The 130685-nt window shown below is 37.3% G+C and overlaps 2 protein-coding genes across 6 annotated transcripts in view; one reads left to right on the top strand and one right to left on the bottom strand.

Moving 5' to 3' along the window:
* Window positions 1-18264: 18264 nt before the first annotated feature.
* On the top strand, window positions 18265-115321 carry micu1 (mitochondrial calcium uptake 1). Of its 2 annotated transcripts, XM_051917694.1 has the most exons (13): window positions 18265-18470; window positions 31159-31323; window positions 38003-38189; window positions 52551-52713; window positions 70050-70093; window positions 70248-70268; window positions 95740-95854; window positions 97023-97105; window positions 100996-101196; window positions 103275-103412; window positions 105572-105680; window positions 112600-112689; window positions 114578-115321. In XM_051917694.1, exons 2-13 carry the CDS (start codon window positions 31160-31162, stop codon window positions 114739-114741), a joined length of 1479 nt encoding a protein of 492 aa, XP_051773654.1. In that variant the 5' UTR covers window positions 18265-18470; window position 31159; the 3' UTR covers window positions 114742-115321. The 2 variants fall into 2 exon arrangements, with proteins under 2 accessions (XP_051773654.1, XP_051773656.1); XM_051917696.1 differs by lacking the exon at window positions 70248-70268.
* Window positions 115322-119034: 3713 nt separating this feature from the next.
* Window positions 119035-130685, bottom strand: part of nolc1 (nucleolar and coiled-body phosphoprotein 1) — a 16794-nt gene continuing 5143 nt past the window's right edge. For 2 of the 4 annotated variants that reach the window (XM_051917665.1, XM_051917666.1), the window contains 6 exons: window positions 127701-127769; window positions 127073-127570; window positions 124342-125760; window positions 122648-122748; window positions 119994-120077; window positions 119035-119882 (listed from right to left, as the gene is read on the bottom strand). In XM_051917665.1, coding sequence (XP_051773625.1) covers window positions 119724-119882; window positions 119994-120077; window positions 122648-122748; window positions 124342-125760; window positions 127073-127570; window positions 127701-127769 — 2330 coding nt within the window. In that variant the 3' untranslated portion in view covers window positions 119035-119723. The remainder of the gene's footprint in view (window positions 119883-119993; window positions 120078-122647; window positions 122749-124341; window positions 125761-127072; window positions 127571-127700; window positions 127770-130685) is intronic. The other 2 variants (XM_051917668.1, XM_051917667.1) reach the window with 2 other exon arrangements.

Below are 130685 nucleotides of genomic sequence, written 5' to 3'. Positions count from 1 at the left end.
AGTACAGTGGTTCAATATTAATATTATAAAGCAACGAGAATATTTTTGGTGTGCCAAAAAAACAAAATAGCGACTTATTATAGTGATGGCCGATTTCAAAATACTGCTTCAGGAAGCTTCGGAGCATTATGAATCAGTGTATCGAATCATGATTCGGATCACGTGTCAAACCGCCAAACTGCTGAAATCACGTGACTTTAGCGCTCTGAACCACTGATTCGACACAAAAGATTCATAACGCTCCGAAGCTTCCTGAAGCACTGTTTTGAAATCGGCCATCACTATATAAGTCGTTATTTTATTTTTTATTTTTGGTGCACCAAAAATATTCTTGTCGCTTGAACTGATTTAAATATGTTTTTAGTACATTAATGGATCTTGAGAGAGGAAATGTCATTGCTGGCTATGGAGGCCTCACTGAGCCATCGGATTTCAACAAAAATATCTTAATTTGTGTTCCGAAAATTAACGAAGGTCTTACAGGTGTGGAACGCCATGAGGGTGAGTAATAAATGACAGAATTTTCATTTTTGGGTGAACTAACCCTTTAAGACATAACCTACTATGCTTGCTAGGATACTCGCCAAGAGGGGCATGTTGATATAATTTTGTGTGAATTTGTCCGTTCAAGCACAAGACTTGAAAGAGATCTCAATATTTGCGCGCTGTACACGCACTTCCGCGTGCGCGCTTCGGATGAGTGCACAAATCTTCTCACAGCGCGCGCGTAAGTTCTCTTTCGCGACTTGCACTCAAATGTTTAAATTAGCAAGGCTTAAATGATTTTAGTTTAAACGCAGACGTGTGCTGTTCAGGTCTCACCTGCGCTCGCGCAGTATCAACACCCGGGTGATGAAGGAGTAAATGACTGGTCATATAGAGCATATGGCACTCGCACTGAACAAAGTTTAGGGGAAGCCAGAATGCGTATCCATCGACAGAAACATACATTAGCCTAACTCTGTCTGTCTGTTTTATTTATTTTCTACACACCATATTATAGATGCGTATGCGTCGTCAGAAATGAGATGAACCGCGGTGCAAGTGCATGCCGAACCGAGTGTGCAGAAGGGTACGGTTCGATTTTTTACCGAGAACTGTTTCACCCCTAGCAGCGTCACTGTTATACTTTATGTAGGTGCACCAGTGGGAACTGTATCAGAATGCCAAGAGAAGCTGAAAACCTCTGACATAAGATAAACATTTAGGCCAGATGTGTACACAGACTTTTTCGTCATAACTATTAACAAAGTAAAAAATGGCTATATCATTGTTTGACATTACAAGGGGTGTTTACTGTTTACAGAGAGAATACTTCAACTAGTTAGCACAGACTAGCATCTTAACATCCTATTACAATACAGATAGAGCTCCACTGAGTCTACTCTACTGTAACAATAAAAACGCAGAGGAAAAAAACAGTTTGTTTTGTATGTTGTAAACTCCCACGTTAGCCGAGCACAAATGTGAATAGCTGATAATGCATTACACTTTTTAAAAAAAAAGCCGCGCCCCATCCTTGATCATTACTCCAAGTAATAAGACAGACAAGCTGCATTAATCGACAATATTGGACCCACATCTTAATAGCAGAACTACAGAAACGTGAGTTAGCCGGTTAGCAGGAGACAGACTGGGTGTATGTTACACAACATAACATGCATCAATTATTAATCATACTTACAGGTTGAGATTCAGAGGAGCAAGCCTGATCCATATTTTAAGACCAAGCGTTTTGTGAATCCTGCGTTAAACTCCCTGAGGTTTGAGAAGTAGTCGTCACTAAAATGACGGGAACACAACAAAAGATTGTACTGCTGTGGTATTGTTGAAAAAATTAATTTTCCCTGGCATCTGCGCGCACGATAAGTGGGCGGGCAATATGCTAATGTTTCATTTTGACGTCACAATGAAATGGCTTGGGATTCGTTTTACAAACGACTCGTTTAATTGACTCAGAGTCGACTCTTACTTTTGAGAGATGATAACTCTATATATAAGGTGCACTTTCAGATTTAAAACTTTGTAGGATGTTTTCATTCACTTAGAGCTATGTTACACACTACATGAAAGGTAATTTTAAAAAATACATAATAGTGGCACTTTAAAGTCACCATGAAATCAGAAATGATAATTCTTTTTTCTTTTTTTTTTTGGAATACTGTAGTATTTATTATTAATTATTTATCCGTGCACATCATTTTTTTTATCTTTAATCAAAATAATGTCCCCTCCCTCTTACAGCGACTTTTCATCTCTGATGAAGTGTTTACTGGAGTGAGGGCAGGACAACCTGTCAGTCCCTTGTGATCTAGCAATAGCGAACGACAATGATCTAACCATCCAATCAATTCCCAATAGATGAAATCAAGTATATGTGTCTCATTGCATGAGAAGCCGTTCTACCCGGAAAAGACTGTAGAAACTTCTGTTTCATGCTGACTTAAAAATTGGCATAAACAACACAATCTCAATATGGATAGGTCTACTTGTTTACATACTCACTACACCTCCTATATTAAAACATGGTGGATGATCAATATGGATCTTTGAATTCCATTGTATATTGCTCCACCCTCATGTAGTTCCAAAACTGTATGACTTTCTTTCTTCTGTGGAACATAAAAAAAGATATTTTGAGAAATGTCTCTGTGTTATTTTTGTTCATACAACGGAAGTCACTGGTAAACAAAACCAGTGGTTACCAACATTCTTCAAAATATCTTCTTTTTTGTTCTGCAGAAGAAAGAAAGTCATACAGGTTTGAAACGACAAGAGGGAGAGCAAGTGGATTTTTCATTAGGAGAACTATCACTTTAAGGTAAGAACTAAATTCAATAAACATTCAATAAAAAGAGTAGAAATATTTTTAAACCATCTCCTATAGACTACCTGCTGTTCCACTGTGCCATTGTGTCACTGTGTCATTCATTCTTGCTTCCTGGCAACTGATCCATCCTGTGCATTATATAATTATGTCTCTATTATTAGTCTGTCCTTCAAACAGTTCTTTGGAGTTATGGGACATGAAAATGCCAAACCGCATTTAATATACTCTATTAAGACACCTAATTCACTTAAAGCAATAGCACAATACACACTGATTGAAATTCAATCTACTCATATATGCATATGGTGTTTCTCTGAGTCCCGGTGTAGGTCTTGTTGTTTTCTGATCTCAAAAAGATCACTAAGCAGCCAAACACAATTGAGGCTTTTAAAGATGTGTTTTTGTCTGTTCAGAGGTTGCATGGTGGGTCACACCCTGTAGCTCATAAACTGTTTCTAACACATTCCAGAGTTCAACCTATGATTGACTGTGTGCGTGTCTCCAACATATATGACTCTAATGTGTGTACACACAGCAACTCCATTACTATTCCAAAAGATCATTCATCAATCTAATGGATTTATTTAGCATTGATCTGAACCAGTGCCATTGTTTAGATTACACGGTGACAGATGTCTTAGATTTTATTGTGGGATTGTACTATTGTTTGCATATATATCTTCTGTTACAAAACAGATGTTTGTTATTGATAGTTCATTTGAACCTACTCTGTACTTCATTATCTTACTTGAATCTCTGCTGATGTTCATATATTTCAAATAAATCTTTATTATACTTTACTATATATGTATGTGAAAGTCTATGAACAACTGTTTTCCAAGGACTAAGTCTCCAAGGTTGCTCAGATGGGATTTGTGTTACCTTTGAGCCCTGGTTCCACCCAAGGTTTCTTCCTCTCCCTTGAGGAGAGGTTTACTGCTCTGTTTTTATGACCGCAATTGATAAAAGCAGTAAATAAATAAACCTGAACTGTGGCCTGTAATGCTGCCTTTTAATTTCAAATAAACATTTTAAAAGCATATACAATCAATAGTATAGGGCTGAATTCTGTAATTGGATACTTAATGTCAGGAATCGAAAACTTGTTATAAAATTAAAATTAATTCCGATTCCACTTATCAATTCCTGTGTGTGCATTTCAATGTGATTTTAAATAGCGAAAGAGAACTCGCGCCGCGCTGTTTTCTCTGTGCACACATTGGAGGCTTACTCTCAAATCTCATATAGTGTGTGAAGACTGAACTGAGTTCTTTTTCACATCTTCTTGCGCTTGAATGAACAAATACACACAAAATTATGGCAAAATATCCTTATAAAAACAGTCGGTTTTCTCTTAAGTTAACATAAACATTTAAGAAAGAAAACGCAATGTATCAGTATTAAAGGGTTAGTTAAAATTCTCTCATTGAACTGGGAATTATGCGGCTTTATTGCTATGTTCACGCCATGTTGTAATTACCGTAGTCTTGAAATAACAACACGTGATGTTCTATTTGAGGCTGCTCATGTCCTCGGACTGGGAATTATGAGTTTCTATGGCAACACCATCAATGCCTAAATGAATCTGCAGCAGTCAGGTGGTACAGCGATCACTAGTCGTGTAAAGTATTTGAGTAAATGTAATTAGTTACTGTACTTAAGTATCTTTTTGGCTACTTTGTAGTGAGTATTAGAGATATTAGCAACTTTTACTCTCTACTTGACTACATTTTTGAATAATGTACTTTTTACTCCAATACATGTATGATGAGTCATGCAATTACACATTACATTTTGCATGGCACCTAACTTTTTCTGCAGCAATTTGTTTCTGCTATAAAGAAGCGATATCACTTGAGCTTAACTTTGTAGACATTTAAAGGGTTAGTTCACCCAAAAATGAAAATGCCGTTCCACACCCGTAAGACCTTCGTTAATCTTCAGAACACAAATTAAGATATTTTTGTTAAAATCCGATGGCTCAGTGAGGCCTCCATAGCCAGCAATTACATTTCCTCTCTCAAGATCCAGGAAATGTCATTGCTGGCCATGGAGGCCTCACTGAGCCATCAGATTTCAACAAAAATATCTTAATTTGTGTTCCGAAGATTAACGAAGGTCTTACGGGTGTGGAACGGCATGAGGGTGAGTAATAAATGACAGAAAAGATATTTTTGTTGAAATCCGATGGCTCAGTGAGGCCTCCATAGCCAGCAATTACATTTCCTCTCTCAAGATCCAGGAAATGTCATTGCTGGCCATGGAGGCCTCACTGAGCCATCAGATTTCAACAAAAATATCTTAATTTGTGTTCCGAAGATTAACGAAGGTCTTACGGGTGTGGAACGGCATGAGGGTGAGTAATAAATGACAGAAAAGATATTTTTGTTGAAATCCGATGGCTCAGTGAGGCCTCCATAGCCAGCAATTACATTTCCTCTCTCAAGATCCAGGAAATGTCATTGCTGGCCATGGAGGCCTCACTGAGCCATCAGATTTCAACAAAAATATCTTAATTTGTGTTCCGAAGATTAACGAAGGTCTTACGGGTGTGGAACGGCATGAGGGTGAGTAATAAATGACAGAAAAGATATTTTTGTTGAAATCCGATGGCTCAGTGAGGCCTCCATAGCCAGCAATTACATTTCCTCTCTCAAGATCCATTAATGTACTAAAAACATATTTAAATCAGTTCATGTGAGTACAGTGGTTCAATATTAATATTATAAAGCGACGAGAATATTTTTGGTGCACCAAAAAAACAAAATAAAGACTTATATAGTGATGGCCGATTTCAAAACACTGCTTCATTAAGCTTCGGAGCGTTATGAATCAGCGTGTCGAATCATGATTCGGATCGCGTGTCAAACCGCCAAACTGCTGAAATCACGTGTCTTTGGCGCTCCGAACCGCTGATTCGACACAAAAGATTCATAATGCTCCGAAGCTTCCTGAAGCACTGTTTTGAAATCGGCCATCACTATTTAAGTCGTTATTTTGTTTTTTTGGCGCACCAAAAATATTCTCGTCGCTTTATAATATTAATATTGAACCACTGTACTCACATGAACTGATTTAAATACGTTTTTAGTACATTAATGGATCTTGAGAGAGGAAATGTCATTGCTGGCTATGGAGGCCTCACTGAGCCATCGGATTTCAACAAAAATATCTTAATTTGTGTTCCGAAGATTAACGAAGGTCTTACGGGTGTGGAACGATATGAGGGTGAGTAATAAATGACAGAATTTTCATTTTTGGGTGAACTAACCCTTTGACAGTGTAATTCAAGTGTTAAATGCTTGCCATTTTATTAGTTTGTGACACTGGTCCAAGCAAATCAGGATTATTCAGACTGAAGAACATCTACCCACCAAATCCTCGGCTCATCTTGAGACTTAAGCTTTGCAAGAGCAGAACCAATTGAATATACAGATGGTCATTACTTTTTAGGACAGCATGTGTGTTCAACAGCTGTAAGGCTTATGCAATTCGTTAACTTGAGCCATGTGATTGAGGCTAAAAAAGACACTGTTTTTTTTTTTTTTTCACACCTGTTGCTGAGTCACAGACCCCTTAAGGCCCATTTCTAACAATGACACCAGCCTGAAAACATGGCTGACATCCTGATTCTCTGCCTACAACTCTCTCTGAGTCACTCCATTGTTGCCATGGGAGATAATCAGGCACATATTTGTACTTCTCAGAAAACTGAGGAGTCTTATCAGTGAATCTGCATGAATTACAGCCAAGACAAATGAACTCCAACAGATAAGTTAAAACCAAACACAAGCTCTGTTCTTAACTTGATAATCTGGACTGGAGTGCTTCAGTCATGTGAAGGGGTTTGATTTAGCTGACACTATAAGTACAAAGGTATACAGCCAATATTCATGGACTTTAGAACTTAAGGAAGCATGTCAGTTGAATGGCAGTTAGAACAAAAGAAAGCATTTCCTCTGCCATGTTAGCTGATAACAGTGCTCATGTATTGTCACTCACCCATACATGCAGATATACACTAATATATAGAACACAACTGCAGGAAACAGTACAAAACATTTCCTAAAGGAGTAAAGGCTGCTTGCAAGGGAGAGCAATAGTTTGAAAGTATTAGATAGTATTATATAGAAAAGGTATAAACCCAGATAGATAAAGGGATAAAGAGAGAGAGATTTACAGTAAGATGCAAAAATGATTTATAAATAGGCCTATGAGAAAGAAAAGACCAATTATAATTCAGTATGCAAACTGATATGAAGACAAAATGTCAATTCTGCATGTAAATATTATATTGTCGTCAATTAATTATATGTAAGCAATAAGGTACAAGAGGCTGTGCTGTATCGTGAATAAGTCAAAGCTAAAGGGCGTTGTTAGGCACGATGCGAAGCGGAGTTCAGCCATGACTTATTCACGATAAAGCACTAGCCTTGAGTACCTTATTGCTTTTATAAAATGGTTACCACACAATACAAATATTAAAGCCAAAAATATGTATCAATGCAACTTTCATGAAGTAAACTTTCACTAAAAAGCTTCTTTCCGCCAGAAAAATAGTCCCTGATCGTGAACAGCAACAGAAGTTACATTACGCCATTAGATGGCGGCAAAGACTGTCTTTATGAGTGTGTCAGTCAGTACCGAAGACCTTTACATTGAAAAGACTGAATTGTTGTGAACACAGAACAAGACGCAACTGACAAATGGACTAGCGCTGTCAGTCACAGCAAAACCCCTTAACTGTTAAAAGGACAAGATAATACATTGGACATTTACACAGATTTTTTATTACGAACATAGGACTGACCTGAAGGAAAACGTTAAATCTGAATGCAGGTAATAAACTCACTCACTTGATCTCTTTCTGGCAATACTCTTCTACATAATACAGTAAGCTTCAATGTACAATATCAATTGAGAACAAACAGTTTACGTTGCTAAGAGTGGTTGCTAAGGGTGTTGTGTAGTGATACACAGAACCGTTGGGTGAAGCGGTCATAGTTGTAACAAAGCTATTGACCAATCAGAATCAAGGACAGGAACTAACCGTTTTATAAAAACCAAATATAGCTAACATACCAGATGAGTTCTTGTGTTTAAAAAAAATTGCCAGAGTTCTATGGAATTGAACAGCAAACCATGCAGCTTTAAGTTTGCATGTCCTTTGAATTTATCCAATAGTTCAAGAGGTCAGTCTCTGACTGCTGGTCGAAGGTCTGCATGTGCACAATGCGAATTTGCAGGTCAGAGGTCCTCAAATTTGATTATTGGTACGGAGCAGAAGATAAACTTTTGTTTTTGATCTTCCATCATGTGCATGAATGGAAGTGATTGGTGCATGATCACTAGTGCAACTGTGAATGTACAAATGTGCAGATGGAATGCAAGAACACGTCATGTGTGAGGAGAAGAAGGATGAAATTATCTACAAAACAAAGTTTGAGTAGAGTCTGTTGAGTTCATTAATTGTGGAGAAGGTCAAGTTGCAGGAACACAGTCATGTCTAAGGAGAGGACATAAGAACTGGTATCCACAGCAACACGGAAACATTTGTCAGCACCTGATGAAAGCACCACTCCCAGGGTTCATATTTACATGATTAGACTCTTAGTCGCATGGACTCCACACCTCCTCTCATGCATGGCAGAACATTCCTCTGACAGATGCACACACACATAGTAACTGGACAAGATAAGCAGAAATCTGAACCAGCATTACTCGTTCTGTTGGAACTATCACACACACCTGATTAACAGCTTGTAATCCGAGTCCATTTCTTTCATTCATGCACACACGCAGATGACAGATTGTCACAGCAACAACATCGTCTCCACTTCTATGACATCAGTATCTGTAGAGCTCTGCTTTTTCAGGTTTTTCAATTTAGAATGGGCAAATTCTACCTCCGTTTAAGGCAGGACACTGCAGGCAAAACCATTGTTTTTTCATGCACTGGTCAATTTTGAGATTTTGGGACATTTTTTCCCCTTTCCTTCATCCATAATAGTGGAAAGAAAACATCCAAAATACACATTTAACCCTCAGGTTGTGTTCGGGTCATTTTGACCCAGAGAGGATTTTCTTTTTCCCAAAAATGCTAGTTAACATTATTACATTGGACTAAAACTTACTGTCTTTACTGATTTTTTCCACCTCGTTACACTTGTGGTGTTCCCAGTCCAAAATGAACGGCCTACAAAAAATAGCTTATAAATCTTGCATTACTCTATATTGTCAACAAATATTGGATTCAATCTTTTTGTCAACTTTCAGTTAGCACAGGTTTTGTATTATATTTGTATTATATATATATATATATATATATATATACCGGTGCTGGTCATATAATTAGAATATCGTAAAAAAGTTCATTTTTTTATTGTAAATTATTTTAAAAAATGAAACTTTCATATATTCTAGATTCCCTACATGTAAAGTAAAACATTTCAAAAGTTTTTTTTTTTTTAAATTTGTTGATTAGAGCGTACAGCTAATGAAAGTCCAAAATCCAGTATCTCAAAATATTAGAATATTTACATTTGAGTTTCATTAAATGACCATCCCTACAGTATAAATTCCGGGTATCTTTTGTTCTTTGAAACCACACTAATGGGGAAGACTGCTGACTTGGCAATGGTCCAGGAGACAATCATTGACACCCTCCACAAAGAGAGTAAGTCACAGAAGGTCATTACTGAATGGGGTGGCTGTTTACAGAGTGTATATCAAAGCATATTAAATGCAAAGTTGACTGGAAGGAAGAAATTGGGTAGGCAAAGGTGCACAAGCAACAGGGATGACCGCAAGCTTGAGAATACTGTCAAGTAAAGCCGATTCAAACACTTGGGAGAGCTTCACATTGAGTAGAATGAAGCCGGAGTCAGCGCATCAAGAGTCACCACACTCAGACATCTTCAGGAAAAGGACTACCAAGCCACTTCTGAACCAGAGACAACGTCAGAAGCATCTTACCTGGGCTAAGGAGAAAAAGAACTGGACAGTGAACAGTGGTCGAAAGTCCTTTTTTCAGATAAAAGTAAATTTTGCATTTCATGTTGAAATCATGGTCCCAGAGTCTGAAGGAAGACTGGAGAGGCACAGAATCCAAGCTGCTTGAAGTCTAGTGTGAAGTTTCTGAAGTCAATAATGATTTGGGGGGGGCGTGACGTCTGCTGGTGTTGGTCCATTGTGTTTTATCAAGTGCAAAGTCAATGCAGCCATCTTCCAGGAGATTTTGGAGCACTTTATGCTTCTATCTGCTGACAAGCTTTATGGAGATGCTGATTTCCTTTTCCAGCAGGACTTTAGCACCTGCCCACAGTGCAAAAACCACTTCCAAGTGGTTTGCTGACCATGATATTACTGTGCTTTATTGGCCAGCCAATATGCCTGACCTGAATCTATGGGATATTTTCAAGAGAAAGATGAGAAACAGTCGATCCAACAATATACAGATGATCTGAAGGCTCAATAGTGCCTCAGCAGTGCCACAGGCTGATCACTTCCATTCCACACTTCACTGATGCAGTAATTTGTGCTAGGAGCAAGTCATTTGCTGTAATATGTCCTGCCGATCAAGTATTGAGTGCACAAAAGAACATACTTTAAAGAACTTTAACTTTTCTGTTTTGCAAATCCATTTTTTGATTGATCTTAGGAAATATTCTAATATTTTGAAATACTGGATTTTGGACTTTCATGAGCTGTACGCTCTAATCATCAAAATTTAAAAAAAAACTTTTGAAATGTTTTACTTTACATGTAGGGAATCTAGAATATATGAAAGTTTCATTTTTAAAAATAATTTATAATAAAAAAATGAACTTTTTGATGATATTCTAATTATATGACCAGCACCTGTATATATATATTTGAACAAGATAAAAGCATTTCAAAACAAACTTCCTGGTTAAACATTAAAGCACATAGTGTGATAAATTGTACAGTATATTATTAAATTTTATTCAGTATTGCTAAAATTACCCACAAATATATTTCTAGGGTTCTAGGGTTTTCTGGGTGGTTGATTGGGTGTTCGTCTAGGTCAGTGGTCTTAACTATTTTTTTCATGAGAGCCACACTGATATGACAAAATGACAAAAAAGCAGGATCACCTTAATGCTGGGATGAGCAGAAGGATGCATTTCCTTGACCTTCTTCATGTTGTATTTGTAGCTTGTTGCTGCAATCTTTGTGAGGCATGCAAGATGTTCATTGGTGAGGCGGTTTCTCTGTTTCCTCTTTATAGTGTTCATGGTTGAGATTTTTTCGGATTTTCTAGACTATTTTAAGTCGTAAATTGAGCAGGATATGTTAAAATATAGCGCATGAATTCGGCAGGCATGTATTCACGATACAAGCAGGCAGCTGGTCTCTCAGATGGTGTGTGGAGCCCTCCCTTGCTCTACAGCGCCCCACAAATTTCCAACGTAAATCTGTGGTGAAAAATGGAACTGCAGCGCGCTCTCATAGAGAGCCATTGGGGCAGATTTCTGGCTGCCTCGCTCATTTTCGTGTTAGGTCATATCACCGTATTATTTACTGCCATGTGAGCCACGAATTAAAGCTTGGCGAGTCGCAGGAAGCTCGCGAGCCGCGTAATGTAACACTTACTGGGTACTTACTGGCCCAAGTCAAAACAATGTAGTTACCTATGTTTTGTTAACTATGGAAGCTTGTTTCCGCCACGGAAAAAAAGGCAATTGAGGCTTTTTATCTCACAATTATGAGGGGTTTTTTTCTCACAAATTATGAGTTTAAATCTCACAAGTCAGACTTTTTTTTCAGAATTGTAAATTAGAAATATAAACATAAAAAATAGAGTTATAAACAGAATTGCGAGATACTATGGAAGCCCCTTTCCGCCACAAATGAGTAAAAAAATATAATTCTGTAAGTCATAATAATGAGAAACTTTCTCATAATTATGACTTAGTATCTCATTATATTGAGAAAGTTTCTCGTAATAATGACTTAGTTTCTCATAATAATGAGAAAGTTTCTCGTAATAATGACTTAGTTTCTCATAATAATGAGAAACTTTCTCGTAATAATGACTTAGTTTCTCATAATAATGAGAAACTTCTACGCATGCGCAAAGCAGCGGAGCAGTGACACGCTAGCGACATCCGCTGGTCAAATGCGATAACTCCGCAACTATGGCACGTTCTGCAAAAGTGTAATATATATTATATCATTAAATAAATAACATTATTGATAAATTATCAGTAGCCATATGAGACGGGATATAGTCGTTTATTCATTTGTATTTTTGTGTATGAACAAGCAGAAACACAGAGTGGTGATCCATGGATTTCAAACAGATAGAGGAATGATAAGACAGCACACACCTACATATCCAAGTCGTTAAAGAACGCTTCACCTGGAAAGTTGTCTTTTGCATACATTCTAATGAGTCATAAACATCTTAAAAGGTGTTTTCTGTAGGAATATCACTGGAATGAAGATTTATGACTGGGCAAGTACTTTAGGACCCGGTTTATATTAGAAAAGCTTTCCAGCGCCTTGCCTAGGCAAACCTGCACATCAAATAGCCTAGACTCATCCGCGAAATACGTGTTAACGTTAACACATAAACCCACACATTTTATAAAGACGTTGCACTTAAACTTAACGAATACATGTCATATTCCTTCGTTAATCTGATAGTTTTGTAAGCCGTCGCGTTCATGCGACAGTTTCCACCGTTACCACGGAAACCACTTTGCGTTCCACCTTCTCGAGTACATGGAAAAGTATTGAAGATATACTGATAATTTATAATAACTGATGTTATTTAATGATACTATAGATAGACTGCACTTTGTAGATTACTTTAACGAAAACAACTGTTTTGCATAACGTGCCATGTTTGCTGTTCTCGCATTTACGAGACGTTGACCAGCGGATGTCGCTAGCGTGCCACGCCCTTCTGCTCCGCTGCTCTGCGCATGCGTAGAAGTTTCTCATTATTATGAGAAAGCTTCTCGTTATTATGAGAAACTGTCATTATTACGAGAAAGTTTCTCATTATTATGAGAAACTAAGTCATTATTATAAGAAAGTTTCTCATTATTATAAGATACTAAGTCATAATTATGAGAAAGTTTCTCATTATTACGAGAAAGTTTCTCGTTATTATGAGAAACTAAGTCATTATTACGAGAAAGTTTCTCATTATACATCAACATTTTATTTTTTTTATTCCATGACAGAAAAAAACACAAACAAGAAACAGAATTGTGATGTAAAGTCAGAATTGTGAGATATAAACTTGCAATTACAAGTTTATAACTTGCAATGGCAAAATATAAAACTCTCAATTGTGAGAAAAAAATGTGAATAGTGAGATATAAATTTGCAATCGTGAGAAAAAAGTGAAATAAAGTCACAATTACTGTAGCTTTTTATTTTGTAGCAGAAACGAGCTTCCATAGTTAACATCTACTTTTTTCATTGTGGATGAAATGATTGGCTTGGCAAACTACACTTTCAAAGTAACCTCCTCAAACACAGATATACACTTTATTTACATTCAGAAATTAAACAGACACGATACTGTCATTGTTGCCTTGCATTTTCCTGTGTTAAAATAAACTTGGAAAGGGATAAAAAAAACAAAAAAACAAAAGAGATAATGACACATATGCCGCCAATATGGCTAGTTCGGTCATGCTGTAGGCGTATGATCTGAATAGGTCTATTGTAATAAAGCTAGATTTGCGTGCAGATATTATCAGGGCTACTACTCTGTGCCCATTGCGGCTTCAGAATGGCATCTTCTCTGATCTTTTATTATCCCCGCCCCCACCTCCAAACTCTGAGGAAATGGATTTATCAAAACTTTATTCCACGTAAATGCAGCATATATACTGAGGGGGGAAAAAATCAATAATAATACGTTTAACAACAACCCAATTACTTTTTTTCTTGCCAGAGAAAACATGCCCTGCACAGCCCAAGATTATACAAGGCTTTATATTTATGTACACTTTTTGGCAGTGAACAATAAAATATCATATTTTATTCTGGCTAAAAAGTAGCCATTTAGAAGCCCTCGATGATAAGGCGAGAGATTCTGACAATCTGACAGCAGAGAAATTGGATATGCTATGCAGAGCACTCAACAGATCAATGACATTTCTGATAGACTGAACTAGACTTGAATTGAAATATTGCTGTAAGTTAGTCTATTTTACACATCATGAATGACTGTACTACTGGCAAATCCACACTTAAAAAACTATTATGGCCACCATGGAGATGTGTATGGAGATTTATAGAGATACAACAGTGCGCAGAGAAGTGGGCTTAAATATGAAACATGTCTCCAGTCTGGCTCTACTCTCAAAATGAATGTGAAAACAGTCAGTGGCCTGTGATTATTTTTGAACAGCAGTGAGACTTATGCATGATTAGACTACACATTAGTCTTGCCAGACTTTTGACTGTCGGCATAAAGTCTGGTCCACTTTGTGTCAAAACATATTTGAATATTTTCCAAAGAAATACAGTATTTTTCATAAGTAGACTGTTGCTAATGTTAACCACAAGTGCAACTTACTGCAACTAAAGACAGCTAAAAACAAAAAATTAAGGTTGGCTATATATTTGCTTAAAGTATTATTTCACTTTCAAATGAAAATTACCCCAAGCTTTACTCACCCTCAAGCCATCCTAGGTGTATATGACTTTCTTCTTTCTGATGAACATAATCGAAGATACATTAAAGGTGCAGTGTGTAAAATTTGGGAGGATCTATTGACAGAAATGCAATATAATACACATAACTATGTTTTCAGACGTGCATAAAGACCTTACATAATGAACCGTTATGTTTTTATTACCTAAGCCATTTTATCCTTAGCCATTTTATCCATTTTATCTCATACACCGCGGGTCCCCCCTACATGTCAAGTCGCCATTTTGCACCAGCATGTTTCTACAGTAACCCTAAATGGACAAACTGCTCTACAGATCGCGTATCGTCACTATGTTCGTTGGTGTTTTTAGAGGCAGTTTGCATCATCACTACATTGAAGCGTATACAAAGATGTAGTGGTAGTAGAAACCTCATCGCCCACTGGCTAATGTACTCTCTGCTGTCTCAGACGACGACATCTTTGTTGTGTCGGCCAGACGGCCACCGTAGCTTCTCCGAAAGGGAGGGGTTGCAAGGGGTTTGCAGCATTAGTTGCAGTTCGCAACCTCACTGCTAGATTTACACATTGCACCTTTAATAAATATCCTGACGCATCCAAGCTTTATAATGTCAGTGAGCGATACCAACGAGTATGAGCTGAAGAAAGTTTCTCCATCCACATCCATCCATCATAAACGTGTACTCCTCACGGCTCCAGGGTGTTAATAAAGGCCTTCTGAAGTGAAGCGATGCATTTGTGTAAAAAAAATATCCATATTTAACTAGTTATGAAGTAAAATATATAGCTTCCACCAGACCGCCTTCCGTTTTGAACTTACGAAAAAAACGGAACTGGTGTCGTGTCAGTTAAGCTTTTTCCGTAAGTTGAATAGGGAAGGCGTAGGACGTAGCGTAAGCTTTTTTAACTGCGAGAGTTTTACACTTTCTTCATAAGTTGAATACGGAAGACGGTTTAGCAGAAGCTAGATATTTTACTTCATAACTTGTTAAATATGGATACTTTTTTTTTTTACACAAACACATCGCTTCACTTCAGAAGGCCTTTATTAACCTCCTGGAGCCGTGTGGAGCACACGTTTATGATGGATGGATGTGGGTGGAAGCACTTTCTTCAGCTTCATACTCATTGATCTCTATCACTGCCATTATAAAGCTTGGATGCGTCAAAATATTTATTAATATATCTCCAATTGTGTTCATCAGAAAGAAGAAGGTCATATACACCTAGGATGGCTTGAGGATGAGTAAAGCTTGGGCTAATTTTTATTTGAAAGTGAAATAATCCTTTAAGTGACGTGAATGTACGATACGATGACGCTCTTGAATTGAAACAATAGATCCCTATGGAGCTATTCACACTGTGCACAATCAATTGTGGCATGACAAAGCGAATTTTTTTTGACCAGTGTGTCATTTTTTTCTCCAAACACAGAAGAAATGTATTCCGGAAGAGAGAAGAGAATGGATGTTGAGTTCTTGTTATCATTGGTATCCGAGAACAGACTTATTCTTAAACGTTTACTTCATATTTCTTTATACAATATATCATTTCTATTCATTTTCCACTGAATTATGAGATCTGAAGAGCTTGAAACAGCGTACATCCATCATAAACGTGTTCAACACGTCTCCGGGGGGTTAATAAAGGCCTTCTGAAGAAAAGTGATGTGTTTGTGTAAGAAAAATATCCATATTCAACAAGTTATGAAGCCGTTATTAACCCCCCGGAGCCGTGTGGAGTATGTTTATGATGGATGGATGTACTTTCTTCAGCTTCATACTCGCTAGTCCCATTGGATGCGTCAGGATATTTATTTATATAACTATGATTGTGTTAATCAGAAAGAAGAAAGTCATATACACCTAGGATGGCTTGAGCGTGAGTAAAGCTTAGGGTAATTTTCAAATTTTCATTTGAAAGTGAAATAATCCTTTAATTGTTTTTTTGTTTTTTTTTGGGGGGGGGGGGGGGGGGGGGGTCACACACCTTAACGCTATTAGACATGGACAAAAATGTTGATTTCAAAGGGTCTTAATTATCACTATGTGACAATAATGGACCTGCAGTTGTTGCCACAGTGTTTATATAATCTTTGACGTAACTGGATCTGGCATGCTAACAGTGGCTAATTATTTAGCGTGTTATGGCAACAAGTATAACCAGACAAGCTTCACACAGACTAAATTATAAAACTACATTTAACTTCAAAAAGATACAGTCTTCAAAATAGAATAGTTTGCATAGATGGATCCTCTATGCACCCAAGCCTGCTCAGATCCTGTTTCACGGTTGGTTTATCCAGAGAGGAAATTTGCCAAAGACAGTCTATTTTGCAGAGGGAGTTTGTGTGCGTGTGTGTGATAACACTAGGAGACAAACTGTATATCGAGAAGCAGGAGGGAAATAGCAGAAGGGAGGGAGAAAAAGAGGAGGGTTGAAGAAAGATGAATTAGAAGAACTGAGCAAGTTCAAACAAGTAGGGAGAAAAACTTTCAAAAATGTGGCCTATTTTTGGTCCCCAGCTCTTGCTTTGGGCATAAACTTTTGATATTGAGCCATCGCCAGCTGCAATGAGGCTGCCAGCCATCTTGAAGAGGAAATTAAATCAGTCAGCTGAATCAAACATCCATCCCCACACCAAGTGAACATAGAAATTTAAGTGTTTATGACCAGGCCCTGCTGGAAAGGTCAAGTCAAACCGTCCTAAAGTAGTCAAGCTGGTCAACTAATCAAAGCTGTATTTTAGATCATGCTATCTAGCTCCATTGACTTTGGTGGTCTACCACCAGCTTTATCCAGCTTGACTTTGCCTCTTCTGGCTGGTTGTCCAGCTGATCAACCTCTTATGTACCCAGTGACGAGCAGCTTTAACCAGTTAAAAGCCATGTAGCTACCAAGAAGCTGGTTTAGCTGGATTTTCCAGCAGGGCGATGGACCTTTTATGACAACACAACAAACATGGTTTTACAAACAGATTAGTCTATAGGCAACATAAAAAAATTTCACAGTTGTAATACATTTCTGAAATAAATACCAGGAAATTTTATGTCTGAGTTTGAAAGTATAAATATGTGTGTGTACATGTTTGGATATACTAATCAAAAGTCCTCACTTATATAGTGAAATATTATGACAACCGTCTAGTGGACATTTCACTGGTCCTCACTAGTTAAAAAGGCTTAAAAATTGGCGTGATATTAAATAAATGGAAGTCTATGCAATGTCCTCACTAATAGTCAACAAATATGTGTTCGTGGTCCATATTCCCTACATTGTGGGGGAAATTTGTCTCCAAAAGGATAGTAAAACCTGAAATTTTTGACATTGTGGTGGACAAAAATAGGCACCCATGAGGAAAAGAGTTCATAAATCATACTAAATTATGTTTGTTTTTTTAAAATTGTAAAAATGCATAATGTACTGTAAGGGTTAGGGGATAGAATGTGAGAGTTTGTACAGTATAAAATCATTATGTTCAAAACCCCAACATTTTGGTATTTTTGGTAGACTTATTTTAGGTATTTTGATGGGCCTATACCATGGTACTGTATGATTACCATAACACATTCACACACATTGTTGGCACCACGAAGAATACGATTACACAAATACTTTGCGATCTATAATATTATCTTTTAACCACACTTTTTTAAAAAAGTGTTGATTCATACATTTATCTACTCCCAAAAACTCTTATTATATACTTACACAAAAACGTTTTTTTGACCTCGCCCATAAAAACCTGTGTTTACAAACAGAAGGGAGATGCAGCAAAGGAGACGAGAGAAGGAGGAGGAGGAGGAGGAGGAGGCTCTTTTGACGTTTATGTTTGTGTTCGGCCTCCGTAGACGCGGAACTTCAGCGGAGAAAGTGAACGTATACTTATGTTAAAGGAGAATCGGAGGGGAATCTGAAGCTTTCACTGAAAACATCTTCCTTTCAGGACTTTAACTGAGATCGCCTGAAGTGTCAGAGTGAGTATATGATCAGACCCGATCACTTTAACACCACTGACAGAGACAGCCACAGGGGTTAGCGAACATAGCCAGTCAGTCTGTCTTCAGATAGGTGGGCTTTCTGTACGTGACTGATCGTATCTGCATGACCATACTACAGTTGAAAGGTCCATAATTACAAATAGTCATACAGTCGCTAGACGTCTCACAATATATCACTGTATATCAATGAATAGTGTTAAAGGTGCACTCACTGTGTAGCTCATGCTAATGCTCCAGCTGCGTAGCTCATCCACATCCACATCCACATGCTTAAACTCAACATTTAAACTCTAGCTCATTACAAACTCTGGGTATTTTAAAGCTATTATAATGTGCTCATGTTGATGAGAGTCTAATATTTGCTTAGGACCCAGTTTATGTTGTTGTTGTGAAGCAGTATCATCGTTGTTTGGCTGGTTTTGTTTTCTACATTAAAGGAATAATTGACGGTCTTGTTGACAAGCATTTTTTGATCAGACAGTGCTGACATTCCTGTTATGAATTATCCCCCGGTTTCACAAACAAGGCTTAAGTCTAGTCCCAGACTAAAATGCATGTTTGAGCTGTTTTAACTGAAAGAAACTTGCGCTGACATATATATTAAAATGTCAATGCCATTGTTTTGTCTCAAGATGCACACCAGTAATGTTTGTTTTTTTTTTGTTTTTTTCAGTAATGTTTTTTCCCTAAGGCACGTTTATAAAAGCCACTTAAATGCCCTAATTGAACTAGACCAAATCCTGGCTTAATCTAAACCCTGTCTGTGAAACCGGACCTATATGTCATATCTAGTGGTAATACCATGTTACTTTTGCTTTTTCTTTTTTTGTGTGTTTACAGTTACATGTGTTGTGTTTGTGTTTACGTTGCATAAGATTTTAGGAGCAAAATATATGATAAAGGATATTAGACTTTCTCTGATAAACTTAATAAAACAATGTTAATATTTTTTTTATTTTACTAGACAGGCGGCAAAGTCGAAAATTATAGCCTGTTGTAATGTATCTTGACCTTGTTCTACAGATACTATGGCTTGGTTTCACAGACAGGGCTTAGATTAAGCCAGGATTAGGCTTAGTTCAAATAGGACATTTAAGTAGCTTTTATAAACATGCCTTAAAAAGAAAAACATTACTGGTGTGCATCTTGAGACAAAACAATGACGCTGACATTTAAGATATGTCAGTGCAAGTTGCTTTCATTTAAAACAGCTCAAACATGCATTTTAGTCTGGGACTAGACTTAAGCCTTGTCCGTGAAACCGGGGATATATATTATCCTGCCCTGTTATAATGCAGTATATGCATCCCATTTGTTCTGGGTTCATAAAAGTATAGATTCTAATTTAGCTTTTGCTTTCCAATAATGTTCTGATGTTCAGTGAAGAGAACAGGGTATCATTGAGGAGTGTTTTGTAGGCTTTTGCTGAGATATTCACATGCAGGCTTTTTTTTTTTGGGAACAATCACTGATATCATGCTATCGAGATATATTAGTCAGGTATCGTATCAAAGTCATAATATTGGTATCGTGACAACACTATTTCAGTAACAAAGATATTTTATTAATACAGTCACAAGCAAGCATTGACAAGTTTCTGTGCTTCTGAGTTCTGAATATTGCTGTGTGCTCGCTGTGTGAGTCTGTATGTGTGTGTGTCCCTTGTTTAAAAATATACATGTAACACAACTAATCATATTAATGAGAGCAGTAACAGTAAATGCACTATTGTTGATATAGCTCATCAGTGTAATATAAAAACTATGTTCAGATGAGTGAATGTGTGTGTTCTTCATACCTCGTACAAGTTAACATTTTGTGCTTTTGTTTTTGTTTATCATTTTTAATTTAGTCATTTAATTTCTGCTTTAAAATAATAAGCAATCAGTTGTTTTTGGGTTTAGAATGTATTTAAACCCTTTTTTGCTTCTAATGTACAGCATAGCCTACATCAGGTGTCGGGAACCTTTTTGACCAAATTTTAAAATTTTTGGTTAATGAATTTTTTTCAAAAGAGCCACAGCATAAAATAATATATTTAAAAAAAACTTAAAAAAAAAAAAATCCTTTTTTTTTTTTTTTAATAACGTTTCAATAGTAACTTTTTATTAGGTCCACAGATGACTAAAAACAAACAAATATGCAACAAATAATAAATAAGTTGAAATATGGAATTAATTGTGCAGGCAGGGCCTTCACTGTAAGGAGCATAAGTATTCTTCAGAGTTCTGTGTGTGTACAAGAGTAAGTGAAGAACAGCGGACGGTGCTTACGTTGTCTGTGTTTACCTGAATACTCATCAAGTCTGACATTTTGACATATTTCTGTGTGCATCTGACAGTTTAGGCATGCAACCCGAAGAACCCGAAGAGGCTACTATGCTTGTTCATGTTCCACTCAAAGTGCGCACACAAAAACATCCTTTCAGTAGTGGATTCAGTTCTCTTTCTTTTTAATATCATCGCTCTTTACTTTCTCATTCATCCATGTTTCTTTATTAATAACTTCAACAGTCCCCCCACTAAAAGCTGCGCGGATTATCATATGAACATGTATACCACACATTTATAAGACATAAAATGCCTCTGCGGCAAGAATGAAAATACCTGATGAAATGTTTCGAAATGTCTCTTGGCACAGCAGAGCACCAGTTTTAATAAAAAGGTATGTTTCAGTCCAGTCACTTTTTATATACTTTTATATTTTTGTTGCTGTTCTGAAAATCATTACCGTAAGCATTACCACAAACAAGCTACGCAGCTGCTTGAATCTGAGTGCAGGAGCTCTAGGTTACCACAGAAACGTAAGTTCTGTTGATTGCTGTTGTGACACTTGCGAACAGCACTGAACACACACTTTAGCTGCTACAACTTGAAAAATATATTATATATATTAATATATAATAATATATATTATTATATTATACGTTGTTTGGAGTACAGCATTGAGCAAGGGCATTTTTTTATCCGATTAATCAAAAAAATAACCAACAGATTATCGATTATCAAAATAATCGTTAGTTGCAGCCCTACACGGGGAGCTTGTGCAGAGCTTGATTTAAAAGTTGCAGGTCTAAAATTGGTTGACACCACCTTCTTTGATATGATAAAGTAAAGGCTGTAGAAATCCTTCTTCATCTTGGCTGGAGGGACAGCCTCTATTGCATTCTTTGCCAATAGGACTGCAATTTCCGCATGCAGGACAGGGGCATTTTTGCCTGCCACAGAGGTAAAGAGAAAGCCGCTGAACCTGGGTGGCGCCTGGTGAACTGAATCACGTTGCTGAGTCTGACTGTCCAGATGAACCAGCGTGGTGGGTTGGGAAGTGCTAACCAGGCCTCCAAACTCCGCAAGAGCGGCATTAGAGGAACAGTCATTTTTGACCTACCTGTGGTAGGGAGAGCGAAGTGGAGCTTTGGCCGCCATGTTGGGAAGCCACACGGGTGCCGCTGCCACTTGGGCAAGCGGCAGAACTTAAAGAAAATGAAACCAAAATTTCTACACCCGGTCCTCCACTGGCCGAAGGAGTGGTGCATTCACCACCTCCTGGGAAAGAGCAGATCCTCTCACCTCTGGGTCACCAGTCTCAGGAACGTTTAGAAACCTTCTTGGGGTCTTTAGCACTCACCTGATGAGAGGGCTGCATCACCTTCCTGTGGGCTGATGTGGCAGCCGCAGGGGGACACCTTTAGGAACGAGCAGACGATGACCTTGGCGGCCGGTAATTGGTGGTGGAGTCACGCTGAGGGAGGATGACTTTATCTCTGCCAAGAACTGCTGGGCAAAGTGTCAACGAAGAGGCACTTTGTCAAACTCCCTATTCTCAGCGAGGTTAAGCCAGAGATGGCTCTCCAGGATCACCATGGTGGACATCGTCTGGCTGAGAGCCCGTGCCTTGACCTTCGCCGCTTGGATAACGAAGTCGATCGCAGAGCACAGTTCCTGCCTTAATCCCGGCTCAGAACTATCCTCATGCAGCTGCGGAGTCAGCCTGTCCAGCAGCACTGTAAGCCTTCGCCGTTAGAGATAAATGCATTAATGCACCACAACCGCACGCTCCACCTGTAGAACTTCCGTATATCCCCTGGCCATTCCACCCTCGAGGGTAGTGAGGGGGGAAGAGCTTGTGAAGTGGGGCCGAGCAGTGAAAGGTGCCCTTCTTGACTATGTCAGCTATTCATGCACTTCCGGGAAGAAAGGCACTGGGGCTGGGTGTGACTGTGAGTCAAGTTCTGAGCCAAGATACCAATCATCCTGGACAAGCATGGCTGCCAACTCTGCATCAGACTCAGACTGAGCTACCCACACCCGAGGTTGCGGAGTCCCGATGAGTCCTCAGCGTAAGGCATAAGCCCACCCTCCTATACTGCTGTCGTCCTCATTGGGACCTCACACCGTCAAAGTCATCCGGGAACTCCACCAGGCACAATGTGCAAGATGAAGAAAGGAAGGCCTGTGGGGATTGACCCAGCGGAAGCACTCCTGTTGCCCTCATATCGCCCTCAGCGCTAACCGCTGTGGCGTTGTGCATAGCAGAAGGACCAGGACGAGCAAACAAGGTGACGCTCTTACCAGAAAAGAGAGTCGTGATTACAGTGTTGCCATGGTCATGTTCTCGCAATGAGGACCTGAGCCATCCACAAACGCTGTCTCAGCATGGGTGATGAGATCCGAACACTTGAGACAGCGATCGTGACTATCCGAGTCTGAAAGATATTGACCACATCTAGAAACACAGGAAGAAAGGCATCTTTAAAAAGATTCTCTCAATCTGTGTCTTCTCTTTTTGAGGAAAGCTGCTCTCTTATGTTGCACCCAGGGGAACTCTCTCTGCACTTATCAATGCACTTCTTGGAGACAGACCGCTGAAATGTGGCTTAACACTAGCAACTCGCTTCTTCCAGAGGTGAATGAAATGAGCTTGTATAGAGATGACACTCGCTCAGCTCTGAAGAACAAATATGAATGAGTGATGCACGCTCCCTTTTATGTCCATATGTCCGGGGAAGTGGCATGCAAAACCCACTCTCCAATTCTCATTGGCCTTCTCAAAGTATCAGAAGTGTTTGAGGCTCCCCTAGTGTCAGTCATCGACAGAATGTCAAAGTGACTGACAGATAGGGAACAGTGTTGGTCCTCACTCAAGTTTGTCCTCAGCTGCCTGTGAAGTTGGCCCTGATGTCTCCTGTTGGTGCAATGCCTGGCAGAACCTTATCTGAGAGGCGTGTGGCTGTTAGATCACTGGTGCATAGAGAGAGCTGATTCCAGATTGCCACTAGATATGTGAAACCCAGACTGCTGCAGTCTGTTTTCTGTTGAAGATTGCAGAGAAGCAAGGTTAAAGAGTTCTCTTTGAATAGAACAGTTTAGGAATCTCAAAGTCTCAAGCCCATGGAGGAATTATGATTTAAGTTTACAAAGTGTTTCCTGTCAGCGGGTTTGTGTGCATCCAAACCCCTGTAACTTTATTTATTGTATGGAACACAAAAAGAGATGTTTTGTAGAATATTCAGGCTGCTAAATAATTGGCCTTATTTATTGGCCAAATTTTCTTCTGTGAAACATGAAACAAAAAGATATTTTGAAAAGTATTTTATCATTTTGTCAGTACAAAGAAAGTAAGTAAGGTACAAAGTAGAGATGCACCGATACTAAATTTCTCTGCTGATACCGATAGCCGATTATTCAGAATGATATCGGCCGATACCGATAGTTTGGTTTTTCTTAAAGGGATAGTTCACCCAAAAATGAAAATTTGATGTTTATCTGCTTACCCCCAGGGCATCCAAGATGTAGGTGACTTTGTTTCTTCAGTAGAACACAAATGATGATTTTTAACTCCAACCGTTGTGGTCTGTCAGTCGTATAATGCATTGAAACGGTAACACCATCTATGAGAATAAAAAAAACATGCACAAACAAATCCAAATTAAACCCTGCGGCTCGTGACGACACATTGATGTCCTAAGACACAAAACGATCGGTTTGTGTGAGAAACCGAACAGTATTTATATCCTTTTTCACCTCTAAAACACCACTATGTCCAACTGCCTTGCGCATCCGGTTGGTGAGGTCTGAACCCGCTCTGACAATGGAAGTGATGTCTCGCACTCATTGAAGTAGAGGCGCGAGACATCACTTATGTTGTCAGAGCGCGTTCAGACCTCACCAACCGGATGCGCAAGGCAGTTGGACATAGTGGTGTATTAGAGGTAAAAAATTATATAAATACTGTTCGGTTGAAAGTATCTTAAGATTAGTTTATATCATACTTTTTTAAAGCAAATTATCATCTTTTGTGATTCAAGGAAAAAAAAAAGACTTTTGGGTAAACTATTGCTTAAAGCCTAAATTGACCGGATGATGTCCAAATTACAATTAGCCCTATACCTGCCAAGATGCACAGTCTGAGGCTATGTTCACACTGTCAGTCCAAATTCGATTATTTGGATTAAAATTATTGCCTGTCCACATTGTGTATTGCAACTGCTCAGTTCCGATATGTGTGTCCCATGCTGCTCTTTCGTTTCCGGAATATCTGCATTGGTTTCTATGGCAATGTTTTTGCATTGGTAGGTGCACCAAAAACAACAACAACCGCAACCGCCGTGCTGGACTACTGCGTCTTATGATGCAGTGGCAGAAACTTAGGAGGCTGGTATGCGTGGCTTTATTCCATGCTGTCGTCTCCGCCGGTTTCAAAACATGTCTCCATTTATTTTGTCATTTTCTGCTTGTCCGGCACTTTTCAACAACCCAGCCTTGCATATTTTCTGAAACAACATCTGACGTTTTACTTTTTACGTAGCGTGAGAAAGTCATACAATCCGCGTGAAATTCGATCAGAGCAGTCAGACTGAAACTGATTTCCAGATATGTGATTTGAATAGGATTTCAAACCACATATGAATGTGGCTCAAAACGGATTTGTACAAATCACGTTTCATAAGATTGTTTGCTGTTCACACTTGATACATTTGTATGTATGCTCACCGGCCACTTTATTAGGCACACCTGTTCAACTGCTCGTTAACACAAATATTTAATCATCCAATCACATGGCAGGAACTCAATTCATTTAGGCATGTAGACATGGTCAAGACGATCTGTTGAAGTTCAAATTGAGCATTAGAATGGGGAATAAATGGGATTTCAGTGACTTTGAACGTGGCATGGTTGTTGGTGCCAGATGGGCTGGTCTGAGTATTTCAGAAACTGCTGATACACTGGGATTTTCATGCACAGCCATCTCATGAGAATGGTCTGATAAAAAGAAAATATCCAGTGAGCAGCAGCTCTGTAGGCGAAAATGCCTGGTTGATGCCAGAGGTCAAAGGAGAATGGCCAGACTGGTTCAAGCTGATAGAAAGGGAACAGTAACTCAAATAACGACCCGTTACAAGCGAGGTCTGCAGAAGAGCGTTTCTGAATGCACAGCATGTCAAACCTTGAAGCAGATGGGCTACAGCACTGGGTGGTACTCCTGAAAACAGACTAGACTAATCGATTCTTTGGATTTAAGAATCGATACCGGTTCGTAAAAATGAGAATCGATTAAAATCGAGAAATCTGTATTTTTTTACCCAGCCTTACAGAACATCACTTGTGGTTAATTCAGCTTTCTGAAAAGAATGCTTATGTTCTGTTGTTAGCTAATCTTATATTTTAAAGTGTAAAGGCTTTTAAAAATAGAGCCTCTGCATATAACTTTCTCTGATGTGTGGATAAACTTGAAACCTTATGAACTGTCATGAAGCATTTGCATAATCTGTCATTTTTATTGCCTTGAAAACTGCTGCTATTTGACTGATTTGTATTATCACATTCACCACTCAATTGAATCTCCACCAACTGTGAAGGTTAATGTTAATGAAAGCATTGGTAATCTGTATAAACGAGGCTCTTGGCATGGCATCTCATATATTATCAGACACAATTTGCCAGTTTTTCCTTCATCAGAAGCCTTCATTGTGTTGCAAATGAAACCTATGTTATATTTAACCATGATGTACTTGCTAGTTAGGTACAAGGTGAGAGACATTCTCATTCTAGAGAGCATTTAATTGGACAAAAGTATTTGTTAGTCCAACTTGAGTCATATTTTTGGACATTTTTTGTCTAGAAAGAGAAAGCTTATCAATTTTAAATGCATGTATCAGGGTCAATGAAGTATAAGATAGTTTTAAATATGTTTTTCAAGGTAAAACTTTTTTTTTTTTTTATCATCAAATATGAATTGACACTAAAGCAGTTTTGTTTCATTTTTTTTTTTTCCCAATAGAAGATTATGCCAAACTACTTAATATGGTTTTCTTGTTAAGAATTGTATTATTTTAATAAAGGTTTTTTTTTTTTCTTAAATATGATTTCATATATTTATCACCCTGGCATTTTATTTTATTTTATTTTATTTTATTCCACCTTAATTTTTTATTAATACATAAATTAACATACTCATCATAAGAGGCATTAACATCATTATGAATTGCATTAATAAATCAATTGATTCTAATTTAAAAAAAAAAAAAAAAGAGAGAGAGAGAGAGAGAAATCACATCATTGAACAAAGAAAAGTAAATTTTTTGACTTTTAGTAGTACAGGATGGTTTCAAGGCTAATAGGCGTAAACTAAAATCTACAAAACTCCAATTCTGTTTTATAAATATTATAAAATTTTATCAAATGTTTTAACTAATAATCGCACTGTTGGTTAATTGCTGTCCGAATGGTTTATCTACACAAGCTTCGAATCCCATTGGAAGTAATGTTTTAATAAAAAGCTCCTTGTAATTACAATTAAATTGTGCAAATATTACATTAATAACATAGTAATGGGCATAACCAAACCCTTGCAATGTGAAGTCTCACATAAAGTGTTCTTCAAGAAGGCTTGAACCAGTTGCTTTCACTCTGATAGAACCCACTAGGGTGTTTACTGTGCTAATGCAGTATCCGTTCCGTTTTGCGCGGCCCCAATGTCCTCAGCCCCAGAGACCAGTACCATCAGTCTGCAATGTCACGCACAAGTGCTCACTCCAATTAGCATGTAGCGCTCCCACTCTCATTATGTTCTGCTGAATCAGGACCTCAATCAAACTACAGTCAATATTGGAAAACGGACAGGTGGCTTTTCTAGCCTCTACGGGGCTTCTGCCTTCCTGCGAACGAGGCAGAGCACATAGAGAGAGTTTACCAGTCCCTCTCTGCCTACAGTTTGATGTAAAAAGATGTGAATGACATAAGTAACTCTTTTCAAGGAAAAAATGAGCAGATGCTGGATTGTTTATGTGGGGTAGTCTGACAAAATTGGCATAGAAGATCGAAAATCACAAGTCTCAAGAGCTATTCTGCAGCTTCAATCAAAAGTTGTTATATGTGCACTGTTTGACTGCATTGTGTTACTACAGGAGGTCACCATCAAATGAAAATGAGTCATCATTTACTCAGACACATGTTGTGATTGTGAAATTTGTTTTGAAAGGTGGAATTTTGAAAAATATATGTTCTTTCCATAAAATAAGAGTGCATGGAGATGGATGATGCTCTGCTCGAAAAATACATACAAAGCACCGAAGTATCCTAAATGATCCATACATCTTGTATGCTGTTCTCCGAGTTTTCTGAAGCTATTTAGTAGCTTTGTGTGGTGAAAATACCAAAATATAAACCGTTCTGTAGCCATTGAATCAAATACGGTGCCTTTAGACACATTGTAGGTTTGACACACAAGAACTAATGATGTCCTCATATTGTTTGGCTTATTATTGCATACACAACTCTCTAAAGAGCTTCCAGAAGAGCTTGAATAACATTAGATTCATAAGACTATCGCTAGCCTAAATAGCATCATACCATATTAAGCTAATGGTTACAGTAGGTGCTGTGATGTGATTTGATAAATGCTGAAAATTGTCTGGTCAAATGTAGAGCAGCTCCCTACTGTTCCTCCTGTGTCTGTTTAAATAAATGCATATACCCTGTTTTAAAACTCTGATATAACTTTGTTAACAGGGGTGTAAATTACTTAAGTAATTGGTTGTACTATTGTTACTGTACTTAAAGGGTTAGTTCACCCAAAAATGAAGTTTCTGTCATTAATTACTCACCCTCATGTTGTTCCAAACCCGTAAGACCTTAATTTATCTTCGGAACAAAAATTAAGATATTTTTGATGAAATCCGAGAGTTTTTTTTTATCTCCCATAGAAAGCAACAAAATTACCACATTCAAGGTCCAGAGAAGTAGTAAAGACATGTTAAAATAGTCAACATGACTACAGAGGTTCAACCTTAATGTTATTAAGCGACGAGAATACTTTTTGTTTGCAAAAATGAAACAAAAATAACTTTATTCAACAATTTTTCTCCTACACAGTTAATGCAGTGAACGTAGTTCAGCGCTTCTGTGTTTATTTCATAACGCCGGCTCAGTATTGGCCAACGCTGTTCACGTTAGCACTACGCCGCATTCGTGTGATGCTGACACAGGAGCCGGCCAATAGTGAGTCGGCGTTCTGACGTAGAACACGAAAGCTCTGCACTGCGTTCACCACGTTTTGTTTTTGCGCACAAAAATATTATCCTCGCTTCATAACATTAAGGTTGAACCACTGTAGTAATTGACTATTTTAACGATCTTTACTTCATTTCTTTGGACCTTGAATGTGGTAATTTTGCTGCTTTCTGTGGGAGATTAAAAAAACTCTCAGATTTCATCAAAAATATCTTAATTTGTGTTTCGAAGATGAACGAAGGTCTTGTGGGTTTGGAACGACATGAAGGTGAGTAATTAATGACAGAAATGTCATTTTTGGGTGAACTAACCCTTTTGTCTGTAAGGGTATAAAATACAGTGCGAGGAAGATCCGTTTAGATCCGCTTTGATGGACAACAAAGTTGAGCAGAGTTACTGGATTAAGCTCTGAAAAGAGTTAGTCCAGTAAGATTTGTCTGTAAGGGTACTGTTTAAACGCACAGCTACCTGACAAATATAAATATTTTCACAGTTATCCCTCCGGCGTGAGGAAGATCCATTTAGATCTCTGATGGTTAGATCCGTTTAGAAAGCAAAGTTGAGTTAGCCCTGGTGGTTCCAGGAAGATTTGTCTGCAAGGGTACTGTTTAAACGCACAGCTACCTGACAGATATTCAAACTTTTACATTTATTCATTTTGCAAAACTTTTATTTTGAAATTGCAAAGAACAACAATTCTCATCTTTAAAAATTTATAAATGATTTGTTATAAATCTGCCACACGTTGCATTTCCAGATGAATGTTATAAGCAACCTAAACTCACAGCATATGGAGAGATAGTTTGTTAACTGAGTTGCTGAGACATGGTCCACGCATGTAAATGATAATAGTGCCACACTTCACAATGGAACATAAAGTCAGAGTTTATATGCGTTCCCAAATGCATGTTGTTGGAAACCCAAACAAACAGCAAGGTTTTATCGCAGAGACAGCTTTTCTCCTCGACAAGAAATATCGCCACATTTTAATATCGTTAGAGATCTCGTCACACACAGTAAAAAGAAGTACTTTTTACTTCTAAATACTTAAGTTCAATAAGTGTAATGTGGATACTTTTTACATTCACTTAAATTTTTCAACACACTCTCATTGCCATTTATAACTACTTTACCTTTTGATGAATTGGTAGAAAATTTGTATGAATGTATACAATCTCATTCATATGTTTTCGTACACGTTTTCTGCTTAAACCCCACTGAGGGTGAGGTTTAGGGGTGGACCTTCATGCTTAGTTTTTTTTTTTTTTTCTCCTAAAAATTGTTGTAATGTAATGTAAATGTTTCCCACATTTACTCAACTAACTTAACACAATTATAAATCAATGTCTCAATATGAAATTTAAGACCAGCTGAGATATGGTCCATCTTTCTTCTCTTTATAAAAAAAAAAGAAAAAAAAAGAAAAAAGCATTGATTTTATGTCACAGCCATGAACCATGATTTGCTACTTGCTAGCAGGTGCTATCAGGACATTTGCATTGCAGAGAACATTTGATTGGACAACTATTTGAATATGCCTCTGCAAACAAGATAAGTCATGAATATTTTTGCACCATTTGCCCAGACGACAAAAACTGTACATTTTAAAAACTTACGTCTCTGAAAAGTTTATTTTGTAAACTTTTAGGAGTGCACTAGCTTAAAGATGACCTCAAAAATAAAAGACATGGACTAAAACCCACTAAATCCCCATTTTATTTCATGGCTTTCTTAAGTCTATTGTTAAAAATGTGGCTTGTTCCTGCACTGCTGGATAATTAGTTTTTTGGGAGTGCAGGCTCAGGGTTGTGGGTGATGTGCTAGTGCAGGGATTCAGGCTAATCCATGCAGTGTTCTGGAAAGATCCAGAACCCCCATTTACAGTTTTAATTTCAGACAGAATCACATTATATCATACCATTTGAGATCGGACCAAATCTCCTGATGAAAGAGAGGCGAAATGGGCCTGTTCGACTTTAAATGAATTTCATTTAATTTGATAGTTTATAACGCTAGTTCACTGCCCTGCTTAAATATTTGAAATGGTGTCATTTGTGTCACTCTAAGAGATATTTGCATATGGATGTAATTCTCATTCTGAATTAAAAGTATTATTTGCATAGTAATCACTGTCTCTTTTCGTCTTCTTGCAGTATGTACCGCTTGCGGGCACTGACAGCTGCCACCGTCGGGATGGTGCAGTTGTCAAGAAGGTATCATACTGGTGCCTTCCGTTCCCATCAGCGGCGTAGACTGATGTTGGCCGCCCTGGCGGGGGTGACAGGCATCTCAGCCAGCGCTGGACTAATGTGGACAAGGTATGGACCACTGTGGACACCTATCTCACACATACTTGTCCACTGATATGTTGGGATGTATGATATATCGACCACCATATCGGTATCGGTCAGTGTATGTTCATTTTTAATGTTATTGTTTTCAAACCGATAAGAAAATTTGGCCGATATATAAAGCCCATAAATAATGGATTATTTTGGAATCACTTCAAAATATGAAAATATAGCTAAAGATACAGTTAAATGCCCCTTTTTACAAGATATAATGGCTCTTTTCCACTGCATGGTACATTTCGGTACGGCTCGATATGGCTCATTTTTTGGCCCTTTTCCACTGAATGGGACGGCTCGGTACGGAACGGTACGGCTCGCTTAAATAATACCCCTCGGTTGAGATTCCAAGTGAGCTGTACCGATACTAAATGTGACGTGTAAACACTGCAGATCACTGATTGGTCAGAGAGAATCGTCACTACCAGCAGCTATCATTGGATTTGAAACACGAGACACCAAACCCGCTAGATTTAAATAGTCAGTGACAGCCTAAATCTAATTAGGCACTGACTAGCACATAACTTAGTTTAAGTTCATTTGTGCATTCATTTCATTTTGTGCAGATAATAGTTGTAATATTATGTTTGTTGTATAATTATCTGATTAATCTCATATAGGATGCGTTTGCTTCAGTGTACCGGCACTCATTCAGAAATTTGAAACAGTAATATTAATTTAAGATGTTTCTTTTTCAAAAACAATGCCTTATTAATAATAACTAGCACTTTTATTTTTCTCATATTATTTTCATCAACAATATTGTTTTAATAAAATAATTTCATTATTGTCCGTGCCGGAGGCTTTTCTGTTATTTCTCCATGGCACATGCATTTAGATTCTTTATATGTAAGTAATGTTGTCCAATGTCTTGTTTGCATTATTTAGGCATTGTTTTATTTATTTGTAAGGCAATAGATTATTTTTTTTTATAAAGTTTGCCATAGGAGGGTAAATTTAATTTTAAAATGTACACTGGTTCAAACTAGGCTACAGTACTGTATATGTTTGATTTATGGTGAAGTGCTTGGGACATGGCTTTCAACGGTGAGACTTTTGTTTTTGTAATCAGGTTTTCAAAAACGAATATAAAAATTTGGAATTAGATTTAGATTTATTGGCCAGTATATCAGATATCGGCTTTCAAATATAAAGAATTATCGTATTGGCCAAAATTTTAATATTAGTGCATCCCTACTAATATGGTGTGTTACAAGTCAAATACAGCATTGTAACGTGTAAAGCCAGGGGTATACTTCAATTACTGTGTTCCGCTCCGTCTCACGCACAGTTGAGTGCAGGAGCCTTTCAGAATATACTCCTATAACCATGAATGCGGGAAGACCTGGGCTGCGTTCCACTCCAGTTTTAGACATGCACTCGTGAACTTCCCTAAGCACTTCCCTTCGGGGGAATCCCTGCCGCCATTTTGAAGTGTGTTCCACTTCGTGAAGTGGACGAGGGAAGTTTATATGGACAGACCCTTGCTCCCTCGATTTTGACCGAGGGAGCTAGTCTACTTCATATGTACACTTCAGGCAGCTCCATATACCACAATGCAACACGATTGTGACGTCACCGCATATCACATTTAATTTACCCCACCACAAACAACTCTATGATATATATATATAGATTTTTTTTTATATTTAATACACATATATACATATAGAATACTGCATTAAACAATTTTGTGAGGGAAAAAATTAAATAATAAATCAGCTCCATAGCGGATTCCAAGTGATCAAGGGCTTAGGACGTTCCAATGCAGCCCATTGCAAAGGTTCCGCCAGTAGTGGGCACTCACGCAACGTAAGCAATGATGTACATCCGAGTCAACAAGACTGAGGGAAGTTAGCAAGGGAAGGGCATAAAAAAACGAACTGGAACGCAGCCCTGGACTAGCAGACTTTGTCCCCAAGCGCTCAAGTCACTCACACATGCGCTGTTGCGCACACAAAAATTGGGCTGCACGTGGACAGTGTGTGCTGATGTCCGTGGACCCTCCTATTAATGCCGAAAATTACGTCACACAGACAGTGCGTGGACCGTCGCGGAATGTTGACAGCCGACGTATACTTTTGGCTTAAGAGTTACATCAGTTTTTTTTGAGGTGCTTCAGTGTTGCTTTTTGTTTTTGTGATTGGAGTTACATAAAACACTTTTAAAAAATGTGATTGTGTAACGTCTGTGCCAGTAGCAGCACTAAATGGAATTAGAGAAATAGTGAAATGGCAAAATAACAGGTTTCCCAACCACTCCTACCACCACTTTCGCCCAACCTCTCGTCTGCTTCTTGTCGACCAGTGTTATAATGGCCCCAAACTCACAACTTAAAGGTGACTTTCATGACTGTTAATTTTAGAATAATACAATATATTTTTGTAAATCAGCATGAATTAAAGGGTTAGTTCACCCCAAAATGAAATTTTTGTCATTAATTACTCGCCCTCATGTCATTAATTACTCACACTCACCCCAAACCCGTAAGACCTTCATTCATCTTCGGAACACAAATTAAGATATTTTTGATGAAGTTTGAGAGGTTTCTGATCTCCATATACTGTACACAGCAGTGTCATTCCAAATTTCAAGTCTCAGAAAGGTAGTAAAGACATCGTTAAAATAGTCCATGTGACTTCAGTGGTTCAACCTTAATGTTATAAAGCGACTAGAATACTTTTTGTGCACAAAAACAAAACAAAAATAACGACTTTATTCACCAATTTCTACAACACGTGGACTATTTTAACAATGTCTCTACTACCTTTCTTGAAATTTGGAATGACATTGCTGTGTATAGGGAGATCAGAAACCTCTCGAATTTCATCAAAAACATCTTAATTTGTGTTCCAAAGATGAACGAAGTTCTTACTGGTTTGAAACGACACGAGGGTGAGTAATTAATGACAGAAATTTCATTTTTGGGTGAACTAAAGAGAGTACAGCAAATACAACCATAATGTATGAATACTTCACAATTTAAATGTACTATTTTTCACATTACTGTAATTAGGTTAGGAGATGTTGAATGTGCTAAAATGTCATGCTCTAAAAAATAGGCTTCTTTTTTTCTTTTGATTTGGGGCTGAAAATACGTAGGAATGCTTGAAATATTGGGCCTGTTTACACCTGGTCAGTTCATGCATTTTTACTGATCGGATAGCCATCTGATTTGTTGAAACTGTTCCATTTACACTTGTGTCTCTGCAAAGCGAATATAAATACGTTCTTCAATTCTTCAGTTCACGTCAATGAATTATTTATCATCAGCTATTTTCAAGATCAAAGACCACAATAAGAGAAAGAGTGGCAGTTTAGTTTAAGAATTTTAATATGAGACAATAATCTGTTATCAGCCATAACATAGATTTATCAGTATAGGCCATAATATTAATATTTAAAACATCCAAAGAAATCTGACTGTAAAATGTTCATTATTTAGTGAAATTCACCAGTTTTTGGGTAAGTCTTCCTATGAATGGCTAACGTATAGCTATATTAAACTGGGAAAGGAGAAAGTGTTGTAAGATGAAAAAATGACACATTTCATCTTTAACGCAAGTGTCCTTTATATAGAGCCCATATCTGCAGAGATTCATCTGCACTCTGGGTGAAGGCCAGACCAGTGCAGGGTGTGTGGATGAATAGAGGAACTGATATGTCAGCAAAATAGAGAAATGCATCTGGGACGTGATCTATAGAATGAAGGAGTTATGGGACAAGGTGGCATTTCAGTTCTCAGTCTATGCAGTCATTTTCCCTGTGTCACATTATATTGAATTATTGAACACACCTTCAAACACATGTCCCATCAACACAACGGCAGGCCTTTTTCAATTACTGCTTTGTGTCCTAAAGATATTGACCTCCTAGTCACTCTTCACTGACTTTTAGTATGAGGCGCACATCTAGAGTTACACACGCAGACAGCTTGACAACATTGGTTCCCATGTGTAATGGTGAGTAAACTAGATTTTTAAATTTTTGATGAAAATATGAGAGGTGTTTGCCTAAGCAAAACTCAAAACCATATCAGGGTGTTGCTATGCAGTTGCTAAGGTGTTCAGAGTGGTTTTTAGCACATTGCTGTGGTTGCTAGGGTATTCTGGGTTGGTGCTATCTGGCCTAATGCCTTGGACACACTTAACGACTAGCTAAAACATTCTAAGACTGAGCTCAATACACAAAGACTGTTTCCTTCGGCTGAAGCCGATTTAAGTGCTTACACACAGAATTTAAACAAACACCGACTGAACGCAACTGGCTCTGACTCGGCGCATTTGGGCATGATCAGTCGTAAGTATCAAATTACATTCATAATTGGCCTTACAATCGTTAAAGTGATAGTTCACCCAAAAATGAAAATTCTGTTATCATTTACTCACCTTCAAGTTGTTCCAAACCTGTTTGAATTTCTTTGTTCTGCTGAACACAAAGGAAGATATTTTGAAGAAAGTTTGAAACCAGGCCGTTTTGGGGCACCATTGACTTCCATAGTAGAAAAAATAAATACTATGGAAGTCAATGGTGCCCCAGAATTGTTCAGTTTCCCACATTTTTCAAAATATCTTCCTTTGTGTTCAGCAGAACAAAGAAATTTATACAGGTTTGGAACAACTTGAGGGTGAGTTGATGATGACAGAATTTTCATTTTTTGGTGAACTATCCCTTTAAGTGTGTCCCTGGCTTAAGTCAAAAGTGCTTATCTAGATATGGTTTGGGTTCCTCCTTCAGTATAATCAATAATATTTTTTTTATATCATCTGCCAGAAATTGTAAGTGTGATTGCTTAAAAGGAATTGTACAAGGACACATGACAAAAAACTGTGCACAGTTTGCTAGATTTAAGGATTAAGGCCTTAGATTAAGGCACAGTTTGCTAGATTAAAGGGGACATATCATGAAAATCTGACTTTTTCTGTGTTTAAGTGCTATAATCGAGTCCCTAGTGCATCTACCAACCCAGAAAACCTGAAAAAGGACAACCCAGTAACTTTGTATTGGCAAGCCTTTCTCTGCAAGCATGTGAAAAAACGAGCAACGTAGATTTCGCTCCCCTAGTGATGTAGGAAGGGGATCTTATAATATTACCGCCCCTTAATCTGCACGTTTCCACCCACAGCGCCGTCATATTGTTTTTCGCAAGCGAAAACGGTGTACCAGTTCTAAGGCCATGGCAAATGTTCGAGCAAAGCATGCTAACTGTTCTGTCGTTGGCTGCACAGACGAGCACAGAACACTTATTTAGTGTCTCGTTAGCTTGGATAGCCTGAAAGTTGACCCTGGCAAACTCGATTGCTAAAAAAGGAGCATTTCTGTCAACTAGAGTTGTCAGAAGTACTGACTTCGGTACCACTCGGTACTGAAATTTTAAAAAAGTGTCTCTGAGCGCTGTTGAGTGGATTCGTAAACACCTCTGATTGGCCATTGTGTTCACGGCTCATCGGATATGTCTGTGATTGGCTATAATGATCAATGCATGGGAGCATTTGAAAGCACACAAAAAATGTTTTTTGAAAGCATTTTGAAAGCGGGATGGGAGCACGGGAGTGTGTATCTGTGTAAGCGCTCGATGAAGAGCATGATCGGTGAAGATGATGAGTTTTTGAAGCGTTGATCATTGAAGCCAATCACAGACATATCCGATGAGCCGTGAATACAATGGCCAATCAGAGGTGTTTACGAATCCGCTCAACAGTGCTCAAAGCGTCACATTTTTTACATTTCTAATGGTCTAATATAGTTGTCAAAAGTACTGACTTCGGTACCAAGTTGCTACTTTTGACAACTATATTAGACCATTCAGAGCATTTGATAGCAATCATAAACGTTAGCTTGGTGTGTATGGCTCTGTTTGGCAAACAGGTACGCTGTATAGTGGGCGTCCATACGGGTTTTGCGCAAAAGATTAACATGACGGCACATGCTAGTCCATGAGTTGAATCAATTCCACAGCAACTACATAAATTGATCCACTAACCATTCAGAAAAGTCCAGTTGCATTCTAAAAGTTGTAACTTTTTCCTGAGTCTCTCCATCAGTGTCCAACACCGTTACTGACGATTTTCCTCATTTTGACTGCGTGAGATTCTCCAGCTTTGTTGTTGCCAGGCTGTTATTGAAAATAAGAACCTGTTCTTAATGACTTGCCTGGTTGAATAAAGGTTAAATTATATTAAATGTTGTTGCACAACCGAAGCGCGAGCTGTTAAAGCTCCGCCACTTCTGGAAAGCGGGCCGGGAGCAGCAGCTCATTTGCATTTAAAGGGACACACACAAAAACGTCATGTTTTTGCTCCCAAATAAGGAGTATGTGGTCTCTGTGAAACTAAAGTGGGCGTTTCTAATCATATTAAAATGATTTCTGAAGGATCATGTGACACCGAAGATTGGAGTAATGATGCTGAAAATTCGGCTTACAAGAATAAATTACATTTTAAAATAGAAAACAGTTCAACAAAACAGTTTCATTTGTAATATTTCACAATATTGCTGTTTTGACTGTATTTTTTATCAAATAGAGACCATTTAAAAAAGAAAAACATTTAAAAAATCTCAATGATTCCTAACTTTTGACCGACAATGTACAGTATTACTACTGTATACTTTTCAGTGACTGATCTGTGTTCTCTCTCCTGACTGGCAGAGCATATGCAGAGGCGGGGTCTTCAGTCAAGCATGAGGAGCAGATGCAGGAGGAGGAGCCTCTGAATGATGTGGTGGAGGAGGCGGTGTCAGACGGCGCTCTTGAGTCGAGTAGCGGGGAGGAGGAAGATGAGGCGGGCTCAGAAGGGAAGAAAAAGAAACCGAGAATCGGCTTCCGTGACCGCAAGGTGATCAATGCACATGCATATCATCATCTCAATCGCATCATGATGAGGTCAGTGTCATCCAGCCATTATCTGATGATCCGTCTGGCTTCACCATGTGCAGATGAAACGTGGAGCCGTCACGTCTAATCAACATGCAAATCCACAGTCATAAAGTCAACCTGCATATATCTGAATTGGGTTTCATCTGAAATGCCGGCAGTGGGAATGGAACAGAGCGACAATAGCAGAGTTAATGAATTGCAGCTGACTTTAACTGTGGGGAAAATGTGATATTAAAGCAGCATCTGGGATAAGCAGGTGTGGGACTTACTGATTAAAGGGAAAGAGTAGAAAGGATGAGAGAAATAGGGAAATGAATGAATTCTCAGTAGTTGATTTGTTTCCTTGTAAAGAGGCACATAATAGAAAACAGACTTTTCTTAATAGTGTTTAATGTTCTAAGTGAACATAATAAATTTCACAACCAATGTCAGCAGGAAAGCTAAAAACAAACTTCATATTTTTCAGCCTATTGACAGTTCTCAATATCAGCAGACTTTTCACACGCACGCGCGCACACACACACACACACACACACACACACACAGACACACACAGTACGTAAATATATAAACACAAAGATAAATTTATATGCGATATCATTTGAAAGCTAAGTAAGAGTGTTCACACACTATAGATTACATCCCATCAGAGAATGTTGTGCATCCATTGATATCAATAGGAATAATGCGCTGTAAATACGAGGGAACGCGCATCTCTCTGTGGTCCAATTCACTGTATTCCCACCTAATTTAAATTCAGAACTCCTGTTTCCACGGCCTCATAAACAAGCTCACACATTCTTTTCTGTAAAAGATCATTTAGAGCATGTTAGTGTAAAGTGAAGAGAAATATAAAACTACTCATTTAAAAATGTTAATTATAGTTTATTCTAAAATATACATATTTAAGTATTTTGAGAGTGTAGGGAGACTGACTTGATTATGCCATTTTTGGTGCTTCATGGGAGTGGGCAGAGCTAAAGAGCTCTTTTGGCTTGATTTGCTTGTTTCGAGACTCTGGTGGAATTTGCTGTACAGCATCATGGGTAATGTCGTTTTTCAACACGAATTCTGCTCTTAAACCAGATTATTTTAAAACTAAGTTGAAATAATGCAGGCTAACGGCTTCAACAGAAGCAAATACTATCGATTAGCAGCCTCGTAGCTCACAGGGCTGTCTTTAAGTTATTGTTAAAAATCTATGTCCCTAATGTAGAAAATGAATTTTTTGAATGAATGAAATGAAGTTTTTACTTCTGGAACCTGACTTTTGCACTCTATTGCAAACCATAATGTTCCAAAGTCCCAATCTACATTTATTTTCTCATTCTAAAAGTCGTTTCACTTAGATGTACGTCACAATAGGGAAGAAAAGATGATCACAACTTCCGTTTCCTGCCGACTTTTATTCAAAAAGTGAAATGCAAAAAAAAAAAAAAATCTTAGTGATAGTTCACCAAAAAATTATGCAGAGAACCAGTGAGGTTTGTTCTTGTGTATCACGGAAGCATGTTTGAGCTTCCACAAGAACCAATTTGGTTACATTTCGTGTGTCAGGCAAGTATGGTTGTGATTCCATTGATCATATTTTATGTGCTCTATTTATGTGCGCTGATCAATGTTTATATCGAATAAAATTCCAAATTAAGTATGTTCATTACATAAAGTGATTGTGTCTCTTCAAAACATTTGGATTAAACCGCTCAATTCATATAGATTATGTTTGCTATGTCTTTGAGTTTTTTGAAGCATGAATGTTTTGTGTAACTGGACTGGAGGTACATCTCTCAGGTTTCATTAAAAATATCTTCATGTGTGTTTCGAGGATTGACAAAAGGCTGGTTTGGAACCATATAAAGGTGAATAAATGATGACAGAAAAATAGCAAAAAAGCCTGTACCAGTTCTTTGTACAAGAAAATTTGACTTCATAATTGGATATTACAAGAGTGTAGAACATATTCCCTTAAAACAGATGCTATACTGTAGGACACTTTCAAAGTCAGAGAGGAACCCCCTCGAATAATCAGAATTGTCCAGTAGTGCCACAGTTAATTGTGTTTGCTGAATGTTTTGTAGACACGTTTCTTTATTTTGATTGTGCCGTATGCTGTAAAGCAGTATTTAGGGCCTGCTGAAGCTCATCTATTCATCACCATAATTGGCTTTGGTTTTTTTAATACATCTTTGTAGATCATGGCTGTTCACTGATTGAATTTCTCGACTTGGTTACTCAGGTGATGTGTGTGTGTGTGTGTGTGTGTGCATGTGTTTAAAAAAGGAGAGAATTTGTCAGGATGATTTATTTTTGCTACTCTGTGTCCTAAAATAGCAAGATGCGGCAGAAGCAGTGGATCAGACATTTTTGTTTATAACCTAATCATCATATTTTATTATAAGCAGAGGAAAAGGGAGAGAGTGTAGGTATTCTCCAAAATATGGATCCAGTATTAAAATAAACAGCATACATCAAACCAGCAGCACATTAAAAGTGAAGTTGATTTGCTGTAGGATGGTGGGGCTCTGCCTTTGATGGATGAGGCCATTCATCATGTAGCGGGGTACATTAAATGGCTGTCTCTGTTTACACGAGCTCTGTCCTCCAGGCCAGGTTTCTGACCAATAGGCCTCATTCATGAAATGCAAACAAAACTAATTTCTGTGTAGATCATTTGTGGACTAGGCGATATAACCATACACATGTGCAACAGCAGAAATGGCTGAGCGGAGTTGTTGCATTACCGCCATAACTAGGGCAGTGCGATATGGACAAAAAAAAAAATACAATTTCGATTTTAATCATGATTTTTGAAACAATATTTCCTCACACACATACGTACTTGTCTGTATCATTTTTTTGGAAGCCGGCTTTATTTACAATATTTTGCAGGCACCATATGTTTGCATAAATTATAAGTGATGGCGTCAAGTATTTATTTATGCCTTTCTTTTTTTTTTATTTTTTTTTTACTCTTTTTGTATGTAGTATTGTATTGTATTGTATTGTATTGTATTGTATTGTAGTGTAGTTTGCAAATGCCTGTATTATTGATTTTTGTTCACCTGGTTCGGAATGTGCCTTTGTTTTTCTAAGTAAACGCGCTAGGGCTCGTCAACTGGCGGCCCGCGGGCCAAATTCATTCATTCTCATATTTCATAAATGAAGACGACTGTTTATTTTTTAACATGCGCTTTGTGTTGTGTTTTGGTGTGTTTCCAGACTTATGTCTCATTTTGAGTTCTCATTTCAGAGTCATTTTAAAGTGTCATATTGGTAATCTTCTTAAAGCACTCTGAAATTGGAATATTATAAGAAGAAACTAATAAGCAAATGCTTTTTGACAGGTGTCAATCATTCTATCTAATCCCTGTCCCCTCTGCCATCCCTGTCTGTAAAGACATCTCACACAAAACTCTGTCTTGTTTGAATTAGTTTAAAAGTAGACCATTTCTTTCAGAATGAGTATCGATCCATTTAGTCTGGATTCCTAGATTTTGTTGATAATGGATGTCTCGTCACTTTCGGCACAGATTTAAAGTCTTCTCAAGTGTGATGCTTTGTTTGAGATGTACTTATCTTCAGCTGTATTGATTATTTTCTGTAATAGATATTTTCATTTGTCTTCATTAAATTTTGGACCATGGCTGCATTAACGGCCCACAGAAAAATTCTGCATTTCTGCAGTATTAATGCATTCAAATGCATGCATTTTGCTATTTGTATCACATTATGTTAACATTATGATAGGCTATAGTGTTTTTATCCAAATATTCTGAGACGGCGATCAGTAAACCATTCATAGGTTGATTCCCCCGAAAAGTGTAAACATTAATTCTGTGGTACTATCAAAACATTGCTCGTTTTCTTTGAGGATCTGACCTGCCTGACACAACTCCATTGACTCCAGTCGCAGGAGGTTGGCTCAGGGCCATATGGTCAAGAAACTTGTTTGAAAACTGTTTTCACAGTTCTATTTGGTGCTTAAATGTCACGTTTGAGTTTTTCTGATTGTGCAGAGGACCACCGGACCACATTTTTGAAAGGGTTGTATAAATATAGAGTTCAAAGGTTCTTTATTTGTCACATACATATTACATACATATGATGTAATGTAGTGAAATGTTTTTCTCTAGTTTCTCGTCCCACAGTGTAGTATTGACACTATTGACACTTTAGAGTCATGAAACGCATGAATGAGACAATAGAGTGGAACGTGATTGATGTTAAAAAATAGTAATTAAAGGGTTAGTTCACCCAAAAATGAAAATTCTGTCATTAATTACTCACCCTCATGTCGTTCAACACCCGTAAGACCTTTGTTCATCTTTGGAACACAAATTAAGATATCTTTGATTAGGGCTGGGCGATATGGCTGAAAACTGTATCACGATATCAGTGTTTCATATCGGTCGATATCGATAATTATTGATATTTTTTCTGACCCATTTAAAATAAGGACCAGGAGAAAAATATATTACATTTAAACATTTTTATTTTAAACTTAACCTTCCTCTGATCATAATCCCCTCAGTTATTAAGACAGAAATGTCAACAACCATGGAAAACTCAAATAATTAAAATGTTGTGCGGTGTTGCAGCTACAGATGTTGCTGGTTGAATACGGCTGTGCTCCAAAGGGTAAGCGCGGCTAAAGTGGTACATCAAGTTCGTGGTATTACCAGTCTTGCGTAATTTGCAGACGACATTGGTCTGACTACGGTCAGACTTATAATATCCAAAAAACTGCCATACTGGCGAGCTGACTTTTCCTCTTTTATTTACAATTTCCTCGCTCGCTGCGGCACTCATTTTCTGCTTATCAGTTGCCGGTTACTGAAGAGGAATCCACGTTTTATCGAACACATTTTTTATTGATATCGATCACGTGTCTGTCGCGATACATATCGTTATCGTTTTATCGCCCAGCCCTATTTTTGATGCAATCCGAGAGGTTCCAGGTTATATATCAGAATGCCGGTTCAGTACACAAATTAAGATATTTTTCATAAAATCCGATGGCTCAGTGAGGCCTGCATTGCCAGCAAGACAATTAACACTTTCAATGCCCAGAACTAAAGACGGTACTAAAGACGTATTTAAAACTGACTACAGTGGTTCAACCTTAATGTTATGAAGCGACGAGAATACTTTTTGTGCGCCAAAAAAACAAAATAACGACTTTATGACAATATCAAGTGATTATCAAGCGACATTATCAAGCGATTTAAAAACACTGCTTCATGAAGCTTTACAAATCTTTTGTTTCGAATCAGGGATTCGGAGCATCAGAGTAATGTGATTTCAGTAAACAAGGCTTCGTTACATCATAAGTGTTTCGGAATTTCAATGGTTCACCACTGGGAGGCGTGACTTTGGCAGTTTGATACACACTCCAAAACACTGAATCGAAACAAGATTTATAAAGCTTCGAAGCTTAATGAAGCAGTGTTTTGAAATCGCCCATCACTAGATATTGTTATAAAGTCGTTATTTTGTTTTTTTTGTCGCACAAAAATTATTTTAGTCACTTCATAACATTAAGGCTGAGCCACTGTAGTCACATGAACTGTTTTAAATATGTCTTTAGTAGCTTTCTGGGCATTGAAAGTGTTAATTGTCTTGCTGGCAATGGAGGCCTCACTGAGCCATCGGATTTTATCAAAAATATCTTAATTTGTGTTCCGAAGATGAATGAAGGTCTTGTGTGGAACGACATGAGGGTGAGTAATTAATGACATAATTTTCATTTTTGAGTGAACTAACCCTTTAAGCTTTAAGCTCATTTAAATATTCCATTTCTGTTCTGTTTCTAACTACATATTAAATAAATTTCTCTTGAATTTATTCAGCACATAGTTAAATAAATTCAAATTGACATTAACTACCTGAAAAACTTAATTAGTTTAATTAATGTTTTTGTTATATTGAATTTATCATATTGTTTGTAATTTGCTTCTTTGTTCTTATTCTTAATAACAAAAATAAATTAACAAAAATAACTGTATCGTGATTATATATATCGTAATTATGAAATAAAATTTCTCATATCGTGATACAAGATTTTGGTCATATTGCCCAGCCCTACCACAGTGCAACAACAACAAAACAGCAGTAGGAATGTGTGTGAAGTAGGAATTATGCAGGGATATCATATAGAGGCACTATAAATTATACTTATAAAATACACTGTAACAAAAACATAGTTCAGTTTTTGACCTTTTTCCACCCTTCTGCTGAAATGAACAGCGCTTACAAGTTGCCATACAAATAGTTCCTCTTTAAAATGTTAGTATTACATTTATTACGGATTCATAAAATGATCTGTGCTGAAATCAGACTAAAATGGGAACTTATAAAAAATAAACTATTTTACAGCTATTTGTTTATGTTGGAATCCTTCCGAAGGAACTGCAGAGCAGCTGGTGCTACACAGCCAAAAACTGCATGAACCGCATGTTTGACAGACTTTACAACATTTTACATTTATTGTTAGTTCTACTGCTGTTTAGCAATACTAGTATCTCTACAGCAGGGGTGGGGAATGTTGTTGTCGATTTTTGGCTGTCCCAGACGAAAGATTGCCATTGTGAAACGATCGTGGCGATTTCTGTGATCGTGACTCTTAATCGGTGGTCCTTTGTCGTACAGTGAGAGAGGTTCAAAGACGGCCGTTTTCCCGGTCTTGCAACCCAAGATAGCCTACGATAATTTTCTGTCAATGTCAGAAATTCACCATGATTAACGCACAGTGTGTTTGCTGCTACGAGCAACGTCTACTGAACAGCCAATAAAAATGCGACATGAAATGAATGCGACATGGTGCTAAAACTTAAAACTGTTTACCTCAAGCTGTTTTCCTTTCTTCTTTCGCTGCTTCTTTTTTTTTTTCAGCACACATAAAAACTACAACTTCCAAAGCGTGATTCAACATGGTCTTTTTGTTTACCACTAGCGCATGCTGATGACATTTTATTCTTCTATAGAAACTTGCATTGTAGCCTACGAGTCAATAGGTGTCATCATCGTACAGTCTACATGCATGTCGTACCTGGGTGTGCCTCATACGTCCTGAAAAGTGAAGCTGTGGGCCCTTTGATCGCCCCCTGGTGGCTGGATGCAGTACAGGTCATAAACACCGCCATCTCCGTGCAAACGAATGGCACTTTAGTCAAAATAAAAAAATAAATTACACTTCCAATAAAATTTTCCGAAAGATGGTTTTGGTCATTTAAGGTAGTTATCACGCTGATATATGTTCAATTGTTCATTTTTGTGATAAGTTTGATTTTAGCTATCAATTCGATGCTATAGAAACGGGGCGTGTCATTATGATTGACAGTTGTGATTGACAGCTTCTCAGAGGACTGTCGGATCTTCGAGGGGAGATTGAAGATATATAACTATTATTTTTCGATTTCTGTGTTATTTCTCACCGACAAAATTAGTTGTTCAGCAGTAAACTGTCCTAAGCAACCAGGATCTGATGGATCACTGAGCTTTTTTCGGTAACGTTAAATGTGGGCTTTATAAGCTAATTAATAAATGTTATTAACTAAGATAACACGCCTAACGTTAGCCATGACGGGAAAAAGCAGGTGATCGTTATCTGGCAGTTACTAATTATTTTTATGGGTATAAAATAATAATTAGCAGTACAAAACTAATGATATCCTACTCTAGTTAATTATAGAGCACTGTCTACAACAATCGATCTCCTGTAACGTTAGTTGAACTTGATTTAAAATGGCAGGACCGTTTCTGACATTTTGGAGTTGTTTCTAGTGGCATATTATTGAGTTTATCTACTGAATTTGCGGTTTCAAAAATATTATTGCTCTAGAAACAGAATATTATTTTACAGGTAGAATTTTAAATTGTATGTAATTTATATATTTAAAATACATCAATTACGATATGTTGTTTTGACCTATCCCAATGTATTGTAGTTAGTAATTTATTTGAAGACGAACAACGTACATTAATAAACATTCAAATAAATGTAAATTCCACTTTGCCAGATGTAATAAGCCATCGTTTAAGCCAAATGAAAAAAGGAAGGAGGAAAAGAAAAATATAATAAACAATAAATAATAAAAAATAGGTGATCTGATCTTGATGCTGCAGATGTCTGGGCGGAAGTGTGATATCGCGGCTCCGCCTCCGGGCTCCACTGACGATTCCTTCTGCGCATGCCCAGGCTCCAAACTGATGTTTTTGCGTAACATGTCAATGCCCATCGTTGTCCGTTTTACGTTCAGTTCATTACAATGAAAGGAAGCGGCATTGCGTCGTCCATCTTTTTTTACAGTCTATGGTCGTACCCAAGTTTAATAGATCCATGTCGCACAGTGTAATTTGTAATGATCTTATAGGATTGCTAAAATCGTGCAGTGTATCCCGGGCTTAAGATACCTTTTTTAAAGATACATTTTTATTTAAAACAGCAACACATGTATCCTTGGCACTTAATACTATTTGTATAATGCATTGTGTTGCTTCTTTTGTAGGGGGTTCGCAATCACTTATGTGATCCCATTTCCTTAGCAAGGCATAGGTTTTGAAAGAATGTTTTATAGCACAGTGAGCTCTCAAAAGATCAAGTGTCTTTTATGTGTGCGTGTGTGTGTGTGTGATAGTTGCCTCTAGGTATGTCCTTCCTTTGGTGCTTGTGTGTACTTTCTCTCTACCATGTCTTGGAATGCCAGTGTCAGCTGGCATCACTGCCAGCTCAGTGTGGGTGCCAAGACCAGTAAAATGTCCTCAATAGTCGGTTGTCACAATGTTTCAGTAGATAAGTGAGGACATTTGGCCCTCACAAGTATAGCCAAACCGACCTACACACACACACACTGTATATACATTAATATATATATATATATATATATACACATATACATATTTAATATAAATATACATTAAATATTACAATGCATTGTAATATTTAATGTATATTTTATAATAATGTTAGGTCATTTACCTGTGTCGGCAGTATGCAGTAGACACACTCATCTTAACGATTTCTATATAACGCTTATCCTGCCGTAAACATACAGATAACATTCGAGGTATCAATTAATGTACATACATATCTCCTAAAAACTATTCATGAAAGACTGATATGCTGCAAATCAGGTGATTTTAGGTCAATGTTTTGGCTGTAAGTCATTGATGCCACCTGTCTGTACTAGGGAATAGTAAGATGGTCGAACACTTCCGATGGCTTCACCGCCTGATGGCAGTTTAGAACACAATGAGCAAACCAGTCATTTATATTAGATCAGTGCTTGTAATGCCCATGTCATTATACACATTTGTGTCCTCATAAACCATGTAAGACACACACACACACACACACACACACACGTTTGTTTTTGTGAATTGTGGGGACATTCCATAGGCGAAATAGTTTTTATACTGTACAAACCGTATTTCCTACATTACCCCTACACCTAAACCTACCCATCACAGGAAACTGTGCACATTTTTACTTTCTCAAAAAAAAAAAAAACTCATTCTGTATGATTTATGAGCCTTTTGAAAAGTGAGGACATGGGGTAATGTCCTCACAAGTCACCCTCTCCTTGTAATACCCATGTCATACCCATGTCATTATACAAATGTGTGTCCTGATAAGTCACAAAAACGCGCACGTGCACACACGCGCGCACACACACACACACACACACACGCGCGCGCACACAAACACACAAACACACAAAAGCCTCTTTCTGTATGAATGATGTCATGCAGTTAGTGATGCAAAGAATGACCTGTGTGAACATTGTGTACATTGGTCTCATTAAAAAGACAGCATGAATCATATTCTCCTATTATTATTTTAGACATTTGAACTGCTTCAATTTCTGCCTGGATCAGTTTGCAGCTTTTTCTTTTATTGTTAGAGCTTCTCATGAGCAGGTTACAGATGTTCACACAGCAATCGCTCATGTGCTGGAAGAGTGTATATTGTATGATATGAAATTTTCTGTAAATGCAAAGGTATGCCAACTCATGTAATCGGGAGCTTTAATGTTTCAGAACCACGTATCAAGATCACTTTAAAAGAAAAACTACATTTGCATGTACCTCCTTATGTCCCCTCTGTGTACTTAGTGTGCAGAATATGTAGGATCTCTGAATAGTCAAATTTGAAAAGTTGAAGAAAAAAAAAAAGAGAGAGAGAGAGAGGCTGGTATGCCATTTCAAACCTATATGAATTTCTTCTGCAGAATACAGAAGAAGATATTTTGGCAATGTTTTGACTATTTTTGTCCAAGTAATTGAAAGTCAGTGGGCTCCAAAACACCATTGGACCAATTTGACTTGTATTATATGAACCAAAAAACTTATATATATATTTTGAAAAATGAAACTATATTTTTCAAAGAAGTAAGAAAGTCCTCAGTGCTCAACCTTTAGAATTGGAATTGTGTTCACTGCAAAATGGAGCTCAACTAAATAAAACAGAAGGCAAAGGTCTCTGAATTTGTTTTTGGAACCTGAACAATTTTTAACTTGACATGGCGTATTAAAAATACGATACCTATGGTGCAAAACCTTAAAAGAAAAAAAAAATGGTGAGACAATGCAATGACCAAGTATATCCATCTGACAGAAGTATAAACTAAAAATAAAAAATAAGCTGTGGTGCGCAGTGACCGCTAGAATCTCAGTGTTTGATTGACAAGTACAGTTTCACATTACGAGCATCACTTACTGCACGGCATGCATTCAGGCTGTATCCTAAACTCCAAATCATCATCATTTCATCTTGCAATTACAATCACTTCTCTTGTCTAAATAGCGGCATACGAACTGATACTCAATTAGCTTAGAAATTGTATTAATTAGCATACAGTAGGCTGCATAATGAGTCACTCACAAAATGGGCATTTGCTAAAGACAGCCAGATAGAGGAAAAGGAAACATCACCAAAAGGCTGGATGAGAATGATGAAAGTGACCTCTATTACTGCTCATTTTGATGATCTTTTTTTCAAAAATATCCATACCACTGAGACACAAACTTCGGCTCTAATTTGAAAATTAATTTGTCTCCATTAATGGCTGTCAATCAATTAAACATTTTAATGGAATGAATTACATGATTAGCTGAATAAATATCCCCAAATTAAAGGGGTCATGAATTGAGAAATCAAAATGTCTTTTGACATGTAAGATCATTGTACTATAAAAACATCTTGTAGGTTTCAGAAATCAAAACTTCCCTGTTAGTTCAAAAAACAGCTTTTATTCAATCCAAGCTCCGAAAACAACTCGTTTGGAATTCTGTCACATTATGTCGTAATAGTGCGACGAAAGATCACCTCTGCAAAATCAAATCAACGCCTACTTCTACATCATTGCGTCTTTGGCCCCGCCCACTGGCACTTTAGTGAGATGAGAAGAGCAGTATCACTGGACTAAAAATAACATTATCTTCCAAAGAATCCTAATGCTAAGAAAATGCTTATTTATTTTCATTTATGTGAATGTCCCAGTAGAGCATTATTTGTTCGGTACATTTCACTGTGTGTTCGGTAACACTTTATTTTAGGGTGTTTTAACTAATTGCTTATTAGCATGCATATTACTAGCACATTAGCTATTTATTAGTAATTATTAAGCACATATTAATACCTTATTCTGCATGACCTTATTCTACATTCTTAATCCTACCCAATACCTAAACTTAACAACTACTTTACTAACTATTAATAAGCAGTACATTAGGAGTTTATTGAGGGAAAAGTCGTAGTTAAATAGTGAATACATGTTCCCTATACTAAAGTGTTACCGTGTGTTCTTTGGTAAATCAGTCGCAATTACGGCGCAGGCTTTGCAAACAGACTTTTACTGTAAGATATGGACCCAACAGTAATGCCATGTGTAAAGTAACCATGTTAATCGCAATAGTTTATTGCTGTTTATGCGTCAGTAAATCAAGCCAGTGACTAAACGGTCAACTTCACATTGTTTCTCTTAGTAGCATAAAAATAACCTTTTATTTAAATTGTGATTAAAAGTGATCAAAGAACACTCCCTTTATAATCACTGGAGCTGTCAATCATACAGCGTGAGTTTAACAGTGACTGAGTTCTGGACTCTCACCAAAACTCCCATTATAATCAGTGATGCTGTCTACACTGCACATTGAATCTCTTATTTATATTGTGTTTGAACTGTTAGTTCATTCGAAAGCATTCGTGAGCATGCAGAAATCAAGTTGCAATGACGAGATTACTGCATTCATGCGCTTAACAGACATGTCTGTCATCGACTATTGCTCATCGCTATACCCTTTCATGCGATGGGAGTAGATCTAAATATAATGATTTACTCAACACTTTTCACGATTAGTTAATCTCGGCAGCTGTAATAATAAAAATGTAGTAAAAAATTTCAAGAGCTCCACGCAGCAGACATGCCCCTTCCAACAGAATGTTCAAATCAGAGGGCTAAAATCAGTGTAGAAAATTGCCTTTTATTTCTAAAATATGACTTTTTTTTTTTTAATGTAAAAATCATACTAACTTTATAACTGCACCTCAGGAAACATTATGAAGTAATAAAAAAATGCAGGTCATGACCCCTTTAAGATAATTTAATATATCACATTATTGAGGCCAAAGAAATCTTTTAATAGACATCACAAAAAAGTGGCATTACAGGTAAATATATTGTTTGATTCATATCATTAAAAATAAGCCCACAATCCACAGCATTCCATTCAATTAAGTTTGTCAATATGCCAAGGTGGTCGATCACATGATGTAACGCTATAAATTGACAGCTGTAGTCTAGATATTGCAGATACATAAACTGAAAATTTTCATACACATTATAAATTACATTGAGTTTTACTTTGTTTAATAGCCAACCTGCAATGGATGATTTTTCAGGTATATATGGCATGTCGCTTCAGGCTATTAATAACTTTTTGGTTGCTCTTGACTCATAAATCAGAACAAAACTGTCTGCTATATTGCAATTGTTGCTGATATGACAGCCATAATGACAGGTTATTATAATGATCGGAGGGTTAGATTTAGTTATGTAAATGACCTGCCTTGGCAGGCTATATCTATCTAGCATGCTTTATTACACTTTAGTATTATAGTAATTATTTAATACAGCCTTATAGAAGATACAGTCGATCACAAAGTATATCTACTTATCTAGTCAGTGACAGAGTGCAAACATATTCATTCTAAATAAATGTGTTTCAGCGTTAGAATCATGAATATTTTTATTCTGGTGTCACCATTGTCCTGTGCATTGGGTTACCAGCACCAAGTCCCAAGTCCAAGCCTATTCATTTCCACTCCCAATGTAATACCAAATTTAGCATTTTAATCAACAGTACATTTTTTTTTACCATATGTCTTGGAGTATCGCAATAATATTGTATTGTGATATGTATCGAATCATGACATGAGGGTATTATGATACCCCTAGTAAGCAGGGTTGAAATGAACTTTGGCATGGGGCAAAAACACCATCAAAATGGATAAAAATGCCCCCGAAAATCAATATATGAGTGCAAAAAAAGGCCCTGAATTTTTTTTTTTTTTTAGTTAAGCAATATCACATGAGCAAGAATGCTGTTTTCCTGAATGTCAGGATGATTGCAAATGTGATATTGACTTTATATAATAATTCAATAAATAAGAAGTTAATATTAAATTACATTTTAGACAAAATATTGTCTGTTTTTGATCTTGACAATGAAAATAATTCCAAAGCCACAACAGAATCGTTGTGCGACTCTGAGCAACACACAGTGGTGTTTCTTCCCTGAATAAACTGGCGTTTTGAAAGAACTGAAAAAAAGACAACAACACAAAAAAAATTGCAATGTAAATACTTTTGTGCAAATGAATTTTGTGAATTATTGTGAATCATTCTAATGGTATATGAAAGAGAATGACCATTATTGGAGTTTAAACAGCACAACAATACAGTGTGATAAAAATGGCAATATAGCATTTGGTTGCACTATAAAGCTACTTGGATAAAATACCATGTTAAATGGTTAGTTCACCCAAAAATGAAAATTCTGTCATTAATTACACACCCTCATGTTGTTACGGGTGTGGAACGACATGAGGGTGAGTAATTAATGACAAAATTTTCATTTTTGGGTGAACTAACCCTTCAATGTAAAATCTACACAATTTTAAAAACACCTGAAACGCTGTCACACTGGTAAAAATGTTGTTTATTTAGTAGAAAGTTAAGACAAAAGAAAAAAAAATTAAGTAGCTACTTCTTAGAATTGAAATTGATTGTAAGTGTGTGTTTCTGTGTGTGTGATACAGGTGATGGAGTATGAGAACCGGATCAGAGCTTACTCCACTCCAGACAAGATATTTCGCTACTTTGCCACCCTGAAGATCATCAGTGAGCACGGAGACGCGGAGGTGTACATGACGCCACAGGACTTTGTGCGCTCCATCACACCCAATGAGAAACAGCCAGAGAGTGAGTTTCAGTCTTTCTTGACCAGTAAAATTCAGAATTGGATATTGTAATTGGCCACATCAGAAAGGATGTTGAATTGGAATGACAGGAAGAAGAATTTACAGAATTGAAAAGAAATTCAACAGTCAAACAACAGAGAATCTTTTTTTATTAATTTACAAAAATATTGTGAGCAGTGAAACACTGAAATTTATTCATGTACACAATGTAAATAGGCTACAACTGGTAAAGATGTGTGGATGCTAGTGTTGTCAAAAGTACCGACTTCGGTACCAAGTAGGTACTGAAATGTTAAAAATGTGACAATACCAGCGTTTCCCTTAGCATTTTGAGCACTGTTGAGCGGATTCTTAAACGCCTCTGATTGGCCATTGTGTTCACGAGCTCAACAGATATGTGATCAAGGCTTCAAAAACATGTTGTAAATGGACATCTTTGATGCTCTTCATGAAGCACAGATACACAGGGGAGCATTTGAAAGCAGGTGTCTATCAGCGGATCCCTGCTTGTATTGTCACATTTTTAAACATTTTGACTTTTGACAACACTAGTGGATGCTAGGGCTGGGTTGACAATATGGATTTGTCATTTTTAATCGATCTTCATTTTGCTATGCTGTTTTTAGTTAATGCGTGAACAAAAGAACTTAACTAAACGTTATTTGTAGCACGCCCATGATCCAATATTAAGCTCTGTGCTTTGTTACTTCTGATATGAAACAGTCTCAGCTTTCAAATTCTGTCAATTTTATAACAAAGTTCAAACAATAAATGTTTTGATGATCTTTAAATGGGTCATATAATGCCACTATTACAAGACGTAAAATAAGTCTCTGATGTCCCCAGAGTGTGTATGTGAAGTTTTAGCTCATTTTTAGATCATTTTTTTATAGCATGTTAAATTTGTCACTTTTTGAGGGTGATCAAAAACGCTCCATTTTTGTGTGTGTCCCTTTTAATGCAAATGAGCTGCTGCTCTCAAGAAGGCGGCAGAGTTTTAGGAGCTCATGTTAGCATGCAGCTCCAATTAACGTTACCTCATCCAGACTCACTGAAATTGTCAGAAGCTGTTCAGCCTTTTATGTTTTATGTCGGACAATTAAGGAGAGACTCAAGAAGAAGTGACGTAGAATGCAACAGGATATTTCTGAATGGTTAGTTGCTTAATTTATGTAGCTGATGTGGAGTGAACTATCTTAAAGTCATTAATTAGCATATTCTGTCATGATAATCTATAAATTGCTTGTGTGGGAACTGTTGTAAGATGCCTACAGAGCCAGAGAATATATGCTGCATGAAGATAGAACAGGTATAGTTTAGTTTAATTACGGTTTTAACTTGTCATGTTGGCATCTTGCTTTTATGACATGCTATTGCATTTGTGTTACATACGGTAATGCAATAACATGGCCTCACCCTCTTTGTTGTGTGTTCTTGGGGGCAGGGTTTATGTTAATTTTAGGGTTAGTGATGTCACCAACCCAGGAAGAAGCTCGTTGTAGTCTCTACCAGCAGTTTGTTGTAGTCCTTAAACAGAGAATTCTTTAAAAGAAAAAATCTCACTTTGCTTTGAACTTTGGGCATCCTAACTTTGCAGATGTTATTTATGCTCAAACAACAACATTACACACTAACTAAAGTTAAATCATAATCAACCACCCCTTTAATGTGGTGCGATAGATCGCTGTATCTGCCTCCTTTTAAGTCAAGTCAAGTCAAGTCAAGTCACTTTTATTTATATAGCGCTTTTTACAATGTAGATTGTGTCAAAGCAGCTTTACATTGATAACTGGTACATTGTTTGGCTGCACAGCAGCTCTTAAAGAATAGTGTCAATGCAGGCAGATCAAAGCACTGTTGAATATCAAATGTCAAGTCAAGTGTCCCCAACTAAGCAAGCCAGAGGCGACAGCGGCAAGGAACCCAAACTCCATCAGGTGACATCAGGTGGCAGACAAGTGGCAAATTGGTGTTAAAATGGAGAAAAAAACCTTGGGAGAAACCAGGCTTAGTCGGGGTGCCAGTTCTCCTCTGGCCAACAGTGCTTTGTTACAATTCAGGTTGCTATCATAAGTCCAATAGGATCGCAACATTAAAAGTATTTATTTCAGTTCCATCCAATTGAGGATCGTATTCATCACGCCGGTATGGACGGTTGTTGAGGAACTGTGTCGTGGCTGTCGTGTCGATGAGGCCTTCACAGGGGATGATCTAGTTGACTCAATCTCTGCTGATACTTCAGGGCTGCGTTGTGGTCGTGTCAAGGTGCAGGTCCTTGGTCTCACCTGGGTACGGCCCGGATCCGGTTGACTACGGTGAACCTCGGGATAAACAGAAAGACTAATATTAGCGTAGATGCCATTCTTCTTCTGATGTAACGAGTACATCAGGTGTTATAGGAAGTGTTCCCGGTTCCGGCTGACCTAATTTATGCAGCCTAATAATCCTTTAACGGATTTGGAAATATAAATTGGTAATGTGTTATGTGTATGCCAGGTTAAAGAGATGCGTTTTTAGTCTAGATTTAAACTGACAGAGTGTGTCTGCTTCCCGAACAATGCTAGGAAGATTGTTCCAGAGTTTAGGTGCCAAATAGGAGAAGGATCTACCGCCTGCGGTTGATTTTGATATTCTAGGTATTATCAGCTGGCCTGAATTCTGAGATCGCAATAGATGTGAAGGACTATAATGAATTAGGAGCTCGCTCAGGTACTGGGGAGCTAAACCATTTAGTGCTTTGTAAGTAATTAGCAAGATTTTAAAATCTATACGATGTTTAACAGGAAGCCAATGCAGTGTTGACAGAACTGGGCTAATATGGTCATACTTCCTGGTTCTAGTAAGAACTCTAGCTGCTGCATTTTGTACGAGCTGTAGTTTATTTATCAGGCGAGCAGAACAACCACCCAGTAGAGCGTTACAGTAATCTAGCCTTGAGGTCATGAACGCATGAACTAACTGTTCTGCATTTTTCATTGAGAGCATATGTCGTAGTTTAGATATATTTTTAAGATGGAAGAATGCGGTTTTACAGATGCTAGTAACATGGCCTTCAAATGAAAGATTGGTATCAAAGAGCACACCCAGGTTCCTAACTGACGACAAAGACTTAACAGAGCAGCCATCAAGTGTTAGACAATATTCTAGGTTATTACGTGAAGAAGTTTTAAAGCTGCAGTGCGGAGCTCACGCGAACCAATCATCTCTTACGCTTTACTACTAGGTATATCACAAAATACAGTGAATGAACATCAGAAGGTATGTTGAAAGAAACAGTACAACTTACTGAAATGTATCATGTCTCATGTGTTTCAAATGTGTAAAGACGTCAGTAAAACAGCTTGTCAACAATACGTCAAGTAAGGTTTCAGTGGATATAAAAAAGTCCCTGTTAAATTAGCTGGGCTTTGTGATGTACAAAAATAAAACAACAATAAAAATCAGAACATTTGAACCTATGCAATGCCACTGAAAACCAAAGTGACACATTTCTGAGAAAAAAAAATAAAAATAAAAACTTAAAATATCCTAACTGCATAAGTGTGCGCACCCTTTTATAATTGGTTATGTGGCTCAGAATAAACTAATCATCAAGCTCATGTGAAATAGTACCTAAATAGTAAAAAATAGTAAGAACAACTGTTTGAAATAGTAAAACACCTGTCTTTAGCTGAAGTGACTCTGATTAACTCCAACTGTTCTTGTAAGATTTTTCTGACTTGGTTGCATGCTACTACAAGAGCCATGGGTGACAAAGCACTTATGAAGCATCAACAGGATCTCATTGTTGAAAGGTATCGCTCAGGTGAGGGTTACAAAAAAGCATTAGATATACAGTGAAGACAGTTATCAACAAGTGGAGAGAGTATGGCACAACAGTGACATTATCAAAAAAGGGTGTCCCTCCAAATTTGATCTGAAGACAAAGAGAAAAAAGGTCAGGGAGGCTGTCAAGAGGCCTACAGCAACATTAAAAGAGTTGCAGTTCTTTCTGGCAAGTACTGGTTGCTCACTACATGTGATAACTATCCCCCGTATTCTCCATCTGTCTGGAATATGGGGCAGGGTGGCAAGACACAAGCCTATGACTGAAAAATTGTCTGACTGAAAAAAACAAACAAACAAAAAAACATCCAAGCCGGGTTAAACTTGGCAAAAGCATAAAAAATGTGTTATGGTCTGATAAGACCAAGATTGAACTTTTCGGCCAAAATTGTAAAAGGCATGTTTGATGCCAAAACAACACAGCACATCAGCAAAAGGACACCAATACCCATGGTGAAGCCTGGTGGTGGCAGCATCATGCCTTGGGCCTGCTTTTCTTCAGCTGGAACTGGGGATTTAGTGAAAAGGGAGGGAATCATGAATAGTTCCAAGTACCAGTCGAATATTGGCACAGAACCTTCTGGTATCTGCTAGAAGGCTGAACATGTAGAGAACTTTCACCTTTCAGCATGACAATGATCCAAAATGCACATCTAAATCAACAAGAGAATTGCTTCAGCAAAGAAAGATTAATGTTTTGGAATGCCCCAATCCTATGAAAATCTGTGGGGGGACCTGAAGAGGGCGATGCACAGGAGATGCCCTCACAATTTAACCGATCTGGAACATTTTTTGCAGAAAAAGAGAAGGAAAATAATCCCAAGTCAATATGTGCCAAGCTGTAATAAAATCAAAGGGTGCTACAACTAAGTATTAGTTCAGGGTTGCGCACACTTATGGAATTAGTTATTCCAATTTTTTAATCCGCTGTACATTCACCTCAGGCTATTTAATGTCCATAAACTTGTTATTTAGCCAGAAAAAAAAATAACTCTAGAGAGAGAATTTTGCTAAAAATATGCAATATATCACATACACTCACTGGCCACTTCATTACGCACACCCGTTCAACTGCTCGTTAATGCAAATCTAATCAGCCAATCGCATTGCAGCAACTCAATGCATTTATGTACACATGGTCAAGATTATCTGTTGAAGTTCAAACTGAGCATTAGAATGGGGAAGAAAGTGGATTTAAGTGACTCGATACAACCGAGGCATGCAGAAGAGCATCTCTGAATGCACAACACTCCAAACCTTGAAGCAGATGGGCTACAGTAGCAGAAGAACACACCGGATGCCATTCCTGTCAGCTGTGAACAGCAAACCGAGGCTACAATTCGCACGGGCTCACCAAAATTGGACAGTAGAAGATTGGAAAGATGTTGCCTGGTCTGATGAGTCTCAATGGAGCCAACAAATCTGCAGCAACTGCGTGATGCTATCATGTCAATATGGACTAAAGTCTCTGAGGAACATTTCCAGCACCTTGTTGAATCTATGTCACAATGAAATAAGACAGTTCTGAAGGCAAAAGCGGTCCAACATGGACACTTGCAAGGTGTACCTTAACCTGTTGTCTTAAAGGAACACTCCACTTTTTTTGAAAATAGGCTCATTTTCCAACTCCCCTAGAGTTAAACAGTTGAGTTTTACCGTTTTCGAATCCATTCAGCCGATCTCCGGGTCTGGCGGTACCACTTTTAGCATAGCTTAGCATAGTTCATTAAATCTGATTAGACCGTTAGCATCTCGCTCAAAAATGACCAAAGAGTTTTGATATTTTTCCAATTTAAAACTTGACTCTTCTGTAGTTACATCGTGTACTAAGACCGATGGAAAATGAAAAGTTGCGATTTTCTAGGCCAATGTGACTAGGAACTATACTCTCATTCCGGCGTAATAATCAAGGAAATTTGCTGTCGTACCATGGCTGCAGCAGGCGCAATGATATTACGCAGCGCCTGTGACCCCCTGTTTGTACTGCTTATTACGCCGGAATGAGAGTATAGTTCCTAGTCATATTGGCCTAGAAAATCGCAACTTTTCATTTTCCGTTGGTCTTAGTACACGATGCAACTACAGAAGACTCAAGTTTTAAATAGGAAAAATATTGAAACTCTTTGGTCATTTTTTAAGGAGATGCTAACGGTCTAATCAGATTCAATGAACTATGCTAAGCTATGCTAAAAGTGGTACCGCCAGACCCGGAGATCGGCTGAATGGATTCGAAAACGGTAAAACTCAACTGTTTAACTCTAGGGGAGTTGGAAAATGAGCCTATTTTCAAAAAAAGTAGAGTGTTCCTTTAATTATTTAATGTATGTTTGAATAAATCTGTCATGAAAAGTTTTTATTAAAGCCACTGTTTAAATGTTTATATTTCAACACATCATGGCATAAATATATAATTGGAAATTTGATATAAAAACTGCCTTCTGCATAGTTGCAAAACTGCATCTATATGAAATCTTTAAATTCAGTTTCAGTGTTTCGGTAAAAAATTAATTTCGATGCAAAATCATATAGATTTTTTTCTAAGCTGAAAGCTATTTCCCCCATACTAAGTTTAATACTGTTAAAAATATGACATCAACTATTTTAGATGATATATGGATTTATGGGTATTTCAAAGTGAAACAGTATTAAGGGATACACTTGCAAGCGGTTAAAAGATTTATTTAAAATTTTATTCCATTTGAATTTTGCTTTATTAAATTCAAATTACAATTATACTCTAAATCCTACTCACTGCCTCATTTCAAATTCAGGAGTCTGAAAGACATTCAACTCGATTCTGAATGGCAAACAACTCTATCTTGCAAATATAAACACAATACACATCAGTCATGTCGCTTCATGCTGAGCTTCGTTCCACATCTGTAAATAGCTGTAAGCTTGACACAGCCATAAATATACTAACAGCCACTGGCCTGTGGACTGACTTTCTCGATCATTTCCTGTGCTCTAATCTGAGTCTTTAACGTTTCTCTGTGGGTTGTGAAATGGGGTTACTCTAAGTCATGTGGTTTTGACCTGTCATGTTCTTGTTGTAGCAGTGAAAATCTGAAAACTATCGCGGTCATGTGAAATTTAAACCGTTGTTACAATTTTAACCCCCATCAAACCTTGGCTACATTCTACTTCAAACATCTATGCCCATCACTCACTGACTTGCCTATGTCTCATAAACTCGGATATACGTTGCTTGCGTTGTGCGTTGTGCCCACTAGTGTCTGAAGGGAACGGCCTAAGCCCTTGATCACTTGAAACCTGCTATGAAGCTTATTTAATATTTGCATCCAGTGGGGGTAGGTTCAGCGCCATCGTCTGTGATGTCACAATCAAAGTTGCATTTTTGGAGATGGAGCTTCCTGAAGCGTACAGAGTTGATGCTAATTACACCAAGTGCAAATAGTGATATTTTTTGCAAAAGTGTAAATACTGTTAGATGCTGTGTTTATTTAAATAGCGGTAGATACTATTTGCCCCTCAGTGTATTGTAAAACAGAATGCAGTAATAACAACATATTCAGTATATATGATTAAAATCATAAATGGATGCTTTCTTATTGGGACTTTACTTCCTATTCCATATTCCTAAAGCCCACCCTCGAAGTTCCAGGAAATGAGCTGCAGTTTTGAGCACAGTAACAATTTCAGATGCACACATTGTGACACCAGTCCTATCTTCAATTTCCCTTGAAATATATTGCTGCACCTGAAATGACAAGGGAATGTCTATTTATGTTACTATTAATAAGCAAATCCACACACTCAATCTTTTGAATGGCTCGGTTATAATAGAGTGCAGTTTATTTGGACTGCACACCACTTCTGCACGCACCAGTATCATAGAAGCGTGAAATGATAGTGCGAGGGAGAATTGTCATAGAATTATAGATATGTATTTGTTTTTAAAATAATAACATTTTGTTAAGCACCCAAATTGAATAATGGACACTTGACATTTTAAAAGATTCTGGATGTTTTCGGGCCTATTTGGTAAAAGCACATTTATTTAAAATTACCCAAGACTTGAGGATACTAATACTAACCTTATACCCGACCCGTGTCTGAAGCTTGAACCGGCTCGTGACTCGGGTTGGACCTATGGTTTGGAAGACCTCTAAATGAAAGATCCACCTTTCAGTTAAAAGAGACACTCATGGACATCAGGTAGACCAACCTGAGAAAATACAGCTTTTTAGCACAATTTGAGCTAAAGCAGCTATACATTTCCTGTCAGATTTGATTGAAACACATTGCTGAAATAAGCCTAGCCTACAGTTTTTCTCCATTCAAGCAGACAGGAGATGTGTGACTGGAAAAACAGCTGCCCTGGGGCATTACCAAGATGGCCACCAAATTAAATGGCTTTGGTTTTATTCATTAGACAGTAAATCAGTCAAATAATTGCATCATATTATCTGCTTTCACATAATGTTTAATAATGGCTTTTTACATTATTTACATTATCAGATACATCTTGGCGTTAGCAGTTTGATGCGGGCTTGAATTTCGCACAACACCCCCCTCATGGGTCATCTTAGGCCCTGTTCCCCATTCCACCCCTCACATGATACCGGAGTCCATGACAGCTGAGCTAGGAAAATAGCTGTTGCGTGTAAAGAGATGGCAAACCGAGCAGAGGCTTTTAAAGGAGGGAATGCCACAGTGAAGCCCAACTCATCGAGTGTATGCGCGTGTGAGAGGGTGACATTGCTTGGTAAATGAATTAGCACGGTAGAATGAAGAGACTCAGTCACTCTCGCCCAGAGGTGGAGCTGATGCAAGAGATTTGATCACAGGCCATGAATAACTGATAGAAGTGCTGATGGCTGCAAATGTGTGTATTTGCATGCGTAAATGCATTTACACTTTGAGTTCACTGCCAAAAGAACATTTTCAGACCAGTCTGCGTTGTACATAACGATTTGTCATAATCGTTATGTGAATTAGATAATGCTCTGTTATGAGGTCACACATTTTTGTGCTCTAGTCTTGGGGTGTTTCAGAACCTGGTGTGATCGTGCTCGGATCCACACCAAAACGATCGATCAGAGATCTCCTGAACGAGGTGGTCTTGGCTCGCTTGAATACGAAGTCTGTCGCGGTTCGCTTGTGGTGAAAAAGCAATCCGACCCAACAGACCAACGAATCAGGATATATCTCAGTATGTGATAGGTAATTACTAGAGGTGTAACGGTACACAAACGTGACGGTTCGGTATGTATCTCGGTATTGAAGTCACAGTTTGGAAAACTAAACATAAAATTTTGTTTTTTCTTCTTTTTTATTAAACGGTAGTTTATTGAACAAATTGTGTCTCTTTATATAAATTCAATTAAAATTAACATAAGAAAATCTATTTCAGCTAATGCTGTAAACTGTATTTCTTGCACGTTACTATAATATTTTTATATATAATAATCAACACTCAAATAAAAAAAAAAATTGTACATAAGGCAGGTTTCGCATTATCTTCTAAATCTAATTATAAAATTATTTTTAAATTATTTTTCTACTCCTATTCATTTTTTAAATATAATCATTTACACAGTTACTGTCATATCTTGTTTTCATGACAAATTTATTTAAATAATTAAGACATTACTAACAGGTAAATTGAATATAATGAATATATAAGCTAATATAGTGCATATATTTAGTGAAATGTTCCCCTCTAGAGTTCATTTCTCTAGTGAACTAACATGCTGTGGACACTAAATGACTTGCCTGAGGTAAATGTAATGGTACGTGACTTTCAAGCTGTTTTATTGATGTCTTTCCACGGTTGAAACAGTGGTTGAAAGATTACACATAAACATATCTATGCATAGATCGTCTGTTCTTCTTCTTCTACTCTTTTTCCTGTTGTGGCGGTTAGCAAACAGTGTTGCATTACCGCACACGTCCCCTTCTGGATTGGAGTGTGGATCGCCTGTGACCGACTGTATTCGTCGTCTGACTGCATGCACTGAACCATGACGTCTGTATGAATACATGTGTACCGTTAAATCAAAATGAATCATGGGTTAACCTGGAGCAAAGATTAAGTGAAATGCCTAATTGAAATTTGGTCGGACAAGCATATTTCAGAAGTTTAGAAGGTGTTTTAGTGAGCATCTCAAAGAGATAGGTTTATATTGTATGATTTAATCCTGATGGATGACTGCTATTAGCGCAATCCCAGAAAACAGGTGCACTTTGACAAATGAGAGGGCAGATTTACTCTCACGTGACTTGTATTAACACATTTATGTCAGTTGAGAAATGTTGCTTTGTGAAAGCAAGCCAAACCAAGAAGAAATTGCAACATTGTAACAATTTTAATCCCTGTTTTAGAACAAAGCAAACAATCTACAGGTCTGAAAACATCCATAATGTGATTTACACAATTTGGACATGCTCCTGTTACAACATGCTGCTTTGGTCCTGGAACAGCATTCCTTTTAACAAATCACTGCCCTCTGATTTTGGGTTTATGCAAAAATGAAAATGTACACAAGCTCATGTTGTTCCAAACCTGCATGCGTATATACCTGCATGCGTGTGTGTATATATATATATATATATATATATTTTTTTTTTATTTTTTTTTTTCTTCTGTGGATCACAGAGGAAGATTCTTGAAGAATCTCTACGCAGTTGTTGTTTTTTTTTTCTTCCATAAATAATAGTTTGTAGCAACCATATCTACTCCAAAATTGACCAATAAAGCAGCATAAAAGTAGTCTATATTTCTTAAGTTTTCTGAAGTCATATTATGGTCTTGAGTGAGGAACAGGTCACAAAAGTCATTTCTCGGGTCAATGACTTCTTGCTCATGTTGTCTGGATTGATTAGTTAAATGCAGTTCATATATACAATGACTTGAATACACTGCATCTCTGATGAACATGTTTTAATTTCTGAATTAAAGTTCTGAAATTACAGGAGGGTACAGCTAGAGTAGAGTTGGCATAATTATTATTATTTGTTAAATTATATATAATATTTTTATAAAGATTTCTTAGAAAAATATGTAATGAATAAACTTAATTTAATTATTTATGAATTAACATTCATGAAATAATACTTGTTACATTAAAAAATAAATTAAAATAAACTTTTTGAAAATAATGATTAAGATGCATACCTCATGCATTCAAGGTGTAAGGAAATGTATTATTTATATATTATTTGTTACTTGTGACTTTTTTTTTTTTTTTTTTTTTTTTAATTGGCATTTATTTGCAAGACAGTAGAGGGCATAACCCTGACCTGGATCTCAGCAAGCCAAAGGAAGTGTCCTTCCGTGCCACGGCCTTTACAGCTTGTGAGCTTCTGTAATGTAATACATTCAGATGCGCTTTAATCACAAGGCTGTCAGTAAGACCATGCAAAGAAAAATGGCCACTATTAAAGCAAAGTGGATATTAAATTTGCACTTTAAGGACAAGTTTTACTGCAATCACTAAATGAAAGTATTTACTGCTTGAAAGCAGTGGCTGTATCTTCCTCTTTATCTTTTGTTGGACTCTAAATGATGGCAGTGACCAGCTCTGTGTCCATACAGCCCACCTCAGCAGTCCTCTGAGGCCCACGACACACCTCCACATCTTTTTAATCTCTTTCTCCTGCTCTCTTTTTGTCCAGCTCCTTATTTCTTTTCCTTTTATTATAAGCATTGCTTTACCTTGTGGTGGGCGGTATGATCAAAATCTCACCCAGAGACTTTATCAGTAATTTATCACAGTAACAGCATATCACAGTATAGTTATTTTTGCTGCGTTTATATATAAGTAGCCATCTTTTTGTATAATACAACCAATTAAACACATTACTAATAGAAGGTTCTTATTATTACTAAGTTTATTTGAAACTTGATGAACAGAAACAGACAATATGGACTGACAAATCTGACATCAAAACTTATATAACTTCTGAGTTAAAAACCAAGTAAAAAAGTAAAACAAATATTATAAAACAGATTAAATTCTGAGATTAAATTCTATGTTTGAAGCCGTTGTAAAATAGCCATATACACACAGGTACTACACAATAATCAAAGTCTATAGAGCGTTTCAAATGTCTGAGACCAATATTTTTCTAATTTAATGTGAAATTTGTCATTACAAATTCAATTATAACAATTTAAGTGAAAGGTTTATTTAAAAAAAACAAACAAACAAACTTGTATTTAATTTTAATGACATTGGTTGGGAAAAAAAAAAAAAAAAAACCTTAATAACTGAAAACAATTGACTTGTTCATGGACGTGTCCCGATCATCATTCTTGCGCTAATATATCAACCATAGTAAATGATATTGCAAAATCATTTATACATTAGGCAGATGCCTTTATCCAAAGTGACTTTTATGGCTTTCAAGAGTTTTTTCACACCCACATTCCCTGGGAATCCCTATTTGATTAAAATTACTGTAAACACAGTCATGTTGAGAAGTATTATTACAATTTAAACAAACTATTTTTTATGTGAATATACTTTAAAGGTCCAGTGTGGGATATTTAGGAGGATCTATATACAGAAATGCAATATATTATACATAACTATGTTTTCAGTGGTGTATAAAGACCTTACATAATGAACGGTTATATTTTTATTACCTTAGAATGAACCATTTCTATCTATACACCGCAGGTCCCATTACATGGAAGTCGCCATTTTGCGCCGGCATGTTTCTACAGTAACCTTAAATGGACAAACTGCTCTACAGAGCTCGTTTTGTCACTATGTTGTTGTTCTTCATTTGTGTTTTAGAGGCAGCTTGCATCATCACTATGCTGAATACGCACGAAGAATAAGTATTATTATTATAATTAGTAATAAGTTTTATTAGAAGCAGAGACCATTCTTTGTTAGACTGGCTTTGTTAGACTGGCTACTCTCTGCTGTCTCAGACGACAACATCTTTGTCCTGTGTCGGCCACCGTAGCTCCTCTATGTGCTTCAAAATATAGGGGTGAGCGGTGGACTGAGCCGTTGGTTGCAGTTAGATGCTGCTAAAATGTACACACTGCACCTTTAAAATGTCATTTATGTCAGAGCCGATAGCCTCGTGGGCAGCACTCCAACATGTAACACCATTTCGCATCAGGCGGCCTGAGTTTGAGTCCCAGCTTGTGGACTTTTGCCGATCCTGTCCCGCTCTGTCTCCCTCTTCACCTCCTGTTTACTCTATACTATCCTAATTTATCTGTGGCAAAGCTGAATTTTCAGCAGTCATTACTCCTGTCTTGAGTGTCACATGATCCTTGAGAAATCATCACTGTTGAAAGTCTTTTTCTTATACACTACCGTTTAAAAGTTCAGAAATAATTAATCCATTAGTTTGATCATAAGTGATGAAATTTATAATGCTACAAAAGATTTCTATCTCAAATAAATGCTGTTCTTTTTAAATTTCTCATGCATTCTTTGTGAATCAAACCAATGACCTCGGCATTGCAGGTGCCATGATCTACAGGAATGCTGAAACAGTAGAGATTCTCTATACATTTTTCATTCCCTCAGAATGGAATACTGTGAGAACCAGGACTCTGCGTGATTTTGTATGTCGGTGTATAAGAATAGCTGAAATAGAGTAGGAAAATGCCACAAATTAGTATGAAACGCTTGGACGGCCATTCATCCGCTCTCCTCTCAGCCAAATGCCCTGTGTCTGTAATTACAAAGAACAGTTTCGCCAGCTTTTAGTTTAGTGCCTCGTTGGGTCCAAACAAAGTGTTTTCTTTTTTTTTTGTCTTTGTTATCCTGACACAGCTCCCCCATGTAAACATAGCGAATAAATAATTGTTTGATGGAAGAGTTCTTGAATTATGTGTGGCACCCATTATGATGAAGTCTGTGTTTTCGCTGAGCCCTTTTGCCATTTATGATAGACATGAAGGTTTGATGTATTCATAGCAGAGACCTTCTGACATCCAGACTTTAATGTGCTTCACAGGGAAATGCTGACTGTTTGATAAAAGCATCGAGATTCCGTTAGCTGCCATTTATCTGGTGTATAATACACCTGAACAAGCAGCAGGCTATTCTGTCATTCAGAAAGTCATCTCTTGCTGTAAAGTATGTTTCTTCCTCTTTTTACAGTTGTGGGTGGGATGTCAGGAGACCCACGGCGTGCCAGGGCAGTGTGTGATGTCATTTAAGTTAGTTTAAAGAGTTGGGCTTTTCTTTAGGGAGAGAAGAGTGGTTGTAAAGAGAGGGAGTGTGGAAGTGAACATAAAATTCATTATTCATCTTGCTGCGAGGAAAGCTGTTCCATAATTCATCCTGTTTCAGCAGCAGAATTAAGAGAGATACGCTCAGCTCAAAGGCTGTCCTGGCCTCAAACAGGGGTTAGGCCCGGTTTTCCAATCATAATCTCTCTCGTGACCTCACCTGTCACTCAGATGTTTTATATAAAGAGGATGCAACTGCAGAGACCCCCACCTTCACTAACTAGGGTTGAACAGCTAGTGATGGAGTTATGATCAATATCTTTGGTATGAGCAATTTTACATGATATGATGCCTGTTTTTGAATAACCCTGTGATTTAAATACTTATTTAAATACCAGATAAAAGGTATGTTTTAAAGTACTTTTTAATCTTGTGATTAATTATTCATTTTATTTGGAACTTGACACAAACCAAAGGATATGATTATTCATAATGAATGATTGATAACTACCATATTTATATAAAATATATATGATAAATATATAAATATAATGTACACTACCATGCAAAAGTTTGGGCTTAGTATCATTTTTTTTTTTTTTTTGTAAAACAAATACTTTTATTCACCAAGGATGTATTAAATTGATCAAAGTGACAGTAGAGACATTAATAATGTTAAAAAAAATCTTCAAATAAATGCTGATGTATTGAGCTGTGTATGCATCAAAGAATCCTGAATAAAGTGTATCACGCTTTCCAAAAAAATAAATGAATAAAATAAAATATTAAGCAGCACAACTGTTTTCAGCATGGATAATAACAAGAAATGATACCAAATCAACATTTTAGAATGATTTCTGAAGGATCATGTGACACTGAAGACTGGAGTAATGATGCAACTTTTTCATCACTGGAATAAATTACATTTTATTAATATAGAAAATCAGTTATTTTAAACTGTAACAATACTGTTTTTACTGTATGTTTGATCAAATGAATGTATCCTGGGTGAGCAGAAGAGACTACTATTCCATAGAATTCAATTGTAAATGCATTATTTTAAACACAATCTTTTACTTGTGTTTACTTGTGTTTGTCAATTATTTTCTGTGGTAATCGATCTTAGCTTGTATTGAACCCGGAAGTTCCTTTAATGGATTATGCAGTGGATGAAATCTTGGTTCATGAACCCATAACAGACTCTGTCCCATTCGACTCAGTTCAGCCCTGTACTACATTCAGTTACACAAGATTAATGGAGAAATGATTCAGTGCTGAACGACTATGACATTTATTTGGAACTTCTGGAACATGGAAATGAGCCTTAATAGCTTATATTAATCACTTGTACATGTCAGTAATCGCCCAGTTCCTGTAGTGACATCTATAAATGTAAATGACTACTGGAATTCAAAGATGATATACAAGTAGGCTTGTTTATGTGTGATAAAAGCTCTCTTCAAATTCTAGTAAGTTTCCTATTTAGTCAGCATTTTGAGTCCTCATAGGAACATTCCCACAGCGAAAGCCAATTACAAAAGCTAGACCGCATGGTCATGCATTTCGACCACATTCTAAAGTTTTGCCGCATGTATCTTTTACAGAGAAAATGATCCCACAGTATATTGGGACAAACTCAGAGGGGAAATCTTTGGTGTTCAAGAAACACTTCTTGTTATTATCAGTTTTGAAAACAGTAGTGTTGCTTAATATTATTGTGGAAACTGATATTTTTTTCAGGATTCTTTGATGAATTTAAAGTTCAAAGAACAACATTTATTTGAAATAGAAACCTTTTGTAACATTATAAATATCTTTACTGTCACTTTTGATCAATTTAATGCATCCTTGCTGAATAAAAGTATTAAGTATTTCCACAAAAATATTAAGCAGCAAAAACTGTTATTAATTAACTGATAATAATAAGAAATGTTTCTTGAGCTGCAAATCAGCATATTAGAATGATTTCTGAAGGATCATGTGACACTGAAGACTGGAGTAATGATGCTGAAAATTCAGCTTTGCATCCCAGGAGTAAATTACGTTTTATATTCAAAAATGTATTGAAATCAATTTTAAATTGTAATAATATTTCACAATATTACTGTTTTTTCAGTATTTGATCAAATACATGCAGCCTTGGTGAGCTTGTTTCAAAAACATTGAAAAATCATAATTATTTAAAACTTTTGATCAGTAGAGGTGTGACGAGATCTCACGAGACTAAAATGTGACGAGATTTTTCATTGAGGTGAAAGCTGTCTCGCGATATTGCCATGACGGAGTGTGAGGATGAAATTTCTAAATTAGAATAGAATATGCCACCGTTATGTTTACATTACGCTTCCACTGTTGTTTTGCTTTTTATAGAAATAAAAAACATTTAATTCAGTTGAATAACTGTCGCTTCATTTCCACCCAGCTCATCAAACACGAGTTGCAGAGTCGTACGTAGTGAAGCAGGAATCAGAGTTTCTTATCACGTGACGAGATGACTGACAAGGCCATGTATTGTAGTATTGTAGTACACTGTATTGTACTGTATTGTAGTAGTATCGCGAACAGAGTACGCGAGATCGTAAAATCGAAAACGAAAGTAAAACGCGAGCGCGCATTCAAATGCATCTCCCTGATGCATGCAAATATCTCCCATTATGAAAGCTATCTTAGTCTGTGCTATGTAGTTGTAACCATCTCTTAGCTCCCTATCATGCTTGAAGAAAAATGTGGTTTCTATTTGATGACTTTGATTATGGTTTGCACTTACTGTTTGCACTTTCTAAGACTAAGAGAAAACTGTGTTATTCATTTTTATACTGTTTTTATTTCTTTGATCAATTTGTGGAAAGGAGTTCAGTTAGGAGGTCAAAAGTTGTAGAAGCTCATAATTTATGTACAGTAAGGTCTGAAGAGACTCATATGAAATCATACAGGAGAGAAGCCAGTCATTTGAGTTTGTGGCAAAACCTTTTACAGTGCTTCAGTATTGTCTTTTACGGCATATGATAATTCATACTTAGAAAGTAGAACTGAAATGACATTCATTACAAGATGATTAGTTAAAACATTTCAAATATACCTGCAGACTATTGTTCTAGTCATGTTTTTCATCATTGAGGATTTCTTAAAAATACTGTGTAAAAAATCTCGTCTCGTTAACTCAATCTTGTGTCTCTCGTCTCTTCCATCACTCCCCTAGTAGTTACTTATTCATTCAGTACGAAAAATTTAGTTCAGTCTAATTAAAATTGTCTAGTTTATCCAATTTTTGTGTGTGCTATGTTTTGGAACGGAGCCAGTGTGTTTGACTGTTTCTCTCTCTGTGTCTCTGTCTCTTACAGACCTTGGTCTGGATCAGTTTGTGGTGAAACGCTATGATGGAAAGGTAAGCAGCGAGATCTGTGTGCGTGTGCATATGTGGGCGAGTGAGTGGGAACCGAATAGTTACTTTGCCATTGTGCAGCTCGACAGGATGACGCAGGACGGAGACGTTTGTTCTCATTCACTTTTCATAAAAATCTTTCATTCTCTCTCCACAGAAACTCATCTACAGCTCAATCGTGAGCATGCTTTGAAACATTCTCTCTTGTATAGTCTAAAAACCTCTTTGCATGATTGAAAATTTTTGGAAATTTTGCATGACAAACTACACATACAGTACATTCTCATCAGGGTACATTCTCATCATGTGTTTTTTTTTTTTTTTGTAATTTGCAAATTGCAAAAGACTGATCTGAATCCATCATGTGTTTTCTGGTTCATGTAGTATCTCTTTGTTCTTGATGTCTCTAGATTACCCTCTTTAAACACACCTCTGTCTTATACGTGTCTATCCTTGCCTCAGATCCTTGGTCTCTCTGTTTGGTTCTTTTTTGTTGTTGTTGTTGATGTTGTGTCCTCTAGTACTAGAAAGGCATGGATATAGTCATTTTGGTCAATACCAATAATTAATTTTAGAGATGGTTGATAACAAATAGAATTTCCGATATTATAAATCAATACTGTTTTCAAACATAATATTGTGTTGGGGAAGCTAGTTTGAGTCTGTAGTTTTTCAAGCTACAATTTACTCAATTTAAAGTAAATTAAATATAGTCAAGTGACTGTTTAATTCAAGGCATCAAATCATAACACGACTAGTCACCAGCATATGTTGGGTTTTGATGATAGGATGTTTAACTAGTAGGGCTGCCTGAATAATCGAAATTAAACTGAACGCGATTTGGCAAAGGCTGCGTTTTTTTATTTATTTTTTTAATTTTATTTATTTATTTTTATGCGCAGCTTGTAAGTGAAGCACGGCTAAATGCAGTAGTAAATGGTACTCCATCTAAAAGCCAGAGGGCGCTCTTACCTAGAAACTCCAAATATGCCCCGCAGAAGTAAGATAACGCACGTCGTTCAAGATTTTGAAAATGATACCATTAACGTCTCCGTGTAATCTACAATAACACAAATTTGCGAAAACTGTGACGTCATGCACATGCATATGACATGTTCAGTGTGTAGGCACATAGTGTTTCTTTACAAACTACTGGCCAGGCAGCATGTGAACAGGGATCGTTCTGACAACAATGGCGTCCTTACTTGAAAAATGCAAATGAAAAACTTTTCAGTTTTTAGTACATTGTTGTCGTGTAAACCTACCCTTAAACTGATATGAAGTAATGGCTGGTTTATGCTGTTTAGTGCTGGTCCAGCTGGTGGACCAGCATTAGAGTTGCGAATCAAAAATCGATTCTAATTCTGGAATCAAATACTTTTAGGTCAGGAATCCTTTCCTCAATTCAGCACTCGCGCTCTATTTTCTGTGCTGGGCACATCCAGAGAGCGCACACAAAGCTGCCTCTCATATAGTGCACGAGTTCTCTTTTGTGTCTTCTTGAAAATTGTCAAAGTAGTCTGTTATGTCTTAAGTGAACATAAACTGTTGAAAAAGAAATCAATATATTGTGTATCAATATATTGGATCCGTGCATTGTCTTAAAGTGACAGCAGCCTAATAAACCAAACCAATCAAAGAACAAAAGAAAAAGAAAATCACTCACTGATCTTTGACTTTTTTTTAACTTTAATAAGGATTAATCTATAAACTAGGTTAGTCTAGTTTATTAGTTAGTTGTTCTTTAGACTTTGTGTGTTCTTTAGATTTTTGTTCATGGTATTCAGCTGCAACAGAATGTTTTGCCAAAAGACAAAATAAAAATGTTTGATATCTAAATTTTTTTTTTTTTTTTTTACCAAATTCTAATCGAAACTGTGAATCAATAAGAATCATAATCGTTAAGCAGAATCAGAATTGGAATAACTGAAATTCAAATGATACCCAACCCTAACCAGCATAGCCTTGCTATTTGCCAGAAAAATTTTCTGTTGAAGCTATTTAAAGAAATAGTTCACCCAAAAATGAAAATGTTGTGTCAGTGACTTAAATTTTGACTTTTTGGAGCTTAGCTGTGTAAATCACTGCTCCTTTTGATTATATGGATCTAAAACATAAGATCAGAAAATCTAAGATCCAAACTTGTGTTTGATTGATGAAAGAAAATGTGGTGAATAAATGATGCCAAAATTTCATACTTGGGTGAACTATTATTTTAACTAACTTACTACCAACAGTACATAAGTCAGCCATCTTCAGCAGATGGTTGGCTCTGTTTTTCTGGTGGAAAGTATGGTTATACTGGTCCGCCATTATCATAAGCATTCATGCTGTTTTCAGCTGAGGTTTTACGCAGGGTTGTTTGTGGATTCAGGACTTGTCCCATTTTCCTTGTACAGGAAACAATCTCCTGTCTCCATAGTCATTAAGAGGGAACATTTGTCAAATGACGGCTGTCATGGTACTGGTGCACCTTGATCAGGCTGATCTCTGAACTGGGCTGGGTCACCTAATGACTGTGTGTACTGTTTGTGCTGTTCACACACACACTTTATCTAGGCATATTTGTTTGCACATTAGTGGTAATGAGGTGGTGAATCAGTCTCAGGTCAGATGGTGATAAATCACTCTTGAGTTTCTCAATGAAGTCTCACAGCTAATCACATCAGGTTTTTTTCTGTTGTCTGTACATGCAAGATTCATAACTGAAATATGCGCAATTGCTCTGTAATTACACATGATTGTTTTTTTATTAAGATCAGATTTTGTTTTTGTTTTTTCCTGCACAGCTGAGAAAGTGAAGGAAGTCGCTCTTGGAAGTAGCATACAATGATTTTTAGAGTGAATCTAATTTCTGCCATTCAAATAAATTGGACAAATAATACCTGTTTTAAATGGATTTCCCAAGCACTCCCATCTGCAATGGGTTGGACAAATACTGTAGATATAGTCCCACCCCCATACCCACCTCATTGGTTGATCCTTTTCCACCTTAAATATTTTCTGTGACAACCCTGTTTACCAAATACCATAGTTACCACAGTTATTATTAGCACAGTACTGCAGCTACCTCTCCATACAAAAAGATTGTGTAAACTTGAAAGAGAGTCTGAAAGAGGTCACATAATTAATTATAGTTTTATGGTAGTAACAATAATTGTAATAACTATAGCAGTTGGTGCGAACCATGGTAAAACCTGCTCTTTGTACTTCAGCCTGTAAAAGGCAAAGGCCTGTATAAATGCATAAGTTAATATGTCTTCGAAAATATAGCCTTTATTTTTTGTGTTACTGACCAGCAAAATTCCATTTCCACATTGTGTGAAATATGCCCTCTTTCCATTTCCATTTCCCTCTATCTCTTTTTTGTCCTCGTATTGTTTTTCTGGGGATTGTCGGCCAGCGTGCAGCTTGAGGGATGTGGACTATGTCTTGTTATTTTTCATTTCCATATTTCTGTCAAATCTCGTGCCTGGTTTGCTCCATACGGGCTCCCGGCAGGACTGCTGGATCCATTTCCCTCTCTTCTTCTTCCACACTTCCTTGTGTCGCCAATGCCACTAAATCCTGGATGGTATATTGAAATTCCAGGAATGGTATTTTTCACAGTTAACGCATGGGTGCACAATGCTAATAAACACTCTTGAGTAATTGTTGTGCCTTTTTTGCAAGTGTGTTAACACACCAGCACTTTCAACCTTCTTGTTCATCATCCATCAACAGTATTTTGCAGGTCATCGCAGCTGGTGCTTTGCAAGTGTGACTTTCACAGCTAAAACGGGTTGTGTGTGTGTGAAAGAGATTATGTGTGTTCCCTTCAGCCCACTTTAATGCGCAGAGGTGTTTTGCAAACACTATATATGTTTTCCAACAATATGAAGTCAGTGTTGGGGAAGATACTTCGAAACTGTAGTTTATCAAGCTACAAGTACAGCTACTACTACAATCCAACATGCTCTTATATATATAATCTATCTATCAAGAAATATATATATTTATCGTATTAAAATGTCATTTAGCATTCAGAGTGACTTTCAGACCAAGCAGCTGCATGACCAACTTGAACCCATTGCAAAATCTGTGAAATTTGGGATCACATGGATTCCTATTGAAATTAATGGATTTTACCTGCAACAGTGACCGGACCTTTGGCTGCAAAGTAAAATTTGGCATAAAAACCCAGCTACTTGTTGAAAAAATTTGCTTGTTAACTGTTGTCACACTTCTAGTTAGCAATGTACAGTAAAGAGAATCATAATGAATTCCGTGATTCTGGTTCAGATTCACTATAACAGATTATTTTGAGTTGGATGTGATAAAATTAATGACTTGTGGTCCATTTTCGATATCCACTCTGATTCAGTCAGTGAGTGAATCGTTAGACCAATAGCTCATGAGTTCAAGACAAGATTTATCAGTCTTTTGCATTAAATGGCTCTTGGTTCCCAACCAGGGGTGCATTTCCCAAAGCCAACCATCATCACAAGTTCTGTCGTTACCAATAGAATTCAATGGAACTTGCAACCATAGTTGGCTAATGATGCTTTTGAGAAACGCACCCCAGAGTAGCATCACTACTTGTAGCTAAATACTCCCCAACACTGATATGTATTTATCTGTATGAACATATAACTGTATATCTGTGTTCAATCTCTTTTTAACACATGAAATCATTGTTCCTCCAGGCATCAAGATTTCCTACATTTTTTTTTATTTTTTATTTTTTTTTAAGGATATGGTAGTTTTCTTGCGTTTGTGGTGACTGTTATTAATTTGTGTTCCTCCGGCTCTTCCTGTGTCCATCTAACCAATAAACCCCATCATTCTCTTCTCTGCCATCTTTTTACTTCTCCATCCCCCTCCCCTTTCTGTGCGCCCCTCCCTCTCTGCAGGACTTCTGGCAGGTATGGGGCGTGTGCCAAGCTGCATGGGACTGCGTGTGCGTGTATGCGTGATTTAGCCTCTGTAGCGGGTCTATTGAAAATTTCACTAGACCTCCTAATCTCTCTCTCTCTCTCTCTCTCTCTCTCTCTCTCTCTCGCTGTTCTTCTTCTCCTTGAGTTGTCAGAGAGAAAATCCACACAAGTTCCCAGATGTGGAGCTCTGGCCAAACAATGCATTAAAAGCCTCTACATTTCATTAAAAATCACTGGATGGGTAATAAAACTCGGCCAGCCGGGCCAGATGAGCAGAAGAGCTTTAGCTCAGCAGAAAAGAGAGATTTGAATAGTATGACTACAGCAAAGTAGGAGTGAAGTTATTGACAGTGCATTTTCCAGGAGAGCAGATTTGAGAGGCTAAATATTAATTGTGCTACTGGAGCGAATATCACTCTGGATCAGATATCTATAGCCAGATGATATTTGTAGCATCAGGGGTGTTTTCTATTACATCAAGGCTGCATTTATTTGATCAAACATACAGTAAAAACAGTAATGTTGTGAAATGTTATTATGATTTAAAATAACTTTTCTATTTGAATATATTTTAAAATGCAATTTATCCGTGTTATGGCAAAGCTGAATTTTCAGCATCATTACTCAAGTCTTCAGAGTCACACAATCCTTCAGAAATCAGTCTATATACACTGATTTGCTGCTCATTTTTATTTATTTGAAATATAATTTTTTTTGTTTAATCAATTTTAATTTTTTATTTTTTTTAACAACTGTTTAAACATGTTTTTTAAAAGTTGACTCTTTTTTTCTTTAGTAGACAGTAGCATGTTTTTGAAATATAAAACTAGGCATACTTCTTTTACATGATGTTTCTTTTTACTCTAGCTAGCTATAAATACAAGGTCTTGGTCAGAGTAGATATTTGCCATGCTTGCAGCTGTGTCATTTCTATGGTGCTTGTGGCACCAAACTGATTTGAAAATATAATTAAATTATCTAAAGAATCTGTAAGTGGTGTTGCCAGGATGTTTCTATATTGGTAGTTTCTAGAGTTGTTCTGGGTGGTTGCTAGGTGGTCGCTTAGTAGACTAAATCAAAAAGAGCCCTTTATGACATTCGGATCTCTAGATATGGCTCAGGTCCCTCCTTCAATGTAAGTCTATGGGATTTCTATGCCAGTTTATCATCAGCCAAATGAAAATATGGAAGCTTGTTTCTGCCAAAAAAATAAAAAAGTAATTGTGACTTTTTATCTCAGAATTCTGTTTTTCTCTCTCGCAATTGCGAGTTAGAAAGTCAGAATTGTGTGATATAAAGTCAGAATTGCGTGATTTAAAGTCAGAATTGTGTGATATAGTCAGAATTAGGAGTTATAAAGTCAGAATTGCAAGTTATAAAGTTAGAACTGGGAGTTATATAGTCAGAATTGCGAGTTATAAAGTCAGAATTGCGAATTATAAAGTCAGAATTGCGAATTATAAAGTTAGAATTGCATGATTAAAACTTGAAATTATAAGAAAAAGGTCAGAATTGTGAGATAAAAAGTCGCAATTACCTTATTATTATTATTATTATTATTATTATTTTTTATTTAGTGGCGGAAACAAGCTTCCATATAAAACCATATAGAAGATTGCTTAAAAAGAATTATTAGCTCACCTCTCCCCACTAAGCCACACAATTAGAGATATCTTTCAAGTCTGTAGCACAAACACTTATGCACCAAAGTTTGATACCTAGAGTTAGGAATTTATTCAAATCTCTAACCTCAAGCATGAGTAATAGTACGCTTGCTTTGGCATACACTACTAATGACTGTTTCCAGACAACTTTCCCAATCACTCCCCTCCACTGCCATTGTTAGATCACACAGGTAGTCCCAGCCCATTGGTTGAACCAGAAGTTGGCATGTCAGACCGCTCCAGCAAACAGTTTGAAACAGCCATAATGTTTGCACAAGAAGTCAACGGCTTGCTTACAGTCTCTGCATTTTAAACTGCCATTTTAACATTGATAAATGACATGCCTCACCTTTAAGACTTTGTGTTATTGGAAAGTGGGTGGTGGTGACCTTTGCTCAAGAACGCATACAGCATGTTCAGACCCACCTAGACAGGAAAGCACAAATATGCACACAGACACACTCACTATGAGTCACACCCCAGTTTGAACAGGACCTGCCCGGGACATCAAGGCAGTGCTAAGGACTTTGAATGAATCTGAATTGATCTAGAAAATTCTGCCACTCCATTCTGCTGACGCCCACACACTTTATACTACCCCCACCCCACACACACACACACACACACACACTCAAGGTCTAGCGTGTGCACATGTGCAGTAGGGTCTGTTATGGAATAGCATTGAGGGAGGCCAGCTGCCGTCTCTCCCTGCTGAATTATTGAGCGTAGAGACTCTCCTTTGTGTGCCATACAGAGAAAGCAAGAGTGCGTGTTATGTGCATGCATGTGCAAATGCTCATGTGAATGAATAATGCAGCACTGGGGATCAGACCAGTGAGCCATAGATCTTAGTCAGGATAATACCGGTTTTAATTTCTGATGAGAGGGTTGGAAGTACAGTGTGTTCAATGGATTGTACTTTTATTTACCAGCATGGCAGTTGTTCAAGCAGACAAAAACTCCATAAACTCCATAAATAAAACAATTTGATTTTTGAAAATTACATGATCTTGAACCTTTATAGAGTGCATGCCATTGTGAATTTTTCACAGGCTCGTTTTCATCCGTGTAAAATTCCATGTTCCGTTCAGCCTGACTGAGGTCTGTTGGTGGATTCAGACCTTTAGATGTCATGCAAGTATGTATGAGTAGGGCCTTATTCACCCATTGGTGCCTTCTTGTTTGCCTTAATTTTGCCATTGTTGTTAATTTGTCAAGTACAGGGTTTTTGTCAGAACACCATCATTTTAATACTCAATAACAATACCAGTCAATCTCACAATCTACAGTGAAATTGGATACTACAGCAAAAATAATAAACACACTTCTTGATTATAAACATTAAATATTATTATAAATATTAAAAATTTAATGAAACTTGCATTTGAACATTTAAACAAATATTGCTTGAAATAAAAATAAAAAAATCACATAAACAGCTAATAAAATTGTAAAGAACAAAGACAACTGAAAGCAATAGAGTGAATAAAAATAAGTTTTTCACATTATTGTAAGAGTAAACAGTCAACTTTTTACAAGCATTAGAAGAAATAAAACAAGAGAACAAAAATAAATGTTAAGTAAATTATGAAGTTCTTTATGAATAATATGATTTATCTATGAACTTTCTGCATAAATCTATGAAACTAATTTTGAGTAGATTATATTATAAAATTGAATAAATTATATTAAAATAAGGTTACACTTACAATATTTAAATTAGGTTGAATTTTTTTAAAGAATTGAACACAACAAGGACACTGTAAAATAAAGTGTTACCTTAAACTATATTACTAATATTATGTATAGCAAAACTTATTGTAACTGTTATTTCAAAATACATATATTATTGTATATAACAATATATATTGTATATAACGTGCATGTATTAGGCTATAATGATGTTTGTTTTATTTATTTATTTATTTATTTATTTTACAGTTTATTACCTAGCCTACAAGTCTTGCTAGCCAATTGCTGCGTCCCAATTCGCATACTATCCGTCCTAAATAGTATTTGAAAATAGAATTAGTATGTCCCAAATCGTAGTATGTTGAAATGAGTTTAAAGAGACCCGGATGGTCTACTTTTTCCGGTTAGAATCTGAATTTCAGATCCGTGCACACTCTTAACGGCTAATATTGCCCACAACCCATTGCGCTGTGGATGAGGATTCGATTAGAACTACAAACACGAATAAAAAGTGTTAAAAAAACTACAAACATGACGGATGTGCAAGACCGACGGTTAAGCAGAACGATTAAGATAAAGGGGTTTGAGTGATTAATAATCAGTATCTAACCTGATGAAAAGTATTTATTAAATGTGTAAATGTGTTTTTGTAGGCCAACCCGGAAGTTAGCAGCGCACGGGTTCCCTCGACCGAAAGCCAATGTATTTTTCCCATAGACTTTTGGAAAATCGCAAAAAATAAGCTCTGTGTTTAACAGAGGGTTATGACACTTACACGTTTTGTCTATCAAGATAATCTTTACAAGTTAACACAACATTTATACATTTTGAAGCCTAAATAAAGTCATCAGATATAAACAGCTAACAGTAGGCTATAAACGGACTACAGCACACCATGGTCGCGGATCAACGTCACCACCACCAAGCTTCCTCAAAGTTTATTTAAAAACATGCTCGCTGATTATGATCTGTGCTGTGTATGAATACTTATCCACTTTTTCATGAGAAATGCTGTCCAAATGTCCTATTTGTCATGATGACGTCTAAAAACCCCGTCAAAGGAAGTAGTCCCTTTTAGCAATTTGTTAGCAACTGCCGTTTTTAAGACACAATAAAGGTTTAAAAAATCACAAGCGGGTTATAACTGGTGTGTTTTATGTCATAGATCAAAACGTGAAAGTATTTAGAGGTTTTGTTAACCACAGACCTTATTTCAGGCGATTTAGCAATAACCCATTCAAAAAACCCATTGACTTCGGGGCGATGGAACCGGAAGTCCTAAAATGCTGACTCGCTTCCGGGTTTTGCCTACAAAAACACGTCATCCCTGAGGTACTCTATTAGACCCATGTCTACCGTTGTCTCCGAAACGGTAGGAAATTAAATTTAATTGAATGTGGAGGATTTTAATTGTGACAAGATGACTGACAGGATAGTTTAAACAGTGACAGGATGCACGTAACTAAGCGACAGAGCTGTCCGTTAAAGATGCAATTATGACGAAGTAGTATGTCCCAAAGCTTACATACTCTTCTGCTACACACTCAAAAGTATGTACTTTTTCTTCACAAAAACAGTACATACTTTTAGGGTGTAGTATAAGTAGGCGAATTGGGATGCAGCAAATCTTTCTGGAGATTACATTTTTTTTTTTTTTTTTTTTTTTTTTTTAATAAATAGGCACAGTATTTTTGTTGTTGTTTGGCAGCTGACTTAACTTCATATTTAGTCTGTGATGACAGCACTCGGGTTTTGAATAGAGTTGGTTCTATAGACAGACTAGTATTTATTTATTTATTGTACATATTGACTTGATGCTACGGTACCAGTATACAGATTACGTCCTGAAAAACTAAATAATGTCTAAATAAGTCTGAAATGATGGGTTTAAAGGAACACTCCACTTTTTTTGAAAATAGGCTCATTTTCCAACTCCCCTAGAGGTAAACAGTTGAGTTTTACCGCTTTCGAATCCATTCAGCCGATCTCCGGGTCTGGCGGTACCACTTTTAGCATAGCTTAGCATAGTTCATTGAATCTGATTAGACCGTTAGCATCTCGTTAAAAAATGACCAAAGAGTTTCAATATTTTTCCTATTTAAAACTCTTCTGTAGTTACATCGTGTACTAAGACCGACGGAAAATGAAAAGTTGTGATTTTCTAGGCCGATATGGCTAGGAACTATACTCTCATTCCGGTGTAATAATCAAGGAAATTTGCTGCCGTACCATGGGTGCAGCAGGCGCAATGATATTACGCAGCGCCTGTGACCCCTGCTTGCACAGGGAGCGTGCCTTGCAGCCATGGAGAAATTTGTGAGAGACGCTGCGTAATATCATTGCGCCTGCTGCACCCATGGTACAGCAGCAAAGTTCCTTGATTATTACGCCAGAATGACAGTATAGTTCCTAGTCATATCGGCCTAGAAAATCGCAGCTTTTAATTTTCCGTCGGTCTTAGTACACGATGTAACTACAGAAGTGTCAAGTTTTAAATAGGAAAAATATTGAAACTCTTTGGTCATTTTTTAACGAGATGCTAACGGTCTAATCAGATTCAATGAACTATGCTAAGCTATGCTAAAAGTGGTACCGCCAGACCCGGAGATCGGCTGAATGGATTCGAAAACGGTAAACCTCAACTGTTTAACTCTAGGGGAGTTGGAAAATGAGCCTATTTTCAAAAAAACTGGAGTGTTCCTTTAAATTATCAATATTCTAATTTGTCTGTGTAGTTTAAGTTCAGTGGCTAATTGAATTGTCTCAGTATCATTATTTGGGCATAAATTATTGCTGCTGTTAAATCACATGTCTAGCCTTATTACATAGTAGTACCTATTACTTTTCTTTGCACTCCAAGAACAACAATCACAATCATTTGTGATTTTTGAACGAGGATTTAAAAAAAATAATTTTTATAAAGATTGCAGTGGAGGATATCCTCAAGTATTCATTCTTGTAATTAATAGACAACATGAAAAATGTCCTTAGATTATAGGATTTTACTCAATCAGAATGCGCCCCCTAGAGGAAGACATCTTTTTTTCTCACACTAAAGAGTTATCAAGTAGATCTCACAAAACTGGGTTGTTGTTGGTTTTTAATCAACAGAAATATATATAAATATTCTGCAGAAAAAGTTATTTAGGACCATTAAGAAAAAACAGTAAAGCATTACTGTGATGCCCGGTTGCATTTAGGTGAATTGTGCCATAATGTCACAGTGTGTAGTCTTAATAGTCCTTAAAATAGGCTTTTTTTGTATGAAAAGTTTTATGTGTGACTTCTTTTACTTTTGATTTTGGAATGAAGTGTGACCAGTATCTGATCTCTGGCAACTCAAAAAGACGAAAGTTCCTCTCTCTCTGTCTCTCTCTCTCTCTCTGTCTCTCTGATGAAGCGGAGACCTGTGCCTGTGCTTTAGATCTCTGTGCATGCCCTGCGCTGAATGCCTGCGACTGACTGGCTGCAGGACAGGCTGCTAGTGGGATGGGGTAGAGCTGGCGTTATGTAGCGCCCCCTGCCTGCACTCTGTGACACCACAGTTTGCCCTGGATCCAAGAACACATGCTCCCTTCCTCTATTCTCTGTTCGCTGGGCCTATAACTGCATGAACACCAAGCACACAGCATGAGTTGACTAACTTTGGGTCAGAGGTCATGTTATTTTGGACAGTCCCTGAAACACTTGTGGATACGGTGAACATGATGCATGGGTGGGAGAGGGTGGAGCCTGCTATGTGTGAGAAGCTGATTGGGCTGCCACCTTGGAAACCAGTCTGATGTCCTGTGGGTGACTTTGTTTTAACCTTTATGTTCAGCAGGTGCTTTCTATTAACACTATTGGAGAAGTGTAAATAAATGTACACTTTATTCTAGATTTAATTTAGATTTTTACATGATTTGTCACATTTAAAATGGATAGCTGACCCAAAAATTAAAACAATGTGATAATTTAGTTAACCTCATGTCATTACAAACCTGCATATTTTTTATTTCTTCTCTGGTACACAAAAAGGAGATATTTTTTAAGAATGTGCATGCTGCTTTTTCCATATAATGATGGTGAAAAATAGCACCATAAAAAAAAACTCATAAAAGTAGTCCATATGACTTGTGCGTTATTTTCCAAGTCTTCTGAAGCCATATGATGCATTTGTGTGAGGAACAGACCAAAAGTTTAAGTTCACTGTAACACTTAGATCTTACTTGTAACTTTCAAACATTCAAACTTTGTGCAGTTGTAAGACTTGCAAGAATCAGTAGTACCATTACTGTCAAACCTGCAGTGACACATCTTGATGTGGCAAGTGCAGCTGGGATTTGATAACTAGGATTGGGGATAAGATTTTTTGTAAAAATACTTAGCTTTGCATGAGAAGCAGAGCAACATTTATCATACGACTTCAGAAGACCTAGAATATAGTGCACAACCTGTTTTTACTACCTTTTTTTTTGGAGCTTGACTTTTCTGTTCCGTGGAAGAAAGATACTATAGACAGACTCGAATTAATTACATTTCTATTCTTTTCATTTTTCTGTTTTCACAACAGTGGTTTTTACATCCTAAGTCTCGAATGATGGATCGAAATGCCTTCTAATTTAACTGTGTAGCCTATTTTTAATTAATTGGAAATAATATATTAGTTTTTTTTGTTTGTTTTTTTTGGCAACTGGAATGAATGAATGAATGGAGTGCATGAATCTCGCAGACATTTTGTGTGGCACTTTGGATCTTAACTAACATGCAAGATTTTCATGTTTTCGTTTTTTTTTTGTTAAATAGGAAGTACATTTTAATTGACCACACTCTTAAAAATAAAGGTTCTTTGTTGGCATCTATAGTTCCATAAAGAACTTTTAAAATCCATGGAACCTTTCCATTTCACAAAAAGTGGAAAAGAGTTCTTCAGATTATTAAAATTAGAGATCGACCGATATATTGATTTACCAATATTTTTCCCTGATATTTAAGCATTTTACCATAATATCGGTTTTGTAATATCGGATTTACCGATAAACGCCGCCATCTTGTGGGTGTTTTGAGAATTGCGCGCAGGATTACAGCGCATCTGAGGGGAGACGAGACAACGGCGTGCACAGCTAAGGTATACTTACCTGCTTTGCTGTAATTAGTAAACTTTATTTAACTTAAAAGCCATTAATGCACAAATTAGATGTGTTACATAAATGCCTGAAATGTAGCTAGTTTATGCAGCTCGTCTCTAAGAAATAGAGACAAGCTCAAGGAGTCACGTAAGATAATCCGTCAAGTCCTTTCCCAATAAAGATGTAACTTTGCATGAATTAAATAATACAGCCATGAACGAGCACATGTTGGAAATGAAAGCGCTGAGTTTAATTCTCTCTCTGTTGTCTATGCGCATCATTAATCTCGTGAAGTAAATAAAATGGTTTGTTCAGTTCAGTGGTGTTGTAATTGTGTCAAAAACAGAAGTATAACAGTAAATAAATATTGGTTCTGCATATCGGTTATCGGGCACATAAACACAAATTATCAGTATCGGTTCTAAAAAATCTGTATCGGTCGATCACTAATAAAAATGTTCTTCACACAAAGAAACAATGTTTCTTTTAAGATCTATTGAAAGGTTCTTTTAGGAAACCAAAATGGTTCTTCTGTGGCAGCTTTGGTAATTTTATTTTTAAGAGTAAACTAAGTGCATTTATAAAAAATAAAATAAAATAACCTTCAGGAGGTTGTTGAATGGCTTTGTTGTTGATTGTAATGGCCGTTCCTGCTGGCTGCTGTCATGTTATTGATGGGCTGCATAACAGGCCGTAACTTTTGGGAAGTGGGATGTATTACCAAGAAAAAGATGATGTCATTCTAGTTTGGCAAGGATTCTGATTTATTGTTGTTAAAAATGAACATTGTGGGTTTTGTATATAAACTGCAGCAGTTTATACTGAATCATCTCATTAACATGATGACCGATTAGCAATGCTTGAATCAAACTCACTCAATTTCTGACTTTTTTTTTTTTTTAATTGCCAATATGTGTCCACTCCTAATGGTATGTCTTAAGAGAAGATGCAGTTTACTGTGTTATTCCTTTTAGATGTAACACTAGAACTTTATGCACACTCGTATATATCTCCATTGCACTCCAAAGGCCCTGATATACTTCAAGCAAAATAGAAGAACAAACAAAGGACATTTCAGACAAAATCAGGCCAAAACGAAGTTCGTTTAGAGTTCGTTTCAGGAGTTCAAAACAGCTTGCTAAAGCAAACTTTCTGGACAAGTTTGCTCTGGCAGGTAAACACTTTTGAACTACAAATTGGCCTGTGCCGATTACATAATATAAAGGTGTGCTCTGGGGCTCTGCCTTCTTTAACATGGAAATCTTCTCCGGTTCATTTCTTTTGTTCAGTCTGTTGAGGTCAGATGTGAGTAAAAACATGAACACTCTGGAGAGCTATAGAAATTGAAGTTTTAATTCTAATTGAAAGTGACACTGAGACTTTTTTTCCATGTTTAATACTTTAAAGCTGCTTGCTTTAAAGCAAAAAGTACTATGTAAATAAACGTGACGTGACTTGACTGAAGTGAGAAATTGCAGATCTCATGCAAACATATCCTCGTTGCTATTTACATATTCATTCATTTACACCAAATTCTGATGTCAAATGGAGTTGGATCCACACCAAAAAAACCTGAAAGTGTCCTTAGAAAGCTCAGCATAATTTGATCCAAATCCGGACCCTGTCTACCAGTTCCCCTCGTTTGGAGAAGGTGTGTCATGGGCTTAGTTTTAGACAGTGCTGTTGGAGCATTGATTGTAAATTGTTTGTTCATCCAGATCTGAATCTGGAGTAAGATCTGAGACTTTCTGTTATCTGAGCTCTGGCATTAATGAAGCGTGCTGATAAATTGTAACAATATTGTTAAATTACAATGCCACATAACAGCCAGCGTTGCAAACAGAATGCAATGTCTGGACCTAACACAAAGTACTGTGGGATGTTGGTGCCATATCTTGGTTCAGTCCTTATGGTTGGCAGTATAAAGCTTCCCTGTGTTGTGGGAAACTGGTACCTGTGAAGTGATTCCAAAAGTCCCACAGAGACACAGAATGATCTTACTTCCAGCTCTACCTTTATACAGTAAATTGCTATGCACAGTTCCTGAAATATCAGAGGGGGAATAGGAAGGAAAGTTGAATACAAGAACCAGAAAATCAATAGTAATGTGCCATTTCATATGCTTCATCGACAGTGGGTCTCATTCACTTATTTGCGTGGATTATTCAATAATTGTGTGGATTATTTCATATTTGTATGCACAGGAGAACTTCTCCTCCTAAAAATCTCCGCCTAATTCACAACACGTGTACACATATGAATTTGTTCTTAATCTTGTTTCTAATGTTAGTGAATTTGGAGTATATTAAATGAATGGCATCTCAAACATCTCCATATAAGGGCTTTCCACACAACCTTTTCGTTTACTGCCTTCCGTCACTCTCGTCAAACATATGACTCGAGCAGTGCCAAGTGTGTCATTCTCAAAACCAGTTCAAACACAATAAACACCTTTTACACAGACCCAGATTACAAACCTCTCATTACCCAGCTGTACAGCTGTAAATCTGCGTTATTCAGAGAAACCTTGCAGCTGAAGCTATAACGCAGCTTTTCTTACTTTCACTTTATACATTTTTATTATATATTTTTATATAATATAATATATTATAACATAATTATAGTCGTGTTAAAGGGTTAGTTCACCCAAAAGTGAAATTTCTGTCATTAATTACCCTCATGTCGTTCCACACCCGTAAGACCTTCGTTCATCTTAGAAACACAAATTAAGATATTTTTGATGAAATCCAAAAAGTTTTTATCTCCCATAGAAAGCAACGAAATTACCACATAAGGTCCAGAGAAGTAGTAAAGACATCGTTAAAATAGTCAACGTGACTTCAGTGGTTCAACCTTAATGTTATGAAGCGACGAGAATACTTTTTGTGCACAAAAACGAAACAAATAATGACTTTATTCAACAATTTTTCCTCTTCCCTGTCAGTCTCCTACACAGTTGATGCAGTGCAGCGCTTCCATGTTTACGTCTGAATGCCGACTCAGTATTGGCCAACTCCTGCGTCAGCATCACAAGCGTGCGTCGTGGTGCTTATGTGAACAGCGTCAGCCAATACTGAGCCGATGTTTGGACTTAATGCTCTGCAATGCATTCACTGTCAACTGCACAGGATGCTGACAGAGAAGAGGAAAAATTGTTAAATGAAGTTGTTTGTTTTGTTTTTGCGCACAAAAAGTATTCTCATCACTTCATTAAGATTGAACCACTGTAGTCCCGTTGACTATTTTAACATGTCTTTACTACTTCTATAGACCTTGAATGTGGTAATTTCATTGCTTTCTATGGGAGATAAAAAATTTTTTTTAAAAAAACTCTCGGATTTCTTCAAAAATATCTTAATTTGTGTTCCGGAGATGAACAAAGGTCTTGTGGGTTTGGAAGGACATGAGGGTGAGTCATTTATGGGTGAACTAACTAAGATATGTAACTTTTTAACACTTCTTAACATTATAAGGCTGCACAGAGAAAGTGCTTTGTGTGCTTTTTGTGTATGTGTTCCTACATTTTTTTTCTTAAATTTAGAATAAATTTTAGTACAAAAGTTTTTGCTGAATCATGATTTGTTCATGAAAACGTTCGTACACAGATTTTACACACAAATTTGTTCTTACGCATGCTTAGTGAATGAGACCCAGTGTTTTTATTTTCAAAAAACAACAGCAAATGCCTGTTTGTTGGGGAAAAAAAGAGCTAACTAAATTTCCATCTAGCCTACTTCATGGATAACTGATGATCCTCATGATCCTTGCATAATGTACATTTCTGTTGCGCTCCGTCTAGTAAGAACATGTCCTTTGAATCACCAGCTAAGAAAAAAGCAAGATGTAGAAATGTTCCCTATTATGAGCTCTACTTTCAACTAACATTTCAATCGTTCTAAAGCTCTGATTTGTTCAGACTGCAGTCAAACATTCTTTTGGAAAGAACTTTTGAAGAACTCCTGAGGTACTAAAGGCCCCGATATATTCACGGTGAAGTTCTTTTTCATTCTTCACTTTGGGGTAAAAAGAAGTTTGAAATATGTGAGCAGCAGTATACTGTTAGCGACAATGCTGCTGAGAGTGGCATTTGTTTGCATGAGCTCTGCAATTCGGCATTCCAGTCATGTCAAGTCACATTATTTATATAGAACTTGCTTAAAAGCAAGCGACTTTACAGTATTAAACATGAGAAACAGTTTCAGTGTCTCTTTCAATTAGAATTACAATCAATTTCTACTTTAAAGCAGCTCTCTATTGTGTTCACGTTTTTACTCGTGGACGTCTGATCAGAAGAAATGAACCGGACAAGATTTCCACATCAAAGAAGGCGGAGCCTGAGAGCCAAACCTACCTATTACATAATCACCATGGACCAATGGTAGTTTGAAGATGCTTACCAGCCAAATTGAACTTTTCTGGAAAGTTTGCTTTGGCAAGCTGTTTTGAACTTCTGAAACAAACTCCAAGAAAAAAAAAAAAAAGGCCTGGTTTTGTTTGAAATGACGTCACACAAGTTTGTTCTTCGGTTCCGCTTTATGTAAATCAGGTCCTTAACAGGACTGTGCTCGAGGATCTGCCCAGTCTGCTTGCTAGCGTTCGGACACAGACCAGGAAATTGCTGGTCTGTGCTCTCGCTCTCTGTCCTTTCCACATAAACGGCGGCACTGAAGATTAATCAGGCTGTCTTCTCAAGAATGGAGCCTCAAGTGAAATGATTGTAACCTTTTAAATGAAAGTTAAATATGGCGGAGTGTCTGATCCTTTTTGCCACCGCAGTAACACACAGACATACACACTAAAGATTTGCCCACTATAAAATGACATTTGCAATGAGAGCAATTTGGGACAAAGCAACATGAAAACTGTTCTTGTAAAATCTTGAATTATAATGAGTTTACTGAAGCACTAGAGACTGTTTAGCATATTACAATATGTGCAAATTTTTTTTTTCACTTCATTATTGGTGCAAATGTAATTTGTACTATACATTTGTACATGTTGTGGATGTGGCTGATTAATATCATATAAGATGCGTTTGAGTAAGCTAATTAGCAAAGTGGTTCAAACTGCTGTTCAGCTCTTTCAGCTCAAGTGGGTCAATGGCCAATGTGCTGTCGTTAGATCAGCTGAATCAACTCTTTCTGCATGTTCTATTATCTTTCCTTAAACATTATTTCTTCATTATTAATTTAATATATAATATATAAGTTAATATATAATTATAACCTATTATGCTTTTTTAATTTTCCTTTTCTTTAGCGTGTAATATAGCAGCTGTTTGTGCATTTAAACGATCTGCAAAGCACAAAGTTCGTGCCAAAGGGAGTGAATCTCTCCAACAGAAAACACCTGCTGTTTTAAATGTAGTCCTGCCATTATTTTTGTGACGTTACCGTGAGTTCATCACACGTCAAAACATCATTGACATGGACATTTTAAACACTATTCCTCAGCATTATAACCACAACCTTTTAGCCACTTTTCCACTGTCGGGTCGAACGGTTCTCATTGCGTAACCGTTCCATTCCGTGCCGATCCGGGCCAGCTGGTACGGTTACGGTTTCATTTTCCACTGTGGGGCTGATAGCAGCCACTCTTTGGAATGTAATAGAAAAGCGCCTTGGTAATGCAACGGTTTACTTATGATATGAGATATAAATAATGACCACGCTATGGAGGATGATCAGATATTTCTTTCAATTTTATTATTAATTTGTGTTTACATCGCTCAAATTGAGCACTTAGCCAGCTACAGAGAAACTGGTAGCCAGGAAACAGACAAGTGACCAATCCTGAATGGCATCACTTCACGGATTCTACAGGCACGATTTAGCATGGTTAGACAACTGTGCCGAGAATTCCATGCCGAGAACGCTTTGTAATCGTGCCGTGCCGAACCAGGCTCAAGTGGAATCACAACTGGAACCGTTCCTTACCATTCTAAGAACCTTTTGGCCCAACGGTGGAAAAGTTGCTTTTGTTGCAAAGGTGGTTTGGGTTGATCAGCTTGTTCTTCTTGACTGTCATTATCAAACTCGGGTACAGCAAAACTGATGCCACAGTTAGTGTAGTTACAGTAGTATTCACAGCATTCACAGACTTGATACTTGGCGGTTATGGCAGTAGACCAATCACAACAGACTTGGTCTGGCTGACCAATCGGGCTTTTTCAGAAGGCGGGTTTTAAAGAAACCAAAATTAAAATAGAGCGTTCATACAGAGGGTGAAAACAGGTGTTGTAACAGTGTAAATTATAATAAAAATAATGTTTGTTTTGAACATTAAATCGTTTAAACGTATTCTAGTACAGTAGCTCCCAACCCTGGTCCTGGAGTACCCCCAACTCTGCACATTTTGTATGTTTCCCTAATCAAACGCACCTTATTCAACTCATCAGCTCATTAGTAGAGACTTCAAGACCTGAAATTGTTGTGTCAGATTAGAGAGACATCCAAAATGTGTATTGTTGGGGTTACCATGGTTGGGAACCACTGTTCTAGTGGCCCCCCTAAACAAAATTATGAACCTGTAAATGAGCATAATAGTGGCCCTTTCATTGTCTAAAAGCAACCCCACTTTATTATCATTGATGAAATAAATAAATAAATAAATAAAAACTTCATCAGCAAGCTCTTTCTGTAATTTCATTGATAAGATACTTATCTTAGCAGCAATGGCCTTTGGAGAGCTCACATACTTTGCATCTCGAAAACAGAATCAAGTGTCATTTAGGTAGTTAAACCTGGAGAATAAAAAAACGTGAATAAATCAGTGTAGTATACAAGTCGATTCTTTCCATTATGGCAATCCTTTATTTAGATTTTCCATACACGCACAAGAACTAGGGGGGGAAATGTGGAACAAAAATCCCCTAGGCCAGCAGTGAATTCCTGCAATGTTGTTGTTTTTGTGTTAGCAATATTTGTTATATAAAATAGCATGACGTTCTATTCTAATCTAGTTATGTGTTTAATTTGAGTTTAGTGCTTCTGCAGACTCTGCAGTGACCTTTAGCTGTCAGATTATCTGTATTCACTGTCTCAGGGGTGAGAGTTGCTAAAATTATGTGTTTTTAGTGGGAAAAAATGAAGAGAAATGCTAAAATCAGCTCTCAAATCATGGACACAACACTTCATACAGCTTGAGAATGTGAAACAGTGGTCCATCAAAGTCTACAGCGATAGTACACGCTCATAAAATCAAACAATAATCTGCTAATTATTTCAAATTTATTCTAGCAGTTATAGAGTTTGTATGGTTAGAAATATATGCGCTCATAAAAATGAGCTCCAGGTGACAGTTATTGCCCCTTAATAAAAAAAAAGTTTCATTTCATGAAGATTAACGAAAGTTCATTTAAGAGTTCAAATCAAGTGTGAAGTAGCCTAGACAAAAGTTTTCACGCCCATTTTGATATGAGCACCAATGAGAGGTATGTGAGCTCTGAATATGTCTCCTGTTTCTTTGGCTGGAGACTTGAAGAGATTGCTAAAAGCTTTTCACAGCTTTGTTTCTCTCTCTTTTTTGCCGCACCACCCACATCCTTTCTTTTATTCTCCTCAGCAAAGACTGTCTGAGAAGGTTCACCTCACAGGCTTTCCTTGTTTTCCATGCTCATCGCATCTCCGCACAAAGAGTTAAGCGTGGTGTAAACACACGGCCTGCTGAGCACCCTTTCATAGTGTTATGATACCACAGAATTTCAGATTCAGATTTCAATTTCCAGTGAAATTCCAATGAAATTTCACCATGTTTGATACAGATTTTCAATATCACAGTAAAAATGAATATGTTATTGAACACAAATTGATCAAATTTTTAAAAAATTAAAAATCATAATTATATAAATTATCATATGTTGATAACATTCAGTTCGTGGTTACCAAATTGAGTTGGTACATGGCATTTCAGATGCTAAAAAGGCTGTTATAGTTACATTTTCTTTTTAATGTCAAAATTGGTACTGAAGTGCCAGTGTATTTGACACATGTACTACTAACGTTGGGTAAGACTGCGTCTCTTGAGTGTCTCTGAAGGTGACAGCAGGGACACAGTGAGCCCGGAGCTTATTATCCCTCCTACACACACACACGCATTTGCTTTTGTCAGCTTCAACCGCCACACCTGCTAGCTGCTCGAGCGTATTCCCACTCCGACCAGTTTCAGAGCCGGCACAAAAATAACCTTGTCCCCAATGCACACACTTGACCCTCCATGTGGTAAAATTCACACTGAGAATACTGCAGCAAAGCAAACACTTATGCTACATTGTATATGTTATTAAAACAATATGGTTGCTATGGTGTTGCTATGCAGTTGCTAGGGTGTTCTAGGTGGTTGCTATGGCATTGCTTTGCAATTGCTAGGGTGTTCTGGGACTATGTCTGAAATAAGAGTGCAGCCATTCAATTCCATAATTCACCTCAATAAAGAGTATATTGACACTGAAAAGCTAGCTGCTGCAGAATACCTATGCACTGTGAGCATCGCGCTGAATAAGTTCTTGCATCTCGGCAGAAGATACACTCAGTGTCCGAATTCGCCCGTTCGTTTTCATTAACTTATTAATTAACTTACGGCCATTAAAGGGTTAGTTCACCCAAAAATTAAAAGTAATGCTATTTATTACTCACCTTCATGCCGTTCCACACCCGTAAGACCTTCGTTCATCTTCGGAACGCAAATTAAGATATTTCTGTTGAAATCCGATGGCTCAGTGAGGCCTGCATAGCCAGCAATGACATTTCCTCTCTCAAGATCCATTAATGTACTAAAAACATATTTAAATCAGTTCATGCGAGTACAGTGGTTCAATATAAATAATATAAAGCAACGAGAATATTTTTGGTGTGCCAAAAAAACAAAATAACAACTTAAATAGTGATGGCCGATTTCAAAACACTGCTTCAGGAAGCTTCGAAGCGTTATGAATCTTTTGTGTCAAATCAGCGGTTCGGAGCGCCAAAGTCACATGATTTCAGCAGTTTGGCGGTTTGACACGTGATCCAAATCATGATTCGACACAAAAGATTCATAACGCTCCGAAGCTTAATGAAGCAGTGTTTTGAAATCGGCCATCACTATATACAGCTGCAAGAAAAAGTATGTGAACCACTTGCAGAATCTGTGAAAATGTGCAAAATTTTAACAAAATAAGAGAAATCATACAAAATGCATGTTATTTTTTTATTTAGTACTGTCCTGAGTAAGATATTTTACATAAAAGATGTTTACATATAATCCATAAGACAAAAAAAATTGCTGTATTTATTAAAATGACCCAGTTCAAAAGTTTGTGAACCATTGATTCTTAATACTGTGTGTGGTTACCTGGATGATCTACGACTGTTTTTTTTTGTTGTGTGATGGTTGTTCATGAGTCCCTTGTTTGTCCTGAGCAGTTAAACTGAGCTCTTTTCTTCAGAAAAAATCTCCAGGTCGCAAAAATTCTTCAGTTTTCCACCATCTTTTGCATATTTGAACCCTTTCCAGCAGTGACTGAATGATTTTGAGATCCGTCTTTTCACACGGAGGACAACTGAGGGACTCAAACACAACTTTTAAAAAAGGTTCAAACATTCACTGATGCTTCAGAAGGAAACACGATGCATTAAGAGTCGGGGGGGTGAAAACTTCTGAACAGGATGAAGAGGTCCAAATTTTTCTTATTTCGCTTGAATATCATTTTTTTTTTCATTTAGTACTGCCCTTCGGAAGCAACGGAAGACAAATTAAATTAAATACAATTTACCTTGATCTTCAAATTCCAAATGTTTTCACCCCCCATCTATCATGCATCATGTTTTTTTCTGGAGCATCAGTGAATGTTTGAACCTTTTTTAAAAGTTGTGTTTGAGTCCCTCAGTTGTCCTCAGGACAAACAAGGGACTCATGAACAACCATCTCAAAACAAAAAAAACAGTCGTAGATCATCCAGGTAACCACACACAGTATTAAATGGTTCACATACTTATGAATGGGGTTATTTTAATAAATTTAGCTGTTTTTTTTTGTCTTGTGGATTATATGTAAACATCTTTTATGTAAAATATCTTACTTAGGACAGTACTAAATAAAAAATAACATGCATTTTGTATTATCACCCTTATTTTGTTAAAATTATTAACATTTTCACAGATTCTGCAAGTGGTTCACATACTTTTTCTTGCAACTGTAAGTCATTATTTTGTTTTTTTGGCACACCAAAAATATTCTCGTCGCTTTATAATATTAATATTGAACCACTGTACTCACATGAACTGATTTAAATATGTTTTTAGTACATTAATGGATCTTGAGAGAGGAAATGTCATTACTGGCTATGCAGGCCTCACTGAGCCATCGGATTTCAACAAAAATATCTTAATTTGTGTTCCGAAGATTAACGAAGGTCTTACGGGTGTGGAACGGCATGAGGGTGAGTAATTAATGACATTATTTTCATTTTTGGGTGAACTAACCCTTTAAGTCTTTGGAATCTTTTCAGCTGTTTGTATCACCCACCAGGTAAAATTAACTTATTTACAGATGTGTTCGTCACCCAGTAGTTTATTCAAGAAGCATCCAATAATACGGCAGTCAAGAAAATAAAGTGTGTAGTATTTGGTGTGTAGTCATGTGATTTCAACATGGCAGCCACCATGAGGATGGACCACCCTTATGTAGGATTAAACAGCTTTTATTAGGTCAATGATATGACTGGAATATTCACTTGATGTGAGTGGATATCATTTAAAATATATCAAAATTAATATTTATTTATTACAATAAAGGGGGTAGTGTTTGGTTGGTCATGTGATTTCAACATTAAATGAAGATGAAATTATTATATTATGTGGTGAGAAAGAGCATACGAGAGATGTAAAACTAGTACAGCATCATTATATAAAAATATTTGACAAATGTTTGCAGAATGTTGAAACTGATGATTCAGAAATGGTATTTAAAAGACATGCAATAATTAGGGTAAGGGGTTTAAGTAATAAGTAATACCAGTAGCAATGCTAGCATTAGCGAACACCGCTAATAAGAGTTTCAGAGGGAAATATAATTTTCTGTTTCTAATACTGATGCTTCAGTGAATATGGAGGCATGTTTCATGTGTTATCAGCTTTTATCATGTTGCCACAGAGGAAGAGTGTATGTTGACTGGGAAGTATGTATGGGACGCTGCATAAATGTGTGTTAGCATGAAGTGAAAAGGCCTGGAATTGGATGTATGTAATGGTGTGTCTGTACACATATGGTGTGTGGTGGGCCTGATTGTCTGCGCAATGGTCAGGTTGTTTTAATCCATTCTCTCTTCCCCTCTACACACTGATGGGAACCATCCCAGACAGAGGTAACACAATGAATCAGCAGAAGCTGAGCTCTGGCATGCTATTTGTGTATGTGTACAGTATTTGTGCATACTTTCACACTTGAGGGTCCTGATGAGTACATTTTTCTGTGTCTTTCTATGCCAAAAACAGGTAGAAAACTGTGTTCACACCACTGTGGAGTCACCTTCGCTCATGCTCATAAAATGTGAACCAGTTTACTGTAGTAATGGCAAATACAGTGTGATCTTGCTATTTGTGAAGCCAAATCAGCGATTTACTGTGTTGTTGTTCAATATAGACGCATATCAGAACGTAGTGAGCTGATTACCTAGACAACATTTTTGAGCCTCATAGGCACATGCTGTTAGGTATGCACATATGATGTTAAAAACTGCTGTTTAGATAGTCAAATCAGTTGATTTGAACACACATATGATTATGAAAATGAAGATAACCCCTTGATTCAAATAGTCAAATGCATCTATGAAAACCAAACATGCTGTTTAGGTAGGAAACCCACCTGAGTCAAACATTTGGCCGCACATATGATGCTTAAAATTGTTGTTTAGGTTGGCAATCCACTTGATTTAAACATTGAGAGACATCTATGATGGCAACCACCTGTTTGCCCATGCCAAAAAATGCAGTCTAGGTAGGCAGCTCACTTGGTTTTGAAACAGCCTATGTGGTGTTCTATAAGTGACACTTATGAAATGTCTGCTTTAACAATCTTTACATGTTGTTTTCTCTTTTGCTTGTGTCTTGTATGAATCTGCATCACTTGCATGATTGTACTGTACAGTGTCAGTGTCAGCATGCTCTTGTTCTCCGCTGCTCTGTTCAGACTCTGTGGAGCTCAGTTCTTAAACAGGACTCAAATGCGCTATATGGTGCTCCACTGAAGCATTGCTGACTCTCTCAACTCTGTTTCTCTGTGGGCACCTACAGAAGATCTCTCAGGACAGAGAGAAGTTTGCAGATGAGGACAGCATTTTCTACACACTGGGGGAGTGTGGACTCATCTCTTTCTCTGACTACATCTTCCTCACGACCGTCCTCTCCAGTAAGTGTCTGAGTGTGTTTGTGTTCTCTTTTTTGCTAATGCTGGCCACACACTTGAAGGTTTTAAGTCCATTTTGTGTAGCCCGTTTCAAAGCTTGTCATTAAGATTATTTTACTGCTCCTGATCGAGTCGGACCCTCCCCGATCCCAAATATCAAACATGTTGGGATGGCATACCCGCAATAGTCAATGAGAGCGAGTAAGCTTCACCAACCGGATGTTACGTGCTTTTATAGCTGAAACATGGCAGCCACAAACATGTCACTAAAGTGGAGTATTGAGAAAGAAGATTGACTTTAACAACTATGGCAACAGTATGAGTGCCTTTATAATGTTTCGTGCAAGAACTATCACAACAGGGCCGACAAGGAAAAGGCATGTGCCCAAATTGCAGCGGATGAAACAAGTGAGTCCTCCATATTTGTTTTTCTTCTCAAGTCACGTTTGATCACGTGAGTTTCTGTGAGATCTCGTGTCTGTGGAATTGCCACTGTGAAATCGGCAGGTATGTGGTCCAGCGGTCTGGCCGAATCGTGTGCATTCGAAAGTGTGTGCTTCGTAGGATTATGTTAAAAACAGTTAAAACTGTTAAGATTTGAACATCATCTAGTGTGTACTAGGCCTAACCAATACAACAGTGTTTTTGGACTTAATACTGACACCTATTGGAGAGTATGCATCTTTACACATTTAAGCAAAAGTTTTCATTTACTGATGTAATTATAGAAGTATTCACACGCGTATTTGTCACCAAGTTGTTCACTCTGCAACTAGAAGTGTCCAGTAATAGGGGGTTTGGTTGGTCATTGATCGACTATCCTTATGTAGGATTAAACAGCTTTTATTAGACCACTGATATGACTGAAATCTTCACCTGATGTGAGTGGAAATCATTTAAAATATTTTGGTCAAAATTACTTAATTATAAGGGTGATCTGATCAGGATTTTTGGGGTCGATTACCGATTTCAAACTATATAAAGCTGTTTTCGGCCAATAACGATCGAAGCACCCTTACTTTAATACTTTATTTTTTAGTGTTAATTGGAAAAATGATTGATAATTATATTTTTAACCTTTAAGAAATGCAGAAATAGCCATTATGTGTACATGAAATTACATGGTGTCATACCTTTTGGGTTGCAAATCCTCTGTTTCATCCCTTTGCAGCTCCTCAGAGGAACTTTGAAATCGCCTTCAAGATGTTTGACTTGAATGGAGACGGAGAGGTCGACCTTGAGGAGTTTGAGCAAGTAGGTGAACCCAAAAGACTTGTTCAGACTATCAGTCCAAATCCAATTTTTGTGCATATCCTATTGGAATCTGATCATATTAAGCAAGTGTGAACAGTGTGATTTTTACAAATCTGTCAAGCTTCATTCATATGTGCTTTGAAATCCTATTTGAATCACATTTCTGGAAATCTGTTTCAGTCTGACCACTATGTCACTTTCTCACGCCACATAAACTTGTCAGACGTTGTTGTAGGAAGCATTCTAAAAGTCGTTGCAGAAACAAGGTTGCATGTAGAGTGGAAATTACAATATACTGCTAGTTTGCCTGGTCTACACACCTCTTTGTGTTTTGAGACCTGTGGAGAAAGCAGCAGGGAATAAATTCACGCATGCCAGTCTCTCATGCTTCTGCCGCTGCCTCATAAGACGTAGTAGCCAAGCGTCCAGTGGCTATTATCCAGTTGTAATATGACATCTGTATTGAAAACCCCCTCCAGTTGCGATACACAGTGTCGACAGTCAATCATTTAGATCAGATTCCCATCGGATACACAAATAATTGGATTTGGACTGACAGTATCAATGTAGCCAAAACCTACATTGAACACATTTAAAGAAACATGCATTAGTACACTCTCAGAAAAAAAAAAAATGGGTACAACAGCTTGTCTCAACAGCTACATCTTTGTACCTTTTTACCCTAAATGTTCATAGTAGTACCTTAACATATATGTAATATGTAATATCAAATATGTACCTTTTAGAGGTAGATAAGGTACAAATATGTCCCTTTAAGAGTACTACCTCAGTGACAAGCTGTTATACCCCTAAAGGTTTTTTTGCACATATTTTTCTGACAGTGTAGAGGCCGTTTGTGTATTTTGGTTGCAGTTTTCAGCTGTTTGTTTTGTTTTCGTTTGCTCCTCAGGCTACATTTGCCTTTCATTTGCAGTCACTCTGAGTCATTCACCTGGTAGTAGCAGGTCTTTCTCTTTCCCAAAGTATTCTGAGTACATGCAGTACCCGTTGGTAAACACACTGTACATGCTCAACTGAACAAATACACTAGCCACATCACAGGGAATATATTTAAAGGTGCAATATGTAAGAATTTTGCAGTAAAATATCCAAAAACCACTAGGCCAGTGTTATATATTTTGTTCACTTAAGTACTTACAATATCCCAAATGTTTCCAACTATTTGTAAATCATGAGAAAATTGCAATTTTAACCAAGACTCCGGGACGTGTGAGGAGTCGCCTGTCAATTGCGTCATACCCGCGTTATCCTCGGTTTCCAGTTTTATTTTGTAGAAACCATGGAAACACCAAAGACGCTTTAATATATTACATGTTTTAATAGACAAGGGAACAAGTGTTTTGATATATTTATACACAGAAAACTAATTATTGTTATATAGCTCAACATGTTTAGTCTTATTGTTTAAATCTAATTTTCTTGATTTATTTATTTATTTATTTATTTATTTTTTTGCGAGTACCATGCTTTACCATGCCTCAGAGAAAACTATTTTGTCAAGTAGCTAACATAGCATAATCAGATGCAGCTTTATTTTTAGTAACAGTAATACAGAATTTTCTCCATCATACAATACGTTTTAAAATGAATTGCATGCCATTTATCAACACAAGCCATCCAGCATTTAATATGATATTCTAACATCGATCTAGCTTACTGCAGTGTGCAACAAGTGTCTCATATCAGCCGTCGAGCGAACGCACAGAGTAACGTTATAACATCATTTTCAACACACTCAAATGTATCTAATATGATAAACAGAGCTGTGTTACCTCATACTCATGACCGGAAAAGCGGAAGCAGCGCCGGCAACTGTGGCATAATAAAAGTTCCGCTGCTCGTGCGGCGTGTTGCACAATCGCTCCAGCGGCCTCGTTTAGCTCCCACAACACTCGGTCCTGCTCTGCTTCATACTACAATAACTTTAATAATCGCATCCATGAACATGATTTCTGCCCGAGTCCTATTTTCCACCGGCTGTGAGGTGAAGACCACATGTCCCAAGATTCTGTGCTCAAACTTGGCGTCATCAAACTACGCCTTTGTTTTGAATAGGCGACCTCTAGCGACCTCTGGCGGACAGAACATTTTACATATTGCACCTTTAATGCTCTTATCTATGGATGGGGACCTCCAGTAATCTTGCTCTTGCTCAAGGGCTTCACAGACATTTCCTGCCGGTATTGAGACTTGAACTTGCAACCTTCAGGTTACCAGGCTGACTCCCTAACCATTAGGCCATGACTGCCCCTGTGTAGGCTATTTAAATGTTACCAATAATTTGCGCAGTCACAGGTCTGTGTCGTCACAGATCATCCAGGTTAGAGCTAATCATTTTTAGGGAACAAATTTTTCTACCTTTCATAACATCAATTACAGTCTTTTAGTATGCAACACTTACACTAAATTAAGGGAATATATCAGTCTAAAAATGCTTGATCTTTAGGAGCATTCAGCCCTCTTGGAATGATTGATTTAAACAGCAGTGTTTATGCTGTCATTTGTTGATGTATTGATGCTTATGTTTAGTTGCTGTCCCAGAACCTCACAAATACATCACTGCTAAACAACACACTGCCCTTATTCCCAGAGAACCTCAGGAGCTAAATACCCTTGATGTCCTAGACAGTGTCCTAGTTCCTTCTATACCTCCATCAGTCCCTGGACACCTGGACATTTACACCATCACCCTGAAAAGAGTCCTTGAATTCCTCCCAGTGCTCTTGTCTTTCTTCAGTTTTCTTTGGAGTTCAATGTTCATCAGTGAATGATATGTAGAAAAAGAAAGAAAGACATTCTTTATCTGTCCTCATCATCCTTCTCCTTATCTTACTCCTCATTCTTCTTCTACTTATCTTTCTGGAGCATGTGGAGGAAAAGAAGAAAAAGGACAAGTAGTAGAAGAATAAGGGTTAAAGGAGGAGCATGAGGAGCTTCTTCTTTATATCCTTGTGCTCATTCTCCCCTTTTCCTCCTTTTTATCTTTTTCTCCTTCCATCTACTTCTCCTTCTAATCATTCCCATCCTCTGTCTACTCCTCTTCCTTCCTTCTCCTCCTCCTCCTTGTTCTTCTCCTCATTTTTTTCTCCTCCTTGTTCTTCTTCTCCACCTCCTTCTTTTTTCTCCTCCTCCTCCTTTTTATTCTTCTCCTCCTTGTCCTTCTTCTCCACATCATTCTCCTTTTCCCCTCCTCCTCATTTTCCACCTCATTTTTCTTTCTCTTGCTCTTTTCTCATCCTCCTCCTCCTTTTTTCCTCATCATCCTCCTTCTCCTTTTCTCCTCCTCCTCCTCCTTGCCCTTCTCTACCTCCTTCTTCATTTTCTCCTCCTCTTCCTTTTTCTTATCCTCCTTGTCCTTCTTCTCCAAATCCTTCTCTTTTCCCCTCCTCCTCCTTTTCCCCCTCCTCCTTCTTTTCCACCTCCTCATTTTTCTCCTTCTCCTTCTTTTGCTCCTTGTCTTTCTCTTCCTCCTCTCCCTCCTTATTCTTTCCCCCTCCTCTTACACATTCTTGCCCCTCCTCCACCTCCCTCTTGTCCCTTCTCCTTCTCTCTCACCCCCTCCTCTTTCTCCTTTTTTCTTCTCCTCCTACTCTTCCTCCCCCTTTTCCTCCTTGTCCTTCTTCTCCTTTATGCTTCTCCTTGTCCTTTTTCACCACCTCCTTCTTTTTTCTCATCCCCCTCCTTTTCTTCTCCTCCTCTTTCTCCTTTTTCTCCTCCTCCTCCTTGCCCTTCTCCTCTTCCACATCCTTCTCCTTTTCCCCCTCCTCTTTCTTTTCCACCTCCTCATTTTTGCCCCTCCTCCTTCTCCTCCCTTACATTTATACTCTATAAATGTAATTAATTATTCACATGAATTATTATTTTTTCAGGTTCAGAGTATCATTCGTTCTCAGACCAGTATGGGCATGAGACACAGAGATCGCTCCACCACAGGAAACACTCTGAAAACAGGAGGCTGCAGTTCAGCTCTCACCACCTACTTTTTCGGGGCTGACCTGAAGGGCAAGCTCACCATCGGCAGTTTCTTGGAGTTCCAGAGGAAATTACAGCATGATGTGCTTAAACTCGAGGTACGGCACAGAAGTCGAGGAAGATGGTGAAGTGCAGATTACATATGAGAGATGACAGGAAAATAAATTGAGTTTGAAAGTTGTCAGCCAATGTCACCAGTGGAAGCCTCAGACTCATGCATAATTTACTATTACAACCTCATTCCACTCAAAATATTGTGAGCTGTCCTGGAAGTAAGGAGGCATTAATCCTAATTTAGTGTTATGGGATGGGAAAGAAAGAAAGCAAATAAAGAAAAAAAAAAGAAAAGAAAACAACACTCACAAAATACCCAGAGGTAGTGGTAAAAGGGTCTAGATAAAAAAAATAAAATAAAATTTGATCTCATTTACAACTAAATTGATTTAACATATATAAGAACATATTTTCAGTATATGAGTCTTCTGCCACCCTGCTCTTTAGATATCGGTCATTAGAAAAACCTGGTCAACCACTTTTGGAGGTACTTTAGAGTAAACTATAGTACTACCATGGTACATGTCCAAAACAACTTGGTTGGTTAAAAAAAAAAAAAAAAAAAGAAAGAAAGAAATATGACTGGTAATGTAAGAGTCAGTAGCTATGTTTTCATCACCCTGTTTTTATGTGCATTTTGAAGTATCACATCAGAAACGAGTGATGGAAACAGGAAATTAAAAAAAAAAAAAAAAAAAAAAAAAAATCCCTTAATTCGTATAAAAGTTTTTACGCTTGCCTGGGGTGGTTTTTAACTTGTGCGAAAAAGAGTTAATGCTAAAAATGGGAGATAGAAACTTATTTGCTGAAAATAAATTCTGACGTAGCGAACATTAAACCCACGACTAATCAGCTGATGGTGTTTTATTTACTGTTGGTTACTAGGTTACCAATACCACCGCCATCCACTTGATGGAAATGCGCCTAATTCACATTTGTTTGGTTTTTTTTGTTTGTTTTTTTGCAAACTTTGAAAAGATTCACTTAACCTTTGGATGGAAACCCAGCTAGTAAGGGCCTGAGAGCAGTTGGCAGCAGTGTGGTGTGATTGACACTAGATGTGATGTAACCTCCTTAGGGTCTGACAGAGTGTCAGTGCTTTGGGCAGCCTCTGTCACAGACACCTTTAGATCTCTCTCTGTCTCTCTCTTATACACACACACACACACACACACACACACACACACACACACACACACACACACTCACTCACTCACTCACTCACTCACTCTCTCTCTCTCTCGTTATCTGGTCTTTGAGATGTGCTGAGGCTGCAGCTCTCTGTTCTGTCAGATATTCTTCAATCTCTCCCACCTTCTATGTTAACAGCTCCCACCCACAGGACAGTCTTACCTCAGTGGACTGAGCATCTAAATCTAAGATTACAGACAGCAGAGATGAGTCATTTCTGTCACACAGTTCTGACAATCACTAATAATGAAGTGAAAAGTCTTTCGACCAGAACTGTGTCCCTTTTAAAGAAATATTTTACCCCCAAATTTAAAATTCTGTTATCATTTATTCACTTTTAGGTGTATCTAATGCAGAGGAAGCATCTCCAATTCTTGAGAAGTTGTTCTTTCATTTATGTGTGTTGTAATGGGAGCTGATCCAGTGTTGGAGAGTTATATTTCTAATGTTTTCTAATGAGTGTCTAATGAGTAGCAGCATGTTCTCTCCAGTACTCAGCTCTCAGATTCGTGCTCTAATCTTTATTTTTCTGTGGTGCGCTAGCTGTTCAAGTGAAATAAGGAAACAAATGTGTTTCCACTGCTGATTTACATTCACTGAAGTTACAGCATTATTCACTGATAATAGTTTTCCACCCTGGCTTTCAATGTCAGTTTATGTTTCAAACCTGGCACATTCGTGGTTGAGTAGATAGTGGCAGAGCTTTTATTTAAATGAATCTAATGGTCAAACCCTAATGCATTCCAACCAGAGAGAGTCGTTCAACTTTTGCTGTCAGCTACTTTTAATCCTCCAAGTCTTTGTGACCTGGCACAGCTGTGCCCACGCTTAAGCATTCAGTCGAACATGAATTGTAAATTATATTGACCAGCTGAACACAAGATTAACTTCTGAGGCCATTACTCAGCATTCCCTCTTTGTGTGTGTGTAGTTTGAGAGGAATGATCCGGTGGACGGCAGGATCACAGAGAAGCAGTTTGGAGGGATGCTGCTGGCCTACAGTGGAGTTCAGTCCCGCAAACTCAAACTGATGCAGAAGAGCCTCAAAAGAATGTTCAAGGATGCTCAGGTGGGCGAGCCGCCAGTCTGAAAAAGTGTGTGTGTGTTTGTGAACCGTCACTGTAAGAAGAGCACAGAGTCCTCACTCTCTCCTCCAACTATCAGTGTGGCTGAGAGCCTGTGTTCTGCCATTTTCTCTTTTTCCTGTTCTCTTTTTAAAGTGAAAACACTTCCTAACCTGGTATGATGTCATTTCTCTGTCCCTGCTGAGAGAAGAAAAAATCAACAAAATTACAGCCAATTAAAAATTTGGAAATTATTTGATCAAAAATACAGTAAAAACTGTCATTTTGAAAAATATTACAACAATTTAAAATAGCTTTTTTCTATTTGAATATATATTAAAATGTAATTTATTTCTGTGTTACTCCAGTCTTCAGTTGTCACATGGTCCTTCAGAAATCATTCTGATATACTAATAAAATGTCTTATTATTATCTTATTATTGTGCTGCTTAATACAGTATTTTGGAGGAAACTGGAAAGTTTCAGGTTTTTTTAATGAAAGTATATTTTCAATGTAAAGTCTTTACTGTCATTTTTTATCAATTTAATGCATTCTTGCTGAAGAAAAGTATGAATCTCTTTCAAAGAACAATTCTCTGAAAAATTGACATTTTTATATTCATCCAGTTTAAAGCACAACCACTACAGCCAAACACATTCAGACAGACGTGTTCGGGCATTATGTCATCCTTTGTGATGTTTTTTTGAACGTCCTTCCATGGTGATGCGTGTAAAGTTAAAAATAACTTGTCTAATTAAAGTAACATTTAAAAACATGCTTCCAGACCCCTGTATGCTGTTCCATTCCTTTTCTGTCCAACCGTTCAATGCCCCCTTAAAAACACTCTTGTCTGGACTTTGAGAGTTTGGTATGGCAGCTGACTTTTTTTCTCGCAGTTGTGGGTTTATATCACCCAATATTACGAGAAATAAAGTCTAAATTGTGAGTTATAAACTCACCATTAAAAAAGGTAACTGTGACTTTTTATGCCATATTTCAGACTTTATTTCTTTCAATTGCGAGTTTATAATTTTCTCAGAATTGTAAGATTAAAAAGTCGCAATTACCTTTTTTTTATTTCGTGGAGAAACAAGCTTCCGTAATTTGAAAGTTAAAATGTTTTTATAGTATGTTTTAGTAATGTTTTTTTTTTTAAATAGTAGTCACACCACTTAAAGGAAAGTTTGATTCCTCATTATTTGAAATTAATTTGCATCAGGGGTCAGTAGTGCCGTTTTTATTTTTTTATGTCAGTGTTAAAGGGTTAATTCACCCCAAAATTGAAATTTTGCCTTTGCAACTACCACTTTGACGCTTCAAACTAATCCATATGAATCGAGCTGTTTAGTTCAAATTTTCTAAAGAGAATCGATCGCTTGTTATGATGAACAGATTTAATTTAGGCTTTTATTCACATGTAAACATTGATCAGCGAACATAAGCAGAAGCTCAACCAAACCTGAATAACGCACATCAGACCTCTTCCAGAAGCTTAAACGTGCTGCGTAACGCACAAGAATGAACGTCATTGGTTACGCAGCATGTTTGAGCTTCTGAGAGAGGTTTGTTCTTTTGCGTTATTCAGGTTGAGCTTCTGCTTGTGTTCGCTCATCAAGCTTTAAGTTTGAATTTTTCTTGTTAATCACTGTCTTTAGATGGTCACAGAGGTAAATGGATCAACGCAGTCACATGGATAATTTGATATAATTAACCCCCATAGCCTGATTTTTTAGATCAGAGCTAAATACTTGGTAAATGCATTGGTATGCAGAGTTTTAATGTCTCATACTCACTGAAATGTTTCGCAGTATGTTTGTTGTTTCATCATACGTACATTAGCATGAGAGCACTCCGCTGGAGTATGAAGGTCTCTGTAGAGCTGTTTTATGTTTATGTGTCTCTCAAATGCTCTCGATCTGTAATTTTATCCTCTTGTTAAGAGGTTATTAAAACTATATTTACAGGCTCTGTGCTCATTGCAAACAGCATGTTTTTTTCCAGCTCTATCTGAGAGAGCTAATGTCATTACACTTTCAATTCACTCTCTCAACGGTCTTTATTAACTGAGCTGTATGACCAGATTTGTCATAAAAGAATTCAATGTAATGAATTGCTTTAGTCATGGGAATCATTTTGGCATACTCTAATTTCTCTCACACACAGGGCATCACGTTTGAGGAAGTGGAGAACTTCTTTACCTTCCTGAAGAACGTCAATGATGTCGACACTGCACTGAGTTTCTACCACATGGCGGGCGCTTCTATAGATAAAGGTACAAACATGTACTCACAAATTCTTGATCCCTCAACCAATTCCTTGTAATCCTTTAGTTTGGAAGCGAACAGAAGTTGACTGAAGTGTTGCAGTCAAGCAATCGAATGCAGCTTGAGATTTCCAGTTTTGCGTGTAAATTAATCAGTTGGAGTTTACTACAAGACTAACTTTGCAATGCAAAAATTCCCATGTGTGATTTCCATATTGCAACACCTCATCCTGGTCTCCTCCCCCTCGCTCACTCCCACCATTAGCAGAGCTGCTCAGCCAGATGCGTCCCATTTCACTGCAGCTGGTGCTCTTCCCAGCAGTACTTTAATAATCCTCTTTCTCACTGACTCTTCAAATGCACACATTGCCTAGACATTTTCAGGCAATGCAAAAAGTCTCTAAAGTATCATTAGTTGTCCTTTCCATTAAACTGCACTCACTGTCTGGTTCTTTACACTGTATTTGATTTCTATTCATGATAATACTACCTGCCATGATGATAAGATGTTGTTAGGTGGTTGCTAGCATGTTTTGGGTTAAAAGTCAAATATCGAAGTCTGAGTTGAAATTACTGATACCAATGGCTAGTGATTCACTGATACTAGTATTGGTATCGAGCTGATACTGCACTTGTGTACTCATACTCTTCCTCATTAAAATGCTCCAATACCAACAACCAATAACACACAGCATGTACAGTATAGTGCTTGTGACAAAGAAACACCGACAACAGAGCAAACAGAGCAGAATGGATATATCAGAGAAGGACGTCTATGAAGTAAATGTATCGAATTAATAGAATGTTAAGCCAATTAAATATTTGCACCTATATAGCTGCTGTGCGCGAGCTGATAAGTGAAACACGCGGAGCGTATTGAGCGTGCAGCAGCACAGACATGCAAGCTTGTCGAGCTCATCCCTTTTTTTCACAGACATCGCTGGAAAGTTTGTAGTTCTGTCGGATATGGCAAGAGCAAAGAAGGTAAAACGAGGCACATTTTACTAACGTTAGCGTTCTGGTGCATGCTCATAATTGCTGATCGTTCACTCAGCACAAATGCGTCATTTGGATTAAAACAAAATCTTGTGTGTAAGTAAAAATTTGAACTGTTTATTGTGTGCAAACATCCGAAGTGCGCACAGAAAGCTGCCTCTCAGACTGCGTTTGAATACTGCATTGAATTCTCTTTCACGGTCTCTTGCGCATGAACTGACAGATTCACACAAAATTATGTAAAATGCCTGTCTTTGTGAGTATCCTAGTAAACAGTTGGTTATGACTTAAGAGAACGTAAACAAGAAATACAACGCATGTGTACCAGTATATTGGTTTATTATATATAAATATGCGCTGTGCTATTAGATGAAAGATAAAATATGATAGAGCAATAGAATGAACAGCGAAAGTAATAGTAGCTTGTATAATACATTTGAACATGAATAATTAAGAATGAAAATAACTGAAGAAAATACATATTTGCTAAACAATTTAAATAAACGAATGTGATTCATATTCTTTTGGTTTCTCTAACTAATATATTTAAAAATGTAAAATGCAGTGAAAATATAGGCATCGGTATCGGCGAGTACAAAAAAATGAAAGTATGGGTATCGGCCTCGTTCTGGAAAAAGTTGTATCAGTGCATCCCTACCATTGGCGATTAGACATTTTCTCATCCTCATGTTGTTCCAAAACCCTTTTTTTTTCATGTGGAACACACAGACACACACACACACAAAAAAGATTTTCTAAAGAATCTGCAGACAGGTCTGTTCTTTACAATGTAGGTGATGTCCGTCAAGCTCCAAAAAAAGAAAAGGCACCTGAAAATCTCTAGAAAGCACTAGAAAAATGCACTTGTTTACATGGCTTGTGCTGTGTTTCAAGTCTTTTCCATTTATTTTTTGAGTGTAACGCCCACATATCTTTTTTTGATAATGTTACACTTGGCTGTACGTCACAATATCGATGAAAAGATCTGTTGCAAATTCCATTTTATCACTTTAAATTTCTATCTGACAAAATTTTAATTTAAAATCTTTTTTTTTCTTTAAGTATGAGAAGAGAATGCTGGCCTTAGAGTAGCAAACACCATTAATGTTGGCATGAAGCAGAAGTTGCTACTGATAGTTGCTTCCGAAGTTGACACCACGTAACATATTTCAGAGTAAAGCAGCTTGTCAAATAAGAAAAAACATAGGTTGAAGCCAGGGTTCCTGTCACTTCCTGTCACTACTTCTACTGTCCTAAAATATATATATATATATATATATATATGATGAGGTCATTAAAAAAATATATATGCACGAATGAATGTGTCATCTGACCACTAATACTGACTTTAGCAAACATCCAGTACTGCAGTGGCACCTGTGTCTGCTCTTCACATGTGCCACTTCCCTCTGTACACCCGCACACTTCCTCACAGTCCTTATCTCAGGATTGATTCCTCTCGTGCAGAATGATACTCTGTCTCTCGATAACCTCTCTTTCATTTCTCTGATCTCTAGTCCCTGACTCTCAGATACTCTGAATCACTGATCCTTATGAAGACAAAAGAGGATTTTTATCAGCTTGTCATCTTCAGAATTGCTCTTTTCTCTTTTGTATTTTGATCTCAAGGCTGTGTCTGGTAGGCCGGCCACTGTCAGACTGACTGTGATGGATGCCTTTTGGCTTGTCTAGTTTCTCCCTCACACTTTCTGGTCCTGGGTCCACTAATGACCTTTTCTTATGTTCCCAACAGGCCATTTTCTCACTCTTCCACTACTAGTAGGGTGACCAGACATCCCGTTTTTCCCGGGACAGTCCCGTATTTCAGGTCTATTTTTAGTGACCCAACTTATTAAGAAAAAAAAAATCATGTTTTGTCCCGTATTTCATCTTTCCTAAAATTTTGTTATGACTGATAGAACGAGTAGTAGTTGTACTGTTCTGTCACGCAAGAACAGCCTAGTTAAATTCCTCATAGAACAAAATTACCATCCAGTCACAATTCGTTATCTTCGTAATATTCGTAATTAACTTAACGTTAGTGAAGGCAGGATAGGTGGAATCATGCTGAATGACCATAGACGTAGACGTCCATAAAATGGACGTAGTGTCCGTGACGTCACCCGTAGATTTCTGAAGAGCATTTTTGAAGCGAAAAAGCGGCCGTTGCCATCTCCCGGATAACTGAAAATGGGCAAAGAGGCGGGACATGATTGGAACTGAGGTGCCTAGTTGCTGAAACCACGCCCTCCTAGCACGACGTGATCATGTTAGCAGGCTAAAGAAGCTATCTATCTATCTTAGACACTATCTAAAATATTAATAAAGATAAGTTATATCATTTGAAAGTTCTAAAAGCTTACTGTCAATCTACGGTGGCTGTTTAACAATATAGATGCTCCAGCACCAGTAATTGTAATTTGTGTCGGGTGTGCAAATGACAACATGCAAAATCAAAACGGGACTTCATACCTTTGTAGTGAAATAGGGATTGCGAGATGAATCCAATTTGTCGCACTTGGGTAAAATGTCCATGAGCTTTCATTGAAAAACAAACAACAGCACTTTTTGTCCACAAAAGCATTAAATCCATGAAATATTGATATATTGTCCATTGTTTGCATCACATTTCTTCTGAATGATCTGATCGTATACATTAGACCAGGGTTATTCAGCTGGCGGCCCGTGGACACCCACACTACTAATCCTACCCAAGACTACACCGAGGTGTTGTCACTGAATCATTTGAAGTTTTTTCTCGGTCAGTAACAACAAATACAGAACAAATAGCGCTGTTTTCATGTGTTTCACTAGTTTACTTTGAACTACGCAGCATGGCCCAGTGGATAACAGAAAGAAAGCTTAAAGGAGTTTATTCCCGATCACCATTATTAAACAGAGTTGCGACATCCAGTAAGAAACGTTTCAATTTCGACACACACCTCTCGGTTACAAACCACAAAACACTTGATGATTAAACTAGTTTTAAATCGGATGAAACAGCCTCAACATTCCCAACGAGGAAAACAGGAGAAACGTGCCATGAATGAAGATAGAAGACTTTTAAATCCCAAAATCACCACACTTACAAACATTTACCATGAATGAACTGTAGTAATTTACCATGGATTGTGGAAATGTGGAATATTTATATTGAATCCATGTTGTAGCCATTTATATTGCAATACATTTATTAGGTGGGTAGGGGAATATATAATTCATTTCTTTGTTAAGGTGTGTATAGTTTTTACCTGCATTTAGCCGTTTTTTATAGGCCTATATAACATATCATAATATAATATCATTTGACAGTGGTAGTAGTGAGTCGCCATGTATGGTTTTACCTGTGGTTACCAAGTCTCACTGTCAGAATATTTTCATTTAAGCCTATATTAATTGTAGATAAAATAATTCTTACCAATAAGAAACCTCCAACCCCCCTGGCCCTCGAATGAAATTACTTGAATAGCCCTGCATTAGACTCTAGGAAACAAATTATAAAGTATAATTTTTCAAAATAGTGCAGCAGTTTTAGTTATAATATCCAAGCAGTGCTGTCAGAGTTTTTGTGGTGTCTTGAGAGGCATATTCTCCAGCCATTGTCATAGTAAATCTCACGAGCAAACCTTTTAGCCAATGCCAAGACGATCCAACAAAGTGTTCTGTTTATCTTTCGCATGTGTGCACATGTACACAGACGCACATCTGTCTCGACCATATAACCGCACAGCAAGCCATATTATTTTATAATTGTATAAAATAATCCAGAAAAAAGCACAAACACGGCAGAGATGCCAAATTCAGCAGCTGGAATTAGCTGAGGTAACATGACAGCTCATAGACAGCAGCGGCAATCTACCTGTCACCACGCCCTTAATTATGCAGAACTTTAAGGCTTAATATAATTTAAACGGATGAGTTATAAAAAAATTCACCCCCCTCAGAGTTGTCATGAAGGGCAAAATTAGCTGTATAGACCAAAACCACAATTTGCACCAGGCTGTAAGCCTGTTTTTTTTTCTGCTGTAAAGTTGGGCATTTTAACACGGAGGGCAATGAGATTCTGCTCTCTTCTGGAGCCTGTCCCTAGCGGCCAGTCGATGAATTGCAGTTTAAGTCACTTCCGTATTGGCTTCAAGAGAAACTGGGGGAGGTTGCCGCTTGTGAATGACACACACCAGAAGCACTCTCTGGTGTGCGCTCTCTCTCTTTCCTTGCACACGATCCAGTTCTCTCAGACAGCGCGCAATCAGTTCTCATTGCGCCTGAATGGTCAAATGCACACATAGTTGCCAAAATGTCCATCGTGTGGAGTATCTCATGTAGATACAGTCGGTTATGGCTTAAGTGGACGTAAACAGGTGAGTGAAAACCGGATATGTGTCAGCATATTACATCCATGAATTCAGTCAGAGACAGTAGCCTAATTAAATATTTGTTTGTCATTAATGTTAATCAAACAACAAAATATGTTAGGAAAAAAAATGCATACATGGTAAAATAAACCTACTGTATCTAAAAAACAAGTTTATTTAATTTGTATCTCTATTGTATTTGTCGTATTGTTTGTAAATTTCTTTTTTTATATAACAATAATTATCGTGAAATAAAATTTCTCATATTACAAATAAAATGGTCATATTGCCCACCCCTTGCTCACCCGTCCCATTTTCCACCATGAGAAATATGGTCACCCTAACTACTAGGGATGTGCAAAACAACACATTTCATAATTATGGACAGAATTGTTCATAATAGTAGGTTGTCTGATTGATTAATTGACTAATCCAGAAGCCTTCAACAGGCAAAAATCACATGCAGGTGTGTTAAAGCAGGTAGAAACTAAACTATGCAGGACAGAGGAGTAGGGGGCTGTCTCGTTATCTTGCGTTCGGATGCTGGTGTTTATAAATTGCTTCGGGGAGGGATTTAAACCAAATCATTCTGATGACAGACTTTGGCTGAGGCATTTCAAAACAAGTAATCCAACATTTGAGATGCTGTGTGATAAATGATCCGCTGGTTAGTCCAGTTATCCAGTCACATCCACTGATGAGTCAGTCACATGAGTTTTTTGTTGCGCATTGAGGGATTTATTCGGTAAATGTGTTTCTCTCGTAGTTTATGCGCATGTCTTCTTAGTGGATAAAAAATGCATCCGCCTCAATTGAGTGCGTACATTTTTTTTATATGCATTTTTAGAATTTATGCACATTTTTTTATACAATATCCCAAAATGCGCATAAAAATAGGTGGATGGAAACAGCTTATGATGCCTTAAAATGCTGCTTATGAAGGCAGGTCAGGTTTTGGAAAGGAGCTAAAATGTCCCTACTTCCTGACAGATATCACTGAAATGGGTGTCGTGAGATATCAGTCCTGTCTCAGTGACAGCACTATACTGTCAACAGCAAAAAAAAAAAAAAAGGGTTGGATAAGACATGCTGTCTGTCAGTCATTTTGCTAGATTCATATTTGCCGACTTTGGAGGGTGGAGTATTTTTTATTTAATTATGTGCGTTAATAGTAATTCTTGACAGTCTTAGTAATTATCATATTATGATGTGAGTAAATAATGACAAATGCAATGCAACCTGATCCTCCCGCAAAAAAAAAAAAAAAAAAACTCTCTCTAAATGACATTATTTAGGGGTGAACAGACTACACACCTCTATCTACAAGACTTCAGCTTTATCCTGTAGTCAGTTCACCCTCCTCTTCTGTTTAAATCCATCTTTCTCTTTTCTTATTTGGTGAGATGTCCTCAGCAGGGAATGAATGTAGAGTCCAGTATTGATCTAGCCCACCAAGACACCACCCAATACCCAGTAATCAAGCTCAGACGCACTGTTGGTAAAAGCTCCGGTTCTCTCCTCATTCATCACTGTACTCTTCTCGTTCTCTCTCTCTCTCTCTCTCTCTCTCTCTACAGCCACCATGAAGCAGGTCGCCCGCACTGTGGCCAAGGTAGAGCTGTCTGACCATGTGTGTGATGTGGTGTTTGCGCTGTTCGACTGTGATGGTGAGTTTGTGTGTTTATCAGACTCATCTTTGAATTGCAGCTATATCATTTCTTGAGACTGAGGACAGGTACTGATACCTACTTTTAGGTACTGGCTGATACTGATATACTACAAAATGCTAGTAGTAACATCACACTGTTTAATCACCTCAGCATTATAGAAACAAAATGCATTATTTAGTCTTTAATGTTTTAAATATAACAATCATATCAGTCATCATATGATATCACCGTGTTTTGATTGTCAGTTTCAGTTAGTTTTAATTTTTCATAAATAGTTATTTTTGTTTGTATCTTGTCAAATGACCACTTCTTATCAAATTGGGCGTTTTGTGTAGCCAAGTCCTTTTAAATTGTTGCTGTGGGTTGATTTTTTTTTCCCCCAGCGGGTTAAAGGTCGCTCCAACCTATTGGGCTAATTTTGTTGTGGAGACCTGGCAACCCTGTTTGTTTTTTTGTGTTTGGTTTTATATAGTTTTTTATGTTTTGCTTTTGTTTTGTTTGATTTTGTTTTGTGCTTTCATTTTGTTTTTGTTGCTTTTGTTTTGTTTTGGCTTTTTTTATGTGTTGTGTTTGATTTTGTTTTGTGCTTGCTTTTGTTTTATGTTTGATTTTGTTTTGTGCTTTCATTTTGTTTGTTTGTTTTGTTTTTGTTTGCTTTTGTTTTGGCTATTTTGTTTTTTGCTTGTTTTATGTTTTGTGTTTGACTTTGTTTTGTGCTTTTGCTTTTGTTTTGAGTTTTCGTTTTGTTTGTTTTTGTGTTTTGCTTTTGTTTTGTGTTCGGTTTTGTGCTTTCATCTTGTTTGTATTTGTGCTTTGTTTTGTTGTGTTTTGTTTTTGTTTTGTGTTTGATTTTGTTTTGTTTGTTGTGTTTTGCTTTTTGTTTTGTGTTTTCTTTTTGTTTTGTGTTTTAGTTTGTTGTGTTTTTGTTTTGCTTTTGTTTTGTGTTTGATTTTTCTTTTGTGTTTTTACTTAGTTTTTTGTTTTGTTATATTACGGAATATACCGATAGTCTAAAGTCAGTCTTGACACTGTCAGAATACAAAAACTTGGTCACATTAGGGTCCAATTCTCACTATAACTATTAACTATTAACTATTGGGTAGAATATGAATATGGTCATGCAGAATATGGCATTAATATGTGCTTTATAAGTACTAATAAACAGCCAATATCCTAGTAATATGCATGCTAATAAGCAACTAGTTAATACTGAGAATTGGAGCCTAAACTTAAATAACTTCTGTTTAATTTTGAGTTTTCATTGATATTTTACCACATATTTATAGTTTTAGGTTGGTAACACTTTATTTTAGGGTCTTTTAACTAGTTGCTTATTAGCATGCATTTTACTAGAATATTGACTATTCATTAGTACTTATTAAGCACATATTAATGCCTTATTCTGCATGACCTTATTCATATACATTCTTAATCCTACCCAATACCTAAACTTAACAACTACCTTACTAACTATTAATAAGCAGTAAATTAGGAGTTTATTGAGGGAAAAGTCATAGTTAATAGTTTGTATGTGTTCCCTATACTAAAGTGTTACCTTTAGGTTTTGCTAACTCATTTTTATTTTTATTTCTGGATGTATTTTTGTTTTTGTTTGTCTTTAATCATGAAATATCTCCAATCTGGATCTGTCTGTGTTTCTTTGTGGGGTGGTATTTATGCAACAAATGTTGTAAATGAGTTGTACGGTATCATATTGTGGTATGGAAGCATTTTCACAAGTACAAGTACAATTACACCGGACCCGCTGAATCAGTACTTTAAATTCTGCTGATGGTTGATAAGCGTATGGTGTTGGGTGCCACTGATGGTGATAATTACCCATCATATTTCTCTCTCACACTCTATTTCATTCACTCTTTTTTAGGAAATGGGGAGCTGAGTAATAAGGAGTTTATTGCCATCATGAAACAGCGGCTGATGCGTGGGCTGGAGAAGCCCAAGGATATGGGTTTCACCCGGCTGGTGCGCGCCATGTGGAAGTGCGCCCAGGATACTGCCTGGGACTTTGCCATGCCGAAACAGCAGTAACTGCTGAGACGGCCATCCCCTCATGTTGAGCTCCATATGGGGTATAATTAATCATTAAAGGATAAACTCCTTTGGAAGGCACATCTGATAACACACATGCTACAATGACTACTGCTCGTGCATTCGGCCTTCTGTGCCCACCTGCAACTCTACTCAACATCCAGACAGAGCTTGCTATCTTTTATTTATTTCTTGCTATTTGCAAGTTTTGGAGTTGGATGCACAATTCTGCATACACTAGAATGTAACTGGCATGTGAAAACAACAGTGAGAGGTCATCCTCGAGTGCCATGAGTTCCTATCTGAAATGAATGTTGGGACTCAGATAATTCATATGATATATTCAACTTTGACTTTTTAAACACTCATTACTTAAGCAAAAAGCTCCCTATTTGCACTCCTGTTCTCAAAGGTGTCCATGTGTCCCAGTCTCCACTATAGACTGAATTAGTGGCATCCAGCTGACAAGCAGTTTCCATTGTACTATAAACCGCATTATTTTGAAAATCTCATTGTTCAATGACTTTATAAGAGTGATGCTGAAAGAATGATATTATTAAAACATTTTACAGTACTGAAATTATGGTGTTTATTTGTGTTATTTAATAATATAAGTGGGTTTGAGGATGTCTAATGGCTTAAATCGATCAAAAAAAAAAAAAACGATCAAAAAAGTAGACTAATACTTGGACACAAAAATTGTTGTCCAAGAACACCCCTCACACTCCAATGTTCACTAAACACTTTATGCAAGATAATTAGTCAATAAATATATGAATTATACTTCATTAGCTGTAGGCTGCTTATGTAACTTATTAATATAACATATGCTAACGTGTGTTTATCAGCATTTTACAATGACTTTGAATGTGGCTCATTCAATCAGAATTTAAGTTCAAATACACAATGTATTTAGAGGACAAAATAATAAAATAAAAATTTATATTTGCTACTGGAACTATTTTGCGTTAGTTTGCGTTAGTCTAATGGGAAAATATTTCATTGTTAAAACCTAATGCAGACCCATGAAACTATAAAAATCTCAGTTTAGTTGACTGCATATTTTTATTAATGAATAAAAGCCATAATTCAAGCAGACACTTAGAGGTGAAAGTGAGGCGTGCATGGTTTTAAGCATTATATTATTTAATTTCTTGTTGCTGAAGTATGAATAGTGTTTTAGAAACTCCCCCCAGGGTGGCATTAAATTTATCTGAGGTGAATTAGCATGCACCCTCCTGAGTAACTAACAGCCCTTCTCTGAGCTAATGTAAGGACATACCCATGAGCCTCTTTTATCATCACACATTAAACTCCTCAAGTCACTATCTGTCATAGATCTCTGATAAAAAAAAAAAAAAACGTATTAAAGTTACAGCAGAACTGGTTGGATAGAGAGATCTGGGGGCTGACTCTTTCTGTACTTTCTGTTGCATTAATGCAGCATCCTGCAGATGTGTCTGTTGGCTTTCACACTTCATTAATAAAGCGTTTAGGGAAGTAACAGAAAGAAGTGAGAAAAGAAAAAAAAAGGTCAGCAGTAAGTTTTCAAAACTAACGTTCAACTTCAAAAAGTTTAAGCCTTTTTTCTTAGAGTCAGCTGCCTAAACTCTGCCACTAAGTTAAGACTGTAATAAAATAAATAAATAACAACTAGTGTGATCAACTAGCAGTTAAAGGGGTAATTTTGGAATCAAATTAGACATACCTATGTGTGGGAACTTTGAATTATTTGTCCCTTTACTTTTTTTCTTAGAGAGAGAGAGAACGATTACACTAACAGTATGAAAAGCAGTTACATTATGGTTCAATAAACATTAAAGGGTTAATTCACCCAAAAATTAAATTTCTGTCATTAAGTACTCACCTTCATGTCGTTTCACACCCGTAAGACTTTCGCTCATCTTCAGGACACAAATTAAGATATTTTTGATGAGATCCATAAGGTTTTTTTCTTTTTAATCTCCCATAGAAAGCAATGAAATTGCCACATTCAGGGTCTAGAGAAGTAGTAAAGACATTGTTAAAACAGTCGACGTGACTACGGTGGTTCAACCTTAATGTTATGAAGTGACGAGAACACTTTTTGTGCGCAAAAACAAAACAAAAATGACTTTATTCAACAATTTCCTCTCTACCCTGTCATTCTCCTATGCAGTTTTACATTGAAGACACATTGCAGAGCGCCGACTCCGTATTGGCCAGCTCCTGCGTCATCATCACACGCATGCGTCATGCTGCTCACATGAACAGTGTCGGCCAATACCGAGCCGCCGTTCGGATGTAAACATGGAAGTGCTGCACTGCGTCGACTGCGTAGGAGATAAAAAAACGTCTCAGATTTCATCAAAAATATCTTAATTTGTGTTCCGAAGATGAACAAAGGTGTTGCGGGTTTGGAACGACATGAGGGTGAGTAATTAATGACAGAATTTTCATTTTTGTGTAAACTAACTCTTTAATGCACAGTGAATCATGAACTAACAATGAACAATTTATTGATCACTGTATTTGTATAAAGATACAAGTGTTTATTAATTCATACATATAATTAATGTTACATTTCTACTATTTGATGTTTTAAAGTAAATATGTTAATTGAAAGGCCTATATTTCATTAACAGTCAATTCTATTAGATAAATCGCGGTCGCGGTTAAATTTACGTTGATACAGATGATAAGCTCTGGATATTTTTACTCTTTATGGATTAATCTAACAGTCTATCACACAGCAGAAATAAACACGAGAACAGCCAGTCAGTGCATGTCGCTAATAAGTGATTTCTGCGTGTCTCTATGTAAATGAACGGCACGGTTTCCTCCGATACACAAACTAACACACATGTGACACTCACGATGTTTTCAGTGTCTGCCTTCTCACTATGAGGACATGAACTTTATCTCCAGGGCTGCTTTGAGAGTCACTTCACAAGTTTTTCATCGTTTCCTTTGAGAAAAACTACCTCCAAATACACACTGAAACTGAGTCTGAAACTAAACCCGAAAGATCTTCACGACAAACCGTCAAAATAAAAGTCCAGTTTAACTTGAAGAAATTATGACAGAAATGTATCACTACTTTATACTAAAATGCACTTCTCAAAGTCATAATTATTATTTCTAAGGAATAATAAACAACCAAGTTATTTTTTCATCCATGGTTTAAATGTATAGTTCTACTGTGTAGCATCTTATTTGAAAAAAAAAAAAAAATGTTTTGTTGTAAATTAATTGCTATATTTTCATTTGATTGCATTTTAAAAGCTTGATTAAATTGTTTATAGAAGTTTATAAAAATTTGTATTACATCATAAAACACAGAATCCCCCCAAAATATGAAAAACACAGAATTTTGTCAAAAATAAAATGGACTTCATGCGGCCCTAAATTAAAAGGTAGCTTACTCTGTGGAGATTAATTGTGAATAAGTTCACGTTTACATTCATTCTCAAGCTCTAACAAATATATGGAAAGCATTTCCTTCCCCATTAATGGTAAATGAATATCGTGATAAACAGTGTTGGGGAAAGTTACTTTCAAAAGTAATGCATTACAATATTGTGCTACTTTTTCTCACCTGGGCTAGGCTTGCTTGTTTTTTAATAGCAACAACAGCAAAAAAAAAACATTTTTGGCAAATGTTAAGGCCCTTTCACACCGAAAGCTAAATGAAGGCTGAAGAAAATGCATATTTATGCCTGCACAGTAGAGGGCGCAGTTCAAACAAACCTTCCAGCTGTGCTGCCATTCTGGATTAAAAAAAGAATAGGATACAGAAGGAAGTTCAACACGCTTACTTCTAAATCTGAAGTAATTTTTGTTAATTAGTATAGTTGAATTGAATCACTGAAGGTCAGCAGCAAAGAAATTGGTTAAAGTGAGATTAAAGTATATGTTTAATTTAATATAGTTAATTGCATAAAATTCTGAGATTGCATTTTAGTTTTAATTTTGAGAAACTTAATTTTTTTTGTGCAAGTGAGATGAGTAAATGCATGTTCACATTTATTCTAGAACTACAATACCCATCATGTTCACACAGTACACACAACACCTGCACTTTTTCTCTCAACATGGGGACAGGAGAGCTGTCAGTCAACAAATGTGGAAAAAAAATAACTTGCATTACTTATTTGAAAAAGTAACTTAGATATTTTGTAAATTGAAAAAGTAATCAGATTACGTAACTCAAGTTACTTGTAATGCGTTACCCCCAACACTGGTGATAAATATGGATATCGTATATGGGGAAAAATATTTATATTTTTTAATAAACTGAACTTGACAAACAGCAGAGTTTCAGTCAAAGTTTTAATTACAGTTATAAGACTGATTATAAGGGAGACCAAATTACAAAATTCTGCATAACAGAAGTGAAACCATAAAATATCAAAACTAAAATTGAATGAGGATGACTTGTTATTTTAAGGGTGGTCTTCCAGTATCCATCAAACTGAAGTGGGCGGAGTCATAACTACATGGCTTCTTCAAATGGGACAATCACCAGGCTCAAGATACATGGATAGGCTCATAACGTAATCATAACAATGACATTTCTTTAAGATGCGTAAAAAAGAAGAAGGAAAAAAAAAGTTAATGTCATTTCTAGTATATAAACAATTACCTGTTAGGACAACCATACATAATTTGTCAAAACCAACTTCTAGAAACATTTACAGTAAAGCCAAAATGATTTTACTTAAGCTCATCAAAACATTTTCTATTGCAAAACTCAATGAATTGACGCCACCATGTGGTCGCCATGTCTAACTGCATGAAGGACAATGTAGAAGATAATGACAACCGTACACCTCACCAGCCCCCCCATTCCTGCCCTCTTCAATCAATGCTGGCAGAACAGTGTCAGTACGTCGTGCAGGAAGGGAGGGTAGATGGGTCAAAACAGTGCTTGCTGGAGCTGATACAGCAATGAACGGGGGATACAGATGGGGAAAGTTCTGAAATTCATTTAGATTGTGATCTCATTCACTGTCAAATTTTATGGAGTTCACTGTGGTGGAGATGGCACCACCGCAGTAACTGCCACGCTTCTTCTTGGTCTTCTCATGTCGGAAAGATTTGCCCTTGGTAAATTTAAGCACACTGTTGGCTTTCTGGCCCCAGTCTCCATTGGCTCCCATCTTGAAGAAAATAAACAAGAGTTAAACAAAATGAAACAAAGCACTACACGTGCACAAGGACAATCTCCTTGCATTAAATATTGGCCTAATATGCATTCACGTTTATCTCACCTTTGCTTCGAATGAATTGTCTGCCAGTCGGGGGTCCACCTCAATCTCGTCGTCTCTTACTCTACGGAAAGGAGCATTGCTTTCCTTTACAAGCCACACAACAGAGAAACAAACAGAAAATACATTTAAGCAGAAGTGCATAACCAAACAGTCGAGACAATACAGTGCATCCGGAAAGTATTGACAGTGCTTCACTTTTTCCACATTTTGTTATGTAACAGCCTTATTCCAAAATGGATTAAATTCATCATTTCCTCAAAATTCTACAAACAATACCCCATAATGACAAAGTGAAAGAAGTTTTGTTTGAAATCTTTGCAAGTGTAAAAAAAAAAAAAAAAAAAAAACAACAACATGTACATAAGTATTTACAGCCTTTGCCAAGACACTCAAAATTGAGCTCAAGTACGTCCCGTTTCCACTGATGATCCTTGAGATGTTTCTACAACTTGATTGTAGTCACCCAGTGGTAAATTCAGTCGACTGGACATGATTTGGAAAAGCACACACCTGTCTATATAAGGTCCCACAGTTAACAGAGCATGTCAGAGCACAAACTAAGCCATAAAGTCCAAGGACTTGCCTGTAGACCTTCGAGACAGGACTGTATCGAAGCACAGATCTTGTGAAGGGTACAGAAAGATTTCTGTAGCATTGAAGGTCCCAATGAGCACAGTGGCCTCCATCATCCGTAAATGGAAGAAGTTTGGAACCACCAGGACTCTTCCTAGAGCGAGTCGCCCGGCCAAACTGAGTGATTGGGGGAGAAGGGCCTTAGACAGGGAGGTGACCAAGAACCCGATGGTCACTCTGACAGAGCTCCAGCGTTTCTCTGTGGAGAGAGGAGAACCTTCCAGAAGAACAACCATCTCTGCAGCACTCCACCAATCAGGCCTGTATGGTAGAGTGGCCACCCGGAAGCCACTCCTCAGTAAAAGGCACATGACAGCCCACCTGGAGGACTCTCAGACCATGAGAAACAAAATTCTCTGGTCTGATGAAACAAAGATTGAACTCTTTGGCCTGAATAGCAAGCGTCATGTCTGGAAGAAACCAGGCACCGCTCATCACCTGGCCAATACCATCCCTACAGTGAAGCATGGTGGTGGCAGCATCATACTGTGGGGATGTTTTTCAGCGGCAGGAACTGGGAGACTAGTAAGGATCGAGGGAAAGATGAATGCAGCAATGTACAGAGACATCCTTGATAAAAACCTGCTTCAGAGCGCTCTGGACCTCAGACTGGGGTGAAGGTTCATCTTCCAACAGGACAACGACCTAAGCACACAGCCAAGATAAGAAAGAAGTGGCTACGGGACAACTCTGTGAATGTTCTTGAGTGGCCCAGCCAGAACCCAGACTTGAACCTGATTGAACATCTCTGGAGAGATCTGAAAATGGCTGTGCACCGACACTCCCCATCCAACCTGATGGAGCTTGAGAGGTCCTGCAAAGAAGAATGGGAGAAACTGCCCAAAAATAGGTGTGCCAAGCTTGTAGCATCATACTCAAAAAGACTTGAGGCTGTAATTGGTGCCAAAGGTGCTTCAACAAATTATTGAGCAAAGGCTGTGAATACTTATGTACATGTGATTTTTCATTTTTATTGTTACTAAATCTGCAAAGATTTCAAACAAACTTCATTCACGTTGTCATTATGGGGTATTGTTTGTCGAATTGAGGAAAATAATGAATTTAATCCCTTTTGGAATAAGGCTGTAAGATGATAAATTGTGGAAAAAGTGAAGCGCTGTCAGTATTTTCTGGATGCACTGTACGCCTGTGTGGAGCTTCCGACCGTGGGAACACGAGTGGATTGGAGAATTTACCTCTGCTAAGAGCTAGATTTAAAAATATTTGTAATAATTTGTTTGACAAAATGTTTACTTTTTTTTTTTAAACCAGTTTTAAAAGACTAAGGGGCCATTTACACGACACCGTTTACAACTAAAAACTTGTGTGTTTTGGCCATTCATTTACACAATGGCATTTTGGGGGCCTGAAATCACAAACATTTGAAAACTGGTTTCAAAGTGGAAGTTTTGGAAAACGATACTGTTGTTGTCTCTGTGTAAACTTAAAAAAAAAAAAAAAACTGCTAATTTGTGAAAACGGTGACAGCATGCACATGCGTATTATGCGTTTATTCGCTTGGCGCGAGTGCTCTAAAAGAATGCGTATGTGCGCAGGTGCGTAGTCTTTTTTTTACAAAGTCACATCGCCAACTACTGGCCTAGCATGCATAATACAGCGTTTTGGATAATACAGCGTTTAGGGGTGGATGCTCGAGTGAACGGGGATCATTTTGACACCGTTGTCATCTGTACAAAGAAAAAACTTTTTCTGTTTTTAGTACATCGTTGTCGTGTAAACATACCCTTGGACTAAACTTCTCGATTCATGTGGATTACTTTAACAATGTCTTTCTGGAACTTTTGAAGCGTCAAGAGTTTGTGGAATGGACTATCAATAGAAGAACAGAAATCTCTCAGATTTCATTATAAATATCACTGAAGCCGATATACTAGTATTTTTGTGTCACATCTTAGTGGAAATCTGAATCAGACCCCCAACCTCTCAATTTGAACCCTGGGTGTGTTTGAATATGCACTGAGCCAACATCAACAAACATGCACACAATCACAGCCATTTACCTTCTGACTGACTTTGGGAAATGTCTGAGGTGTGGACGTGGTGATTTTTTTATTCTTGGGTGTTGTCTTTTCCTCATTCCTTTTTCTTTTACCCTGTGTGCCTGCGATCAGATGAGACGAAAAACAAATGTGAGTGCTTTGAAAAGAAGACAATTTACAAGAAAGAACATAAATATCAACAGTTTTACACTGATGTGGCAGGATGCAGTTAAAATGTCAGAGTGATACAGTGTCCTGACCAGGCACAAGATGGAGCAAACCTAATTTAACAATATCTTGCATGTGTTTTTATGTTTTTTAAAATATCACATTGTTAGCTTAGTAACATGCTGTTTTGTTAATTTGAAACATGGCAGAATAAGCATAATGCGGAGACCTTGGCCATTTACAGCATTTTTGCATACCACTATGCCACTTCTCCATTTTTCTATGTAAATATGCACTTGATGTATCTTTGACGGTTGCACTCATGTCTTGCACAAAGTCAAATACAGTCAAACACACTCCTTCAGAGTTCGTACAAGTTTCGGGAAGTTTTTTTCGAGTATGGCCCTGTATTACATAATAAAGGGTGGAATTCCTTGTATGGGCACTTCTCCCGGTACGACTAGAGGGAGAGAGCAAGGGCACGCCCATCAACGCACTTCGTTCGGGTTATGGAAGTCGGCAGTGCTGCACAGGACTTGCTCGAGAAAGATTTGTCACTTTGTTTTTAGACCACAAAATCAACAATGTCACCAAAGAAGTGTGTTTTTGGTTGTGAGGGAAAGAGAACCTTGCTTCCCAAACCAACCCAGTGTTCAGTGGAGCTAAGAGATTTGTGCTCACGCATTACATTGAAGCGCTCTCGATATTTGTCATTAAAATAACCACACAAACCGCCTTAAATTAACTATCAAAATAAGGATAAAGTAGTGTGTGAAAGTTGCAATAATTTTTTTTTGGTTAAAATTAATGAAGAATATTTCGTGTTTTCCGTGGCTGCTCGAGCCCTCAGGATCAGCGCTTATGGTTTTATAAACAAGGCCCAGTTTGACACTGGACTTACAGATTGTTTGAAACTGAAAGAGGAAGCGGACACAGCAGTAAAAGATCCTGGTCATGAATCGGAACCGCAGGCGGTGAGTAAAACTGCATCAAATGTCCATTTTGTCGGTAATCGGCGTGTAAGTGCATATAATGTAAACAACATGAACATATATTTGTGTGTGTTTAAATACATTTGTTTAGCTGACCATTGATAGTTGCTACACAAAAGCTGCGCGTGCTCGTCACTCTTTAGCGTCACCCACAGCACGCCTCCAGGAGCTCGGCTGTTTTCGGAAAGGCTCAGTACAGCGTATCTTTTTATAAATCTGATAGAACTAAAGACTCTGAGATATGTAGGATGCACTACTACTCTATTAGGTACTCAAGATTAACATGAGTTTGGCCGAAACTCTGTGTGTTATGTACCCTTTAAATGTGCTAAATGGTGCTCGTGTCTCATACGTAAGTGCCATGTTTTTATAAAAGAACAAGTCAGTTAAACTTTTATAAAGTATGTCTCGAGACTTAGCGTTAGATGCTTAGACGTGCCCGCGTTTTTGGTTTATGCAATACATAACACTGTCTGTTGAAGGTTATAGAACTGGTCTTAGAGCCAGTAGCACCAAAAACACGTTGGTATCAGATATATCGAGTACTGATAATACCGTTTGTTGCAGAAGTGACAGGAGTCTTGGTCGCTTCCTCTTCCTCAGATGAAGAGTCCTCAGAAGAGCTGCTGTCTGCTTTGGCAGCCTGTTTTTTTGTAGCAGGTGGCGTTTTCACAGCCGGAGTTTTAGACTGCTCCTCTTCATCAGAACTGCTGTCACTGGAGGATGAAGACTCTGCTGTCTTTTTGGCCGGGGTCTTCGCTGCAGAGGTGGGGGTTCGTGTCGTAGCCTTTCCATTGGCAACTGCAGGCTTGGCGGGTGTCTTCTTAGCTTCCGTCTCAGAGTCTGAGCTGTCCGATGAATCTGAGCTACTGCTCTCAGCTTTCTTTGCGCTAACTGGAGTCACAGCTGGCTTAGCTGCTGCTGCTTTGGGTGTCACAGTAGTCTTTACTTGCTTCTCATCTTCACTGGAACTGTCCGAATCACTGCTGCTGGACTCAGCTGTGGCCTTATTGGTTGGAGCAGGTGGTTTGGCAGCAGAAGCAGGGCTCTTAGTAGGTTTAAGGGTCTTAGCTGCTGCTGGTTTAGGGGTCTTGGCAGCTGGAGTCTCGTCCTCCGAGTCAGAGCTGTCAGTTTCCGAGTCAGAACTGCTCCCAGCTGGTTTAGCTGCAGGTTTAGCTGCGGGTTTAGCTGGGGTACCAGGTTTGGATACCGGTGTGGTGGCAGCTTTCTTTTGCGGTTCCTCATCTGATGAGCTGTCTGAATCAGAACTACTTTCAGCTGCTTTAGCTGCAGGGGTAGATTTAGCTGCAGGGGTAGATTTAGCTGAGGTAGCCACAGGTTTGGATACCGGTGTGGTGGCGGCTTTCTTTTGCGGTTCCTCATCTGATGAGCTGTCTGAATCAGAACTACTTTCAGCTGCTTTAGCTGCAGGGGTAGATTTAGCTGGGGTACCACGTTTGGATACTGGTGTGGTGGCAGCTTTCTTTTGAGGTTCTTCATCTGATGAGCTGTCTGAATCAGAACTACTCTCAGCTGCTTTAGCTGCAGGGGTAGATTTAGCTGCAGGGGTAGATTTAGCTGGGGTACCAGGTTTGGATACCGGTGTGGTGGCAGCTTTCTTTTGAGGTTCTTCATCTGATGAGCTGTCTGAATCAGAACTACTCTCAGCTGCTTTAGCTGCAGGGGTAGATTTAGCTGCAGGGGTAGATTTAGCTGCAGGGGTAGATTTAGCTGAGGTAGCCACAGGTTTGGATACCGGTGTGGTGGTGGCGGCTTTCTTTTGAGGTTCCTCATCTTCATCTGAAGAGCTGTCTGAGTCAGAGCTGCTTTCCACTGGTTTATTGGTTGGTTTGGCTGGGGCAGGTTTTGCAAGTTTGGATACCGGTGTGGTGGCAGGTTTCTTTTGAGGAGTGCTCAAAGGCTTGGACGTGGCTGCTGGTTTAGCTGGTGCCTCATCTTCAGAGCTGTCTGAATCTGTGGGAGGTGAAATAGATCGATAAGCGAATACAATTTTGATCAACAGCACTGTCATGGCGTTACTCTATTTCTCTGGATCTCTTTACTCCTCACATCATTTCAAAACTGTATGACCAGCTTTGATGAAACACAAGAGTAGATTAGACAAGTGTTCATTGATCTTTTCCAAATAATGTCAAATAAAATTTACTTGTACAACGCTTTTCACAACACATTTTAAAGCAGCTTTACAGAAAATAACACGCTAGAGCTGGGCAATAGGTAAATTTTATGACGAAATAAAATCGCTTTACATGAGTACGGCATGCAAAAAAGTTATTATATATACACAATTTTTTAAATATGGAGCTGTATGATAACAGTTTACATTTTTCAACAATATAATCAAGCAGCTGAGATTTGCTATATAGTATATATCACTTTACATGAGTCTGCTGTATGCATACATAACTTTTAATTAGTGCTGTCAATAGATTTAAAAAAAAAATTCAATCACACATTTCTGTAATTAATCGCGATTAAAAAAATATTTGAGTTTGTGAAATAATTACAATATAAAAATATTATAGTTACTCTCCAAATTATTGTAGAAATAACAAGACAGTTTTATAATATTTACAATATACTGTCTAACAGGTAGGAAATATACAGAAATTGAATAAAGTTATCAAACTTTAGTCTTCACGGCATAAATTATAAAATAAATATAGATTAGTCTTTATTAAAGCCACACTTTTCTCTGTTTCCTTAGTTTTTTTGATTAACAATAATGACAGACACAGCACCTGGTTTATTAGGCTGCTGTGACTTTAAGACCTGCTGCTGCCGAACAGGACACGGATCTGACATACATCTCATTTTCTCACAACTCTAAGTTCATTTAAGTCGTTATTGAACGCATTTAAGACTACTCTTATGATGATACGCGACAAAACGGGCATTTTGGAATAATTCTGTCTCTTATTGTTTGTTCAAGCACGAAAGAGAAGTTGATACTTGCACGAGTCGTGTGTAATGTCTCTCAGACAGTGTGTTCTCGTTTGTGTTGTGTCGCTTGAATGGTTTAAAAGCATTTGCGTTATAACGATATAATCAAGCAGTTGAGATTTGCTATATAGTACATAATGCAAGTGTATTACATGTAACCAATTTTTTTTTTTTTTTTAATATATATATATATATATATATATATATATATATATATATATATATATATATATATATATATATATATATATATATATATATATATATATATATTAAAAAAAAAAAAAAAAAAAAAAAATTGCATATAAAGATGACAACTGACCTGAACTTGAGGAATCATCTTTCTTAGCAGGAGTTGTCTTTGGAGGAGCAGCTTTAGCAGGGGTTGCCTTGGCTGGAGTAGGTTTTGTGGCCGGTTCGTCATCCTCAGACTCTGAGCTAGATGAAGATTCTTTTGCAGCAGGCGTGACTTTAGCTGGCATTTTCTTGGCTGGCGCAGGTTTGACCGGGACAACTTTAGCTGCTGGTTTCTTGGCCTCCTCCTCATCGTCAGAGTCGTCAGAGTCTTCAGAGCTAGAAGATGAAGACTCATCTGCAGCTGGAGTGACTTTAGCAGGTGTAGATTTAGCAGATGCAGCTTTTGCAGGTGTGACTTTGACAGCTGGCTTCGCTGCTTCATCCTCGGAGCTTGAAGAATCTGAACTTGAAGAGTCCTTTTTCTGAGCAGGAGCAACCTTTGTAGGTGCTTTCTTAGCTGGGGCTGCTTTAACCGGTGCAGCTTTGGCTGCTGGCTTCTTTGCTTCATCCTCTGAACTTGAATCTGAGAAAAGGAAATCAGTTCGTTAGCACTCAGAGCCACACAAGGAAAAAAGGGAAAAAAAAAAAAAAAAAAAAAAAAAAAATCCCCAAAAACAACTATTTGTGGTGATATTCTGCAGAGAGCACAGTACCAGAGCTGTCAGAACTGGAGGAGTCCTTCTTAGCAGTAGCTTTGGGAGTCACAGCCTTAACTGGGGCTGCTTGGAGACACAAAAGAAAATAGAAATTATAGAAGAAAAACTACACCTACATTTTGACATAACAATTAAGCACATTTTCTCTCCAATCCCTATGACAAACAAATTATAGAATTATATATCAGTGTTCCACTCAATGTTCATGGCTTCAAACAGTTCATGAGATTGAAAAATGTCTCCTAGTTAGAGTTTAATGTGACATGCATGTATAAATAAAAACCCAACAGGTTTTACCAATTTATAAAGAGACAGGATGTTACCAAAATAACTACGAGCACAATAAATGGTAGTCTCACGTAGCCAGACCTTCTGCCGTCAGACTCTATTGCAGCTTTCATTGGCCAAGGACTGCCCAAGAAGACATTTGACTGGCATGTAACGCAACCAATCACAGCTCATTTTGTTCCGCGTCAGGTTTAGGGGCGTGAAAATGAAAGTCGATGTCCCTACCGGCGCGCATCTAATAAATTATTCATTCAAGAATGTTGTGCAAGTTTACTGCAACAATAGAGCCACGAACTTCACATACTTTTGAAAATCCAGCATTTCACACATCTCCCGGACATCCTGTAGAATTCAACCAACCAGATGACAACTTCGAAACTCCTGAAGTATTTCCAGATAAGTGTGCCATATGCATCAGACGTTCAGCCAACGGTCCGTGGGCGTGACGTCTGAGGCGGAGACTAAATAACTGGTAACTATAGGATTGATTTTTGTAGAACTACTGAGGGGAAAATAGTTTAACTTTGGAATATTACCAGATTAAATAAACTGACAAGATTTAAGTTTAATAATAATGATGAAGGGCTAGTTTAAAAGAAATTAGAATTGTACTTTTTTTTTTTTTATTTATTTATTTTTATTTACCAAATATATATGCACTTTCCTTTTTAATTATGTTTTTCTTCGTGAAAAGCCCAAGGACCAGAGATGCAAATTAGCCCCTGCTATAATCTCCATGTACAATGCATCATTTTTAGTTTTTATGCACTAAAATCATGCCTTTTCAGGGCTCTATAGCGCACCCATTTAACTCGCATTTGCTCCTGAAAATAACTGCGTGCGACTGAAAAAATATTTAGGCACACTGGTGCGAGTGACTTGATCGATTCTCATGAATAAATCTACAACCGGAATAAAAAGTACAACTTGCAAAATGCATCTAAACTGAACAACAGTTTTGTTTTGTACTGCAGCCGGCTGCTTTTCATGCCTTAATTCAAAGACTTTGCTTCAGTCAGCAGAGCAAGTGCACTCTGGACTACACTTCAAAGATTTTTTTTTGTTTGTTTTTTTTTTAAACAAACACAAGCTGATATTAAGTGACAATTTTAGCCACAATACTGTCCGTTTTTGCTCTATTTTGTGAAAATAGTTTCACACAAAGCCAAAGCCAAACAAAGCTGTTGCGCATCTCCAAGCAACGGTGATTCCTGAATGAATCTGCGTTTTGAACGACTGAATGATGTGACTCGCACATTAAGATTTACCGCCACCTACTGGCTGTTTTATTTTCATATTTACACTTTACATACTGTTTTTACATAAAATAAACTTTAAGATTTTTTTTCACATATTTCTAAATTTAAAAAAAATATATATTTAAAAACATTCGTACAACATTATTTACCAATGAGCATTAAGCAGTCTATGTAAATGTGTCTAAATAATGTGTCTAAATACCAATACCATCATTCTGTGCCGCTTCTGCAGTGCAAAGATCAATTTTTTGATGATTTATTTTGATTGGTAACAGTCTGATTAGGTCTTATTTGTTGTAATTGAATTTATTATTTTTAAATGTTAAACAAATTTTCTATTTTAATTTAAGAAATGTATTAAATATGATGCATACATTTAATAAGATTAGAAAAATTGCTCTTATAAATGGTACAAATGCCCCAGGAAATTATGTAAAGGGCTAAATATCGCCATGTAATGGGAAAGTTAATGTCTGTTATTGAACAGAACGTGCTCCTAATTTTTTTTTTTTTTTTTTTTTTATTATTAGGAGCACAAGTGCTCCAAGAAAAATGTTACCGTAGAGCCCTGCTTTGTATACAAATTCTGGGCCAAATCCGCAAATTCTAGATGTGCTCGACTGAAAACCGAAACTGCTTTTTAAAAATTATTTCTTATTTAAAAAAAATGTTTTTTTTTTTTTTGTATAATTGTATTAATATTACACTATGTAATTGAATCATTTTAATGATACTGAAATTAAAAAAAAAAAAAAAAAAATACATATATATATATATATATATATATATATATATATATATATATATATATATATATATATATATATATATATATATATATATATATATATATATATACACACACACACATATGCCAATAAAATAACCACACTTTTTTTGAAAGTAACACTAAAATTGGACAAAATATATTAATGTAAATATTAATATATTCTTTATTCAGGTCTATGCAACAATCAGATTTAACAGGTTTATTTTTTGACCAATTATTATAATAATGTATAGTCCTACAAAGATGCTATTATCAGCGCATGTGAGCAGAGCAGATCAGCGAACGAGAGGATAGCGTCATTTTACCAGTGTTGTCCACCAACGGCATGTTACAGCACAGTATAGGGCTATTGCAAACAGAAACGAGTCTACTAGAGAAATTTCACATCTGCGCATTATTTGAGCAGACTTTGCTTTTACGATGAGCATGAGCGGTACATGAGTAGAGCGTTCTCATGGGCCGTGAGCAAATGAGCTGAGCTCACGAGCATAGAGCGAAATATTGAGCGAAGCATCACACCGCGCAGTGATGACGGCTAGAGCGAAAGTGAAACCTGAGTGCTGAACACTGAAGGACGGGGGGGCATATATTTTCAGCCATTTTTCTCGTGTCCAAAAACACAATTTTCGACTGATATTTTTCGGT

The sequence above is a fragment of the Ctenopharyngodon idella genome, chromosome 13 (assembly GCF_019924925.1).
Source record: "Ctenopharyngodon idella isolate HZGC_01 chromosome 13, HZGC01, whole genome shotgun sequence".
In the NCBI taxonomy this organism is placed as follows: Eukaryota; Metazoa; Chordata; class Actinopteri; order Cypriniformes; family Xenocyprididae; genus Ctenopharyngodon; species Ctenopharyngodon idella.
This window is presented reverse-complemented; position numbering and strand designations above follow the sequence as displayed.

What these genes read in the sequence shown, in the direction of transcription:
- micu1 (XM_051917694.1), top strand. Translation starts at nt 31,160, where the DNA reads ATGTACCGCTTGCGGGCACTGACAGCTGCCACCGTCGGGATGGTGCAG. An exon ending in CCTCACGACCGTCCTCTCCA is followed by an intron (nt 95,855 to 97,022) that starts GTAAGTGTCTGA and finishes ATCCCTTTGCAG; the next exon opens with CTCCTCAGAGGAACTTTGAA. An exon ending in GGGCGCTTCTATAGATAAAG is followed by an intron (nt 105,681 to 112,599) that starts GTACAAACATGT and finishes CTCTCTCTACAG; the next exon opens with CCACCATGAAGCAGGTCGCC.